The sequence below is a fragment of the Cornus florida genome, unplaced genomic scaffold, assembly GCF_030987335.1.
Source record: "Cornus florida cultivar Cherokee Brave unplaced genomic scaffold, ASM3098733v1 CherokeeBrave_3.0.0_Hap2_Chr03, whole genome shotgun sequence".
Classification (NCBI taxonomy): domain Eukaryota; kingdom Viridiplantae; phylum Streptophyta; class Magnoliopsida; order Cornales; family Cornaceae; genus Cornus; species Cornus florida.
The window spans coordinates 83,502,488-83,646,666 of NW_026775573.1; the positions used below are offsets into that span (position 1 = coordinate 83,502,488).

Genomic DNA, 144,179 nt, shown 5'->3' on the forward strand with positions numbered 1-144,179 from the left:
GGCTTACGGAAGAAGAAGGGGCAAAACGGTCAAAAACTGCAAATCCTAGATCATCTAACCGGTTAGGAGACCTTCCTAACCGGTTAGGAGGCCAAAAATCACAAGAAAAGCACTACCCATGCACATGTAACCGGTTACGAAACCCCTCGTAACCGTTTACATGTGAAGGAGGCAAAATGGGTAGCTCAAAAACCTGGAAGCAGGGATTTTCCCGGGAAAAATGGAAATTTGAGGGCCAATATGACATTTTATGGAAAAACTCAAAGAAGAAACCCCCTCAAAATCAAGTTTTCTACATGACTCGCGAGGAAAATAAAAAAATACGCAAAGTGAAATGCCCAAAATGCCCTCCCAAGAAAACTGGTCTAGAGGGTCCAAAAAGCTGCTAAATTTAAAAACTGAGAGCTGATTTTGGATGTGATTTTCGATGCCAAGATGGCATTTTCTAGAAAAACATGGAAAAGAAACCCCTCCTAAAATCACATTTTCTAAGTGACCATGTGAAGAACGAAATTTATTTCTCAAAGGAAATTCCCAAAATACCCTTAGGTCAGAATATGCAACAAAAGTGTAAAATGAGTCCGTAGGAGGCTCATTTCACCAAAGAAGAAGCTTTACCCGGAAACGACCATGCACGCAAACGTAACATACCTAGTAAGATGTGCTACAATGGTCCATGGCCCAAAAATATGGCCGAAACAAAATATGGCCCCCCAACGGCCAAAATGCCAAAAATGAAGTTTGGAATGAAAACTTGAAACCTAAAATCATGAAATGGTTTTGAAATGCCGTTTGGCCCTTGGCCACACTTCATGCACATTAAATGAATGTTAATGGAAGAAGTTCATACACAATGCATGCTCCGGTGCAAAATAGCATACAAAAACGCATGGTTTTCCATATGTTCTCATTGAAAGCAAAAATTAACATCCATGACATAAATGTAATTTCAAAAGGAGTTTGGCCATTGGCCTCCTGTCATATACATAAAATGAGAATCAAAAAGTGTGCTTAGGCACACATTACAAGTCTAGAAGCAAATATACACGTTTGACATATAAGGTTACAAATGGCTTTTCAAGCCAACCTTCACAAGAATTGAACCCTTCAAGTTCTCAATCATCCAAGCATTATGAGAATCTCTAACCTTGAATCCTGTACTTGAAATATGCCCCAGTATCATAGGGGTGAGTAACATAAAGCTACTCGTAGGAAATGAGCATGCATCAACCTACGTTTTACAAGTTTGCATGATTAATTATTGCGGTTCATTCCACCTAACGTCTATGTCAATGGTGGGACACAAGGAGCATCCTAGCTACCTAAGATCATTTCTAGCATCAATCACCTCATTCATGCAATTTTAGTAACATAGGGTCATGCTTACACGAAGCAACAACATAAGAGCATGATTACACAAAGCAACTAACATAGATTCTCAAAGTCATCAATTTGAAATCTAAAGAACGAAAACGACATAAGTGATCATGCCACCTAAAGTCTATGTTCCAAATGAATCTATAGGATCATTCCTACTTTACATTTGAACAACACAACATGAATGTACTTGACAACATCAAAAGCTTAGAATGATTCATTAAAATCATAAAACAATAAAGTACTTAACAACATTAAAAGCTCACAATGATTTATTAAAAACCATAAACTTGAATGTACTTAACAACATTAAAATGATTTATTAAAATCATAAAACATGGATGTACTTGGCAACATCAACATTTACAAAGATCATAAAGCATGAATGTACTTAACAACATCAAAATCGCCGATAACCAAAACCACAAGTCACAATATAAACATGATTGCTAACTTGGAATTGAATGTGAAAATAAATAATGGAAGACTTGGACATCTAGACTCGGAATTCTGCCGAGATCAATGGTTGTTCCGGGCACTAGCCCGCAGGGAAAGCCACCCTAAGTGCGCACTATCTCAATTGGGGAAAACTCATACCTCCCACACTAAAGCCGAACTTTAGCCATATCATAGTAACCATGTCCCAAGTGACTCCAAACTAAATAAGTTAACAACTTATATATATACGAAAGCACATCCCATGCACAAGTAGTTTGTAACCACACATTATATGCTCTAAATTCACAACTACTATAGGATGACAAATGTCGAATCTTCAGAGCGCGATTCGTTACGCGCTATATAACATCACATGTCGAATCTTCAGTGTGTGATTCGTTACACGCTATGGCAATATAATCTAATATTGAAATCACAATTTCATGAATCCATTACAAGTCAAAAATCATGCTTTAACATACAACCATTGTCAAATACATGATCAAATCATTAATGCAATAGAAACGAAAATTGATCAAATAACCGAATTAATTTCCCTAAGCTTCATACCTCAACCAAATGGTCCCTAATTAAAACATGTTATACAACATATCATGGTATCCACATATATTCACTAAAATCTCAAGTAGGACAATAGTACAACAAGGTTGAATTTAATTATATCATGATAATTAAACTTCTAAATTTCAAGCAACTTCAAATGGTCCCAATTTAATACATGCTAGTACACAAGTCCTAGTCCTCATAATTATCAAGTTAAATGCCTAACTAGGCCTAGGGAACAATTAAATAGATTTTAATTAATCATTTAAGTTAAAATCTCTAGATTTTCGTATTTGTCCAAATGCTCTGAAATTAAAGTATGTTAACAAACATGTTTAGACTTAATTTAAAAGGATACTACAAGTTCATTTCATGCAAGGTACGGCCATGAAAATTTATCTTTCACAAAAGAAAAATATTAAATAAAAAGCTCAACTCTTATTTAAATAATCCCTATTTAATATATGTTAACAAACATATTAAAGCTTAATTTATCATCATGCCACAATTCGAATCTAAGCTATACACATCCTTGAAATTTAAATCTTACACAAAGAAATAAATAATACTAACTTTCTAGATTTGATACAAGGCATACATATGAGTTGTATAATCATGGAAAACACTCAATACAATACACAAACAATCCTAAAACATTCCATACCTCAATTTGAGATGAAAATCTCAAAAGCCATCAAAATGTAACGGCTCCGAATCCGACGAAACTACTAGGTTTTGTCGGGGACTACACCGTGCACATAACCCCCATGAAAGCCCCATCAAAATCACAACTTGACCTCAAAACCAAACTCAAAATTTGGCTAGAAATGGGTTCCAATAAGGGTGAAAGATAGAGCACGGCGAGGGGAACAACAAACGTTAAGGCCGAAGACTATCCATGAAGGAAAAGTGAACCAAAAGAGGAGAGAGAAGATGGCAGCACCCCTTGGGCTGCCATGAGAGCTCCAGGTCATGCTTGAAGACAGGAGAAGATGAAAAATGAAATATCTCACCCCGCTTTTATAGATATCTGAAAAAGTGCCCCGAACGGGCCCCGCCGGGTCTGAAAAAGTAAAATTTCAGCAGACGTGCTCAAATGGAAAAACTTTGTGAACAAAAAGAATTCAAAATGACAAAATATGAACAACGGAAGAAACGGCGTCAAAAACAGAGTCCCGAGGAGAAAGTTATGCCCAAAACCAGTTTGGCACAAACCGGGGCCAGAAACCCTGAAACTGGAGAAAAACGACCAGAAGGAAATTCCATGAATTTACAAGTCAACAAAAAGTGAAAATATATCCCGTATGAGGATCCAGGCTCCAGACAAGATATTTTGCAATAACTTTCATTAATTGCACAATGACCCCTACAAAAAGTGAAAACTGCACTTATGGCCCAGAATAAAAATATATTCCAAAAATATTTTCTTAAAAACCCCTGAAATAAAATATCTTCAAAAGATATTTACAAAAAACACCTCAAGAAATAAAATAAATTCCAAAGATTTATGCATCCATTCCCCTATGGGCACCGGGAGCAACTAGAGTACTTTCTTGCAAAAGTAAAGATACGTATTTCGAGGAAACCACTCAAGATGAAGACACGTGAAGTCAAAAACTAACTTCAAGTACGAAAAGTGAAGTTTTGCCAAATAAGTGACAAACGGGGAAAAGACAGAATAGGGAAAAAGACGAAACAAGGAAAATGACGAAAGACGCATAGTATCCGAAAAGTGAAAATGCAGAATTGACTCGGTCCTCAAAGGAAGTTGTCAATCCACGGAAAAGAGTCTCAGAAACCATTTTCGAGCACTCGAGATGACACAAAGCGACATGAAATAGAGCTCAGAAGGGAAAAGACAATGGAAAAAAAATTTTATCCGAAAAATCTGGGTCATTACAACCTTCCCACCTTAAAGGGATTTCGTCCCCGAAATCAAGAACAGATAAAAGAGAACCAAACAAGATCAAAGCAAGATTAAACTAAAGGACACACCATAAGGTGCTAAAGGACAACTTCAAAAGCCTATAGATCAGTTGAAAGAACGCAAAACTCAAGAACTGAGTGACACTTCCCAAACGAATCGACATATTAACTTAACGTCAATCACCGAGAGAATCCCAAGACAACTACAAGTCAAATCAAGACAGATGGCTAAGAATGACACGGCAGTACGAACAATGGCCAGAACCCGCCCACACTTACTCGTCAGTAAGGTAGTATGACAGTATAAGGCACTAGTTCACAACATGCCACAGAAAGAAACTTTTCGATACAAATGACATCAATGTCGGAATAATTATTACCAAAAGTACTACGGAAACCAGGCATCCGCGAGAGTTGGGGTAGCTAATCCCAAAACTCTAACAACAATGTTAGTGGCACCGTTACGCTTAAGGCCTTAAATCCCTAACGCTGGAGTACTAGCGAACCACACATCTGAAAATGCAACAACAACGACACTAGTCCTGAATCCAGAGCCTGACAAGTCTGTGCCCTCAAGCCAATGAATTGGACCCGTAAAATCGAAAACCTAAACACAGATCGAAGTAGACCGACCGTAAGGCTACATACAGAAGATAAAATGCTGGATCAAAATCCCTATAGTGGACAGCTAAAATCCTCAAGACACAAGTCTACAACGTGGCTCACTCATCTCTATCCCAACAACCACGGTCACAAAACCCTGACATAAGTGCAGGAAAGATGAAGCAGTATTAAAACAAATACTCACATAGTGCATGTTCGCAATAATTAAATGATATAAATCAAATAATATCATAGTACTAAGCATAGTACACACAAGGTAAATGAAACATGCCACCTATCACATAGGGGTTAAACAAATGATGACATGTCATACACCACTAATGGCACTTGCAAGTTAAATGGATACAGTATATGAAAACGTATCATATACAGCTTCACACAAACTACCACATAGCCGCACATCCTAAACATGTTTCTAATGCATGCCCGAAAACAATGGAGCTCATAAACATGTAAGAGTGATCATACAAATGACAAATTTGTAAAATCAAAAGAAATGAATGGAATGCCTCTCAAAAGACAACCTCTCAGAAAACATAACACAAAACCTGAATGAGTCCAATCTCTTACTACGAGGAAAGGAACCATCCCCCAAACGACCACTAAAGTCCTCGAGACATAGGGTCAGTAAGTCTTTCCCAAGAACAGCTCATACCCTGATGGAATCACAGCACCACACGAAACAAGACAACATCAAAATGGATAGCCCCAATGCTAACTGTTACGAGACAATCAACATGAAAACCCCCGATCCAAGATGCCAACGAGTCCGATAGGAACTCTACAGGATTCTACCAGAACCCTAACACAACGCCCCAAGTCTCTAAAGACAAGGGAGAGTAATTAATTGCACCAACACAATTAATTACACAAAGCCGCTCACATCCCAACTGTAGCTCATAAGAGCTAACCAAGGCAACACAAGAAGGATTCTAGGTTAACGCACCTATCCAAATCCTGAAACCATCGCCCTAAGGAGGCAAGACACAAGAACCTCGCCTTGAGGCTCACAAGAAACTTCCCAACTCCTAAAGGAAATATTCGAGTCAATCCTGACTCATCATCCCATGATGCTAGAAACAAAGACATCAATGACATCATGATGTCAAGACCACTACGAAGTCCTAAGGGATGACACCGACACCTCCAACACCACCGTGACTACGTCATAAAAAGACAAAAGAAAATGAGACGAAACGGTGCCTCCGTGGCTTACGTCTCATCTCGCCAAAAAGGAGACTACAACACCATGCTCATCCGAGCCCTAACAAGAAGACTCTCCGTGAGTCAAGACTGTGACGCTATATGCGTGAAAAAGAAACGAGATCAATAATAACACGAGTTATTATGATCGAATGCAACTCGCTCAATGAATGCATCAAATAATTACCACGTCAATGTATGCAACATACAGTTATGTATAAGCAGATAAGCATATACAACATGCTAAACAGATAATGAAAACTTCTAGGTACTTAAACACATAAGCACGTATCAAATGATGATGCTTTTAAACACATAAGAATATAAGTGCAGAAAATAGGTCATCACACCGAGCATGCTATCAAATGGAACGTAAACATGTTATCAAAAAGCAAGTGAACATATCAAAGTACATCATCAAAACATGATATACACCCAAAACCCGTCGTCCAAGGTATTCGAACTCGGACGCTCTGATACCACTTGTGACGGCCCAAGTTTTTCAACCCGGTGCGTCAGTGATGAACCGAAGATAACTTGATAATGGATCCGAAATGCGAAAGCCAAAGACAAAACAACGGTCTCTAGAGATACATCATGGCTCTAAGACACCATTATAACCCTCAACGAGGTCACGGAACCCAAAGGAATTAAATGGGGAAGCAACGTTTCAAAAACGAACAAGATTGAACCTAGGGGCAAAATCGTCATTTCCACCTTAAAAATGGGTGCCACCAAGCACACCATTGGAAAGACAACAAAAAATTAATGAATTTAGACTCAAGAATCACTTGATTCGTAGTCCGGATGAAGAAGATATGGCTTACGGAAGAAGAAGGGGCAAAACGGTCAAAAAGTGCAAACCCTAGATCATCTAACCGGTTAGGAGGCCAAAAATCACGAGAAAAACACTGCCCATGCCAAGATGACATTTTCTGGAAATACTCAGAGAAGAAATCCCCCTCAAAATCGAGTTTTCTACGTGACTATCGAGGAAAATCGAAAAATACGCAAAGTGAAATGCCCAAAATTCCCTCCCAATAAAACTGGTCCAGAGGGTCCGAAAAGCTGTTAAATTTAAAAACTGAGAGCTGAACTTTGGATGCGATTTCCGATGCCAGGATGGCATTTTCTGGAAAAACAAGGAAAAGAACACCCCCCCCCCCCCTAAAATCACATTTTCTAAGTGACCATGTGAAAAACGGAATTTATTTCCCAAACGAAATTCCTAAAATACCCTTAGGTTAGAATATGCAACAAAAGTGTAAAATGAGTCCGTAGGAGGCTCATTTCGCCAAAGAAGAAGCTTTGCCAGGAAACGACCATGCACGCAAACGTAACTTACCTAGTAAGATGTGCTACAATGGTCCATAGACCAAAAATATGGCCGAAGCAAAATATGGCCCCCCCAATGGCCAAAATGCCAAAAATGAAGTTTGGAATGAAAACTTGAAACCTAAAATCATGAAATGGTTTTGAAATGCTGTTTGGCCCTTGGCCTTACTTCATGCATGTTAAATGAATGCTAATGGAAGAAGTTTATACACAATACATGCTCCGGTGCAAAATGGCATACTAAAACGCATGGTTTTCCATATATTCTCATTGAAAGCAAAAATTAACATCCATGACATAAATGTAACTTCAAAAGGAGTTTGGTCATTGGCCTCCTGCCATATACATAAAATGAGAATCAAAAAGTGTGCTTAGGCACACATTACAAGTCTAGAAGCAAATATACATGTTTGACATATAAGGTTACAAATGGCTTTTCAAGCCAACCTTCACAAGAATTGAAACCCTTCAAGTTCCCAATCATCTAAGCATGGTGAGAATCTCTAACCTTGAATCCTGTACCTGAAATATACCCCAATATCGTAGGGGTGAGTAACATAAAGCTACTCGTAGGAAATGAGCATGCATCGACCTACGTTTTACCAATTTGCATGATTAATTATTGCGGTTCATTCCACCTAACGTCTATGTCGAAAGTGGGACTCAAGGAGCATCCTAGCTACCTAAGATCATTTCTAGCATCAATCACCTCATTCATGCAATTTTAGCAACATAGGGTCATGCTTACATGAAGCAACAACATAGGAGCATGCTTACACAAAGCAACTAACATAGATTCTCAAAGTCATCAATTCAAAATCTAAAGAACGAAAATGACATAAGTGATCATGCCACCTAACATCTATGTTCCAAATGAATCTATAGGATCATTCCTACTTTACATTTGAACAACACAACATGAATGTACTTGACAACATCAAAAGCTTAGAATGATTCATTAAAATCATAAAACAAGAATGTACTTAACAACATTAAAAGCTCATAATGATTTATTAAAAACCATGAACAAGAATGTACTTAACAACATTAAAATGATTTATTAAAATCATAAAACATGGATGTACTTGGCAACATCAAAATTTACAAAGATCATAAAGCATGGATGTACTTAACAACATCAAAATTGCCGATAGCCAAAACCACAAGTCACAATATAAACATGATTGCTAACTTGGAATTAAATGAGAAAATAAATAATGGAAGACTTGGACCCCTAGGCATGGAATTCTGCCGAGTTCAATGGTTGTTCTGGGCACTAACCCGTAGGGAAAACCACCCTAAGTGCGCACTATCTCAATTGGGGAAAACTCATACCTCCCGCACTAAAGCCAAACTTTAGCCATATCATAGTAACCATGTCCTAAGCGACTCCAAAATAAATAAGTTAACAACTTATATATATATGAAACCACATCCCATGCACAAGTAGTTTGTAACCACACATTATATGCTCTAATCCACAACTACTATAGGATGACAAATGTCGAATCTTCATAGCGCGATTCGTTACGCGCTATACAACATCACATGTTCAATCTTCAGTGAGCGATTTGTTACACGCTATGGCAATATAATCTAATATTGAAATCACAATTTCATGAATCCATTACAAGTCAAAAATCATGCTTTAACATACAACCATTGTCAAATACATGATCAAATCATTAATGCAAGAGAAACGAAAATTTATCAAATAACTGAATTAATTTCCCTAAGCTTCATACCTCAACCAAATGGTCCCTAATTAAAACATGTTATACAACATATCATGGTATCCACATATATTCACTAAAATCTCAAGTAGGACAATGGTACAACAAGGTAGAATTTAATTATATCATGATAATTAAACTTCTAAATTTCAAGCAACTTCAAATGGTCCCAATTTAATACATGCTAGTACACAAGTCCAAGTCCTCATGATTATCAAGTTAAAAGCTTAACTAGACCTAGGGAACCATTAAATAGATTTTAATTAATCATTTAAGTTAAAATCTCTAGATTTTCATACTTGTCCAAATGCTCTCAAATTAAAGTATGTTAACAAACATGTTTAGACTTAATATAAAAGGATACTACAAGTTCATTTGATGTAAGGTACGGCCATGGAAATTTATCTTTCACAAAAGAAAAATATTAAATAAAAAGCTCAACTCCTATTCAAATAATCCCTATTTAATATATGTTAACAAACATATTAAACCTTAATTTATCATCATGCCACAATTTAAATCTAAGATATACACATCCTTGAAATTTAAATCTTACACAAAGAAATAAATAATACTAACTTTCTAGATTTGATACAAGGCATACATATGAGTTGTATAATCATGGAAAACACTCAATACAACACACAAACAATCCTAAAACATTCCCTACCTCAATTTGAGATAAAAATCTTCAAAGCCATCAAAATGTAACGGCTCCGAATCCGACGAAACTATTAGGTTTTGTTGGGGACTACACTGTGCACATAACCCCCATGAAAGCCCCATCAAAATCACAACTTGACCTCAAAACCAAAATCAAAATTTGGCTAGAAATGGGTTGCAATAAGGGTGAAAGATAGAGCACGGCGAGGGGAACAACAAACGTTAAGGCCGAAGACTTTCCATCAAGGAAAAGTGAACCAAAAGAGGAGAGAGAAGATGGCAGCACCCCTTGGGCTGCCATGGGAGCTCCAAGTCGTACTTGAAGAGGAAAGAATATGAAAAATGAAATATCTCACCCCCTTTTTATAGAAATCCTAAAAAGTGCCTCGAACAGGCCCCGCCGGGTCCGAAAAAGTAAAATTTGAGCAGACGCGCTCAAATGGAAAAACTTTGTGGACAAAAAAGATTCAAAATGAGAAATTATGAACAACAGAAGAAACGGCGTCAAAAAGAGAGGCCCGACCAGAAAGTTATGCCCAAAACAAGTTTGGCACAAACTTGGGCCAAAAACCCTAAAACTGGAGAAAAATGACCAGAATGAAATTCCCTGAATTTACAAGTCAACAAAAAGTGAAAATATATCCCGTACGAGGATCCAGGCTCCAGACGAGATATTTTGAAATAACTTTCATTAATTGCACAATGGCCCCTACAAAAAGTGAAAACTACACTTATGGCCCAGAATAAAAATATATTCCAAAAATATTTTCTTAAAAACCCTGAAATAAAACATCTTCAAAAGATATTTACAAAAAACACCCCAAGAAATAAAATTAATTCCAAAGATTTATGCATCTATTCCCCAATGGGCACCAGGAGCAACTAGAGTACTTTCTTGCAAAAGTAAAGATACGTATTTCGAGGAAACCACTCAAGATGAAGACACGTGAAGTCAAAAACTAACTTCAAGTACGAAAAGTGAAGTTTTGCCAAACAAGTGACAAATGGGGAAAAGACAGAATAGGGAAAAAGACGAAACAAGGAAAAGGACGAAAGGCGCATAGTGTCCGAAAAGTGAAAATGCAGAATTGACTCGGTCCTCAAAGGAAGTTGTCAATCCACGGAAAAGAGTCTCAGAAACCATTTTCGAGCACTCGAGATGACACAAAGCGACATGAAATAGAGCTCAGAAGGGAAAAGACAACGGAAAAAAAATTTTATCCGAAAAATCCGGGTCATTACAACCTTCCCACCTTAAAGGGATTTCGTCCCCGAAATCAAGAACAGATAAAAGAGAACCAAACAAGATCAAAGCAAGATTAAACTAAAGGACACACCATAAGGTGCTAAAGGACAACTTCAAAAGCCTATAGATCATCCGAAAGAATGCAAAACTCAAGAACTGAGTGACACTTCCCAAACGAATAGACATATTAGCTTAACGTCAATCACCGAGAGAATCCCAAGACAACTACAAGTCAAATCAAGACAGATGGCTAAGAATGACACGGCAGTACGAATAATGGCCAGAACCCGCCCACACTTACACGTCAGTAAGGTAGTATGACAGTATAAGGCACTAGTTCACAACATGCCACAGAAAGAAACTTTTCGATACAAATGACATCAATGTTGGAACGATTATTACCAAAAGTACTACGGAAACCAGGCATCCGCGAGAGTTGGGGTAGCTAATCCCAAAACTCTAACAACAATGTCAGTGGCACCGTTACGCTTAAGGCCTTAAATCCCTAACGCTGGAGTACTAACGAACCGCACATCTGAAAATGCAACAACAACGACACTAGTCCTGAATCCACACCCTGACAAGTCTGTGCCCTCAAGCCAATGAATTGGAACCGTAAAATCGAAAACCTAAACACAGATCTGAAGTAGACCGACCGTAAGGCTACATACAGAAGACAAAATGCTGGATAAAAATCCCTATAGTGGACAACTAAAATCCTCAAGACACAAGTCTACAACGTGGCTCACTCATCTCTATCCCAACAACCACGGTCACAAAACCCTGATATAAGTGCAGGAAAAATGAAGCAGTATTAAAACAAATACTCACATAGTGCATGGTCGCAAAAATTAAATGATATAAATTAAATAATATCATAGTACTAAGCATAGTACACACAAGGTAAATGAAACATGCCACCTATCACATAGGGGTTAAACAAATGATGACATGTCATACACCACTAATGGCATTTGCAAGTTAAACGGATACAGTATATGAAAACGTATCATATACAGCTTCACACAAACTACCACATAGCTACACATCCTAAACATGTTTCTAATGCATGCCCGAAAACAATGGAGCTCATAAACATGTAAGAGTGATCATACAAATGACAAATTTGTAAAATCAAAAGAAATGAATGGAATGCCTCTCAAAAGACAACCTCTCAGAAAACGTAACACAAAACCTGGATGAGTCCAATCTCTCACTACGAGGAAAAGAACCATCCCCCAAACGACCACTAAAGTCCTCAAGACATAGGGTCAGTAAGTCTTTCCCAAGAACAGCTCATACCCCGAAGAAATAACAGCACCACACGAAACAAGACAACATCAAAATGGATAGACCCAATGCTAACTGTTACGAGACAATCAACATGAAAACCCCCGATCCAAGATTCTAACGAGTCCGATAGGAACTCTACAGGATTCTACCAGAACCCTAACACAACGCCCCAAGTCTCCAAAGACAAGGGAGAGTAATTAATTGCACCAACACAATTAATTACACAAAGCCGCTCACATCCCAACTGTAGCTCGTAAGAGCTAACCAAGGCAACACAGAAGGATTCTAGGTTAACGCACCTATCCAAATCCTGAAACCATCGCCCTAAGGAGGCAAGACACAAGAACCTTGCCTTGAGGCTCACAAGAAACTTCCCAACTCCTAAAGGAAAGATTCGAGTCAATCCTGACTCATCATCCCATGATGCTAGAAACAAAGACCTCAATGACATCACGATGTGAAGACCACTACGAAGTCCTAAGGGATGACACCGACACCTCCAACACCACCGTGACTATGTCATAAAAAGACAAAAGAAAATGAGACGAAACGGTGCCTCCGTGGCTTACGTCTCATCTCGCCAAAAAGGAGACTACAACACCATGCTCATCCGAGCCCTAACAAGAAGACTCTCCGTGAGTCAAGACTGTGACACTATATGCGTGAAAAAGAAACGAGATCAATAATAACACGAGTTATTATGATCGAATGCAACTCGCTCAATGAATGCATTAAATAATTACCACGTCAATGTATGCAACATACAGTTATGTATAAGCAGATAAGCATATACAACATGCTAAACAGATAATGAAATCTCCTAGGTACTTAAACACATAAGCACGTATCAAATGATGATGCTTTTAAACACATAAGCATATAAGTGCAGAAAATAGGTCATCACACCGAGCATGCTATCAAATGGAACGTAAACATGTTATCAAAAAGCATGTGAACATATCAAAGTACATCAACAAAACATGATATGCACCCAAAACCCGTCGTCCAAGGTATTCGAACTCGGACGCTCTGATACCACTTATGACGGCCCAAGTTTTTCAACCCGGTGCGTTAGTGATGAACCGAAGATGTCCCGATAATGGATCCGAAATGCGGAAGCCAAAGACAAAACAACGGTCTCTAGAGATACATCATGGCTCTAAGACACCATTATGACCCTCAACGAGATCACGGAACCCAAAGGAATTAAATGGGGAAGTAACGTTTCAAAAACGAACAAGATTGAACCTAGGGGCAAAATCGTCATTTTCAGCTTAAAAGTGGGTGCCACCAAGCACACCATTGGAAAGACAACAAAAAATTAATGAATTTAGACTCAAGAATCACTTGATTCGTAGTCCGGATGAAGAAGATATGGCTTACGGAAGAAGAAGGGGCAAAACGGTCAAAAAGTGCAAACCCTAGATCATCTAACCGGTTAGGAGACCTTCCTAACCGGTTAGGAGGCCAAAAATCACGGGAAAAACACTGCCCATGCCAAGATGACATTTTTTGGAAATACTCAAAGAAGAAATCTCCCTCAAAATCGAGTTTTCTACGTGACTATCGAGGAAAATCGAAAAATACGCAAAGTGAAATGCCCAAAATTCCCTCCCAATAAAACTGGTCCAGAGGGTCCGAAAAGCTGTTAAATTTAAAAACTGAGAGCTGAACTTTGGATGCGATTTCCGATGCCAGGATGGCATTTTCTGGAAAAACACGGAAAAGAACACCCCCCCCCCCCCTAAAATCACATTTTCTAAGTGACCATGTGAAAAACGGAATTTATTTCCCAAAGAAAATTCCTAAAATACCCTTAGGTTAGAATATGCAACAAAAGTGTAAAATGAGTCCGTAAGAGGCTCATTTTACCAAAGAAGAAGCTTTGCCAGGAAACAACCATGCACGCAAACTTAACTTAACTAGTAAGATGTGCTACAATGGTCCATAGCCCAAAAATATGGCCGAAGCAAAATATGCCCCCCCCCCCCCCCCAATGGCCAAAATGCCAAAAATGAAGTTTCGAATGAAAACTTGAAACCTAAAATCATGAAATGGTTTTGAAATGCCGTTTGGCCCTTGGCCATACTTCATGCATGTTAAATGAATGCTAATGGAAGAAGTTCATACACAATACATCCTCTGGTGCAAAATAGCATACTAAAACGCATGGTTTTCCATATATTCTCATTGAAAGCAAAAATTAACATCCATGACATAAATGTAATTTCAAAAGGAGTTTGGTCATTGGACTCCTGCCATATACATAAAATGAGAATCAAAAAGTGTGCTTAGGCACACATTACAAGTCTAGAAGCAAATATACATGTCTTACATATAAGGTTACAAATGGCTTTTCAAGCCAACCTTCACAAGAATTGAAACCCTTCAAGTTCCCAATCATCTAAGCATGGTGAGAATCTCTAACCTTGAATCCTGTACCTGAAATATACCCCAGTATCGTAGGGGTGAGTAACATAAAGCTACTCGTAGGAAATGAGCATGCATCGACCTACGTTTTACCAATTTGCATGATTAATTATTGCGGTTCATTCCACCTAACGTCTATGTCGAAGGTGGGACTCAAGGAGCATCCTAGCTACCTAAGATCATTTCTAGCATCAACCACCTCATTCATGCAATTTTAGCAACATAGGGTCATGCTTACATGAAGCAACAACATAGGAGCATGCTTACACAAAGCAACTAACATAGATTCTCAAAGTCATCAATTTGAAATCTAAAGAACGAACACGACATAAGTGATCATGCCACCTAACATCTATGTTCCAAATGAATCTATAGGATCATTCCTACTTTACATTTGAACACCACAACATGAATGTACTTGACAACATCAAAATCTTAGAATGATTCATTAAAATCATAAAACAAGAATGTACTTAACAACATTAAAAGCTCATAATGATTTATTAAAAACCATGAACATGAATGTACTTAACAACATTAAAATGATTTATTAAAATAATAAAACATGGATGTACTTAACAACATCAAAATTGCCGATGGCCAAAACCACAAGTCACAATATAAACATGATTGCTAACTTGGAATTGAATGCGAAAATAAATAATGGAAGACTTGGACCCCTAGGCACGGAATTCTGCCGAGATCAATGGTTGTTCCGGACACTAACCCGTAGGGAAAACCACCCTAAGTGCGCACTATCTCAATTGGGGAAAACTCATACCTCCCGCACTAAATCCAAACTTTAGCCATATCATAGTAACCATGTCCCAAGTGACTCCAAAATAAATAAGTTAACAACTTATATATATATGAAACCACATCCCATGCACACGTAGTATGTAACCACACATTATATGCTCTAAATCTACAACTACTATAGGATGACAAATGTCGAATCTTCAGAGCGCGATTCGTTACGCGCTATATAACATCACATGTTCAATCTTCAGTGTGCGATTCGTTACACGCTATGGCAATATAATCTAATATTGAAATCACAATTTCATGAATCCATTACAAGTCAAAAATCATGCTTTAACATACAACCATTGTCAAATACATGATCAAATCATTAATGCAAGAGAAATGAAAATTTATAAAATAACCAAATTAATTTCCCTAAGGTTCATACCTCAACCAAATGGTCCCTAATTAAAACATGTTATACAACATATCATGGTATCCACATATATTCACTAAAATCTCAAGTAGGACAATGGTACAACAAGGTAGAATTTAATTATATCATGATAATTAAACTTCTAAATTTCAAGCAACTTCAAATGGTCCCAATTTAATACATGCTAGTACACAAGTCCTAGTGCTCATGATTATCAAGTTAAAACCTTAACTAGACCTAGGGAACCATTAAATAGATTTTAATTAATCATTGAAGTTAAAATCTCTAGATTTTCATACTTGTCCAAATGCTCTCAAATTAAAGTATGTTAACAAACATATTTAGACTTAATATAGAAGGATACTACAAGTTCATTTGATGTAAGGTACGGCCATGGAAATTTATCTTTCACAAAAGAAAAATATTAAATAAAAAGCTCAACTCCTATTCAAATAATCCCTATTTAATATATGTTAACAAACATATTAAACCTTAATTTATCATCATGCCACAATTCAAATCTAAGATATACACATCCTTGAAATTTAAATCTTACACAAAGAAATAAATAATACTAACTTTCTAGATTTGATACAAGGCATACATATGAGTTGTATAATCATGGAAAACACTCAATACAACATACAAACAATCCTAAAACATTCCCTACCTCAATTTGAGATGAAAATCTCCAAAGCCATCAAAATGTAACGGCTCCGAATCTGACGAAACTATTAGGTTCTGTCGGGGACTACACTGTGCACATAACCCCCATGAAAGCCCCATCAAAATCACAACTTGATCTCAAAACCAAACTCAAAATTTGGCTAGAAATGGGTTGCAATAAGGGTGAAAGATAGAGCACGGCGAGGGGAACAACAAACGTTAAGGCCGAAGACTGCCTTGGACTGCCATGGGAGCTCCAAGTTGTGCTTGAGGAGGAAAGAAGATGAAAAATGAAATATCTCACCCCCCTTTTATAGAATCTCAAAAAGTGCCCCGAACGGGCCTCGCCGAGTCCGAAAAAGTAAAATTTGAGCAGACGCGCTCAAATGGAAAAACTTTGTGAACAAAAAAGATTCAAAATGAGAAATTATGAACAACAGAAGAAACGGCGTCAAAAAGAGAGGCCCGACCAGAAAGTTATGCCCAAAACAAGTTTGGCACAAACTTGGGCCAAAAACCCTAAAACTGGAGAAAAACGACCAGAAGGAAATTCCATGAATTTACAAGTCAACAAAAAGTGAAAATATATCCCGTATGAGGATCCAGGCTCCAGACGAGATATTTTCCAATAACTTTCATTAATTGCACAATGCCCCCTACAAAAAGTGAAAACTGCACTTATGGCCCAGAATAAAAATATATTCCAAAAATATTTTCTTAAAAACCCTTGAAATAAAATATCTTCAAAAGATATTTACGAAAAACACCCCAAGAAATGAAATTAATTCCAAAGATTTATGTATCCATTCCCCTATGGGTACCGGGAGCAACTAGAGTACTTTCTTGCAAAAGTAAAGATACGTATTTCGAGAAAACCACTCAAGATGAAGACACGTGAAGTCAAAAACTAACTTCAAGTACGAAAAGTGAAGTTTTTTCAAACAAGTGACAAACGGGGAAAAGACAGAATAGGGAAAAAGACGAAACAAGGAAAAGGACGACAAGCGCATAGTGTCCGAAAAGTGAAAATGCAGAATTGACTCGGTCCTCAAAGGAAGTTGTCAATCCACGGAAAAGAGTCTCAGAAACCATTTCCGAGCACTCGAGATGACACAAAGCGACATGAAATAGAGCTCAGAAGGGAAAAGACAACGGAAAAAAATTTTATCCGAAAAATCCGGGTCATTACAACCTTCCCACCTTAAAGGGATTTCGTCCCCGAAATCAAGAATAGATAAAAGAGAACCAAACAAGATCAAAGCAAGATGAAACTAAAGGACACACCATAAGGTGCTAAAGGACAACTTCAAAAGCCTATAGATCATCCGAAAGAACGCAAAACTCAAGAACTGAGTGACACTTCCCAAACGAATCGACATATTAACTCAACGTCAATCACCGAGAGAATCCCAAGACAACTACAAGTCAAATCAAGACAGATGGCTAAGAATGACACGGCAGTACGAACAATGGCCAGAACCCGCCCACACTTACTTGTCAGTAAGGTAATATGACAGTATAAGGCACTAGTTCACAGCATGCCACAGAAAGAAACTTTTCGATGCAAATGACATCAATGTCGGAATGATTATTACAAAAAGCACTATGGAAACCAGTTATCCGCGAGAGTTGGGGTAGCTAATCCCAAAACTCTAACAACAATGTCAGTGGCACCGTTACGCTTAAGGCCTTAAATCCCTAACGCTGGAGTACTAACGAACCGCACATCTGAAAATGTAACAACAACGACACTAGTCCTGAATCCACAGCCTAACAAGTCTGTGCCCTCAAGCCAATGAATTGGACCCGTAAAATCAAAAACCTAAACACAGATTTGAAGTAGACCTACCGTAAGGCTACATACAGAAGACAAAATGCTGGATCAAAATCCTTATAGTGGACAACTAAAATCCTCAAGACACAAGTCTACAACATGGCTCACTCATCTCTATCCCAACAACCACGGTCACAAAACCCTGACATAAGTGCAGGAAAGATGAAGCAGTATTAAAACAAATACTCACATAGTGCATGTTCGCAAAAATTAAATGATATAAATCAAATAATATCATAGTACTAAGCATAGTACACACAAGGTAAATGAAATATGCCACCTATCACATAGGGGTTAAACAAATGATGACATGTCATACACCACTAATGGCACTTGCAAGTTAAATGGATACAGTATATGAAAACGTATCATCTACAGCTTCACACAAACTACCACATAGCCACACATCCTAAACATGTTTCTAATGCATGCCCGAAAACAATGGAGCTCATAAACATGTAAGAGTGATCATACAAATGACAAATTTGTAAAATCAAAAGAAATGAATGGATTGCCTCTCAAAAGATAACCTCTCAGAAAACGTAACACAAAACCTGGATGAGTCCAATCTCTCACTACGAGGAAAGGAACCATTCCCCAAATGACCAGTAAAGTCCTCGAGACATAGGGTCAGTAAGTCTTTCCCAAGAACAGCTCATACCCCGATGGAATCACAGCACCACACGAAACAAGACAACATCGAAATGGATAGCCCCAATGCTAGCTGTTACGAGACAATCAACATGAAAAGCCCCGATCCAAGATGCCAACGAGTCCGATATGAACTCTACAGGATTCTACCAGAACCCTAACACAACACCCCAAGTCTCCAAAGACAAGGGAGAGTAATTAATTGCACCAACACAATTAATTACACAAAGCCGCTCACATCCCAACTGTAGCTCGTAAGAGCTAACCAAGGCAACACAAGAAGGATTCTAGGTTAACGCACCTATCCAAATCCTGAAACCATCGCCCTAAGGAGGCAAGACACAAGAACCTCGCCATGAGGCTCACAAGAAACTTCCCAACTCCTAAAGGAAAGATTCGAGTCAATCCTGACTCATCATCCCATGATGCTAGAAACAAAGACCTCAATGACATCACGATGTCAAGACCACTACGAAGTCCTAAGGGATGACACCGACACCTCCAACACCTCCGTGACTACGTCATAAAAAGACAAAAGAAAATGAGACGAAACGGTGCCTCCGTGGCTTACGTCTCATCTCGCCAAAAAGGAGACTACAACACCATGCTCATCCAAGCCCTAACAAGAAGACTCTCCGTGAGTCAAGACTGTGACGCTATATGCGTGAAAAAGAAACGAGATCAATAATAACACGAGTTATTATGATCGAATGCAACTCGCTCAATGAATGCATCAAATAATTACCACGTCAATGTATGCAACATACAGTTATGTATAAGCAGATAAGCATATACAACATGCTAAACAGATAATGAAAACTCTTAGGTACTTAAACACATAAGCACGTATCAAATGATGATGCTTTTAAAGACATAAGAATATAAGTGCAGAAAACATGTCATCACACTGAGCATGTTATCAAATGGAACGTAAACTTGTTATCAAAAAGCATGTGAACATATCAAAGTACATTAACAAAACATGATATGCACCAAAAACCCGTCGTCCAAGGTCTTCGAACTCGGACGCTCTGATACCACTTGTGACGGCCCAAGTTTTTCAACCCGGTGCTTCAATGATGAACCGAAGATGACCCGATAACGGATCCGAAATGCTGAAGCCAAAGACAAAACAACGGTCTTTAGAGATACATCATGGCTCTAAGACACCATTATGACCCTCAACGAAGTCATGGAACCCAAAGGAAATAAATGGGGAAGCAACGTTTCAAAAACGAACAAGATTGAACCTAGGGGCAAAATCGTTATTTTCAGCTTAAAAGTGGGTGCCATGAAGCACACCATTGGAAAGACAATAAAAAATTAATGAATTTAGACTCAAGAATCACTTGATTCGGAGTCTGGATGAAGAAGATTTGGCTTACGGAAGAAGAAGGGGCAAAACGGTCAAAAAGTGCAAACCCTAGATCATCTACCGGTTAGGAGACCTTCCTAACCGGTTAGGAGGCCAAAAATCACGAGAAAAACACTGCCCATGCCAAGATGACATTTTCTGGGAAAACTTAAAGAAGAAACCCTCCTCAAAATCGAGTTTTCTACGTGACTATTGAGGAAAATCGAAAAATACGCAAAGTGAAATGCCCAAAATTCCCTCCCAATAAAACTGGTCCAGAGGGTCCAAAAAGCTGTTAAATTTAAAAACTGAGAGCTGAACTTTGGATGCTATTTCCAATGCCAAGATGGCATTTTCTGGAAAAACACGGAAAAGAAACCCCCCCTAAAATCACATTTTCTAAGTGACTATGTGAAGAATGGAATTTATTTCCTAAAAGAAATTCCTAAAATACCCTTAGGTCAGAATATGCAACAAAAGTGTAAAATGAGTCCGTAGGAGGCTCATTTCACCAAAGAAGAAACTTTGCCCGGAAACAACCATGCACGCAAACGTAACTTACCAAGTAAGATGTGCTACAATAGTCCATGGCCCAAAAATATGGCCGAAACAAAATATGGCCCCCCAACGGCCAAAATGCCAAAAATGAAGTTTGGAATGAAAACTTGAAACCTAAAATCATGAAATGGTCTCGAAATACCGTTTGGCCCTTGGCCATACTTCATGCATGTTAAATGAATGCTAATGGAAGAAGTTCAAACACAATGCATGCTCCGGTGCAAAATAGCATACTAAAACGAATGGTTTTCCGTATGTTCTCATTGAAAGCAAAAATTAACATCCATGACATAAATATAACTTCAAAAGGAGTTTGGCCATTGGACTCCTCTCATATACATAAAATGAGAATCAAAAAGTGTGCTTAGGCACACATTACAAGTTTAAAAGAAAATATACACGTTTGACATATAAGATTACAAATGGCTTTTCAAGCCAACCTTCACAAGAATTGAACCCTTCAAGTTCCTAATCATCCAAGCATGGTGAGAATCTCTAACCCTGAATCCTTTACCTGAAATATGCCCCAGTATCGTAAGGGTGAGTAACATAAAGCTACTCGTAGGAAATGAGCATGCATCGACCTACATTTTACAAGTTTGCATGATTAATTATTGCGATTCATTCCACCTAACGTCTATGTCAAAGGTAGGACTCAAGGAGCATCCTAACTACCTAAGATCATTTCTAGCATCAATCACCTCATTCATGCAATTTTAGCAACATAGGGTTATGCTTATACGAAGCAACAACATAGGAGTATGCTTACACAAAGCAACTAACATAGATTCTCAAAGTCATCAATTTGAAATCTAAAGAACGAAAACGACATAAGTGATCATGCCACCTAATGTCTTTGTTCTAAATGAATCTATAGGATCATTCCTACTTTACATTTGAACAACACAACATGAATGTACTTGACAACATCAAAAGCTTAGAATGATTCATTAAAATCATAAAACAAGAATGTACTTAACAACATTAAAAGCTCACAATGATTTATTAAAAACCATGAACATGAATGTACTTAACAACATTAAAAAAATTTATTAAAATGATAAAACATGGATGTACTTGGCAACATCAAATTCTACAAAGATCATAAAGCGTGTATGTACTTAACAACATCAAAATCGCCGATAACCAAAACCACAAGTCACAATATAAACATGATTGCTAACTTGGAATTGAATGCGAAAATAAATAATGGAGACTTGGACATCTAGACTCGGAATTCTGCCGAGATCAATGGTTGTTCCAGGCACTAACTCGCAGGGAAAACCACCCTAAGTGCGCACTATTTCAATTGGGGAAAACTCATACCTCCCGCACTAAAACCGAACTTTAGCCATATCATAGTAACCATGTTCCAAGTGACCCCAAAATAAATAAGTTAACAACTTATATATATACGAAACCACGTCCCATGCATAAGTAGTTTGTAACCACACATTATATGCTCTAAATCCACAACTACTATAGGATGACAAATGTCGAATCTTCAGAGCGCGATTCGTTACGCGCTATATAACATCACATGTCGAATCTTCAGTGTGCGATTCGTTACGCGCTATGGCAATATAATCTAATATTGAAATCACAATTTCATGAATCCATTACAAGTCAAAAATCATGCTTTAACATACAACCATTGTCAAATACATGATCAAATCATTAATGCAAGAGAAACGAAAATTTATCAAATAACCGAATTAATTTCCCTAAGCTTCATACCTCAACCAAATGGTCCCCAATTAAAACATGTTATACAACATATCATGGTATCCACATATATTCACTAAAATCTCAAGTAGGACAATGGTACAACAAGGTAGAATTTAATTATATCATGATAATTAAACTTCTAAATTTCAAGCAACTTCAAATGGTTCCAATTTAATACATGCTAGTACACAAGTCCTAGTCCTCATGATTATCAAGTTAAAAGCTTAACTAGGCCTAGGGAACCATTAAATAGATTTTAATTAATCATTTAAGTTAAAATCTCTAGATTTTCATACTTGTCCAAATGCTCTCAAATTAAAGTATGTAAACAAACATGTTTAGACTTAATTTAAAAGGATACTACAAGTTCATTTCATGCAAGGTACGGCCATGGAAATTTATCTTTCACAAAAGAAAAATATTAAATAAAAAGCTCAACTCTTATTCAAATAATCCCTATTTAATATATGTTAACAAACATATTAAAGCTTAATTTATTATCATGACACAATTCAAATCTAAGCTATACACATCCTTGAAATTTAAATCTTACACAAAGAAATAAATAATACTAACTTTCTAGATTTGATACAAGGCATACATATGAGTTGTATAATCATGGAAAACACTCAATACAACACACAAATAATCCTAAAACATTCCCTACCTCAATTTGAGATGAAAATCTCAAAAGTCATCAAAATGTAACGGCTCCGAATCCGACGAAACTACTAAGTTTTGTCGGGGACTACACCGTGCACATAACCCCCATGAAAGCCCCATCAAAATCACAACTTGACCTCAAAACCAAACTCAAAATTTGGCTAGAAATGAGTTCCAATAAGGGTGAAAGATAGAGCACGGCGAGGGGAACAACAAACGTTAAGGCCGAAGACTTTTCATCAAGGAAAAGTGAACCAAAAGAGGAGAGAGAAGATGGCAGCACCTGTTGGACTGCGATGGGAGCTCCAGGTTGTACTTGAAGAGGGGAGAAGATGAAAAATGAAATATCTCACCCCCCTTTTATAGAAATCTCAAAAAGTGCCCCGAACGGGCCCCGCCGGGTCTAAAAAAGTAAAATTTGAGCAGACGCACTCAAATGAAAAAACTTTGTGAACGAAAAAGATTCAAAATGAGAAAATATGAACAACGGAAGAAACGGCGTCAAAAACAGAGTCCCGAACAGAAAGCTATGCCCAAAACAAGTTTGGCGCAAATTGAGGCCAAAAACCCTGAAACTGGAGAAAAACGACCAGAAGGAAATTCCATGAATTTACGAGTCAACAAAAAGTGAAAATGAATCCCGTACGAGAATCTAGGCTCCAGACGAGATATTTTGCAATAACTTTCATTAATTGCACAATGGCCTCTACAAAAAGTGAAAACTGCACTTATGGCCCAGAATAAAAATATATTCCAAAAATATTTTCTTAAAAACCCCTGAAATAAAATATCTTCAAAAGATATTTATGAAAAACACCCCAAGAAATGAAATTAATTCCAAAGATTTATGCATCTATGCCCCTATGGGCACCGGGAGCAACTAGAATACTTTCTTGTAAAAGTAAAGATACGTATTTCGAGAAAACCACTCAAGATGAAGACATGTGAAGTCAAAAACTAACTTTGAGCATGAAAAGTGAAGTTTTTCCAAACAAGTGCCAAACGGGGAAAAGACAGAATAGGGAAAAAGACGAAACAAGGAAAAGGACGAAAGTCGCATAGTGTCCAAAAAGTGAAAATGCAGAATTGACTCGGTCCTCAAAGGAAGTTGTCAATCCACAGAAAAGAGTCTCAAAAACCATTTCTGAGCACTCGAGATGACACTAAGCAACACGAAACAGAGCTCAGAAGGGAAAAGACAACGGAAAAAAATTTTATCCAAAAAATCTGAGTCATTACATAGCCGATTACGCGTTAGTGATTGATTGCATCGTTAATGGTTTTAGGGAGACAATTGGGTGTTGAGCATTCTTGGCTTTGTGCTCATTTTTGTTTTGAGGATTTGTTGGCATGGCATTGCCATATGAAGGTTCTTTTCTAGTGGTAAATAGTGGCCGTTGTGGGGAGTATCGAGAGTAATGTTTATTTTCTTGTTATGATGGTATTATCTTAAGGATATTTGAGGAAGAAACCCTTAGTAGTGGCTTAATGGTCTGGTGAGATGATAGGTTTGAACTATTGTTTGGAATGAGTGGCAGTAGAGGTGTTATGGTGTGGTGTGAGCAGAATGGTTTAAGGTATGATCCGAGGATGGATTAGAGATTGTGAGTTGTTTGTTGTGTATTATCAAGTAGGTAATGGGGTTGTACGCTGGTCGAGGCGATGGTGGACTGTTTAGTCTTTTAAAGCCAGTGAGGATGATGTTGTCAGATAGACACCTTTTTTCTTTTGACGAGTCAGTGGGTTATTGTGACTGAGGTCACGGGTCCTGTGTGCATGGTGATTGAGGCAGTATCGCCTGGGAAAGAAAAAATGGAATGGGTGGTAAAGTGTCTTTTTATGGCTTAGAGGTTGTCATTTGGGAGTGACTGATTCTAGGTAGAATGGGACGCAGTGTCCAATATACTGTGATAGTTCCTAGTGTTAGTACATTGTAAGCAATTGGTTAGCATGGGTGTTGCGGAGTAGCGTATGCGAGGTTCCGGTGTTGATTGTGTATGACTGTCCGTTAGTGGCGAGATCGCCTACATTTGTGTTCATAGTTCCGTAAGGGTATCCGGTTAGTTCACCTCCTTGTGTGTAGGAAGTTCATTTCATCTCAGGTGATATTTGGTGTCCACGGTTGGACGATTAATGAGTAGCGTGTGACAGGGTGTCGGGTGCATTGAGGTACAAGTCGTCAGTCTCTTGTAAGAGCGGGGTTCGTTACCTTTTCCTTTTGTTCTAGTCCTGACAAGGACGTCGTTTGTCATAAGTCTTTTCTCCATTTAGGAGTTGTACGCATCCGCGGATGGACGAACTTATATGTGGTTTGTTACGCTATTAGCGTTCACCGGTAAAGGTATGGTTGTTTGGGTCGACTCACTCCCACGGAGGGAGGTGGCATTTTTGGTCTTGGTGGTGTTTGTTTTGAGAGTGGTTTCGATAGGTGGTATGTGAGGCACGAGTTGCCGAATAGGGATTGTGTGTTTTCGGTGTCTGGTACTAGCGGTGATGGCTAGAGGTGTGTTGTGAACTATAAGTTTGAGGATAGTTAGGTGATATGATGTGAGTCACGTACTCGGATGTTTTTATAAATGTCTGATTTGAACAGTGTTTTAAGGATTAGTGTTAATATCGTCCCAGGACTATATGATTTGAAATGTGAATGTATGATTCCTTTGAGAAGTAATCGTAGTAATTGACTATAGTTTCGAGATTTCAGGAATAGAGATAGCCTTATGAAGTATTTTAATGAGAAAAGAATTGGATTAAATGATATCATGGAGTTAATCTCTAGTACAGGTTGTTAGGAGCAGACTAGAAAGCTTTTATGCAGGTCAATGATTGTGATATTCGGTGCTGTATTACTTTTAGCCTGTTATGGTTGTGTGATTGAGGCATGATTGGGATTCTTAGAGTAGGTATATGACTGTATAGTCATTGAGGTTACTTAAAGCGATGGATTAATAGTGAGTGGATCTCATGGTTGTTTTGTAGACAGTGTGAGATTGTGTTTGAGGTTTGGACCTGAAAATGGGAATGACGTCGGTGTTGAGACTGGACTGATGACGAGAATGGCCTGGCCAACCATTTCTTCTGAATCAGTCCCTATCTAGCATGATGTCAGGTCAAAGGTCAATGATTGTTTCGACTTGTCACTGACAGTGAGAGTATGGTACTGTGCGTTATGTCGGTGTGGTAGTGTGGATTCAGGAGGTTATCTCGAGTGACGAGGTGTGTTAGGTAGGACTAAGTGTCCAATCCATTTGATTATTAAAGATCTTGTTTTAAGGATTTGTGTCTTAGGTATAGGATAGTACGGTTTATTGTTCTGGTGACTCATGATTATGTGATCGTTGGGAGATTCGTTATTTAGTCATCTTAAGGTTGTTAAGTTTAATGATTGCCGAATGGTGCAGTTAGTGGTCACTTGTACCGATATGTGACGGTGTAGCTATGCTTTAGATAGCGAGGACTTGGTCTGATAGGGATGTGTAGCTCTGAGTTGAGCTTAATTGTGAGATGGACGGGGTTCCTTATCATATTCGGTGGTCTGATGATTGTTCTTCTTTCAGGTTTTGGAACCTTTTGTGGCAGTGTAGAGTGGACTGATGTCCGTTTTGAGTCGGGTATAGTGTAGAATGTACTAGCTGGTTTTGTGTTACGATGTTATGAGTAATGAGTACCCTAATGAGTGCTGAATATTGCATATTCGAGCCCCTAAATATACATATGTTAAGACCTGAAGTGATACTTCTATTCATTATTAGACTAATTTATGTTTAATGTGTGTTTATAGGTACTTCCCCAGAGAAACGGTTAAAACTGGGACTTTAGGATGATATTGAAGCTTATAGAGTCGTTGCTGGTCATCTAGAGGAAGCTGAGAGCTTAAATGGTGAAGTTTGAAAGAATTCAACCCAAGTCCCGAGGCTCGAGCCTTGCAAGAAAAAGAAGAAAAGTCAATAAGGCATTGAAGCTTGAGCCTTGTACCTTTAGAGATCGGGCCCTAACAAAGGGTGCTCGAGCCTTTCCTCAGGGTGCTCTATTCTTGGCCCTCAAGCTCAAGCACAAGGCGTCGGAATTTGAAGAGTTGAAGAACCAAGCTCCTAGGGCCTCGTGCAAGACCTCAAGGATAGAGCACCATCATTCAAAGCTAGAGCCTTAAGTACTTAAAGCTCGAGCCTGGTACCTAGTGCTCGAGCCCATGAAGCTTGGATCGAGCAATGTTAAAAGAGATGAAGCCCAAAAATATTCTAAGTGTTGAAGAAAAAGATGCTTCGGAAAATAGTTAAAGAAATTTGGCTAAATGTCAAAGTGAAGATCAAGCACCATTCCTTGAAGCTCGAGCACCAATCCAAAGAAGCTCGAGCCTTGTTCCCAAAGCTCGAGCCCAAACCTCAAAGCTCGAGCTTTACTTCCTAAAGCTCGAGCCTTCCATGACAGATCAGATTTACATTATGGGATTATTCTTTTTACAAGTCGTATCTCATTCCAGATGGGCCAAAAGACCTAAAAGCCCACCAAACCTTTATTTTCTTCTATAAAAGAAGGCATAAGCCTTGATAGAAAAGGTCCCTTTTTCTAGTATTAATTTGAAGGCTAATACTGTGGTGGCAAATTTTAGGGTTTCCATAACCTTAGAAAGTGAAGATCCTGATAAGAGAAGTGTCGTCCGTGACGATGGAGATTACTACAACACAGATGATATTCGACATCGTTATGAACAGCTAATTCCTCTCTTAGGGCACTGATGTAACCCAATCTAGTACTATGGTTTGATTGTTCTTAACTTTAGGATATTTTAATGTATATTATGTTTTTTATTATATGACTATGAGCAATTGAGATAACTCAATTGGATTTAATGCTTTAAATATATTTCAAATTGTTATTACATTGTCTTAGATATAACATGTTGACCTTAAGGATTTCATCCAAGGACAATCTAGTTGTTTTGACGATTACAAACCATTAATGGTGTTTAAGGACTAATGTTTACATTGAGTGTTATAGATTATTCGCATTCAAAGGATGACCTCAATGGAGCACGAAAGATCATTCCAAGTATTCCATTACTCAAGATCACATCTGTGGAAAGCAAAGGAAACAAAAGGAACATGAAGTTGCAAGGAACCAAATGCAAAGTCCATCCAAAGATAACTTGGACTATAATGAGCAAGAAAGCAACTCAAAGAAAGGAAGAAAGCAAGTCTACGTGAAAGCCTACACGATCATGGACAAAGCATGAAGAAAAGGGTAGATAGGATGGTGAGTGTTTAGGATTCAATGTCAAAGTATTTATGAATCCTTTTAAGGGTCATCTCTATAGGACCATGCACACTATATCATCATTTATATATTCCTATATATATTAGCAATAGACTATGCACTTCATTCATGTATAATTGCACATGAAGTCATTGCTAAAGAGTGAGTTAGTTCAAGCTTACATAAGGTTTGAAAGAACTCATCACTTGTGCTAAAAATGCTAAGACCATGCATATCAATCATATAATTCATATTGGTCAACAATTAAGGCATGAGAAGCCTTCATTACTATGAGTTGGTAACGTACATTAGGACCCCAAATGCGCATCATGAAAAACTATGTTTTTAGCTAAGTGTGAAAAATGAATTTTTGAAATAATGATTATTTCAAAATAATTTTTTCCAGTAATAACTCTTTATACTTCAACTAGCCTAAATTGACTTTATCAGAATTTTTGACCAAGTCTACATTGGTGTACATAAGGATTCATTTTTACCAAAATTGTCGGAAATTCAAATTTGTACTAAAACTAAATTTCTACAATTTGATTTAATTGGGTTTCAATTCTCTAGTATTTTTTATTGAATCCAAATGGGGGGTACTTCCTTATTTACATTGTAAACTTAAAGTAAATGGATATATAACATTTACTTAAATATTTTCAATGGAAATAAGGTATGTGTAGATGTCCTCTAGAAAAAAACTATTTCATCTATTAACTTAGAAAAAAATTCCTGGAGCTGCAGTTTCATTTTGGAAATGCATAGGCAAATTATATCAGACGATCGGTCTTGACAGTGGCTGTGCAACAAGGACAACTTGAAACAGTCGACCGATCCTAACAGAGAGTTTTGGATCAAAGGATGAAGGTATTTCAGGTGACCAAAACAAAAGGGTAAATCATTTTGGTCTACCGAAATAAAGAGTGATAGCCGACCTTAAACTATTTCGGATGACCGAAACACAATGGTGTTTCATTTCAATCGACCGAACCTGTGCAGATTCAAATTTGAACGGCTATTTTGCCTTGAACCACATATACAATAGCTCTATTTTTGAATTAGCTGCAGAAACTCTATAAATAGAGTAAGGGTACTTCGAGATTTATTGTTGCTACACTTGAGAGACATCTTCTAGTATCATAAGAGCTTTTGTTCTTCATTCATATCATACTCTCTCATCCCATATCATTCATAGAGTATTGAGCTTCAATATATTCATTTATACTCTAGTTGTGAGCTAATATTTGCATATCAATCTTTGAGAGATATATTTGTATGCAACAAATCTGATCTTCAATTTGTAAGGGCTGGTGTGGCCCAAGGAAGAAGAAGTATGCTAGCTTCATATTTGTAAGGGTTGGTGTGACAGCCCTGGTTTTTCAAGCCAGTGCGTCCTATGATGAACCGTAGTTTAACCCGATAACGGATCCGAAATGCGGAAGCGAAAACAGAAAACAAGTCTCTAGAGATATACAACATCCCTAACATACCGAAGTGACCTCTCATAAGGCCACGGACTCCACGAGAACCGATGAGGAAGAAAAGATCAGAAAAAGACCAAATAAGCCCCCAAGGGCAAAATAGTCTTTTACATGGAAACAACGTCTTCGGAAATGTATATCATTCCTAAGATACATTCGTGACTCCCCATAAAGTCACGAAACTCATAAGAAAGCATAGCGGAAGAAATTTTTTTTTTTTTTAAAAAAAAAAAGAAAACCGGACAAGTTTAGCCCCAAGGGTAAAATAGTAATTTTTAGCAAGATCTATGTGACGGCCCTGGTTTTTCAAGCCAGTACGTCCTGTGAAGACCCGATAACCCGAAACGGAACCAGAATACGAAAGCAAAAACAGAAACAAGGTCTCTAGGGATATATGACATATCTAAGATGCCAAGGTGACCTTCCATGAAGTCATGGAACTCGAAAGAATCAAATGCGGAAGCTAAGATTTATAAAATGGGATTGGTAGTTGGCCAGGGGTAAAATGGTATTTCCAAACAAAACTGGATGCAACTGAGCATACCATTAGATGGACAAGGAAAAATTAATAAATCTATATGTAAGAATCACTTGATTCGGAGTTTGGATGAAGAAGATTTGAAACGTCAAAGTTACAAAAAATTAGAATTTGGGTTTCAAATCAATGTGGCAAGGGTACTTGATGAGGGGTAAAATTGTCCTTTCAGATAGAATTGGATGCAACCGTGCATACCATTGCATACAAAAGCAAAAATTAATAAACTTGACTCAAAAATCACTTGATTTGGAGTCTGGAAAAAGAAGATATGAAGCCTCAAAGTTTCAAAAACTTAGACTTTTGGGTTTCAAATCAATGCGGCAAGGGTACTTGACAAGGGGTAAAATGATCTTTTCACATAGAATTGGATGCAACCGTACAATCCGTTGGATAGACAAGCAAAAATTAATAAACTTAGACTCAAAAATCACTTGATTTGGAGTCCGGAAGAAGAAGATATGAAATGTCAAAGTTTAAAAAAAAATAGACTTTCTGGGTTTCAAATCAATGCGGCAAAACCTACACAGATTTTAGGGGCTCAAACAATATTTTTTGAGGGCTTAACGATTTTTTTGGAAAAAAGTTGTGAAGAAACCCCCCCCCCCCCCCCCCCTCCTAAAAAAAAAATCATGTTTTCTACATGACCATGTCAAGAGAAGTTTTTATTTTTCAAGTAAAATACCCGAAATACCCTTTATATCAGACTTCTTCCTAAAAAAAACAAGCGCAGCAGCTTTTCCAGATCTGCGAGTTGTTTTCGGCATTAAAACGATTTTTTTTTGTAAAAACACAAAGAAGAAACCCCCCTAAAATCATTTTTTCTACCTGGCAACGTGGAAGCAAACGAAAAAAACACACTTTGAAATACCCATAATGCCTCTAGATCAGAAAAGGGCAAGAGGTTGGAAAAGCTGCTATAGCATAACAGAAAATTGAACCTTGCACAGAATTTTCAGAACCAAGACAACGTTTTCTGGAAAAACATGAAGAAGAAACCCCCCCCTAAAATCACGTTTTCTAAGTGACCATGTCAAGGCCGAAATTTATTTCCCGAAGGAAAATCCCAAAATGCCCTTAAACCGGATTAAGCAACAAAAATGTAAAATGAGTCCATAGGAGGCTCAAATCACAAAGGAAAGGGTTTTTCTTGAAAACGATCATTTAAGCAGACGTAACTTACTTATTAGGACACGCTACAATGATCCATGGTGTAAAAATACAGCCGATGCAAAAATTTGACCCGCCGACAACCAAAAATGGCTAAAATGAACTAAAAATGAAAATTTTGAAAACCAAAATTAACAAATAATATCAAATTACCGTTTGGCCCTTGGCCACACTTCATACATGATTAATGAGACCCTATGAAAGAATAACAATGGAATTCCCACACCTGATGCAAACACGGTGAATCAATGACTTGTCATTTTTCAATATTTTCATCATAAACCTTGAAAGTGAAAATACATAGAATACAAATTCGATGTCATTGGCCTATGCCCTCATCTCATACATGTCAAATACATTGTAAAGAACATACTTATATACACATTACATGTTTATAATCAAATATACACATTTCGACATATAAGGTTACAAGTGGCTTTTCAAGCCAACCTTTACAAGAATTGAAACTTTCGAGTCTACAAATCATCCAAGGAATGATAAACATCATGAACCAAGCCTTCGTACCTAAAACAAATCTCCAGTAACTTCGGGGTAAGTAACATAAAGCTACTCGTAGGAGATGAGCATGCATAGACCTAACATTTTACAAATTTATCACCTTAAGGTGAAACATGTTAAATAAGCTCATGTCACCTAACGTCTATGTCAAAGTGAGACTCAGGGAACATCCTAAGCTACCTTAGAGTATTTCGAGCATAAACCACGTCATTCATGCAATTTAAACAATATAGAAGCATGCGGTACATGCAACAAGATATTCGATATACAAGTATACGTACACAAGTATACAATCAATATTGGAATGCACTTACGACACGTATACAAGACACAAGTATACTAGGTTACCTAGAAAGTAAATCATCAATATGCAAGTGTACATACTAAGTGTGCTAAGATATATTGAAATAGAATACAACATATATATTCAAGTATACATTTCTAAGTATACTAAGCAATGTTAATATACATGGCATACAAGTATACAAATCCAAGCATACAATGCACTTTTGATATACAAGGTGTACAAGTATACAAATACAAGTATACTAAGCAAGAAATGAAGTACCATGCATCCAAGCACAAGTTAAAAGTAATCCACAATTACAAATAGGAATTGAATGTGAAATCAACCAAGGGCGGAAAGACAAAGGACATATGGTCTCAATGACCAAACAAGTGATCTCGGATTACTAGCCCGCAAGGAACTACCTAGTGCGCACTATATGTTGTAGAGGGAACTCTCATCCCCCGTACTAGAGACATACTCTAGCCTTAACACATTACAATGTCCATACAAGCTTTCTAAAAATCATCAAGTTGTGCAACAAGTATATCACATATACACAATGAACATTGTCAATTACCATGCACAACCAAGTCATGGAATACACACAAAATATGCTCTAGGCCTTCAAGCTACAATGGCATATTAAATGTCATATAAGTATAATGTGTATACAACAAGCTAAATCATAACATCTACTTATGGAATACCATCTTGTAATTATACACCAAGTTGCAAATTATAAATTAAGTAAGAATATAATATCAATACTTAATTACCTCAATGAAAGTATACAAATGGAACTTAATTAAATTCTCAAGATTTCAAAGTAACTCCATAAATTCTAAATATAATATATGTCAAAGGTCATACCAAGGCCTAATTTAATTTCAAATTACAAGCCAATTCTACCTTAGTTACAATAAGGTAAATTAAGATCAATGCCAAAAAAATAATTAAATAAAGTTCTCAAAACTCATTCAAATATTCTCTATTTAATATATGTTAAAGAACATGTCAAGACATTATTTAAAATCAAGTTACAAGTTAATTCTACACTAGGTACAACTAGGTGAATTAAATTTCATACAAGAAAATAATTAAATAAAGTTTTCTAAACACATTCAAATATTCTCAATTTAATATATGTTAAAGAACATACCATACTCATTACATATATCAAGTCAAATGCCAATTTAAATGAATGTAACATTTAAATAGAAATTAATTAAACTAACTAATTAATTTCTCTAGAATTTAAATCAATTTCAAATGACTCTAAATAATTATATGTCAATGGTACTATCATGGTAATCACATATATCAATTCAAAAACTTAATTAAGTAAGTGGAACAATTAAATAGAAATTAATTAATTTTAATTAATTAAATCTCTAGATTCTAAAACAACTCCAAATGACTTTATACTAATACAAGTTATAGATCAAGTCATGACATTCAAGAATATCATCTCCTAACTTAATTTCATGCAAGGTACTACAACCTATAAATTTAAAATTTTAGTATAAGACATGTAAACAATTTATTGCAAGCTATAAAAATAATTAAAACGCTTAGATTAAAAACCTATATCACCCCCTACCTCACAAGAGGATTGTTCCTCTTGAATCCAAAGCAAACAAAGGAATTTTACAATTTCCTTCAAGGGTTATATAGAGGAAGGTGAGGCAAGTGTTTTATGTTCCAAGCGTTTAGGTCTAACGTGAGTGGAAGGAGATCAAAACCAAGGTTTTAAGCCTAGGTTAATGGTTTCCTTCAATGGTGGTTAGGGTTCCAAGTGAGGAAGAAGAAATTTAATGTGTAAAATGAAATAATTAAAACACTTAAGTGTATTCTTCCACTCACTTGGTCAATGGAAGTCAAACACACCTAGTCTTGCACCATCCCCTCACACACACAAAAGCTAGAATTTAATTAGAAACATACACTTGTCATTAATCCCATGGTTCATTCTAGGCTTAATCTAAAGCTTACACTTGTCAACAATCCAAGCCAACAAGTGCACCATTGTTAGGCCAACAAGTGGGTGAATCTCCACCCTCCACATGTCATCATCCAAGGCTTTCAAGTGTTAACTAATAAGATGCTTACAAGTGGACCAATGAGAATGCGACACTTGTCACACTTTCCAGTAATTGCAAAAAGGTCCTTTTCGAAAATATCTTTCAAAATAAATTACAAAAAAATTCCTAAAAGAAAAATAATTTTTTTCTATAATTACGAAAAAACCCCAAAAACAAATAATGTTTCCTAAGAAACTATGCATCCATGCCCTTTTACGTAAAAGTAAACAACTAGTATACTTTTCTAGAAAAGTAAAAATACACAAGGCATGCAATTTAAACATCATGGATGCATGCAAAATCGAAACCAAATCCGAGCACAAAAAGTGAGGTTACACGAAGAAAATCATTCTCGAGAAAAAAACGAAAAGTGAATAGTGTCAAAAAAATGAAAATGTGGAAATGACTCGGTCCTTAAAGGAAGTTGTCAATCCAAAGAAAAAAGTCTCAAAAATCATTTTCGAGCACTCGAAATGACACTAAGTGATGAGTAACCGAACTCAGAAAAGAAAATTCAACGGAAAAAATTTATTCGTAAAATTTCAGAAAAAGGAAAGGAAGTAAAATGACCGGGTCATTACAATCTGGGTGCTACCGAGCATACTATTGGAAAGACAGTGAAAAATTAATCAAGTTAGACTCAAGAATCACTTAATTTGGAGTTCGGATGGAAGAAAAAAGTCAAAACAAAGTTTTGACGTCGCCGAGGCCGTGAATAGTATTTTGACAGCAATGAATAGTAACCTAGGCAAAACACTGAAGTTCGTGCGCCGTTTTAAGGTATTAAACGATATTTTCTGGAAAAAAAACACGAAGAAGAAACCCCCCTTAAAATAATTTTTTCAAGCTGATCGTGTCAGAAGAAAATTTTATTTTTGACGTGAAATTCCCAAAATGCCCTTACAACAGACTTTTTCAAATAGTGCAGGTGCGCACAGGAAATCAGATTTGACGCGGGGCTTTCGGGTCCGAGATGACATTTTCTAGAAAAATGTTATGAAGAAACCCCCCCTAAAATCACGTTTTCTATGTGACCATATCAAGATTAGAATCTTGTTTTCAAAGGAAATTCCCAAAATGCCCTTAGATCAGTTTAGGCCAAGAGGGTTAAAAAGCTGCTACATGAATGGTAGAAAACTGAACTTTGTAAGGGATTTTCAGTACTAAGACGACATTTTATGAAAAACACAAAGAAGAAACCTCCCCTAAAATCACGTTTTCTACCCGACCATGTCAAAAGAAGAAAAAAAAAACGCGCTGTGAAATGCCCAGAACGCCCCTGATCAGTCTAGGACAAAAACAAGGAAAATGCAACTTTGCACCAAGAGTTCATTTGACCCTAAATGCATTTCAGGGCATTAATGGTATTTGAGTTTGGGTGGACTTTTGACCCATTTTAGGCCATTCATTTTGAGAAGAAATTGGCCAACCTTATAGTACATTTTCATTTCCTCTCCCTCACTTTCGGCCACACTCTCTCCCTTATCCATTTCACTTTCTCTCTCTAAAATCTCAAGCTTCTCTTTAAGATTTGAGATAGCTAAAGTAAGATTTAGGTGGGGAGCAAGGAAGAAATATTGTTCTACTCTTCAAGGTCTACAATTCTTTACTGGTCTTGCATGTATTTAGGGATTTTTGAGCTTGGGAGCTGGGGGCTTTGGGTTGTATCTTTGAGGTAAGGATGTTTAAAGTACCATGCTTTATCTCTTGTTTGAGTTTCTTTTCTTAATTCCATGTTTTACTTGCTTTAAATGTTAAATTTTTTACAACTCTTTGAAAAACAGATGCAACCCTTTAGAAATAGATGCAACCTTTTGAAAAAAAAAAAAAAAAAAAAAAACTAACTTTTAATTTAAATTAAAAAACTAACTACCCCTTTAAATAAGCCCAGCCCAAAATTAAAGGCCCAATCCAAGATTCCATTTAGTAAAAAGAATAATTGGACTTTACAATTAGGCCCAAGCCCAAATTTGGCTTATTTAACTATTCTTTGTTTGTTGATTCAAAGGAGCCCAAAGCTAATGCTTTAGGCATCCCCTACTAAGCCGTCGTGCTCACCCCATATTTATCATTTTCAGGACATGGCAAAGATATTATAGACGACGCCCCCTCACAAGCTTAGCAGTGTAGAATAGATTTTTAATTTTTTTGTAATAAACTACTACGAACAATGATTTTGTAATGTAATTATATTCTTTTGTGAGCTTCAAGCGAAGCCTTTGTAATTATGGCCATAGAGGCCTCATCATCTTGTAAACATATTCTTTTGCACTTATATAAATGTTTCAAAGATGCATGAATGATGATATTTGTAGATTTTATGAAACGTCTAAGGGTTGATGATGTTCATGGAGTTTTAATTTCATGTTTAGGTGTTTGGGAATTGCATTTGATTGGGTTTGGGAAGCAAGAATTTCGTTAGATTTATCTGTGGGCATCATCTAATCGGTTAGATAGGAACACCTAATCGGTTAGATGAATGGGCAGTGTGTTGGTTTGATAGGAATTTGGGTGTTCTACTACCCGGGTAGGAGATTTCTTGTACTCGGTTAGATGTGTGGGGCAGAGAAGGGGTTGGATAATTTTCATTATCTAACCGGTAAGATAGAGTTTCCTAATTGGTTAGACATGATTGTTTTTATGATTTTTCCGTGGGCCATTCATGTAACCGGGTAGAAGAAATCTCCTAACCGATTAGATGTGATCTGAAAACTTATAAGTCTACTGGACCATTCATTTACCCGGTTAGGAGAAATCTTTTAACCGGTTAGATGAACTACCATTTTCACAAGGACTTCATATTTCAATATAGTTACCCAATGACCCCTAGACCCCAACCAAAGTGCAGAATGACCCTAGAAAATGACAAAATTCCCCCTGAAGGGTGTGAATGTTGCATTTTGACCAAAAAATAACTATTTTGCCCCTAAGGGCTTTTATATCACCATTTGAATACGGTAAAAGTCCATTTTACCCTTTTGGGCTTAATATTATTATTTGACCATGCAAAAAGACCATTATACCCCTATGAACTCTAAGAGTGTTAGAATGACGTGGCATGGCTACAAGGCCTCCGGACTTCATTTAATTCATAGAATGACCCTAGTAAATGACGGTTTTACCCTTAGTGGACCTTAAATCATTAAGATTAATGTGGAATGACCATAGTACCCCTATATCACCTCGGGTCTGGGTAGGACCCGGTTAGCAATCCAGACCCCCGGGTTTGAGTCGTTACAACGACTTCCAACGGGAGCGCAACTGGTTGCGCTTGAAGTAAATATTGTTCTGGAACTCACTACCCAAGTGGAATCGGTTGTAATCCGCCAGTAGCCAAAAAAAAAAAAAAAAAACATAGCGCGGAACTGGTTGCGATATGACAGTACCCAAAACAACATCAGAAAATCAGCAAATTTGACAGCTAAAAGTTCTTCATGTAATCACAACAGGTGATCAGACTTCACAAACCACAACAAAGGTCGCCTCAGATACTTTTTGCGCTTTGGGATTGCTCTCTTTCTACCGAGATCTTGTACCTTCAACGTCTGCAATGTTAGGGCGCCTAAGGAAGTAAGACTTGAGTTTTTTTTTTTTTTTTTTTCTTTAACCAAGAATGTGAGATTGGCAGATGAATTAAAGGTCCAATGCATGAATCAAATAAAATTACTAAATAAATGGACCTGATGTTATTACATACTAAGAGTACTGCTAGCTGGAACATTTTTGCACTTGTTATGATCGATACATGAGTGTTGTTTGTTTTATCTTTGGTAATTTGTGTATTTTTAATTATTTTTTAATGTAAAATATGTTTTTTGATGGATAAAATAGCCCTTTTAAGCTTTCCAAGGGCATTATCAAATTTTAAGTAAATATTGAGCATGAAATTAATGGACAAAAGTGTAAAAGTTAATGACACTAATCTATCTTTTTTGTCATTAATAAGAAATACACACCCTATTTATACACCTACTTTGTACCTTCCAGGATTCGAACCCTTACCATCTATTTTGTAAGGTAAATGAGATACCATTAAGCTAAAAAGCCCCCTCAAAAAGCTAATCCGCTAAAATTAAGTAACATCACAAGGAAATGTGTCGTTAAAACTTTTCTCCAATCCACTGCTTACGGAACCCTGCATTTGTGTGTCTCTGAACGGGCATCACCAAGTTTGTTTATTTTTTATATTTATTTTTATTTATTTTTCTGTCTTTTAATGAAAAGCGATCAAGGATTAAAACAAATTACGTCGTCTCCAATCCACTACTTATAGAAGCATGCATTTGTGTGACACAATCATTGAACACGAATCACCAAAACAGGAGTTACCAAGAGCTAGGGCTTTTTTTATTTTTACTTTTATTTTTTATGAAAAGCCATCAAGGATTAAAAGAACAGATACCCAGTCCTCCTTAATTGTATGAGAGATCATAGTTGTTGACAGCATAGGAAACAACAGTAGCAGATATTTTAACTTTCAACATTTATAATTATAATAGTTTGATGGTCAGGCTTCTACAATTATTGACTTCTATTACAAGATTAGAAGACTGTTTCTGAAGCTCTAAATGATTAGATATTACCTATGGTGGTAGTATGGCCAAGGGTCCTTCCGCTGTAACTACACACTTCTCATCAAGTGACATACATACATATTACAGTGCTGAAACTGAGCTCTCTCTCTCTCTGTTGTTTCCGGAATTGAGCATAATACCTAAGCCGGTTTCCTCACCTCACATGGCTTTTCTACAAAACAAGAGTCAGGATCGGCCAAGTCACGTGCAGGGTACGAATGATCATGCTTGGTCATTGATGATATGGTTGGAGAGTCGATCATACACATTCCCTGATCGTTCCTCTCCTACTCCAAGGACAGATTGCTGGTTCGAATGTTTCGCTGCTGATGGGTGATTCCTTTACCTAACCGTGAATGGGTTGAGCTCAACTCTGTCAGTTTCCCACTGAAAGGTGAAGCAAGCTTTGGTAGAAGCCACTTCTTCACAACAACACCATTAATTCGGATTTTCCCGTATGATTCATTTCCTAGGTAAGCTAGTCCTAGCCGCCTCAATAATGCTGCAACCGCCTGACTAATCCTGTGGACCAAAATGGATTATTACCAACAATTTAAAGTTGTTAACAAATAGACAGGTCCCAGATATTAACATTAACAATTACATTTGTTATATAAAGGTAAAAATCCCCATAGATTTGGGTATAGGCGGTTTGATATTTTAAAGGTGTGGCTCTAAAAATGCTAATAGGACTTGGCACAAAAAAGGATGAGAGAGAGAGAGAGAGGAGCATTTCACAGAAACAACAGTCAATTTCATTCAATTACAGAATTTCTTCTTACCTCCCTGCAATGTTTATTGTTTTCTTCCTAACGGAAGACTGAATTTGAGTTTTCTCTACAGGAAGTAAAATGGTTATGTTCGGCAACCTAACACCTGCACAAAATTTTAGAAGGCAATAATGACCAACATAGGTTAGTCATCAAGCTTTACAAAATAATAACACATTGATAATTATTATTTTCTTTGATTAGTCGACTTATTTTATAAATCAACAGGATTTTCTCCAAAAAGGAGAAACAACACGAGATCTTAGAATTAACACAACAAATGTGAAAAGAGAATTAATATAAAACAGAAGGATTTTCTATCTACATCTATTTGATAGTGAATTATGAAGCATTATCTTATATTATAATACTTGCATCCAAATGCATGACAGATTATAATGTTTCCACAAATCAATTCATGTAGAATATTTGCAAACAACAGGAGTAAGAAACCAATAAGAAACAATAAAATCTTCAAAAGTTACACAAAAGATACAAAGTATTATGGGGAAATTTGCCAAAGATTTTCCAAAACTTGACACATGACTGAAATTTGGGTCAAGTAAACATAAACTCATCAAATTTTAGTTCAGCCAAATCAGAACAGTTTATTGCCCCACGGGAAAAAACAACAGATTATAAAAAAATTCTCTATTTTCTGTGCACTCCTATTTCTGTAAGCTGTACATTATTATATTAAGATTCATATCTAGTTGAGCAGTCCCATCACACTTGCAAACAATGGAAAAAATAAATATTTTACTTACAGTTTTCAAGAAAACATGTGGTGTGGATAAGAAAACACATTCTAATCTGAAAAGATCAGAAGAAAACTAACTTGCAATTCTAAGACTCTTTATCAAGATTCCTACAATATTACTAATTGTTATCACAGAATTATTCAGCAAGAAGATCATAATTAGGAGATCCAACTGCAAAAATTTTAAGATTAACATGAATGTTCAAAAACTTGAAAAGGTAGGAGGTCTATGCTACAATATAGAATCCACCATTTATTAGTGCTATTTTTGTAGTTGTCAAAGAAAAGCCTATCTATGAAGTAGAGGTTACAACATGAGTTAACATAATTAAAGTTCTGCCAATTTCACCACCAGTCACAGTAACAACCAAATTCTATGCAAGTCTGAGCAAACCTATAACTGAAAGGGAATGACTAAAGAGGCGCATGCAGGTGATGTTTGCCCCTCTAGTCTTGAGTTGAAAACTAACCAAAGAATATAAACATTGGAGTAAATAGTATTACCAGCAGCAAGACGATGCTTGAGACCCTTCAAAACTGTCAAGAAGTATACCTGATCAGTTTTTTACAAGGTATCAGTTAACATATCTAAACTGCAGTATCATGTACCTTACTTTGTGTGTGCGCGTGTATCTGTGTATGTGAATGTGTGTGTGTCTCAGAGAGAGAGAGAGAGGATACAGTGACTTAGATTATTGAGCATCATTTTTGTGATATATGAGCCCCTGCTACGTAGCTAAATTCAAGTCTTATAACAATTTCATCAAAGATAAATTAAAAATCTAATATCAGGAAGAAATTCTGTCACATTTGTAACAACCGTAGCCGAAACTGCCATAACACTAAGAAAAACAAGCTACCTCCGCAGAGTAAGTCTGCAACTTCCTTGCATCAACAACGATTGGACTTGCTTTAAGAGATACACATGGGACAATTCCAAGTGAAGCAGCTTCCTGCGATCCAGTAATGATCTTCAGATGATCTCACCAGTCTCCATTGATTTTAAGAAAAGCACAAGTTCAGAAAAGATAAAGAATTAATTTGTTTTCTACAGACCTCAAGCAATGAAAAAGCACGTGGATCGTATTCTCCAAATCCATCAACAAGGGAGAAGAGATTCGAGCCTCTTGATGTATCGATACTGACTTGGAGATGCTCGGTAAGTCTACTTCTCAAGGATGCATCGTAAGGGAGCTTCAGGCATCCCAAAACTTGTGAACATTCTTCCATTGTAGGCACCACACCAGCTACAATTGTTTCCCTGTAGACCATTAAGGCCAATGATGTCCTGCAGAGAATTTATTGATCACATAACAAATTGTTAGACATTTAATGCATGATACTGAAGATGAATTATCAATGCTTAAAAGAAAAACTAAAATAGGAAGCATGGATAACACGGGTATGGGTTTTCGTCCTACATACAGTTTAAGAAATGGTTTCTAACTTGTCATGATTTCTTATTGGATGATATGGCATAACAACAAAGTAACAGTAATAGGAGCATTTGAAACATTGAATTGGATCAGCTTCAGCAACCATTTCTAACTTAATAATCGTCATAAAGACAGTTTCGTCCAACATTCACCCCAACAACACACAAATTGTTAAGGTGAAAGTTGTTCTGTGCACATTTTATTACTGTGTCCAGGGTTATAAGTTCGATAAATCCTCAAGGAAAAAAAACAGGCTAAAAGATCTGTTTCTCAAGGATCTACACCAGACTGAAGCAATGATCTAAAAATTTTACGCCATTGGAAAATAGTTGAGCAGCTTCATAGCAATTTGTAACTTGTAAGATTTCACTAAATTAAGGGATAACAAAGTTCCCAGCACTAAAAAATAACAAAACTCCAATTTAAATAGAGAAAATTAGCTACAACTTCTTAGAAATTCTGGTAGAAGTTACTAGGAACAAATATATATGCCTAAAGTTACTCTCTAAGAATGCTGCAATACTTATAAACTTCTTGGGAAAAAAATTGGAAAAAGATTTAACTCGAGAAATCATTCTATAAAGGAACTTCCAATCAAAGAAACAAAGAAGGTGTCTCCGGATTGGGGCAACTTCAGAGAATTATTTCTTCATCTTTAACACCCTTTTTTTAACTATATCATTGAGAGTTATGAGAAGAAACAAGATGTTAACAAAAACTATTCTTAAATTCATTAATTGTTTTTGTTCTTTTGAATAATTTAACATGGCTTAGAAATTAATAGGAGAAAAACTCAACACAATATGTTCTTAACAGAACTAGTAAACAATCATGTCTCTGGATTTCTCAAAATGATGAATATCTGCCAGGAAAATTTTTAAAGTTAAAAGCAGCATATACCATTTGCTGTCAATTTGCGGACGTCCAGAGTTGAAAGACAATACAGGCTCACCAAGCATACAAGCCTTCTCGAATCTCCGTAGGCACATGGCTTCAATCAGATCATATTAAAGGATAATCAAATCGAAGCTCATAAAAGAACAAAGAATTAGTATATACAACAATAATATTTCAATCCAAAACATGAATGAGTTTGAGCTAGGAAGCAACAATACAACGAGCAATTTTTATGGACCTCCGGTAAGTAATGCTATTGGATCAAAGCCATAAAAAATTGTTTAACATAAAATGCCAAAAAAATTTATCCAACTCGTAAGGAGTTAGTATCCATCTGGGACTCTAAGATTGACAAGCATTTTATTATTACTATACTTTTACTCTTTTAAAGAGAACTATCGGATCAGCTGCATTGAACATGTGCCCAAGAAAGAATAAGGTGATCTAGTTAACTTATTATATGTTCATCAGGTATAAATTCATTCCTGGAGTCAACATTTAGTGATAAGTATTTTTTGATAAATAAGACAGAGGAATCTAAATGCATGCCAGAGGCGTGCAACCTGGGTACACAAAAAATACAAAGAGTCGAAACCAGAGACAAACAAGAACTCTAAATACTTAAGTCACTAATAAGAAATAAATAAATAAAACGTCCATGTACAACTAAGCTTAAATTATCAATCTTCATAATTTTCCCTGGTGCACCTGTGTTCTGGCAAAGATTCAAAGGACACCCAAGAAGCCATTTTTGTAAACCAAACGACTTTCATGAAGAACCAACATCCCCATTTCATTTTACATCATATAATAAATAGCATTCCAAACAATCAGATAGAAGATAGAGCTCAATTTCATCAGCAATGCAAGAGGATTCAGATTATGCCGTTTAATGACTCAACTGAACTTAACATCACCTTCTTCCCAACTATTTTGGTGTCTAAAAAATGGGATCAAAATACGAGGGAAATTCTTCTATTCCCCAGGGTGCTGCAATAGGAGTATCCTCAATTGAAACAAATCAAGGCATGAAGACCTTGTGCATTTAATTTCCATCTTAAAACCTTGCAATTCTTTGATTCATGAAGGTAATGAAAGTATGTGATTAGGTTATCTATAACATTTGAAGGGGTTGAAATATCTGCATTATTATTATTTTTTTTTTATTGGCTTTTTTCAGCCTTTTATTAGGTGTTTTATGTAAGATCCCTATTATCATGGGGTCACGTAGATTTTGGCATATTTCTTGTTTTTCTTTGATTTAGTTTCCTTTCTTTGTACCCTATTCTTGTATATAAATTAGCTCTTGGCTCTCGGTTTGAGTAAGCCAAAACCCAAAACAACATCTTTTTGGTATCAGAACAAAACAAAAACCTTCGCCTCCCCATCTTCCTCCCCAATGCCGCCACCTTCTCTCTCCCTCTCTCAATTTTCCCTCACCTCTGGCGCACCTCCACCTCCTCCCAGCCCTTGCGCCAGACCCCTCGGTAACTCTCTGTTTTTGACTCCTTTTTTAGGAGAATTCCCTTGGGTTTTTTATGACCTAAGGGTCCTTTTGGTGTTTTATTTTCCCTGTGGGTTGCCGGTGTTTGTTCGGCAGCACATTTGGAGGAAAGCGCCGATTTTTCCGGCATTGTTTTTTTCTCTTTCCTCTTGGTTTGACATGTGGACCAACCTTATTTTGGTACTATGACTGATTATAGTAGCCAAAAGGACACTTTATCCTCAGTCTAGTATATTTTATCTTTGGCACAGCAGGTTACTAGTGTGGTCTTGAATGGGCGCAACTTCGTATCTTGGTCCCGTTCTCTTTAACTCTATATTGGAGGGATAGGGAAAACTGGTTGGCTTTTGGGTCTAGTCAAGAAACCAGAAAAGACGGATACTAAATATATTGCATGGGACATAGACAGGTGCACCATTCTGGGTTGGATCTTCAACTTAATAGAGGAGCATATCTATAATATGTTCATATTTCAGACTTCCGTTTTTCATCTTTGGCAAGCCCTTAACAAGATGTATGTTCATTCCCGCAATGACGCTCATATCTTTGAACTCTATTAGGAGATTGTTCATGCATCTCAGGAGACACTCAAGTTGTCAATATCAGAGTATTTTGGGTACCTCCAGTCTAAGTGGGAAGAATTAGCATAGTATGAATCTCTCTCCGATTTCTCTAAAGAAGCTGTAACTCTTTTGGTAGCATACCTACCAGTTTTTGATAGGTTTACGATCCGAGTATAATGCTCCTAGACTCCAGTTGATCAGATGGCTCTTGCTGCTAATTCTAGATTTCAGAGAGAGAGTTTATTTGTCAACATTGTGGAGCCACGGGTCATGTAAAGGAACGTTGCTTTAAGCTTAATCCCGATCTAAAGCAAAAAATTTCTCGCAATCGTCCTTCTGGCAGTGGTCGCACTGCTGCAGTAGCCCATACTATTGGTGGGTATGCTACTCCACAGATTGTTGTCCCTCCTGCTTCAACTCCTCCCAGACCATCTTTTCAGGACTTCAATCAGTTACAATCCCAGATTGGTCAGCTGCAGGAGCAGTTTAGAGCTTTGTCTACCAGGGTTGGCTCTTCTATTCCCACGGCTACTATAGCTATAGGTACTCCTGTTTTTCATGTTAAAGCGGAAAAACCTACTTGGGTTCTAGATTCCAAAGCCAATGATCACATAACTGGTGAGTTATCATATTTTCTACTCCCGTTACCCCTGTTAATTAAGCTGTTAGTCTAGCCGATGGGTCAACCACCATTATTCGTAGTAAAAGAGATGTTCATCTATTCCCTGATATTATTTTGTCATCTATTCTTCATGTTCCTAACTTTACATTTAATCTTCTATCTGTTAACAAACTTGCCAAATTACTAAACTATGTAGTGATTTTATTTCCTCATTACTATGTTTTACAGAACCTGTGTTCGACGAGGATTTTTGGCAGGGGATGTGAGCACGATGGCCTCTACTACTTTAGGGATCCTCCACCGACACCTCCTCCACTTGCTTCAAGCCTTCAAGACTCTGTTCTTTAAATTTATGGTATGCTCGCCTTGGGCATGTAAACTTTCAGTATTTATGTCTGCTTTTCCCTTCATTAATAACTGCTTGTAAGGATAATAAGTTTCAATGTGAGATTTTTGAGCTTTCTAAATACACTAGAACCAGTTATATTTCTTATATGCATTGTGCACCTAGTATGTTTGAAATCATACATTCTGATGTGCGGGGTCCTTCTCCTGTTACTGCTTTTTCGAGGCATTGTTTTAATGTCACATTCATTGATGATTATTCCCGCTGCACATAGGTATATTTACTTTAAAAGAAATCTGAAGTTTTTTCCTTGTTCACTTAATTCCTCCAAGTGATCAAAACTCAATATAAAACTGTTGTTAGGAATATTAAGTCTGACAATGGTCGTGAATATGTTTCCAATGAGTTTCGGTCTTAACTTAACAAACATGGTATTCTTCATCAACTTACTTGTCCATATACCCCTAAACAGAATGGTGTGGCAGAGCGTAAAAACCGCGAACTAATATCAGTTGTTCAACGTCTTTAAGTGGTATGAATGTGCCAAAGTCATTCTGACACATGGTGGTTCTTATAGCTACTTTTCTCATTAATCGTACCCCTAGTAGAGTATTAAATGGTAAGGCCCCCTTACAAGTGCTTCGGCCTGATATTACTCTTTTTTCCATTATGCCTCGGGTGTTTGGATGTACATGTTTTGTTCAGAATCGTAGCCCTTCTCATACTAAACTTGATGACAAGGCCATTGAATGCATTTTTTTAGGATACTCTTCAATGTCAAAAGGTTACCGGTATTATGATCCTGTACACAAACACATGTATCACTCTCTTGATGTCACCTTTCATAAGCATACCCCTTTTTATGGTTCTAACACTATCTTACAGGAAAATTCTACACTCGATCAAGAGGCCTCTCCTCTAGATCAAGAGGCACCTCCTCTTGCTCGTCCTCTTCCTATTTTCCAAGAAGAGTCTTCTCTTGTGGTTTCCTCACCCACTTTGCAGGTCTATTCTTGCCGCCCTCGTGCTCCGCCTCCACTGCCTTCATCCTCTTCAGATACAGGTTCAGGTACATCTCCTCTCTCTCCTTTACATTTCCTTGACCCTATTCCTAAGTCTCGGTATCTCAATCAGGACCGCAAACCCCCTGCTCAATTTAGATTCGCTTGTAGTACTGATCATCCTATTTTGTAGTGTATCTCTTATGATGTTCTTTCAGGCTCTTACCGACCCTTTCTAGGAAAACTTAATTCCATTTCCATTCTCAGAAATATCTCTAAGGCTTTCCTGGTAAAGACTTTAATGATACCTTCGCTTCAATGGCTAAATTGACCTCAGTTCATTTGCTTGTCTCCCTAGCTGCCTCTCACTATTGAACTCAATGCTTTCCTTAACAGTGATCTTCTTGAGACTATTTATATGGATCCTCCACCCGGTTTTCGAGCTAAGGGGGAGTATGCTGGAAAGGTCTGTCGATTGCGAAAGTCTTTGTATAGGTTAAAACAATCTCCCAGAGCTTGGTTCAGCCGGTTCAGTAATGTAATTTTATCCATAGCGTTTGTTAGATTTCATTCTAACCATACATGTTTTATCCACCGTTCCTCTACTGGTCGATGTATCATTCTTCTTGTCTATGTTGATGATATCATCATTACTGGCAATGACATCCCTGTGATTGCTCAAGTAAAGCTTCAATTGGCTAAAGCTTTTGATGTGAAAGACCTTAGGCAACTCGGGAATTGAGGTTGCTAGATCTAAGTAAGGTATCTCTTTATCGCAAAGGAAGTATGCCTTGGATCTTCTTCGAGACACAGGTATGCTTGGGTGTAAACCTGCTTCCACTCCTATGGATCCTAATATGAAGATCTCGGCCGAGTCTTTCTAATCCCTCGCAGTATCAGCACTTGGTAAGAAGATTGATTTATCTTACCAACACCTGTCCTAATTTGGCTTTTGTTGTTAGTGTTGTGAGTTAGTTTATGCATGCTCCTCGTACAGCTTATATGGATGCGATATATCAAATTCTTCGATATCTTAAGTCCTGTCCTAGACTTGGATTATCCTATTCTTCTAACAGGCAGGTTGGGCTATCATGTTTTAGTGATGTAGATTATGCTGGGTCTAAGAGTAACAGACGTTCCACATCTAGCTTTTGTACTTTCAATGGAGATTATCTTATATCCTGGAAAAGTAAGAAGCAACCTGCAATTTCGAGATCTTCAGCAGAGGCTGAGTATCGTGCCATGGCCCAGGTTACTTGTGAGATTCTCTAGCTTCGATCTTTCTTGGAGGAACTAGGGCTAAGTGAAAAACAGTCCTCGGACTTGTTTTATGATAATAAGTCAGCCATCATGCTTGTTTCAGATTCTATTCTTCATGAGAGGACTAAACATATAGAGGTGGACATTCATTTTATCATAGAGAAGGTTCGTTCGGGAATTATCAAGCCGTGCTTTGTTCGGTCCTCTAATCAGTCGACAGATGTGTTCACCAAATCCGTTGGTCCATCTTTGCTTCATTCCTTGATAACCAAGCTGGGCTTGATTAATATCTTCACTACAACTTGAGAGGGAGTGTTGAAATATCAGCATTATTATTATTATTATTATTTTTATTAGCTGTTTTCAGGCTTTTATTAGGTGTTTTATGTAAGATCCCTATTATCATGGATCACGTAGATAAGATCCCCATAATCATGGGATCACGTAGATTTTGGCATATTTCCTGTTTTTATTTGATTTGGTTTCCTTTCTTTGTACCCTATTCTTGTATATAAATATAGCTCTTGGCTCTAGGTTTGAGTAAGTCAAAACCCAAAACTTCTTCTTTTGAACGCAAAACATTATCTTAAAAGGTGATTGACTACAAAGTAGAATGCAATCCTTTTTTTAAAACTAAAGTTATAGCCAAAACAGAGGTAAAAAACACATGATGTCCTTCCTTGAAACTTGATCCTAATATATTAATAGCAACAGACCGATGGAAAATGAAAATATGCTCATTTAGAAAGCCCCACTTTTCCTACAGGTACTTCTCGACCTTCTGCTTTGGGAGGTGAGGAAGTAACACTATCTATTTAAAAGAACCCACTTTGCCCCTACGGGTACTTAAACCCTAAACCTTTTACTTTGGGAGGTGACGAGGTACCACAAGGCTACAACACCTTGGTGGTGTGTTTAACACAACTGAACCGTGAGATTTCAGTAAGGTGTCCAAAGACTCCAAACACCTTCCATTCATAGAGGAAAAAAAGAACATGCACAAACACAAACAACTTGAGAATAAGTCATCAACCACATTGATCTTACCAATTAGACACCTGCACATAATAAGGTTAGGGGCAGCACCATCCTTTTTGGCTTGAGAAAAGAGCATCATGCCGACTTCTAGATCGTCCTTTCTACAAAAAAAAAAAAAAAAAGAAAAGAAATACAATGTAATTTAGAAAAGAAAATTTGTAAGGCAAACATATATATCAATACTGCTTGTCAAAGACAATATATAAAGACAGGAGCAATTACTTTTCACTTGCCACAAATAGAATGGAGTATGTGATGGTATTGGGGCACAAGCCCATCCTCTTCATTTCAGATAAAACATCCACAGCCTTCTGCAGTTGTTCCCCATCACCTGTAGTGAAGTTTTCTTATATAGATTTTTTCTACATGCAATTCCAATTTGACAAAGCAAACCAATATAAGATTGCTTTAAATGCCACACCAGTGCTTCAGTACTTTACCTCCTGAAAATAATTAATTTGGCAGCATTTTGTTCAAATATCAAATTCCACCCCTTATAGTATATAAATTATATCTTATAACACTAGCTGCATTTGATATTTTAAAAAGTAACTTAGGGCCATCACACAGCACACAAAGCAAAATCCAGAAATGGACATTTTCAGGAGTTAGCTTCCCTCCTGCCATGGCATCCAAAGGGGTGGAGTTTATAACATTGATTACTGCTTCAATTGTATCACTTTCTTCAATCAAATGAAGTAACTACTAAAATATAACTAGTATATCACTGTTTTAAATTGCAAGATATGCATGTTTAGTAAGAAGATGGAACAAATAAAAGGACTCAAAAAAGTGCATCTGCTGAAGGTACGTTCTGCCTTTATATAGTAAAGATTATGATGTAGTAATGTGATGCCAAAGGGAGAAAAAACATTTGCTGAAAGTTTTGGTGAGGCTTACGGACAGTGACACTACCATTCACTAATTTATGGACAAATATAAACACAAAACTGAGTTACCTTTAGGTGCACAGCCACAGCTGAAGTACCAAACTTGAAAGGTCCCCATGGACAATAAACACCTTTCAGCACTATTGACACCATCAAATTTATTGTAAACACATTATGTAGTGTATCTTTAAAATTAGGTTTACTGTCTAGGTGGCTCTAATCACTATCAAGGAAAAATCTAATTACAAATAAAATAACCAAATTGCAATGAAACAATTTTTAAATCCTTAATTTCGACCATGTATATACAAATATAGCTGCTATTGAAAAACCGGCATTTCAAATCAGTTCAGCAATTCATGTCATGTTAAATTTGTACCCTTTATGGTTTCTTTTCACACCTAATAAATAAAAAACCAAAAAAAAGACAAAAAAGAAAGACAGCAGATAGGAGGCTTCCCACTTTAAAAGCTGGAAATTAATCTAAATTCCTTTCTCCTCAAAACTCTTCATGTCATCCATCAAAAAAGTTGAAATACATAAACTAATGCTAGGCCGGGAAATTATAAGCTACAGAATTTTGGAAGAAAATGTAAGCCTACTTATGCTCAATATATTGGGTTACACTGAGACAAGATGTATAAAGAAATAGAACTTACACAAGGCAGTAATTAAGGCATTCATTGTAGAAACGGTTGGTTTCAACTTAATGGATTTAATATCCTCATATAGCTCCAGTGCCTTCTGCCAATTGTTTGCCTGAAAAATCATCAGACAATTCCATCACTGTTGAACCATATCATGCAGCATAAGAATAGTGTAACTAATTCATATTTCATTTAAACGATTAAGTGCGTGCATAAAAAGTCTTTGAAGAAAATTACACATGAACTTATATACCTTGCCCAGAAGTCAGGCAAGAGAACAGAAGAAATGCAAAAAAAAAAAAAAAAAAAAGGATAGAATTGTGTAAAGGCTTAAATGAGATAAATCACTCATTCACAGCTCTAGTATTTATCGATAAAAAGAGCACATGTTCATATTACAAAAAAGGAAATTAAATCAAATCTAAATCAAATCACAGCATATTCTATGCCATTATTTGTGGCTATCAAATCTCCGCTAATATGGTAAGTCATTCCATCAATCGTGGCTAACATATCTGTTAACACTCCCCCTCAAGTTGGTGCGTGGATATTTGAAACGCCCAACTTGGACAATGCATTCTCAAACACAATCTGGTTAACGCCCTTTGTAAGAATGCAGGCTGAGGAGTGCAAAATCAACAATTTCTCCTCGATCCATAAACAACCAACCATGTCTCCCTAGACCGTAAACAACCAACAATGTCTCCTCAGACCATTCCCTTCCTATACATGTTTAAAATATGTAGATAGAAGAATCAATAATGTCTCATCAGACCATTCTCCTTCATACATATGTTTAAACAATGTAGATAAAAGAATCAACAATGTCTCCTCAGACCATAAAAAAATAAAATAATAATAAAAAAAAAAAAACAACCATGTTTCCTCAAACCATTTCTAAATGGGTGGTGCCGAACTTGTAATGCCCTCATTGCAGTTGGACCACCCTGGCTCTGATACCAAGAAGAAATGGAAAAGAAATATAAAAAGAAGAATAAATGAGAAAATTGTATAAAGGCTTGAATGAGATAAATCACTCATTCACAGCTCTAGTATTTATAGATAAAAAGAGTACATGTTCATATTACAAGAAAGGAAATTAAATCAAATCTAAATCAAATCAAGCATATTCTATGCCACTATTCGTGGCTATCAAATCTCCGCTAATATGGTAAGTCATTCCATAAATCGTGGCTATCATATCTGCTAACGGAACAGTGTCTCAACCACATAATCCAGACCAGGGTTTGGAAAATGGTAAGGATCAATAGCTTGACAACAAATAAAAAAATTATATATATATATATAACTAAATAAATTAATAAGAGTTTGGACCTAAACCAGGACGATAGGTGTATTGTATACAACCCCATTTTGTACCACCCTCTTTCAAAAACATGCAAAAATCACACTAAGAAACAATCAACTACTTGTCATCCTATCACATGTCACGCCCTCCCTTTCAGCAATTCATCTAGTCCCATAATGAGCTCGGGTCAATGGGAAAAAGCCTAAACAAATGGTCCTGTTAACTGCATGAGTAACAAATTTGGCCACACTTTTCATACCCTATAAAGGTCGAATCCAGAAAGCAAAACAGCCCTGAAGCCAACTCTCCCACCAAAAACTGGAATTCAAGTTAACCACCAGTCCTGCAATTGACTCCCTAGTTTCAGAATTTGAGCCCATATTTTAAGACTTGTAAGTATCCAAAATGTAAACTAAAGCCAATTCCAAATTCTCCCTTCTATCCTCTAAAAAATTGTCTCCAAGTTAACTACAGGTCCCATCATAGAATTTCCTGTTTTGAACTTGAATCTCCATTTACAAACTTAGATCCAAATCAAAATCTGAGGCAATTCGGACTAGCTCCCTCATCCTCTAGAAAACAGTGTCCAAATCGTCTACTGATACTAATGTTAACTTTGTTGTTTCAGATTTTGACAGCATATTTGAAAATATGGGAAGATTCTAATACAAACTAAAGGCCAACTCCAAACTAGTTCCTTCTCCCTTTACAAAATAGCATTCAATTCAACTGCAAGTCCCACTACTGCTTTCTAGTTTCAAACATTGACCTCCCGTTTTAGAATTTGAAAAGATCCAAATCAAAAACAAAAACCAGTTTTTATGCCACCTATTTATATAGATGTCGAGTACATTATCAGAGTAAGGAAGAAAGAAATATTCCTCTCAATAGTTTTCTGTTTTTTATGGTTTCAGAGCAGGGACTTAATCTCTGACTCTTCCCAAAACCCTAGAACCTGTTAGCCGTCCTTCACCATGTCGGAAACTACATCCGGATCCACCACTTCCAAAACAACCACGGAAACCCATGCCCTTAACTCTGATTCTCACTCTGTCCAAATCACCAACATGAAACTGAATGGTGATAATTTTCTGCAATGGTCTCAATCTGTCCGAAAGTACATTTGGATTTGGGAAATCAATCCCAAATATATGAATTGACAATAAAACTTGGAGGAATTCGTCAAGGAGAGGACAGTGTGACCAAGTATTTCAATTCTCTAAAGAGGTTGTGGCAAGATCTGGACCTGTTCAATGACTATGAGTGGAAATCACCAGACGACTGCAATCACATTAACAAGGTGGTGGAAGACCATCGAATCTACAAGTTCTTGGCCGGATTAAACATTGAATTTGATGAAGTCAGGGGGAGAATAATTGGTCGCCAACCTCTGCCTTCTATCGGTGAAGTCTTTGCCGAAGTTAGCAGGGAAGAAAGTCGCAGGAACATTATACTTGGAAAAAAGGGAGCTGTTGCACCTGTCAAAAACTCAGCCATGATTGCATCAGATGCAAGTGCAAATAAGGCCTTTACCAATAATCAAGTAAGGCAGAATGAAAAGCCTTTGGTGTGGTGTGACTACTGCAATAAACCACGCTATACCCGAGATAACTGCTGGAAGATCCATGGAAAGCCTGCAAATTGGAAGAGCAGCATGCCGAGTGACAAACAAACTCATGCATCGTCCTATGCAAATGAAGCTGAGACGAGTCCATTCGGTAAAGAGCAGATGGATCATCTTCTTAAACTGCTAAAGTCCAATTCTTTATCCGGTACTCCTAGTGGTTCTCTTGCACAAACAGGTAGCAATCCTAATGATCTATCATGTAGTCAAAATCCTGCCCCTTGGATCATTGATTCAGGGGCATCTGATCACATGACCTCTTCTTATTTATTCAATACTAATTTATCCTGTTCTGGAAGCGAAAGAGTTAGGATTGCCGATGGCAGTTTCTCACCTATTGCAGGAAAAGGTCAAATAAAAATTTCAGCAAATATAACTCTTAAATATGTCCTTCATGTTCCTAAACTGAACTGCAATTTGTTATCTGCCAGTAAATTATCCAGAGACACTAACTGTCGTGTTGTTTTCTTTGACTCTTATTGTGAATTTCAGGACCGGAACTTGGGGAAGATGATTGGCAGTGCTAGAATGGTCAATGGTCTTTACTATTTTAATGATAATCTCTTCGGTACTAAAACAGCTCAAGGTCATAGTAGTAGTATTAGTTCAATTTCTGCTCGTGAACAAATAATGCTTTGGCATCTTAGACTGGGACATCCTAGTTTTCCGTATCTTAAACATTCGTTTCCTGATTTGTTTAAAAATTTGGGGGGTTCTTCATTTCAATGTGAAAGTTGTTATTTATCTAAAAGTCATTAAGCTACTTATCCAGCAAAACCATACCATACTTCTAAACCATTCTATTTGATTCATAGTGATGTGTGGGGTCCTCTCAAGGTCGCTAACATGACTGGTAAAAAATAGTTTGTGACTTTTATAGATGATCACACTCGACTCTACTGGGTTTATTTGATGAACGACAAATCTGAAGTAAAAAATAAGTTTCAAGACTTTTACAAAATGGTTGAAAATCAATTTCAATCAAAAATCAGTTTATTTCATTTTGATAATGGAAAAAGAGTATTTCAATGAATATCTAGGGGATTTTTTTAAGGAAAAAGGTAGTTTGCATCAATCCACCTGTCGTGACACTCACGGCATTGCCGAAAGGAAAAATAAATATTTACTTGAAGTGGCCCGTGCCATAATGTTTTCTATGCACGTTCCAAAATATTTATGGGGAGATGCAATTTTGATAGCATCCTATTAAATTAACAAAATGCCTACACGTGTTTTGCAATATGTCACAACTCTAGATTATTTCAAAAAACCCTTTCCTGAATGCAGAATTAATTCAGATTTGCCATTAAAAAATTTTGGATGCACTGTTTTTGTTCATATCAGCAAATTTCGATCTAAACTTGATCCGAGAGCAAAGAAGTGTGTTTTCATAGGATATGCCCCAAACAAAAGAGGATACAAGTGCTATAATCCACAAACAAAGAAAATTCTTGTGAGTATGGATGTCTCCTTTCTAGAAAATCAATCTTATTTTGCCAAAAATTGTCTTCAGGGGGAGATAGAGAGAAAAGAAGAAAATTTTTGGGAGACAACTTCGGATCCCTTACCATATCGTATTCTCTCGTCTCCTTCCCTTGTCTTTGAAAAACAAACACAAAAATAGGGTGTTCAAGATATGGAAAACGAAGGAAATCCGAGCCGATTTTTTCCAAACATAGATGGCTCGCAAGCAGGGGGAGAAATACTACAAAAGGAACAAATTGTTCCAGAACCTGAGTTTTTGGTTTATGCTCAGAAAAGGACTCAACAAATGAGTAAAGACCTGCCAACCATTCTGCCACAAAGTCAATCAGAATCTCTGGAGAAACGTCCCTCGAGCAGCTCAGGTAATACTAATCCTAATCTTTTACCTAGTGCTATACCCACATATTGTGATCTCCCTATAACCATTAGGAAAGGAATCCGAAAGTGTACCCAACATCGCATTGCCAAATATTTATCCAATGATAAACTTTCCAATGGTCATAGAGCATTTACTTCTAAAATATCTAACCTGTTTGTTCGAAGAACTATTAAGGAAGCCTTAGGTGAACCGAATTGGAAGTTAGCAGTTATGGAAGAGTTGAATGCTCTGGAAAGGAATGGTACTTGGAAGTTAGTGAACCTACCTGAGGACAAGAAGACCGTAGGGTGCAAATGGGTATTTACGGCGAAATGCAAAGCTGATGGTAGCGTGGAGAGGTATAAGGCGAGAGACTCGTGGCAAAAGGGTTTTCACAAACCCCTGGAATTGACCACCAAGAAACTTTTGCTCCGGTTGCCAAGATGAACTCAATTCGGGTTTTACTATCCTTGGTCGTGAATTACAGCTGCCCCTTACATCAATTAGATGTAAAAAATGCCTTCTTAAATGGAGATCTAAAAGAAGTTTATATGAGCCTCCCTCCAGGTTTTGAGAAGAATTTTGGTGAAGATAAAGTCAGCAAATTGAACAAGTCCATATACGGCCTCAAACAATCCCCAAGAGTGTGGTTTGAATGCTTTGGGAAGGTTATAAAAAACCTTGGTTACTATCAAAGTCAAGCAGACCATACTATGTTCTATAAACATTCAAGAGAAGGTCAAGTAGCTATCTTGATTGTTTATGTGGATGACATAATCTTAACAGGTGATGATAGTGCCGAACAGGAAAGATTGAAGAAGGGACTTGCTAAGGATTTCGAGATAAAAGACCTGAAAGCATTGAAATATTTTCTCGGAACGGAGTTCGCTAGGTCCAAGGAGGGTATCTTTGTCACTCAACGCAAATACACACGTGACTTGCTCGGTGAAACATTGCTTGGATGTAAAGCAGCTGAAACACCAACCCAGCCCAACTTAAAGCTGCAGCATGTTAAAATCGAAGACGTTGTAAATATAGAACAATTCCAGAGACTTGTTGGAAGATTAATCTATTTATCTCATACACGTCCCGATATAGCATTCGCAGTAAGTAGCGTGAGCCAATTCATGCATTCACCAGGACAGGAACACTTTGAAGCAGCATACAGAATCCTAAGGTATCTAAAAGGAACTCCTCGTAAGGGTCTGTTATTTAAAAAACAGGGGCCTCTTCAAGTTGAAGTCTATACAGATGCAGATTCGGCTGGTAGCATTACTGACCGGAAATCTACCTCAGGCTACTGTACCTTCGTTGGAGGGACTTTGGTTACTTGGCGAAGCAAAAAATAGAACGTAGTGGCTAGAAGTAGTGCAGAAGCTGAATTTAGATCAGTTGCACATGGAATTTGTGAAGCTTAGTGGATCAGAAGGTTACTAGAAGACTTAAAAATTCTGAGTACTTCACCAATGAAAGTGTACTGTGACAATAAGGCAGTAATTGCAATTGCTCGTAATCCTGTCCTTCACGACAGAACTAAACATGTGGAAGTTGACAAGCACTTTATCAAAGAGAAGCTTGAGAAGGGATTGACCTGCATGTCTTATATACCCACCACTGAGCAGATCGCAGATGTTCTTACAAAGGGACTACACAAAAGACAATTTGACTACTTAATTGGCAAGCTGGCCATGGAAAACATATTCAAGCCAGCTTGAGGGGGAGTGTTGGAAACGGAAATAATTCAGCCAAGATATAGCCGAAATTTCAGGGATATCATATATGTAAATATGTAGAATTAGTCAAAGCCTACAGAATAGGAAAGTTTAAATTTAAATAGAATCAATAGTTAATTAGTTCCTATTTTTATGCCTTGTATCACCTATTCATATAGATGCCGTGTACATTATTTAAGTAAGGAAGAAAGACATATTCCTCTCAATAGTTTTCTCTATTTTTTAGAACACATTTCTATATCCCCAGTTAGCTAAAGAATAGATCTAGTCTAACTTGGATCCTATTCTTTCCAACAATAAGAAAAGAGAAAACACCACAAAGCATTCCATGTTCAGTTTTTACTTCAATTTTATAAAGAATAGGATCTAGTATGGCTTAGATCATGTTCTTTCTAAGGTAAAAAAAGGAACAGTATTAGGTGTCCCATGTCAGTTTTTCCCTTTCCCAATTACCTAAAGTATAGGATCAAGTCTAACACAACTTAGTCTATTCTTGCCAAAGGTAAAAATAAAGTAAGCACCACCAGGTTTCCTGTTAAATTTCCACTTTCTTCAATTACCAGAAGTGTAGGATCCAGACTAATATCACTTGGCCCCTATTCCTGTCAAAGGTAAAGATAAAAACTATGCATTCTTAAGTATATCATGCTTGTTTTCTACTTTTAACATTTCTTTCTATTTACCAAAGGTAAATAGAATAAATGATACCCAAATTAACACTAATAAGTGCTACGAAGTACTACATGCTTAAATCTTTCCCTGTAATCTAAAGGGTAGGATCTAACATCGTAGGACTTCAGTTCAATCCTTGCCAAGGATAACACTAAAAAAGAACTATGAAGTATTTAGTATTCATTTGATTCTTTTAACTTTACCTAAAAGAGACAGATCTACTGTATCATGGTTAAGCTTCTACACATGATTAAAAATTAAGTTAACATTAAAAATAACTAATATGTATGCCATTCATGAACCTTCACTTTTCAATCAATTTTGCACATTTTCAGCATAGGGTGAGAGTGAGAACTTGTTTAATATGGTTAAGGCTAAAAAGACAACCCTGAAGAAGCAGAAATGGGCTCCTACAAGAAATTGACAACTGTACCACTCAAGAAGCGACACGCGTCACAGCAAGAGATCCGAACCACGCGCGGGTCAACCCGAACGGGGCAACCAAAGACTACACTCGGCCATAAAAGGCAGCTTGGGCCAACCAAGGAGAAAGGAGGCCCAAGATCCCGGAATGTGGTCACCAAGAAAGAAAAATTAGGGTAAAGAATAGGATGTATAACTATAGAAGGTGAAGGAAGTAAAAGGGGAGTATTCCTTGTATGAGAAAACTTTCTATTATTGAAGGAGAGAGAATTCTTGTACACACAAACCAAAAGCTCTGATGATATGCTATGTCCCAACTAGTGAACTAGATCTAGAGAGTAGATGAATAGGTTTCGTTAAATCTCAACCGCCAATAACTACATTTTGAATTTTATCAATTATTTCTTAAACCGATATAATAAAAATAATGAATACAAAACACAGAATTAATTATAAATCAATCATAAAGACATCCAAAATACGTGAAAAACTCTAGAAAATGTTAAACCAATGAACCTTAGGTTAGACAGAACAATCCACTATATGAGAAAAGGTTTAAAATCCTAGGTAACATATTCTAAATCCCATAGATTCCCCTCGTTCCATTAGATCCAGATTTCTGCTGGATGTTCTCCCTCAAATTTGGCTCTTCTCCTTGTGATTTGATCTCAGCTAGCAATCTAAACCTTGGGTTCTTTGTGTGATTCAGTGTTGATGAATTTCAGTGCTCCAAAGTTTGTAATCAACACTATGAATACTACTTATCATCAAATGCTATATGCTAGATGATGATATTGATGATCAAAGAAAGAATTTGCTCTTAGGATGTATTGCCATCTACCTCTCTCTCTATGTTTATGCACTCTGCGTATTTATAAATTTTTTCTGGCTAAAAACAATTAGGATTTTAAAGTTGTATTCAGAAAAGGAAACAGGATCTTACAGGTTCAATGGATTCTCCTTCAGAATAGCTCAATCGAACCAAGTCCTTGCTGGTTCTATAATGTATATTATGCATCCTAAGCAAGTTATATGATATGAAAGCATAAAATGAAACTCTATTTTGTGAGTTCATAATTCAATAGGTGAATTTACCTTTTTTACACTTTCTTTTTCTTCAAATTTGTCTTAAAAACCATGATTCCGAGGTAAATTCTAACCCGAACTATTAAATTAGCTTTTGAAAATAACTTAACAAAACTATGGGGCCTGTTTCCCATGAAGCCGTATGGAACACACCGGCCTCTCTGAAGGTGGGCATTTTGGCTTGGACAGAGGGTCTGGGAAGGATCTTAACCTGGATAACCTGAGGAGGAGGAGACATGTTATAGTGAATTGGTGTTGCATGTGCAAGAGGGATGACAAGTCGGTAGATCATAATAGAGGCTGTACAGTGTACAGAACGCTCCCAAACCCGTGATTGTTGGAGGTTGGCACCCTTGTATGGTTAGTGGTGTTTGTGGAGAGAACGGATTAGGAGATCCTTCGACGGTGACGAGTCTTCTATTGGGAAGATTAAATTCTCTATTATTAGTTCTCTTTTTGGTTGGGTAATTGGGAGAAATTGTAAATCTATAGGGGAGAGAATTGATTTTTTGGACATATTGAGAGTTTAGGGGCCCTATTTGGCCTTTGTGTAGCTTTTGTGGGATGCTTTCCCTGTCTGAACGCTTTCTAATTGTCAGGGGATTTAAATATTAAATTTAAACCCTCCCCAATATCTTAAATTTTTAGAATAGATGGTGGTTAATATGGTATCAGACAAGGTCCTGAGTTCAAATCTCACCATCACCCTATTAATTCATGTGGACCAAAAGAAGGCCACATGTGAGGGGGGCGTGTTAGATGTTTTAAATATTAAAGTCACACCCTCTTTAATAGCTTAAGCTTTTAGAGTAGATGGGTGGTTAACACTAATGATACATTACTTATCAAAAATATATATATATATATATATATATATATATATATATTAACCTAACAAAAATTACGTCCTTACACAATATAAGCAGATAATAAGTACCACTAGGTACTCCTTTCTTGATTTCTCTCCTTTTGAACTCCTTCATTTCCTTAAATACACAGTCTTCATTGTCCTGAAGGGTCTTGGTCCATGCATCAAAGAAATTACTACATCAGAGTGCTCTTAAGAGACATTAAGCATTATTTAAAATCTTTTCCTTTTACTTGTTTTCCTAATTTTGGTGCTCCAAACATACCTTTAAAAATCAAATTTAATAAGATATGGGAGAAGGATATATAGAAATGCAGTTCCCTATGAGTACTCCAAATCTATAATTTATTTAAGTGACTAATTATGAAATTACCAAAACAAAAGACCTTTCTATAACACTTATTGAATACATCTAGTTTTTTTTTGCACAGTGGTTTTCAAAAGCTTGTTTTATGTGATCTTAACTCTATGTTACATGGTGAATCCAAATTATTCTACGAAGGCCCTAATTCAAACTTAATGTTCTTTTTCCGTTGCCTACGCCACTCCCCTGAATTGTTTTTCAACACACTGGGGTGCAACAACAAGATTAGGCATAGGACTTCATTTTTCCCTTATTTCTTTCTTGTCAGAGTAAGCAAACCCTAACTTCTTGTATTTAGAAGATTTTATCATAGAAAGAAGAAAAGAGTGTTCACAAGCAAGTGGAGGAATTAAGGTTCGTGGCACAAACCTAGACAGAATTTACTCAGCCTTTATCAAGATCAGTGTGACTAAAGACCAAAAATGGTTTTTGGAGGAGCATAAAAGATACAAGACTAACTAAAGAGAGACTACTTGGGAGGTCATGTGAAAATATATAAGACCAAAAAATTGTCCCAAATGAGATTAGAATTGCAAGATTGGCTAAAACATTTTGGGCAAACTGATGGCAGGGATTGGATTCTCAGCCTGAAGCCCAGTATGACATGAACATGAGGTATATAGATAATGAGCATGTTTATACATACAGTTGTCCTACTTTTAAATTACAAGACCAAATAGGTTTCAGTAATAAAAGGTTTAGGAGTTTGAATTAGCAAAATGTATTGAATAGAACGAACAACTATTTTTTCAAGGAGACAAACTTTAATTAGGCCACACGGAGGTCACAACCTAATGCCTACATTGTACAAAAAGACAAGAACGGACTCAAGGGCTCAGGAAGACCAAATCCAACTCATTTTGCACCATTAAGTGGCTTTGTTAGATCTCCTATACTAGCCCTAACGTACAGTCCTTTCAATTAGCTTATTTCTTGCATTGTTTGTTTTAGTTTCCTTAAAAGATCTTGTTTTCATATTAAATAACAAATTTCCTTAAACTGGCAATACAATAATAAAGAAAAGAAAATACTAGAAAAGAGAAGAAAGCCATGAACACGATAAAACAGCCCATATATACAAATTGAGATTTGAGACACAGAAAAGGAAAGAAGACCTAATGTTATTTTCCTAATAATATGTTGAAAACAACCCTCTATGTTGAATGGGCACTTTATATTTTGAAGTTCTGATTCTAGACACAACACAATAATGGTACAGAATATACAGACACCCTCGATAATGGACAAACACATCCAAGAGTGCAAAATGATTCTTTGCGCAGGAACTTCAACATAAGTGACTACACTAATCAAATTCACTGTGTTATGCAGATAATTTTTAACCTGGGACATAGAAGAATAAAGATCAAATATATTTGGCATTCAGCCCTGCCATTCTAATATGCAGAAGTTAAAAGAACTTATTGTCACTTTATTGGCATTTCCAATTACATCAACCACCACCCTTCCCCTCTTCTCTAAATTTCATTTTGAACTTCTTAACATAGAATGTACCAGCAAAAAAGAAAGGGAAATGAACAAAAGTGATTCAGATGCTAACTGCAAGGTATTGAGTACTCAAGAACTTGGTGCAAAACAAAACAGGAAAATTTGATCATCAATAATATAAGGACAAAATATGTTTAAGGGGTTAATGGGAATCCAGGGTAACATGATATTTGGAATTTGTTTTACCAACACCTTAGCAAGAAAAATGAAACAGATACAGATGCAGAGTTAGATAGATAAGACATACATTGCTACAAGCCCCCATCAATGAGCTATATGATACGATCCCAATATGTACTCCATGATTTCTTGCTTTTTGTAGAACTTCGAAGGCACTATCCAGCTTTCTAGCATGCCCCGCTACATCCATCAATGCACTAAAAAACATCTGCAAGAAAGATAAGGAATTTGAGTAAGCAATCTCTATGTTAGAAAAAATAAATTGGGTGTAAGAGGTACAATATAATGCAAAGACCTGCACATCAGCATTGTCTTCGTCATCTTTATAATCATAGTAATAATAATAAAAACAACTGTGCTATTGACATTTTACTGAAGTAATAAGTAACTAAACGGCTACACTGGCTACATATAGAAAGAATGTACTCATATAACATGACATAAAGAAAGAATTTACAGCAATGTGTATAATGGACCAATGGATTTTTTCTTTCTTTTTAAATGATAAATTTGTCACACCCCAGACCAGCTCCTGCCAAACCAAGGTGCGATACTGATTCAGAGGTCAGGATTAGATGTCCCAGACTACACAAATTTGGAGAATCCAAAATTCCTTGTGAGCCATTCTATGACAAGAATAGAGAAACCATCCACAACACATCAAGATACAATCAATAATCAATCATTACATTAGTTTCCTCACTTTTAGATTACATCATCAATGATAATCAGTCATACATCAGTTACCTCACCATAGACCAATATCCCATGCCTGCCATTTCACAAATCAAGCACTATGGCCCATGGGTATCAGGCAGATTCACTCTCAGAAATCTCTCATCCTCATCGAAAAGGGTGACTGGGTGAGAGGAGGGAAGAGGAATTTCCCAGATTCACTCACTACTAGCAACCCCATCCTCTTCCTCCCAGCAGAGTCTCTAGCGACACCACACATCCAAAATGAACTCACATCATAAATCCAAGGCATATATGCAACATGTTAGGGTGAATGAGCACGAATGCCCAGTAGAAAACCAGATCTAATCCTCCAATATAACAGTTAACAAATCATTTATAATCACATCTCGTCGCCTTCAATGTCAAAGAACAACAAATCACGTTAGCTTAGCTCAACGAAAATTTATCAGATTAACATCATGGGATAGGTCATCCAAGGACTCGATCTATCCTTTATGTTTGAGGATCAAATTGAGAACAGGCAGCAGTTCAGGTTAAACCGCTGCCTAGCGTACTCACCCACGTAATTTTCCACCAGAAAGTTCATCTCATGGACACACATGATTCTTTCATTAGGATATTGGATGGCACTGCCCATACAATTTGCAATAATCGAAGCCACGAGACAGGTATACAGTGAAATGAAATGAACGAACAAAATAATATTATGTCCCTCTCTATTTTCTCTCTCTAGAACTATGAATATTGATAAAATAGTTAATGCAATCAATCTCAGTGTGTGTGTGTGTGTGCGCATGCCAGATCAAACCCATGGCAACCTAATGCAACCTACTTCTAAAAGGAAATGTGTCCACCACCATTTCTCAGAATCATGATATTCCAGTTACAATTTAAGTCAAACTCATACTTTAACTCAATCTAAATCAACCAACACCATGTTACATATTCAGCATGCTAATTGAGAGCAAATGGTAGGGATCTTCAACTTAATCAACAATCCCAGTGACGCCGGCAACCCTTAATTATGGTATGGTCATGGAGGTTGTGATAAAATTATTTCTGACGTTGGTGGAAAATCTATGATCTGGGTGGTGGGGAAGGGCAGATTAATAGGATAGAAGAGGATCCATCGTAGATACAATGAGAAAGTGAGAAGAGATTAGAGAGAGAAGCTGTAAAGAGATATTTGTGAGTTATGTCTTATAACAGGGGTTTTGGATCGACATTCTTTCAGGTCAAGAAATTATTATTATTTAAAGGGTAAATAAGTCATGACAAAATATGTATCAGGTGCCAAGCATGTGAATAGTAATTCCATTCATTCTTTAACATCAAATTGACAAGGGGAGTAATTGAAAAAAATTAGATAAATTCAAGGAGTTATTTTCAAAAATAGTTCAAAAGAGTTATCTGAAAATATATATATATATATATATTGACAGTTCAAGGAGCTTTTTGCCTTTTCACCTAAGGTTAACAGATTACAATCATAATACGTATGTAGCATAATAATTATCAAAATAAAATATATATATATATATATATATATATAAAGTATGTAGCATGATGAAAAATATTATTTTCATCCAAAAATAGAGTATTTTTTAACCATCTAATCACTTTAATATGTCAATAAAACCACCTAAAACAGCTGATAACATGAAGAACTCCCTTCTTCAAAACCTACACAATTTGAAAGTCATAACCACAACAATTTAAAACACATTAAAATCTCAAATCATTTTTTGTCAATAGAAGTTCTAAAAAATTGGTACATTCACAGGTGTTGCCAATAATCTAGGGTTATTACCCAAATAAAAAATAAAAAGCAAAATTTCCAGTCAACAATAGATACCTCATCAGGGGCAACACCTTTTCTTGTCATGTCGCTATAGACATGGCATGCAAACTCCCAATCACCAATGTGGCTACAACTATTAACAGCAATGGTGTAAACCTCTGGAGTGCCCTTGATGTTATATTCATGAATCATATTATATACTTCTCGAGCCCGATCAACCTAAAAGTAGTGGATTGTTCATTGTTAGTTAAAATAGGATATCAACAAGGAAAGATTGACCAGAAATAGATCGTAAACTAACTAAAACGAAGATAACTCTTTTTGAGTGGTAAACAAGACAAACTCACCTGACCGGCATTGGCACATGCCTTTATCAAAGCACCAACAGTGACATGATCAGGTTCTATAGGCTGTGTCTCAGCACTCATTTCTGCTAATACATCAAAAGCGCGATCCACAGCTCCTGATTGACCACATGCAGTGATAAGCGCATTAAATACAACTCTGTCTGGCTTCACGTTCTACTGCATATAACATCTGATCAGGGTGGTGATTTATTTGAGATTTCAACTCAAAAGTAAATGATACAAGCCAGGACAATCGTTTCTGCCACTAGGCCCACTACCATTGACAACTACAAAACAGGAATTGAAAGATAAAATATGTCATGGAGAGAGAACAAGAAACCTGTTAAAACAATCATACCTTAGACCTCATTATGCCATAAGCACCGAAAGCCTTGGCAACTTGCCCAGCTTTAGCACAGCCATCGATAAGTGCCCCATATGTATGAACATTAGGATCCACTTCAGCGTTGACCATTTCATGAAATACCTAGGGAGAAAATCTCAAAAAATTCAATGAATATGTAACACTCAAAATAATATTTGTGCCCAATGTTTCAAGCAACATAAAGGAAATAGATGATGTCAGGCGTTGAAATTTGCAATTAATAATACATCAGAAATGTAATCAATTTCCATTAGCATTCAGGTTTGTCAAACACAAGAAGACCAGTTCTGTTTAAATAAGTATTTTATTCTCATTTTGCTGGTACTGTGGTCAATGGGCCGAGAGAAGTTGGTGTCTAACAGTTGTTTGCAGGATGGCCACTTCAAAAAGAGGCAATTGCAATGGGGTCTGCTAAAGTTGTTAGAATAAATGTGCATCAGATAGTGCATAAAACAGAAGGGGAGACTGGATGCAGGAAAGGGAAGAGTAAGAAAAAAAGGCTCATTAGGTCAACAAGTATTGAGAGGAAAGCAGAAGAAAAATGTGTACTTATGATGGAAGTATTCCCAAGCGCTTCAAAGGGAGCCAAAACCATTGGTCCAAACCTTAAGGGTGGAAGATATGAGATGGTGGAGATGGAACGGAGATTAGAGTGGTTCACAACTTCCCATAGATGGGCATCCTTAAAAAACCTTGAGGATGGAAGAAAACTAGGACCAAATGATGGAAAGGACCGAGATGCATATGGATATTAATTGCATGGAAGATTTCAAATGCTTTGCTGATGCAGCACCACATTCCGACACATGTTAACAGCTAAAATATCCAGCAGGCATGCTGTGCATACCATGTGTCCTTTCTTCATCACTCCGGTTGAGGTGTGGACAGAGCCCTAAGGTTTACTGTGTTTGCCTTTTTGTTATAACAAATTAACCCTTTTTCTCATCTCATCTAGACTTGCCCCTAACTTAACGACCATGTCTCCATGGACCCAATTTCCCTTTCAGATCATGCCACTACACCATGAGGGGTCACACCAAATTCACCATGGTCAAAGCACTACGCACGCAACACTATGACACCTGACTTAAGCCATTGTAGGCAACTTATCCCTGGGTAATTATTCAACCCGTGTTGTACCACATTTTACATCACTTCTATTAACCAGGGATAATATTATTCAAAGTGGCACAAGTCTAATCACAACTATACCACGTATGGGTTATAAGTTATGTTGGAAATCATATCTATAAGTTGACTCAATGATTGTGGCAGATTTATTGGGTCTTCATTATAGGCTAATGTTTAGGGATTTTATTTCTATTTTAATTTTATTTTATTCTCTTTATTCTGATTTGATTTGATTCTCTTTTCCATATTTGCAATTTTCCTCTTGTATATAATGATAGTCAGGCTCTCAAATTGAGTATGCCAATTTTACCAAGTTACTTTTTGGTATCAGAGCCTCAAACCTACGCCTCCCCCCCCCCCCCCCCCCCCCCCCCCCCCTCTCTCTCTTTCACCGCCTCTTTTGATCTCTCTCTCTATATCGTCACAGCCCGTTCCTTATTTCTTTTTCCCTTTTCTTCACAGACACTCTCTTTTCTTCAGGCCGCAGTTGCGACAGTCCTAGGGGGAGCCAATCTCCTCTAGGTTCGACCCCTGTAGGGGTATTCCCTTAGTCTTTTTCATGCACTAAGGGTCAGAAGACGTGTTTGTAATTTTTTGGGGCTGCCGGGATATTCGGCAGCATTTTCGAATCAAAACCGCCGTGTCTCCGGCTTCTTGGTTTGATCAAAATCAGGTTTATTCCTCCTTTATTTAAATTATTGGTGATCTGTTGAATTGTTCTATTTAATGTTATGGCTAAATCAAGTAATAATAAAGAAACTCTCTTTTCGGCGCAACACACACCGACTCTGAATGGCCGTAATTTTGCATCCTGGGCTCGTTCCCTCCGCCTCTATGTTGGTGGAAAAGGCAAATTAGGGTGCATTTTGGGTACTGAAAAGATGCCAGATATTAAAGATCCTAAATATGCTCAGTGGGATATAGACAATTGCACCATTTTAGGATGGATGTTTAATTCTATGGAGGAACGCATTTATAATATATTCATGTTTTATGACTCTGTTAATGACTTGTTGACTGCTTTGAATCAAATGTATGCTCATTCTAGGAATCATGCTCGTATTTTTGAATTATACCAAGATATTGCTAAGGCCTTGCAGGAAGGCCTAAATTTGTCTGTAACTGATTACTTTCGGTATTTGAGATCTTGTTGGGAGGAACTAGCTTAATATGAGCCTCTCAGTGAATTTCCTTCCGAGGCAGCCTATCTTCTTGTCAAACGTCTTGATCGTCAGCATACCTATCAGTTTTTTATGGGATTACACCTAGAATTTGAACCACTAAAGTCTCAGATCTTGAATACATCACCAATGCCATCCCTATTGGAAGCCTTTGCTACTGTTGATGGTGAAGCACGCAAGCACCGTTTAATTCAGCCCTCACTTGTTACCAGTGTCTGAGCCTGCTGGGGATAGTATGGCTTTTGCAGCCAATTTTGGATCACGTGCTTCTAGAGATTAGATTATTTGTCACCATTGTGGAGGGGTTGGACATGTTAAGGCTCGTTGCTTCAAACTTCATCCTGAGCTGAAGCAGAAGTTTTCTAGGAACCGTTTATCTGGAACTAGTTCTTCTCGTACTGCGGCTGTTGCAGAGACTCTTGTTACTACTGGTGGATCTACTGTATTTCCTGGACTGAGCCAGCTTCAGTCTCAAATTGGGCAGATCCAGGACCAGCTTGGCTCCCTTACTTCTAGAGTTGGTGCTCCTTCAACTGATCCCACTGCCACTATTGCTACAAGTACTCCTACTGCATTCATGTTAAGGCCAAGCAGCCCACTTGGGTTCTGGATTCTGGGGCCAATGATCACATGACTGGTGAGTTATCAACTTTTTCTTCCAATGTCATACCTGTTACCTAATCTGTGTATCTTACGAATGGCTCTACATCTTACATTCACAGTAAGGGTAATGTTTGTCTATCTCCTGATACTACTCTTTCAGCTGTCCTTCATGTACCTAAATCTGCCTTTAACCTTTTATCTGTTAGCCGGCTTGCAAAAAACCTCCAATGTGCAGTTATATTCTTACCAGATCAATGTTTGTTGCAGGACCTTTGTTCGAAGAGGATTTTTGGCAGGGGTTATAAGCGTGATCGGCTTTACTACTTTGGGGAACCACCAGGAACAAGTCTTCAAGCTTCTGTCCTACCTACTTCTAGTGTTTATAATGTTTCTTTTCGCACTTTTAGTCCGTGGCATAAACGTTTGGGACATGTAAGCTTTCAGTATCTATGTCTATTGTTTCCTTCGTTAAATAAAGCATGTAAGGACCATAAGTTTTAATGTGAATTTTGTGAGCTTTCTAAACATACTAGAACTAGCTATATTTCTCATATGAGTTGTGCTCCTAGTATGTTTGATCTTATTCATTCTGATGTCTGGGCCCTTCCCCAGTTACTGCTTTCTCTGGACATCGATATTATGTGACATTTATTGATGATTATTCTCGTTGTTCTTGGGTTTATTTATTGAAAAAGAAATCTGATGTGTTTCTTTTATTTACCCAGTTTCTTCAAATGATCAAAACCCAGTATAACACTGTTGTCCGCCATATTCGTTCTGATAATGGACGTGAATATGTTTCAAATGAGTTCCAGACTGAACTTAATAAAAAGGGGATTTTACATCAACTCACTTGCCCCTACACTCCTGAGCAGAATGGCGTGGCTGAACGCAAAAACCGTCATCTTATGTCTATCGTCCGATGTCTTTTGAGTGGTATGCATGTGCCTAAATTCTATTGGCACATGGCTGTTCTTACAGCTGCTTTTCTGATTAATCGTACTCCCAGTCGAGTTTTCGGTGGTAAGGCCCCACTTCAGATTCTCCAGCTTGATTATACATTGTTTCACCTTCTGCCTTGTATTTTTGGCTGTACTTTTTTTGTTTATAACCGTAGTCCTTCTCGTCATAAACTTGTTGATAAATCAATTAGGTGTATTTTCTTGGGGTATTCTGCTATATCAAAGGGCTATCGTTGTTATGATCCTGTGGCCAAACATATGTATCATTCTCTTGATGTGACATTTCATGAAACTGTTCCTTCTTATAGTACTAATTCTGTGGTACAGGATTCTCTCTCTTGTGGTCTGGAGAAGGAGATTTCTCCTATTGCCCGTCCTGTTCCTCTCTTTAGAAATCACACTGTCCCGGAATCTCCTTCTCCGTCCATGCAGGGTTTCCCTCCACCTTTGCAGGTCTAATCTCGTCGCCATCGCACTCAACCTCCCCTGCCAGAATCATCTTCAGAACCAGGTTCAGGTAACTCTCATTCTCCTATGGCTCCTACCATTCCTGAGCATACCTCCCGTTATCCTACCCGTGATCGTCACCCTCCTAATTGGTATGGTTTCTCTAGTAGCACTAACCACCCTATTTCCCAATATATCTCCTATGACGGTCTTTCAAGTGCATATAAATCCTTCCTGGGCAAGATTGGGACCGTTTCTATTCCTCAATCAGTGTCAGAGGCCCTCCAGGATCCCAATTGGGTGTCTGCCATGACAACAGAAATGGATGCTTTACAACATAATAATACATGGGAACTTGTTGCTTTACCTGCTGGGGAGAAAACAGTTGGCTACAAATGGGTCTTTAATGTGAAGTACTTAGCCGATGGTTCTATTGATCGGTATAAGGCTCGGTTGGTAGCAAAAGGCGTTACTCAGATTCCGGGCAAAGATTTTGCCTTTTGGTGCTACCTTTGCTCCTGTGGCAAAGTTGACGTCTGTGCGATTGCTTATCTCCTTGTCTGCGGCCCATTCTTAGCCTCTGCATCAGTTAGATGTCAAGAATGCATTTCTTAATGGAGACTTACTTGAGACTATATATATGGATCCACCCCCTGGATTTCGGGCTGAGGGGGAGTATGCTAGGAAAGTCTGCCAGCTGCGGAAGTCTCTTTATGGTCTGAAGCAATCTCCTAGAGCTTGGTTTAGTCATTTCAGCGATGTTGTTCTATCCATGGGCTTTGTGCGCTGCCATTCAGACCATACTTGCTTTATTCAACGTCGCTATGATGGTCGCTGCATTATGTTATTGGTATATGTGGATGATATCATTATCACAGGTGATGATGCTTCAGGGATTGCTCAGGCGAAACTTCATCTTCAAAAGTCCTTTGATGTGAAGGACTTAGGTCCTCTTTAATATTTTCTTAGAATTGAGGTTGCTAGATCCCATCGTGGAATTTATTTATCTTAAAGGAAATATGTTTTGGATCTTCTTCAAGATACTGGCATGCTTGGGTGTCGACTCGCTTCTACTCCTATGGACTCCAATCTCAAACTCTCTGTTGAGTCAGGGGAATTACTTCCAGATCCATCCGTGTATCAACGTTTAATAGGTCGTCTTATCTACTTGACTAATACAAGGCCCGATTTGACATTTTCTGTTAGTGTGTTTAGTCAATTCATGCATGCCCCTCGCTCAGCTCATATGGATGCAGTCTACCATATTTTGAGGTATCTTAAGTCATGCCCTGGTCTTGGTCTGTTCTATGCCTCAGGAAATAAGTCTGGACTCTCATGCTTTACTGATGCAGACTATGCTGGATGTAAGACAGATAGACGTTCTACCTCTGGCTTCTGTACTTTCTATGGTAATCATCTCATATCATGGAAGAGTAAGAAGTAAGCTGTTGTCTCCAAATCCTCTACTGAAGCTGAATACCGAGCTATGGCTCAAGGTACTTGTGAGCTCCTTTGGCTTCAATCAATTTTGGGAGAGTTGGGTCTTGTAGAGAAAGGTTCTTCAAGACTGTTTTATGACAATAAATCAGCCATTATGCTTACTTCCGATTCTGTTTTACATGAAAGGTCGAAACATATTGAGGTAGACATTCACTTTATTCAAGAGAAGGTTCGATCAGGTATCATTAATCCTATTTTTGTTCCCTCTTCAGAATAGACTGCAAATGTGTTCACAAAGTCTGTTTGGCCTTCTTTTCTCCAGTCTTCCATAGTCAAGCTGGGCTTCGTCAACATATTTGCACCAGCTTGGGGGGGAGTGTTGGAAATCATATCTATAAGTTGACTCAATGATTGTGGCAGATTTATTGGGTCTTCATTATATGCTAATGTTTAGGGATTTTATTTTTATTCTGATTTGATTTTATTCTCTTTTCAATATTTGTAATTTTTTTCTTGTATATAATGATAGTCAGGCTCTCAAATTGAGTACGCTAATTTTACCAAGTTACTTTTAGTTATAACATGAAATGAAGTTCTTTTCTCTAGGGCTGAGTCGCTGACATTCCCCTAATTCCATCTTTGATGAAGTTCGCAGAGGTGTGAAACTACCCCCAACATGCTGAGTTGCATGACGAAGCACTTGGGTATGTCATGATCTAGGGGCTGCCCCTAGTGCTACACCGTGGGTCAAATACCCACCAAGATTAGTGCAGTCACTTCGAGAATTCCCCTCGACCAAGAAGGCATTTTGGGTGGCGCATATAATACTTACATAACCTAATGCAAACACCCTTTTTCCAATATAGTTTCCCCAGTTCTGCCTCATGAACACATCATTCTTTGGTGACCCGGCAACTCCATTTTTCCTTCTCTGGACCTGGATGTCACTAGGACCTATTTCACCATGTTAGTGAAGAAGACTGAGCTATTGATTTCCAGGTCTGGCATTTTGGGTGGCGCATGTAATACCTGCATAACGTAATGCAAACACCCTTTTTCCAATACAGTTTCCCCAGTTCTGCCTCATGAACACGTCATTCTTTGGTGACCCGGCAACTCCATTTTTCCTTCTCTTGACCTGGATGTCACTTGGACTTATTTCACCCTGTTAGTGAAGAAGACTGAGCTATTGATTTCCAGGTCTGGCATTTAGGCTGACAAGTGACAAGCCAGCTAACATCAAGGAGATGGCTTGAGCAACAGCATGAGTGACTAAAGTGGTTTCAGACCAATTGGATGTCTGTTTGTATGGGTGTTGGCGAAGTTAGACTTTGAAGAAGGGCGAATCGAGCCAGGTAGATTTTGGAAGACCAGGGAGCTGTAGATTGATTGTAGGTGGCACAGGAGTGTGTCTAATGGCAGCATGGACTCAACAATCTGTCAAGTACGTAAAAGGAATACAAATGATATTATTAGAGATGGTAGCAGGAAAGATGTGATTGGCAACCAGCCTGCACTATAGTTGCTTCCAACTATACTAGTGTTCAGCAGAGGAGATGGGCAAAAATGGGCAATGACAGGGAAAGATGATGAATGAGAGGAGAACAGCGCCATGTATCCTCTGGTGCCCAGGGACTTTAATGATTGTCCCTTATGGGAAATGCAATTCCATCACTATGCTCCTTGATGATCTTTGTTCAGAAGGGGAATTTTCGGGATTGGAAGGGTAAAAGAGGAAGGGTTGCTGTAGGTAAAGGGGAAGATAGAGGGTTTAACAAGTGTTAGGGGTATCCTGTAAAGGGTTGAAAGAAAAAATTTCACCTGATAAGTGTGATTGAGAAAAGGTGGCACCTTGAGGGAAGAAAAGAAAAAGTAAAAAATAATAAGGCTTGGGATCAAGATCGAGAAAACAAAGGGTGTGAAAAACCGGCCTTCCTCCAAGTAGAAAATGGAAAAGGAAGGGGGAGGTCCGGGGGGAGTCTTCTAACAAGAAAGAGAGTGGGAGAATTACGTTTCCAATAAAGTAGAGAACTGTTTCATGGAATTTATGGCTATTTAAACCCCATTAAAAGACTATTGTAAAATCTATGCCGAGAAGGTGCAAAGTGGAGAGTATTTAGGAGAACAAAATGAAAAATATGTCTAGGGAGGTGTTGTGTAGTATTCAGGGAAATAGATGGATGGAGTGGATGTTAAGAGGAGCCAAGCATAAAACGGAAAATCTTGGTTGTGTAGGACAGCTCTCTTGCAGTCTGGTTGATTATGTGACAAGGAGTATCTCAATTCACGCTGACTGAAGAACAATGAGGACAGCTTCCACTAGATGTCTTTTGGGGTCTATCGAAATCAATGGGCTGGTAAGAGATAATGGATAACAGAACTTTGTGGGGGTAGCTTGTGGTGGATCAAGCTCATTGATCTTTTCCCTGGATGGCTAGGAGATTTTTTTTTTTTTTTTTTTTTTTTTTTTTTTGATAAGTAAGATTTCATTAAACGCACTCATAAGGGGAGCGCTCCCAAAGGAACAAGAAGCCACCTAACAGCGACACAACAACTTTAAGCTATCCACAAAATCCAAAAGACAATCTATAGATATACAATTACACCCATTAACCAAAAGAACAAAGAAGACAGAGTATTGTATTTGAGAGACCAAATAGGAGACTCCTCCCCCTCAAAGGATCCCCTATTTCTCACGCCACAAGCCCCACCAATACAAAGGGAGTGGCCCTCCAAGCATCTCTGACTTGGCTCTCCACTATACACCCTTCCCAAGCCTCTAAAAAACCAACTGTTGACTCAGGAAACACCCAAGCCACACCAAAAGCAACCAAGAACATAGCCCAAATATCCCTCACCACGGGGCAGTGAAGCAAAAGGTGATTCATAGATTCCCCCGACCTCTTACACATGCAACACCAGTTTCTGAAGTTGTCGAGAGTGAGAATGCTTCCAAGGGCAGCAGACCATGCAAAAAAAAAGCCACCTTCAAAGGCGCTTTCGTCTTCCAAACAGCTCTCCAAGGGAAAGAGGGGCCAGGGATCTCCATAAGACTTTGACAAAAGGATCTAACCTCAAAATCCCCTCTCAAGGATCCCTCCCACACCATCATATCTGTTGAAGATTTACTGTTATTGTTATTGGAGGAATCAATGGAGGAAAATCCTCCAGTACTGATGTTTCCTGATATTGAAAATATTGGAGGAATTAGTGGAGAAAAAAACTTTCAGTATTTATGTTGTTTCCTATTTTCAATCTCTTTCCATTTTCACCATTTCTTCTCCTATATAGAGGAGTTTTCACCATTGTATTCTGTATGAAAAGAGAGATTATTATAATAGAAGATGTGCAGCCCTTTGGGCTTTGTGTACCGTGGATGTAAGCCTTAGAGGCTGAACCACGTATATCCTTTCAACATTGTATCAAAGCTGGCAAGGTTCTATGTTCGTTTCTCTCTTTTCATCAGAGCCATTTTTGGTTCTCGTCTCGGATCTCCATCGGTCCTCCCAACAGCTGATGTGCCTCCCACTCCTAACTCTACCGGATACGTTAGGAGAACTCATCCCAGCCCTTCCGAATAAGTTTCCAATATCCCATACTCACTGGAATTCTCGCCTCCCTAGTTAGCCACCCTCCATCTCCCTCCCCGAATTTACAGGAGATGGCACGCCTCCATAATTTTGTCCTCTCACCCCCAAATCTCCAAAGCCATTTGCCCAACAAAGCCTTATTGAACATATTGGATGGCTGGGAGATTTCAAGTCCACTTTTCCTGTAAAGAGTCTAAAAGCACTAGGGTGTTGGAGGATTTTGATGGTAATGAGAGAGTTCTCAAATTTTATTACCGATATGGATTTGATGAACTCACAATAGAGGAAGGGCAGTCTCCCTAGGCTAATAATCAACACTCTAAATTGTAACTCACCATATATACCTAAGTGTGTCTGTATAAAATTTAAGGTCAGAAGAATTAGAGTACATGACAGGTGCTTCACAAGGTTGTTAAAAATGAAGTCCAGCTAGCAAGGAAACCTCAGTCATATACCCAAAGTATTAATAGCTTCAGAACAATGAGAAAATAGAAAGGCAGTGACCATACCTTAAACATTGTATCAACTTTTCCGCATTTTGCACAAGTTGATACAAGTGTAGTGTAAAGTTTGCAATCAGCTTTTAGACCAGCCTCCTGGACAAGATGTAGAACTTGGAAAGCTCCTAAATAAAAACACTATATATAGATCAGATATTTGAAGCATGATGGTAGACAACAAAGGATATCTTGATAAGGTATCCATGGGAATCAAATATGGAGCATGAAAATATAAACTACCCTCTGAATCTTGAGAGATTGCACAGACAGACAATAGCATATTGAATGTACTTAGGGTTGGATTTTGGATAAGCTTAATGAAACGAAAAGCTTCTTTAACAGCCTTTTGAGTTTTGCAGACTTTGAAAAACCCTGCGTGATAAACCTGAAACCATAGTATTTGATAGATTACAAATAATGACATAATAACTAAAGTTCACATTAAGTAAGAGGTTAAGAGATAGCCTTACCTTATCCATATCCAACAAACCCTTTCTTTCCATATCTTCAAGCAATTCAACACAGTCAATCAATCTAGAACCCAATTTAAAAGGATAAGATCAAAACATTTAACAACAAAAAAAAAACCACAATAAGTAACCACACAGCATTACAATATATCAGCACCCAATTACACATACTAGAAAATATTGCTTGACACGTTATTCACTTCAGATCAAACTTAACTAGAAGCACAGATCTCTTCCATCAAGTTTCATATCAAGGTAACGAGCTCATAATATGTCAAAAAGTAAATGTGAAAGAGTTACCTCCCATTTCTTAAAAAACGATTGTAAGCACTGAACTTCCGTGCAAGATTATGTGTGTCATCAACATCCTTCCCATTTGGATGAGGGGAGTGGGGAAAATTTCTGTGTCCATTCTGAGGAAGGATTCTATTTCCTTTGTCTCTGGAAAATCCCCTGCTTTTTCCCAAATCTTTTCTTTCATGTGGATATCCTTCTTTATATAGTCCAAGAGGTGTTTTTCCTTTGAAATTCTCTGAATGAACAAGAATCCTTTATATTGAGTCAGTAAGTAGAAAATCAAATATCCTGAACTCCCTGCTGCAAAAGGATATGCTAAATTATAACATAGATTATAATTAGATAACACCATTAAATATTTTATATGGCATAACCTGCAGTGTAAAGAAACTCCTTTGCCAATAATTTTGCTCCTTCAGTTGTGGAACTCCTAAGCACTGAAATGGCTTTGCTAACTCGAACAGATGTGTGAGAAGATAACGTGTTTGATCCATTCAAATTTGCTATAGACTTCATTGCAGACTGATTTGCCTCATAATACATATAAAGCTCTTCTCGGACAGAGTCTTTAAGGATGCTAACAGATCTAATTGTTTCACTCCCTTTGCCAAGTTCAAGAGTTGATTTATTATGTTCATTCACTTCTTTAAGTGCAGTACGCATTGGAGTAGAAGCAACAGTCAATTTCTCTCTAGCCATTAGCTTCTGCAAGTTAGAATGTGACTCAGGGTCCTGTCCACATACTTCAAACTCCAATTCAGGCATTTCTGTCACAAAATTAACTGATTGAAGTGTTCCTGATTCAGAAAGAACAGAAGGGGGAAAAGATAGGCTCGTAACTTTAGAATCTCTCGAGGACAAAGAATCACTAGCACTATATGCACTGATATCAATACCATGAGACTCTAGTGTGTTAGTGATGAGATTTTCGTCATGCATCAAAACAGATTCCTCCTGCAGCTGAACCAATTCATTCTCAGAAGCATGACCAGTTTCTGTTGCCTTCATCAAATCTCTGCTCTCAGTGACGGACATCTGCCACTCAAGATCCCCAGTAACACAAGTTTGATGCACATTACCCCGATTCATGAGACCTCTGATTCGTTCAGTCAATGCAAGAATTGATGGACCTGACATCTACAAAAAATTTCACAAGCATTAGAGAGTTGGTTCTAGCATAAGTTCACTGACGTGTACCAACATAAATCCCCTATATTCTATATTATCTTATCAAACCTAGAATCATATACAATGTTAAAGTTGGGAGACAGTAGAAAGATCTGAACTTCCTTTCAATGTTTTAACATGAATGGATTCAAAATCCAAACCTTTTATGTTGAAACGATTTACATTAGAAGGTAGAGAAGGCCTAAAATTCAAATTGGATATTTCAAATATTTTATTTTATAAATCTCATCTTAATGCTCCACACCCACCCACACTCAACAGAATGGCATCATTTTTTCTTTTACAGTCCATTTAGATAAGAGAGTCAACACACACACCACAAAAAAAAAAAAAAAAAAAAAAAAAAATGGAAACAGAGAGGATGAAGAATAGGAAAATCTATGATAAAACTAGCCCTCTAACATTGTTGATGATATTGTTTTAATTGGTGAGACTAAAGGAGTCAATGCCAAGTTGGAGGTTTGGAGGGAAGCTCTATCATTAGAAAGTTTTCAGATAAGTAAAATTATATACATGGAGCGTAATTTTAGTAAATCTAGAAAAACAAATGAGAATGTAGTGAATATTGAGTATGAAGAAGAACAAAAAAGTGAACATTTTCTCTAATTAGGCTCAATTATCCCATAATGACTGAGAAATTAGATATGATGTTAATCATAGAATCAAGGCAGGTAGGATGGGTTAAATGGAGGAGTATATCTAGTATACTTTGTGGTCGACATATTCTATTAAGACTGAAAGGTAAGTTCTATAAAACAGCTATTAGAGCAGCTGTACTCTATGGGATAAAATGTTGGACAGTTGGGAAACAATATAGGCATAAAGTGAGTGTGGTGAAAATTTGAAAAAGCGAATGTTGAGATGGATGTGTATAAGACAAGAAAAATAGAATTTGAAATGAACCCATTCGTGACATGGTTGAAGTAGCACTAATTGGAGATAAAATGAGAAAAAACTGGTTAAGATGGTTTAGACATGTGCACAAGAAACCTTTAAGTACGTTGGTTAGGAAGACTGATATGATTCACATTGAAAGTAATGTTAGGTGAAGCAGAAGACAAAAGTTGAATGTGGTTTGACTAAGGCTATGGCCTTAGATATAGCAGAATGGAAGAAAAGGATTCATGTCGCCAACTCCAAGTAGTTGGGAAAAAGCTTCATTAACTGTTGTTGTTGTACTAGTCCTCAACACTAGAGTATTGAACAACACATAATCAGAAGAAAAATTCCAGTAGCATGGACTTTTGGAGGAATATTTACATTGAGACGGAATTAGAAAAGAGGATTTTTCCCTAAAATGTTCTTTTGAAATATAATTATAATGAGGTGGAAAAATAATGTTCACATACTTTTGTACCAACAGGCCAGTGGCCTAGCGGTACCAAGCCCTTACTTCTCAAAGAGAGGTCAAGGGTTCGAGCCTCCGTGGAGGCGTGTGTGTGTGAGTACCCAACTAGGAAAAAAAAAAATGTTCACATACTTTCTCTCCCCATCTTGCACTTTCTGCTTTGATTAAAATTACCAAAATGCACCATTTGCACTGGTGCATTATTTTCTTCACAAAATTTAGCACTGGTTGCATAAGTTTTTTGGTACACATTTTGCTCTAAAGTGGTACGTGTGCAGTATAAATTGTATATATGTACCTGTGCATAAAATTACACATCAGTGCATAATTTTGTGAATTAAATTAGGCATCGTTGCATGACATTATACACCAGTGCATAATTGTGCGCACAAGATTACGTAACCATGCCTAACTGATGTACTAAAAAAGTTTTGCACCAATACCTACATTTGTAAATAAAATTATGGACTGGTGCAAATGAAAAAGGGAACAACGAGCTGAAAAATTTGTGCAATATCCTGTATTGTTCTTAAATAGTCTATTATAGGGATCAAAAATATTTTTGACTCCATGTCAGTGTAAAATATGCCTCCAAAAGTCCAAGTTGTTGCAATTTTCCCTAAACGATAAATCTTTGTGGCTATCTAGCATAATCAATCAATAGAAAATCCTACTAATTTACAATCCAAAACTTAATTCCAGGATTTGAAACAACAACGAAAAGGTCACCCCAACATCAGTTAAATTTAAAACACCAAAACCATATACTAATAAAAATAGAAATTAATCTCATTTTCTAAAACAACAGCAATATATATTGAGAGCGATTACAATTCTCAATCACCTCTCCGACTTTCTTTATCTTGAAATAATTCAGATAGACGATGGTGAGGGCTGAAACGGTGACCACCGCGACAACCACAACAATTGACTGCAAGTCGAAGGAGGCTTTGAAGAGAAACCGTGGAGAGTGAATGTGAAACCCTAGTTTCTTGCATTTTCTTCGGGATCGAAGACCTGGTGGCCTCAGATTGCGGCCACAGCCGAGAAATTCTCTGCGGAGGGAACGAACTCTGGAACGAGAAAGCGAATAAGGTGAAGTAGAAGAGAGTGGAGTCCAAGAAATCAATGACAGAGCTTGGGAATTTGAAGACAGCCTCACATCCATGGGAAGTCTAGAGAGAGAAGTGGAGTACAAGAGAGTGAGAGTGAAGAATGTGTGTTGAAGATAGCGGATGAAGGAGAAGAGATATGAAATGACGGGAGAAACAATAATGTTTGGCGTTGCTAATCCATATGTTGCTGACGCGCGCTGATGACCACTTTCTGTTGTTATCGTGTGCGGGTAGTTAAAATGAGGCAAATGACAGTAAACACCCTGCTCTATCAAAAAAAAGATGTATATTCAAAGAAGCCAAGTTCTTGATCTTAGCTGATCCTATGATTAATATCAGAATCAAAGACCTTTTTTTGGGTGTAATTCTTCATCCTTACTCTATGGGAGACAAATTTTTGTAATAATACTAAAAATTGTAAATTTTTCATATCTTCATAAATATCTTAATTAAGAACTAAGTATTCACTTTTTACTAGTAATTTATTTGACCAATTATAATTTTTAGGGTTAAATGCAAAAAACTCCCTTGAACTATTAGCCAATAAGCAATAAACCCCCCTGAACTTCAAAATTTTCAAAAAACCCCCTCGAACTATAATTTTTGTTGCAGATAGCTCCATCCGGCGACTGGCCGGTTGAATTTCGCCGTTAAAACCATCACATGCAGTCACGTGATCACACAATATATACCTAATGGCCATAATGCCCTTATGAGCATAAAAGACTATATTACCCTTATTATGAACATTACACCCAAACACACCCTTAGTTTACTGTTACACCCAATTACCCAAACACACCCTCGTCACTTTATATATATTACACGTAGAGAGAGAGAGTTACAAACACTGTTTATCTTCTTCATCAAACCCAACTGCAAGATGGTAGTAAGTTTCTTTCCCTGTGATGCCTGCACTACGAATTTAAGGAGGAAACAAGAGAGCATACAGTTTTCAAACCCTCAATTTGAGAACTGGGTTTACAAGGACTCATCAACATTGTGTTTTTACACTACATGATTTGAGTCAAAGTGACCTCCATATCATCTAAAGGATCAAAGTTCTAATTAGCTGTTGGGTTACAGTTCATTGATATTATATATATATATATATATATATATATATATATATATATATATAAAAATTCTAATGTTGTATTATAACCAATTCAACTTCTCCATTAAAGCTTACAAATTTTTTTCTATTGTGATGAATCTGCTGATCGATTAAATGGTCTATACCAGTCCAATCAAATACTTAAAAAGTTGAATTTTTTGAAATCTTTCTAACAATATGTACTGGGTTTGTTTAAAACAACAAAGTTGAAGAGGTTTGTTTAAATTTATTTATTTTCTTATTTTTTTTAATAATTTGTACTGGGTTTGTTTTGTTCCTACACCCACAATCATACCCATATCAGATTGCAACAGCTCCAAGCCTCCAATAAACAAACCACTGCCAGATATTGATTTTTCCATACCCGGCTTCAAACTCTATGGCCATCGGTGGGAAGCTCTGAGTATCACCGGCCCAACCCAAGATGAAGACATGTGCAGAGTTACAACGACCCATCCATTCCGGCGAGCTCCGAGCAGCAGCAGCGTCCATTGAAGCCGGTGAGCTCCGAATCGAAGCTGTATGAACTGAACTAGAGTTCCATTGAAGACCCAACTGATACCTCCATATAGACGGCGACTAAACCTGAAGAGCATCAACATTCAATCAATCAGAAAAGCTTCAGCGACCTTTATCAGAGAAGCTTCAACGACCTTTATCGGAAAAGCTTTAGGGAACCGCAAGATTGCGTTTGAGACAGACCCAGAACCTTCAGAGATTAACTCCGGCTACCCCAAGTTTTAGATGACTTGCATCGGAGAGCTGAAGCGACCCACCAATTCGCGAATGAAGAGATGAACCAGCCGAGCTCACCGCCGTTCCTCCGGCCGATCCTTATCGTCGTCCTCGTGGCTGCAGTACTTTCCCCTTCTGGGTTTGCAGAGGCATATATGATATACCATATATATGTATAATATATCCCAGTACTCTGTTTGGCTACTAGTGTAGCACTATCCTAGGTCATAGTAAGGGCGGAATTGTCTTTTTCCTTTTCCGGTGACCTGATGGGGTGAATTGCAACAAAATAATAGTTTGGGGGGTTTTTTGTAGTTTAGGGGGGTTTCTTGCAAAACCCCAATAGTTCAGGGGGGTTTTTTGCATTTAACCCTAATTTTTATATTTGAATATTTTAAGTTTTTTGATTTGAATATTTGAAGTATTTAGAAAAGACACATAATAAGTAAGAATAGAAAATTCTAAAACACATCGTGGATCATAGCTTGATTCCACTTCCAATTCCTATGTTAATAGGAATGGGGCTGCTTTTTCCGACCGCAACAAAAAATTCTACTTCGTATATGGGTTTTCCTAGTGTTCTATTGATAAGCATAGTCATAATTTTTTCGATCCATGTGTCTATTCTGCTAGGAATTGTGGACATCTATAGATGTGCAAACTTAAAAGGCAATATCTTTCACTTTGTGATTCCAAATGTCGAGGAGAGACAGCATATTAGATGACAAGTTGTTTAACGGGCAAGTTTTTGGTTCGTGTTCTTAATGTTTCTCTTCGGTTGACGACTGATGCTGTTGCAGCCAAAATTGCGAATAAATGTCTCTCGGTGGAAAAAACTGAAGTGCGCAAGATGGGTAATACGATTCAAAGTTAAGTAGATTTAGGGCGCGAATCTTCTGAAGTGGATTCCCATGTGACCCCAGCAGTGAGCTCCTTAATGCCTTGTTTGGCTTGGCACAATAAAAAAAAAAAGGCAAGTAATAGAACAGTGAAATTAACTTGCCCCCAGAGGCGGGACAGTGATGGTAGGAGCTCGGCCTGCCACACCAACGGCCCAAGTTCGACTCCTCCCAAGCCTTCCTTGTCCTCCGACTCACCCGGTGTTATCCTTGAGGCGAGACTCTTACACCCCCAGGTTTGTAGTTTAGGGTGGGTCCCGAAGGGACCCTGCCTAGGTGAGCTCCTGATGCCAACTAAAAAAAAGAAAGTTGAAAAACAACAAATTGGGGCCTTCTTCTCTTTCATCTTTCCCTTCTTCCCTTTTCATTTTCTTATTTCTCTCTTTCCCTTTTCGTTTTCTTCCATTATTTATTTTTTAACTATTTTATTCCAAACCCTAATTTGTCTCTCCTTATATTACTTTTTAATTCATTTTTTATTCAAAACCCTAATTCCTCCATCCTTTCCGTTCCATGAAAATCCTTTATTTTTACTTTTTTATTTCCTTTTTTGAATCAAAACCCAGCTTGCATTTTTACTTTGCAATTCCTTCTTTGAATCATATCTCGATGGTCATTAGATTCAGTTAACAGTACATGTTACCAAATTGGAAATATATCTTACTTCCTTCATAATTTGAGATTTATAACTTTCCAAAATTGGCAATGCTTTCCTTCCAAAAATTGCTGATTTCTTCAATAAGATTCTACTCTACATCTACAGGAAAGAAATTTACAATGGACCTGAGTTGGTATCTATAATTTTGCACGTTTGATGGTTGGTAAGGCTTAATAAATGTTATTAATATTATGCATTTAATAGTATTATTCATTTATTGTTCAAAATACGGTGAAACTTTTGTTTTTAACTTAACATTGCAGATTTAGAACTGAAATCATGATTCTTTCTTTTGTCATCTGTTACTGTAAATTATGATATTTTCACTTGAAATTGACATTGGAGGGTTATTTGTAGGGTTTTATTCTATAATCTTCAATAAGCATTCTAGTGAATCTGAAATCTTCCATAATTGATTCTTTGAACTAAGTTAGCTTCAGGTACCAATGTGTTATTGAAAATTTTTGGTATTAAATGTATGCAGCAATTACACATTTCACATGTTATTATTTGATATTTATGAAAAAAAAAATACATAGCAAAGTTTAATATTAATTAGCACATTCATTACCTTCACTATCAAAATAAGATATTCACATAGTACTAAATCACTAATATCACACATAAATGTAGCCTAAAAAATTGGAGATACCGGTCGATACAAAAGACGAGACGTCGACCAAAATCCCCCAACCGGTCGACGTGTAGCCACTTTACGTCGACCGAGACCTCTATACATAAAAATAAATAAATAAAATCACACTCACCACCCTCACCATCAAAAAAAAAGAATTCACATACTGCTGACTAACTAATGTCGCACAAAAATTTAGCCCAAAAAATTGGAGATACCGATTAACGACAAAGATACAAATGTTCTCTGTTCCTTACACACATTCGACATTGCTTTGAATGATATCATACTATACTTCCATTGTATTAAATCTGTTGACTAAGTAATAGCAAGATATGAAATAATTGATGAATTTTCTCATGCCAGTTTTGAAATAACAACATAATAATATGTTGAATTGACTTATATTTATGTGTGACATTAGTTATTCAACATGATATGAATACATTATTTTGAGGGTTAAAAGTGGTGAGTGGGCAAATGGCAAATAATACCAAACTTTGTCAAATTTTTTTCAAAGTCAACCCAAATAACTTCAACCATGAGATGAAACTCTTTAAATTAACATATGAAACTGTGTTTTTGAAAGTAACAGACTGTTTTTTTCAACTTAATTTTTTTAACTGCAGCAAAGCTATTTGTAGTTAAATATTTTTTTTGATACTTTATTTTTTGTTAGGTACTCTTATTTTTTTGGCCTGTTCATTATTTTGGTAAATATCTAGTATTTTGTTTGTTCTCACAAGTTATAGCAATTAACTTTAACCTTCTAATGGAACTTTCACTTGTTGTAGCATTCATACTTAAGCTATCCTAATGGACGACGACTTGACTACTAATGATGTGAGAACAAGCGTTTCAATCATTGCCGAAATCAATATTACCGATAACTTAGCACCTGAAGTTGTCAGTTCCACTGAGATGGAATTCACACCAAAATTGAACAAGCAGTTTGACACTGACGATGAAGCATGAGACTTTTACAATGTTTATGGGGGTAAAGTTGGTTTCAGTATACATAAGAATTATTCAAATAAAATCCGTAAAATAGGAAATATTATAATAAGAAATTTTGTGTGTTCCAAACAAGGTGATAGGGTGAAGGACAAGAGGGATATCCATACAAGAAAGGCCATGGCTAAAACTCGAACGGGTTATGGTGCATTAATGCAAATTATTATTTTTTTCCTAATTGGTACTCACACACACATGCCTCTATTGAGGTTCGAACCTCTGACCTCTCTTTTAGAAGTAGGGGATTGGTACCTGTTGGTCACTAATGCAAATTAGATATGACCGAATAAAGGGAAAGTATGTTGTATATAATTTTGTAGAATCTCACAATCATCCTATGATAATTCAATAATGCGCACATATGATGCCATCACAACAAATAATAAGTGTTACCCAAGCAATTGATGTAGACTTGGCCTACCAATTTGGAGTTTTGCTCGGTAATGCATTTAAGTTAATGAGCAGGCAGGCTGGTGGGAGGCAATTAATTGGCTACACAAAGATTGATCAACAAAATTTTCTTAGGACCAGAAGACAGAGTGAGTTGGAATATGAATGTAATACCCCTAATTTTAAAAGGATAGTCTCGGGATTTATTTAATTGTTTTATTTTATTTTTAATTGATTAATTAATTATTTGATTACGTGACTAATTATTTATATGTTTTAAATTAAATTAATTTTTTATTGTATGTATGTGCTTAGATGGTATTTTAATTAATTTCTAGTGTGTATTTAATTGTTTAAATGCTATGTGATTATTTGTATTTGAATTGTTATTTTATTTTTTTAAAGGATGAATATGGATAGAAGTAATGGACAACTATTTGGGTCCCATGGACTACTTGGATAGGAGTCTTAATGGGTATGGATATTTACCCATGGATAGCTATATATATATTTATGGGATATATGTATATATGGATAGTCTTATTATTACTATTATTATTATTATTGATAGTATTATTAATAGTAATAATATTATTATTATTTTGGATAGTTGTATATATATATATATAGTTATGGGATACATGAATATATGTATAGTTTTATTATTACTATTATTATTATTATTGGTAATATTATTAATAGTAATAGTATTATTATTATTATGGATAGTATTATTAATAGTAATAATAATATTATTATTATGGATAGTTGTGTGTGTGTGTGTGTATATATATATATGGGATATATGTATATATGGATAGTTTTATTATTACTATTATTATTATTATTGGTAGTATTATTAATAGTAATAATAATATTATTGTTATGGATAGTTGTATATATATATTTATGGGATATATGTATATATGGATAGTTTTATTATTAATATTATTATTGTTATTGGTAGTATTATTAATAGTAATAGTATTATTATTATTAGGGCTTAAATTATAAAACCCCACTATTTTTATTTTTTGATCATAAAATACTAATTTATTTGTAAAAACCCCAAAAAGATTACAAAAGTTGTCACTTTGCCCCAATTCTGTTATATTGGGCTGTTAACCTAGTGCGTACGTGGTTAACAAGTGTTTTGGCAATCAAAATTTAGTCACAAAAATACCCCTGTAGGAATATGTTTCAAACAAGTTAGGGTTTTATGATCATAAGGGTAATTTAGTCATTCCATAAACCCTTAACGGTTCATTGACAGAATTGGGGCAAAGTGATAATTTTATAATTATGTTGGGGTTTTATGATCAAAAAATGAAAGTAGTGGGGGTTTTATGATTTAAGCCCTTATTATTATGGAAAGTTGTATATATATATATATATTTATGGGATATATGTATATATGGATAGTTTTATTATTACTATTATTATTATTATTGGTAGTATTATTAATAGTAATAGTATTATTATTATTATTGTAGCGACCCGAGTTTTTCAACCCGGTTCGTTAGTGATAAACCGAAAGTTGACTCGATAACGGATCCGAAATGCGGAAGCAAAAGATGAAACCAAAGTCTTTAAAGATATAAACCATCTCTAAGACACCAATGTGACCTTCCATGAAGTCACGAAGCTCAAAGAGAATGAAAGCGGAAACAAAGGGGTCAAAACGGGCAAATCCGTGAACCAAGGGGCAAAATGGTCACTTCACAATTAAAATGAGAAACTTGACTCTAAATAAGTCAAACAAGGTGAAAACAACCTAACTTAATCATTTCATGACTTTCCAAGAGGTTCTAAGAACATTGGACAAGAATCCCACAAAACGCCCTTTTCCGGTTTAAGCGAAAACCAACACCCTCTCACTAAAACTTGAATAACTCCTACTATGATTGGAATATAGGAATGGAATTGGTACCATTGGAAATCTGACTCAAAATTCATGAATTTAGGCTCAAGATTCACCCCATTTGGATTTAAAACAAAGGAGTTATTGTCATTTGAAGTTGGAAGATCAGTGCTGAAATAGGACTGAAGCTACTCTCGGGATCTAGCTATTTCGGTTGACCAAAATGACCCATCGGACGACCGAAATGAACAAAATCTGTGCTAAAAACAAGTCTTTAAGGCTTGGTTGGTTTGATACACCAAAAGGAACCATCAGTCGATCGAAAGGAACCATCGGTCGACCGAAATAACCCTAAATGCTGACTTTGGCTACTGGAAAGTGAGGTTTCAAGGTTCAAACAAAACCCAAAAGGCTTCGGTCGACCGAAATGACATTTCAGTCAACCGAAATGACTCGAGAAAGTGCACAAACCTCTTGTTATGCATCAATGACTGAAAGTTTACTTGGAATCCCCCACGGCATACTTAATTTGCATTATATACAAGTATGTGATGATGTGAACATGCACGCAAGTGTAATATAACATTTGAAATATGTTGCAATGGCCTACGGCTTCATTACATTCCATTTACAAAATTTCACATTTCAAACCTCAAAGTTTGGAAAAATTTACATTTCTAAACAAAACTTGAAACTTAGAAGCATATACTTGAACTTTAAGGTTAGTGACCCTTGGTCACAAATCATACACATCAAATGAGTTCTAAATAACATACTTAAGTACACTTTACACCCAATGAAACAAAATTAGCATATTGAACCTAACTAAGTATTACAACACCAAATGTAAAATTTAAACATGCTAACACTTGCATGTGAACAAGAATGCTTTGAAAGAAACTTCAAATCTCCAAACCACCAAAGGTAAATGCTAATCTCCATATCTTAAATCTTGTACCTGAAATATGCCCCAGTAACGTAGGGGTGAGCAACATAAAGCTACTCGTAGGAAATGAACATATATCGACTTATGTTTTACAATTTTTATCACCTTAAGGTGAAACATGTTAAAGGGCTCATGCCACCTAACGTCCACGTCAAAGTGAGACTCAGGGATCATCCTAAACTACTCATGTAATTGAAATGAACAACGTTATACAAGTATACATGCTCAAGTACACTAAGTCATGTTAAACAAGTTATGCATTGTCTAAGCATGCATATACAAACATATAATTAACATGGAAAACTCATGAATCAAGCATACATGCACAAGTATACTAAGCTAAATGAATTACGCATGAGACAAGCATACACGACACAAGTATACCTAATGATGTCCGATTGCACAAATCAAACATGCAATACTTAAGTATACTAATTGAGATTTAAATACACAAAAACAAGTATATAGTTTCAAGTATACTAAATAGGATTTAAATACCCAAAGTAAGCATCAATTCTCAAGCTACCAGTAATCCATGATTAACAACTTGAAATTAAATGCGAAATCAAATAGTGGAAAGACTAGGATCCTTGGTTGCAGACCAATCAAGTTATTCTGGGTTACTAGCCCGCAAGGTACTACCTAGTGCGCACGTGTATAAGTTATTCCGGGTAATTATGACCCACAAGGTACTACTTACTACGCATTTCATATGACTTAGGAAACTCACGAATCCGTACTAGGGCCACACCCTAGCCATCATATGAACATGATCCTTACAAGCCTCCAAAAACAATAAGTTCAAACTTATGCATATTACTACTACATAGTAACAAGTTAGTAATATAACTCTCAATTGTGCATAATAAACATTTCATATTCATAATGCAATGAAATCACAAGTCAACAATATATTCATATTAGAAACATATTCTCATGAATATAAATTTAACAACAACGGTTTCCAATGCTTAAAACATAATCAAGTAAATACACCACAAGTCTAAATCCATGATCTTAAAATAGAAGCAACTCCTAAAACATAATTAAATCCATGGATAAACAAGATAGAATTTAATTACATCAGAATAATCAAACTCTCTAGATTTCAAATCATCCCCAAATGGCCTCAATTTAATATATGTTAAAAGACATATCATGGTCATTACATATATTCATTCAAAAGCTTAATTAGGCCCATGAAACCACTAAATAGATTTTAATTAATTCTCTTAATTAAAGTCTCTAAATTTTCAATCTCAATAAAACGCTCTCAAATTAAAGTATGTTAAATAACATGCCAAAACTTAATTTAGACGCATAATACAACTCAATTTCATGCAAGGTATAGCCATGAACTTTAATCTTTCACAAAAGATAAATATTAATTAAAAAGTGCTATTCTTATTTAATTAATTCTAATTTAATATATGTTAACAAATATATTAAAACTAAACTTTCTAGCATGCCACAATTCAAATCAAAGTTATATATCATCATGAATTTTAAATCTTATACAAAGAAATAAAAATTAATAACTTTCTAGATTTGATACAAGGTATACATATATATTGTATAATCATGACAAACACACAATACAACATACAAATAATCCTAAAACATTTCCTATCTCCATTTGAGATGAAATCCCAAATCCCCACCAAATGGAAATCGCTCTGAATCCGACGAAACTCTTAGGCTTTGTCAGGGACAACACCACAAACAAGAATCCGAAGAAAGCCCCATCAAAAACACATCTTGACTTCAAACCCAAACTCAAGAAATGGCCAAAACTGAGTCTAATAAGGGAGAAAGGTAGAATACGACGAGGGGAACAATAAATACAAAGGTACTACACCTTTTCAACCAAGGGAAGTGACCGGAAAAGAAGAGAGAAGCATGGCAGCCATGGCTGCCATGAGATCCGGCCAAGAGAGAGGAGAGAGAGAGAAAAATCTGATATTTTCTCGTAAGTGTTCCTATTTATAGAAAATCTCAAAACGTGCCCCGAAAGGGCCCCGCCGGGTCCGAAAAAGTGAAATTCGAGCAGATGAGCTCAAACAGCAAAACTTCGTGAACAAAAAAGATTTAAAATGAGAAAATATGAATAACAGAAGAAATGGCATCAAAAACTAAGTTCTGAGCAGAAAGTTATGCCCCAAACAAATTTGGCGCAAACTAGGGCCAGAAACCCTGCAACTGAAAAATATCGACCAGGAGGAAATTCCAAGAGTACACGACTGGACGAAAAGTGAAAATGAATCCCGTACGAGGATCCAGGCTCAAAACAAGACATTGAGCAATAACTTTCATTAATTGCATAATGGCCCCTCCAAAAAGTGAAAACTACGAAACTGTCCCAGAATGAAAATATCTTCCAAAAATATATTTTCTTAGAAACCCCTGAAATAAATATCTTCAAAAGATATTTATGAAAAACACCCCAAGAAAAGAAAAAGTTTTCAAAGAACTTTGCATCCATGCCCCTATGGACACCGGGAGTAACTAGAGTACTTTTTTACAAAGGTAAAGACAAGTATTTCATGGGAACCACTGAGAATGAAGATACGTGTAGTCAAAAACCAACTATGAGCATAGGAAGTGTGGTTATACCAATAAAGTGGTAAACGGAGAAAAGACAAAATAGGGAAAAGGACGAAATAGGGAAAAGGACAAAAAGTGAATAGTATCTAAAAACGAAAAATATTGAAATGACTCGGTCCTCAAAGGAAGTTATCATTCCAAAGAAAATAGTCTCAGAAATTATTTCAGAGCAATCGAGATGACACTAATCGACAAGAAACCAAACTCAGAAGGGAAAAGACAACGAAAAAAAAAAAAATTATTCGAAAAATCCGGGTCATTACAATTATGGATAGTTGTATGTGACGGCCCTGGTTTTTAGGCCAGTGCGTCCTGTGTTGAACTGAGCGTAGATCCGATGAAGAATCCGGAATGCGGAAGCAAAAGATAAAATAATGGTCTTTAGAGATACAACACGTCTCTACGACACCAATATGACCCTCAATGAGGTTATGGAACTCAAAGGAAACAAATGCGGAAGCGGCGTTTCAAAAATAGACAAGAATGAACCTAGGGATAAAATGATCATTTTCAACATAAAATTGAGTATTACCGAGCACACCATTGGAAAGACAACGAAAAATTAATAAATTTAGACTCAAGAATCACTTGATTCGGAGTCCGGATGAAAAAGATATGGCTAACGGAAGAAACAGGGGTAAAAAGGTCAAAATGGTCAACCCAATGTCATCTAATCGGTTACCAAACCTTCCAAACCGGTTAGGACGCAAAAACAGTGAGTTCGGTATTCTGCCCATACACATGTAACCGGTTAGGAGAATCCACCACCCGTACACTTGTGCTAAAAATCAACCAAAACCTGGCAGCAAGGGTTTTCCGGCAAAAAATGGATTTTTGAGGGCCAAGATGACATTTTTTGAAAAAACACAAAGAAGAAACCCCCCTCAAAATTGAGTTTTCTATGTGACTATTTGAAGGAAAATGAAAAAAAAAAAAAATCGCTTTGAAATGCCTAAAATTCCCCTCCATGAAAGCAGGTCATGAAGGCCAAAAAGCTGCTAAAATGTAAAACTGAAATCTGAACTTTGCAATGGATTTCCGGTACCAAGATGACATTTTCTGAAAAAAAAAATGAAGAAGAAAACCCCCCCAAAATCACATTTTCTAAGTGACCATGTGAAGACCAGAATTTATTTCCCGAAGGAAAATCCCAAAATGCCCCTAGACCAGATTATGCAATAAAGATGCAAAGTGAGTCCATAAGAGGCTCATTTCACCAAAGAAGAAGTTTTTCATGAAAACGATCATGCATGCAAACATAACTTACCTAATAGGATATGCTACAATGGTCCATGGCTTAAAAATATCGCCGATGCAAAATACGACCCCCCGACGGCCAAAATGACAAAAATGAAGTTTGGAATGAAAACTTGGAACTCAAAATTATGAAATGGTTTCAAAATGCTGTTTGGCCCTTGGCCACACTTCATACATGATTAATGAATGCTAATGGATGAATTTCATATACGATGCACGCTCCGGTACAAAATAGCAGACTAAAACGTATGATTTTTTTTATATTCTCGTTAAAGGCAAGATTTAACATCTATAACATATATGTAATTCTAAAAGAAGTTTGGCCCTTGGCCGCATGTCATATAAATAAAATGAGAATTAAAAAGTCTGCTTAGGCATACATTACAAGTTTAGAATCAAATATACACATTTGACACATAAGGCTGCAAATAATATTTCCAGCCAACTTGCACAAAAATAGAACCTTCAAGTCCATGATTCATCCAAGCATAATGAGAATCTCTAACCTTGATTCCTGTACATGAAAAATATCCCCACTATGTAAATGAGTAACATAAAGCTACTTGTAGTAAATGAGCATGCATTGACCTAGCATTTTACAATTTTATCACCTTAAGGTGAAACATGTTAAAGAGCTTATGCCACCTAACGTCTATGTCAAGGGTGAGACTCAGGGAGCATCCTAAGCTACCCTGGATTATTTCTAACATAAATCATATCATCCATGCAATTCAAACTACGTAAAAGCATGCTATCCAAAGTAACAAGATATAGATTCTCAAAGTCATCAACTTGAAATCTAAAATGCGAAAACAACTAAAGTGGGTCATGCCACCTAACGTCTATGTTCCAAATGAATCTATAGGATCATTCCTAAGTCACATTTGAACAATATAGCATAGATGTACTTAACAACATCAAAACCTGTAATAATTCATTAGAAATCATAAAACATGAATGTACTTAACAACATTAAAGGCATGCTACGATTCATTCAAAATCATAATGCATAAATGTACTTAACAACATTAAATCGCCAATAACCAAAACCACAAGTCACAATTAAACATTGGTTGTCAATTTGGAATTGAATGCGAAATCAAATAGTGGAATACTTGGACATCAAATCTCAGAGTACTAAGACCTAAATGGTTATTTCGGGTATTAACCCGTTGGGAAGGCCACCCTAGTGCGCACTATCTCAACGAGGAGAACTCATACCTCCCGCACTAGAGCCAAACTCTAGCCATACCACACTAACAATGTCTCAAGTGACTCCAAAATAAATAAGTTAACAACTTATATACGAAATATATATAAAGCACGAAATTACATCCCATGCACAAATAGTTTGTAACCACATAATACGTGCTCTAAATCCACAACTACTATAGGATGACAATGTCGAATCTTCAAAGTGCGATTCGTTACACGCTATAACAACATCACATGTCGAATTTTCAGTGTGCAATTCGTTACACGCTATAATAATATAATCCAATATTGAAAACATAAACTGAAAAATCTAATACAAGTCTAAAATTATGCTTTAAACATACTACCAATATCAAACTCATGATTAAATCAATAATGCAATAGAAACAGAAATTAATCAAGTAAATTAATTAATTTCTCTAATTTTCAATTCTCAATCAAATGATCCCTAATTAATCCATATTAAACAACATAGTATGGTCATTACATGTACCAAATCAAAAACTTAATTAGGCCATTTGAACAATAAAATGGAATTTAATTAAATCCCTAAATTCTAAAACAACATCAAATGGTCCCAAATTAACATATGCTAGTATACAAGTCCTAGTCATCACAAATATCAAGTTAAAATACAATTAAGTCAATGGAACCTTTAAAATAGATTTTAATTAATCCTTTTAAATAAAATCTCTAGATTTTTATACTCATCCAAATGCTTTCAAATTAAAGTATGTTAAAGTACATGCCAAGACTTAATTTAAAAACATATCACAAGTTAATTTCATGCAAGGTACATCCATGAGAATTCAACTTTCATAAAAGATAATTATTAAATAAAAAGTGCAATTCTTATTCAAATAATTCTAATTTAATATATGTTAATAAACATATCAAAATATAATATATCATTATACCACAATTCAATTCTAAGCTATATACATCCTTGTAAATTAAATCTTATACAAAGAAATAATTATTACTAATTTTCTAGAATTGGTACAAGGCATGTAAATAAGTTGTATAATCATGGAAAACACTCAATACAACACATACAAAATCCTAAAACACCCCCTACCTCAATTTGAGATGAAAATCTCAAAAGCCACCAAAATAAAACCACTCCGAATCCGACGAAACTTCTAGGTTTTGTCGGGGACAACACTGTGACGACCCTGGATTTTTCAACCCAGTGTGTCCTGTGATGACCCGAAGCGGATCCAAAATACAGAAGCAAAACAAAACCAATCCTTAGAGATGTAAATCATCCCTAAAACACAAGAATGGCCCTTCAAGGAATTTTGAGACTTAGCAAAAGCAAAACGAAGACAAGGGTATCAAAACTCTACCAAAAGAAGGACCAAGGGTAAAATGGTCATTTTACCCTAAGAGAAAGGAATTTGATTCCCAATAAGTCGAATGGGATCAAAAATATCCAAAAACATCATTTGGTAACTTCACATGAAGTCCCAAGGCCAAAGGAAAAGAAATCCCAAATGAACCCTATCTTGGTTCGAACCAAAACTGATACTCTCTTACTAAAACAAGTATATCTTGAGCTAGAAATTTGAAACTGAAATTGGTATCATTGGAAAGCTTACTTCGACGCAGTCAATTTAGACTCAAGAATGGACCAATTCGAAGTTAAAACGAAGAGGTTACATCAGATTGAAATTGGATGACCAAAACTGAAAACTCTGGAGAACTTGAACCGGTCAACCTCTTTGAACCGGTTCAACATTGGCAGTACGCCCAAGCTGAACCAAAATGACACCTTGAACCGGTTCAACTATTCTTGAACTGGTTCAACTTGAACAGAACACCCAAAATTGGCAGTATGCCCAAGCTGAACCAAAATGACACCTTGTTGAACTGGTTCAACTTGAATAGAACACCCAAAATGCAGCAGAAACAGTGTTTTAACAGAAAAATGAGTTTGCGAAACGGTTTTTGAGGTCAAGATGACATTTTCGGAAAACTGTGGTGAAAAAACTCCACCTAAAATCACATTTTCTATGTGATAGGGTCAAGAACGGAATTTATTTCCTAAAGGAAATTCCTAAAATACCCTTAAGCTGAATTTTTCAACAAAAAGGTGAAATGAGTCCATAGGAGGCTCAAAACACAAACGAAAGGGGTTTTCATAAAAACGATCATTCACGCAAACGTAAATAGTGATTTTGAGCTTGCGGGAATAGTCTGCGGCTCCCGAAAATGGCCGAGTCAAAATCCGACCCCCCGACGGCCAAAAAGGCGAAAATGAACTTAAAATGGAAACTTTGAAAACCAAAATCAACAAATGACTTCAAATGACCGTTTGACCCTTAGCCACACTTCATACATGATTAATAAGACCCTATGAAAGAATAAAAATGAAATTCCCACACTCGATGCACCCATGGTGAAACAATAATTTATGATATTTCAATATTTTCACAAAATCTCATGAAGTCAAAAATTACATAGGATAAAAAATACATGACATTGGCCTCCGGCCTCATCTTATACATGTTGAATACATTGTAAGGAGTGCACTCATGTACACACTACATAAATGGAATCAAATATTCACATTTTGACAAATAAGGTTACAAATGGCATTCCAAGCCAACCTTCACAAAGATGGAAACCTCCAAGTCCACAAACCATCCAAGCATAAGGAGAGTCTCAACTTTAATTCCTGTACCTGAAAAATGTCCCCACAACGTGGGTGAGTAACATAAAACTACTCATAGGAGATGAGCATGCATCGACCTAACTTTTTACAATTTTATTACTTTAAGGTGAAACATGTTAAAGGGGCTCATACCACCTAACGTCTATGTCAAAATGTGACCCAGGGAGCATCCTAAGCTACCTAAGATCATTTCTAGCACAAATCACATCATTCATGCAATTCAAGTAACATGGGAGCATGCTATACAAAACAACAAGATGTAGATTCTCAAGGTCGCTAACTTGAAATCTAAAATGCTAAAACAATTATAGTGGATCATGCCACCTAAAGTCTATGTTCCAAATGAATCTATAGGATCATTCTAAAGTCGCATTTGAACAACAAAGCACAAATCACAATATCTATGCAATTAACCAACATAGAAGTATGCTACACAAGTATCAAGATATAGATTCTCAAGGTTACCATCTTGAAATCTAAAATGCAATCACAACTAAATATAACAATTTAGTACGATTAGAATTTCAAATACCACACATCAAGACATAGATTCTCTAAGTTATCAACTTGAAATCTAAAAGTATGAAAACAATTAAATATAACAATTTAGTATGGATGTACTTAACAACATCAATCGCCAATAGCCAAAACCACAAGTCACAATTAAACATGTGTGACACCCCCAACATTTTCCACGTATAAGTTGAACAGGCTTATACACGAAAAACGAGGGATATCAAAAACAATTGGCAATATACAAGCATGGAATACAAAATGATGATAATAAAAGAATTTAGACAGGAAAGGAACACTAAATTATACAACATCCAACCATCCTTTATTTAATACAGTACTCCATTATAACTTGGAAATCCTATGTCAAGGATCCCTAAATATAAATCGTAGAGTTCAACGTCAAAAGTAAATAAAAACTGAAACTGAAGTAATACATAAAACTTCTACCCTGAACTGGATCGTAAGAGTAGATGAGTTCGGATGGTGGTCCCACACTGCTAACCTCAACCTTGCAAAGGGTACTGACCGTATCCTGAAATAACAACAATGGTGGGTCAACCCCACGAGCAAGTCCTCTCTACTATGACCCAAATCAGAGAATCAAATAAATTAATCATTTCGAATCGAACGAGTACTATATTTGCATACATCCTAAGGGAACTATCCAATGTATAACATGACCTCAACCAGAATAGACGGTGATCACTTAGACTCACACTAGGTGGTTAAGTGTCGCCTTTTCCTACCCGGGAAATCAGCTATTATACATGGTGCACGGTACTGACAACACAGACTATAACGAACTACACAGTGATAACACCTCTCAATGTACTGATGAATATACTGAGCATATCAATTAGGCAACACATGCCAACCATATTAATAAATCTATCGAGTAGGTCAATTAGGCAACACATGCCAATAATATTAAACCACATACCCCGACAGCCACACATCTGTCTATCGCAACAAATGCATAAGGTATAAATGAGTCTAAACTTATTAGCCAGCTCACATGGTTCTATATGGCACCACATCCATATAATATAAATGCGACATAATTAAAACAGTCCATTTATTCTCTGAAATGCACACAACATAATAATCATGGTTTATATATGATTAATAGTATAAACATCCTATAATATAAAATGGATAATTTATATGACTAAAACCATGGCATTATTTAATTTCAAAGCAATGATTTAATACCATTTAATAAAATAATAACACCATCTATATTTAACAATGTCGTTAAATAAATCACATTAATATCCGTACTGTAAACGAGCCAATAAATGCTTAGAAAAGATTAATCGGCCATAAGAATAATTAACGGGAATTAAAATAATAATTTCGTGGCCCGTTAAACCCGTAAATACCAACACAGTACCTAAAAATTCAAGTTTAAGGTTCTGGAATTTACAAAACAGTCCCTAGGGGTATTCTGGACTTTTCCAGTAGCTGTAGGGGTCCCTCACGCGCCCCCACGCGCCTCCCAGAGCTTCCCACACGCGCCTCCACTATTCTCACACGCGCACGCGCTTACACGCGCGTCTAGAATCAGTTACGCGCGCGCACGCGCTGCCACGCGCGCATTAATGGTTCCTGCTGACATGGCGTGTGCTGGTTGGTCGGTTGTACTGCTTCTCCGTGGGCTTGCTGCACTGGATTAATCTACTGATCCTAAATTAATCCTACGGCTATTGATGCGTGTACATCGATATACAATGTTCTGCGTTACATGCAATTGATCTACTGATTGCTATTAAATCTAACGGCTGCTGATGCATGCGCATAGTAACCCTTGTGCGCGGTATCACGCCGGATCACTCTGGTCACCTTCCTCACTGCCGGTGGCCGGAAACCTGGCCGGAGTCTCGCCGGAATTTACAGAAAATTCCCGAAAAGTCTTAGAAAATTCTAAAAAATCCCTAAAGTCTTAAATAATTATTTTTAGCTATATTTTAATTACATAGGCTAATAAATAAATATCTAACCTCTTTAATAATTAAAATCTCATTATTTTAATAAACTAAAAAATTAATTTATTGAAATTCCTAGCATGGTTTCTAGTCTCTAACAACCCGAAATAAATTAAATGAATAATTTATGGATTCAAAGGGGAAAAGTAGATAACAACTTGCCTTATGGATTTAAAATAAATCCGCCGGTTGTGCGTAGTCGGGTAAAATCGCCTACACCGGTCCAAGCTTCTTTCTCTCTCTCTTTTCCATTCACTCTTATAAAATAGCTCTCTGTAATTTTTTAAGCTTTCTAACTTAAGTGAGTTGCCTTAAGGGTAAGTTGGCTAACTAATATATATATACAACTTATATAATATATATAATACAAATATCTAAATTTTCATTAACTTTCAACATTCCCACCTATATGGCTTTAAGGCAATGCAAATCATAGTCAAGTTATTTGATCTACCATTCTACCATAGTAAATGAAATTCTATCCTAATATTTAATTTTTCATCATTACATTGATTTAATACTATTATTATTATTATATAATACAAATTAAATACTTTAATTAAATAATATTAATTAATCTAAAATATAACCAATAAAATTTCTAAACTAATCATTATAGAACATAAAATCAATATTACATGCACAAATAAATAAAATTAATTAAATAATTTAACATATATAATTAAAAGGTGAATAAATCTACACATTAAAGAATTAACCTAACACAAAATTAATTTAAATAAACTCTTTAAAATTACGGGGTATTACAACATGATTGTCAACTTGGAATTGAATGCGAAATCAAATAGTGGAAGACTTGGACATCACGTCTCAGATTTTCACCGAGAACTAAATGGTTATTCCAGGCATTAACCCGTTGGGAAGACCACCCTAGTGCGCACTATCTCAATTGGGGAGAACTCATACCTCCCGCACTAGAGCCAAACTCTAGCCATGTCACTTGTAACAATGTCCCAAGACTCCAAAATAATCAAATAAGTTCACAACTTATACATAATTTATATAATGCACGAAAACCACCTTCCATGCACAAGTAGGTTGAAACCACACAATCCATACCTTAGAGTTTCAACTCTAAAATGGCATATATAATGTCAATTACATAGTATGCAATTCATTACACATGGCATCAATATATTCCATAAAAAAAAATATGTTCTCATGAATATAAATATAACAACAAAGTTGTCCAATGCTCAAAACACAACAAAGTGAATACATAACAAGTTCAAGTCCATGATTTGAATATAAAACAACTTCTAAAGTACCAATAGATCTATGGAGCCAATATATAGAATTTAATTAAACAAGATAATCAAATTCGAATAACCTCAAATTAATATATGTTAAACAACATAGCATGCTCATTACATATATCAAATCAAAAGTGTCAAATGAGCAAGATAGCATTATATAGAATTTAATTAATTTAAATTAATCAAATCTCTAGATTTCAAAAGTTGTTCAATGATCCCTAATTAATATATATCAAGCACCAAATCATGATCATACCATATCTCAAGTCTAGAATGGATTACAAGTAAAATACAATTTACTAGAATTTAAATCAAATTAAATCCATTTAATCTCTAGATTTTTAAATTCATCTAAATCATCCCAAATTAATATATATCAAAGATCAACTCATGGCCATGCCATTTACCAAGTCTAAAATGAGTTATATGCAAGATATGATAAATCACTAATTTCTCAAATTAACAAAAGACATGCATACAACTTATAAAAACATCAATAGCATGCAAGAAACAAAAAATATAACCCTATAACATCCCCTACCTCACTAGAGAAGAGTCTCTCTAGAATCGAAGGCAAATCAACACAAAATGGCAAACCCTTCTAGGGTTATGTAGAGGAGGATGAGGGGAACAAAAAGTGTTCCAAGCTTCAAGGTCCAAGGTGAGTGGAAAGTCATCAAAAATCAAAGTCAAGGCCTAAGGTTTCAAGCTCCATCCATGGAGGCTAGGGTTTTCTTTACAAGAGTGAGAAGAGATAGAAATTAAGTATGAAAGAGTATGAGTGGAGGAAATAGAAATCCTCCACTCACTATGTGGTCTTACACCAAGGTCAACACACACAAGTTTTGGTCAATTGCACAAAAACCCCTCTAAACAACATAATTCCAAAGTGGCCCAAAAATTAATTGCAAGACTTAATTTAGAGCATACACTTGTCACTCAACCAAGGCTCCATCCTAGGCTTAATCTCAAGCCTACGCTTGTCAACCATCCAAGCCAACAAGTGCACCAATCCTAAGCCAACAAGTAGTTGAATCTCCACCCTCCACATGTCATCATCCAAGGCATCAAAGTGTTTCCACACAAATGTCAACAAGTGGACCAATGAGAGTGTGAAACTTGTGACACTTTTCAAAAATTGCAAAAAGGTCCTTTTTGAAAATATCTTCCAAAGTAAATTACAAAATGGTCACTAAGACGAAAAATAATTACTTTACAGTAATTACACAAATGACCCCAAAAGAAAGAGATATTACAAAGAAGTGTGCATCCACACCCCTTAGGAAGAAAGACCACAACTAGCATGCTTTTTTACGAAAGTAAAAATACACATAGCATGGAATTTAAATATCGTGGATGCATGCAAAACCGGAATCAAATCCGAACACGAAAAATGGGGTTATTCCAACAACGTGACAACTAAGAAAAAGACAAAAAGTGAATAGTGTTACAAAAGTGAAAACGTGAAAATGACTCGGTCCTCAAAGGAAGTCATCAATCCAAGGAAAAGAGTCTAGGAAACCATCCCCGAGCACTCAAGATGACTTTAAGTGGCGAGAAACCGAACTTAGAATGGAAAAGATCAACGGAAAAAAAATATCCGTGAAAATCTGAGAAAAGGAAAGGAAGAAAAATGACCGGGTCATTACAACCTTCCCACCTTAAAGGGATTTCATCCCTGAAATCCAGCCCCAACAAAATAAAAGGCGAAACTAGGGTAAGTACGGAGTACATCTCCAAGTATCACACACAATATGCTACAAAAGCAATCCCAAAACTGAAAGATAAAGTACAAACCAATGTCATTTGCACCCACGTGTTCACGACAAGACAACCTCTCAAAAGGAAAGTGATCATGCGGCCACACAATAAGTCAGAACACACACACAGAAACTAAGGTCAGATGAGGGAACGGAAGACAATAATCGAAAGCATCCCCCTTGAAGAACCACCATAAAGAACCAAAAATAACCACCAAAAGAACTCCAAGATATCTATGTATCAAGTCAGGGTACAGAACAAAGACGACATGGCAGTACGAATAGTGACCAGAACCTGCCCACGACGTACTCAAATGTGTGGTAGCAATGACAGTACCTAGCGCTCGCCCACACTTACTCGTCAGTAAGGTAGCCTCGACGACAACTAGCACTCGCCCACAACACACAACTTTGTACGGTAGCATGACAGTATAAGGCACTAATTCATAACCTGCCCCCCACTAAGTCTACCCATGAAACCTCTCGATACCAATGACATTAATGTTGCAAAACAATTATGGCCAAAAGTAATGTGGGAACCAGGCATCTGAGAGTTGGAATATGGTCCAAAGACGTTCCAGACCATCCTTGCCAATCCCAAACTCTGACAATAATGTCATAGGCACCATTATGCTTAAGGCCTCAAATCCTCAATACAACAAAACCAACATCTCTAACGTCTCAAAATACTACTACCAATAACATCAATCAAGAATCCAAAGCCTGTAAAGCAAATCAAAGCCTCTAGAAATCAAAACGAACCTTAGTACAAGACATTTCATCGAAAGTCGTTCATATCTCCCTGAAACAGATCAACTACAAGATCACACCGTAATCAAACATCAAATCCACATCCTTATCATGGATAACTAAATCCTCGAAATACAAGTCCACCAAGTGGCACACACATCAAAATCCTGACAACCAAGGTCACAAAATGAATCTCTCGAAACCGTGCTTGGCAACACCAAACTAAATCAAAATTTCTCAATGTCCATCGATCTATAAACAACCACTGGAACTACGATTCCTTAAAATTATGCCTAGTCATAACTAGGATAAGAATACTCCACAAACAAGCTAGATCCAACAACGATCCTTCAAAACTCCTCCTAAGAGTTAACTACATCAAGGTCGTCAAAACAAAAATAAGTCCCCAAAAGACATCCTGAAATATCCTCAAACTCACACAATGAGTGAACCAAATCCTCAATCAAATGGATACAAGTCCTCGAAAATGATCTCACACCAATCAACTCACTCTAAGCACCACAACTCCGTCAACAACCATAGCAAAAACTCCCCAAGTGAAGACACGAAAGAAAGGAAACCACCAGTCCTAAGAAGAACAACACCATGAATCTGTCTCTGAAATGAAAGACAACAAGGTCAAAGACTTCACCCCCTACATGGAAGTAAGTCGACCAAAATCAACCAAATCCTCACCAAGGACTCAAAACAACAATGGTGATCCTCACGGACCAACCAACCCCAAAACTGTGCATAACGCAACGAAGAGAAGAGACTCGTTCCTTGTGAAGTCCCTTACTCGAACCAAGAAAAGAAAAGGAACCCTATTCTCCCACAAATGTCAACACGACACATAGGAAAATGGAGCAAAAAGGGAAAACAAAACATGGAAGTCATGCATATAACAAGGAATGCAACTACCAAGAAGTAAATCTACTCACATAGATAAAATCAAGGGTACGTGTAGCACGTCTCCACGTAAGCACAAAAGCATGTCATTAAAACACAGTAATAACATGGCATCTCTAAGCATATAGAGAAGGCATACTAATGCCATACAACAAGAAGACAAATGTGGATACACTTCCACCTACTTATGCATCACAATATCATACATAATACTACTAACATGGAAGTAAACGAAACTGCAGAAAATAAAAATGATGCAACAATAAACCCTATGGACATTATGTCCTAGAGTGTCTAGGTAAAAGGAAGACCAGTCCTAGCCATAATTTGACTCCAAAAACTAATGTGGCAACAACCTGTCTCAAAACAATCGTGAGCCCTTACCACAATGGTAAGACTCTAACAATCCATCTCCGAATCTAAGGGTGACATTACAAGTGACACTAACAATGCAATGATCTCACTAACCCAAAACATCAATCAATCGACTTGATCCCAAAAGCATCATCACGTAAGGAGAACTCAAATGAAATGGCTACTTTAGCCATACAATAGAACAATCAAATCAATCTCCAAAATCGTCCCCAAAACGACCATCAATCACCGTCTCAACACCAGATGCACAAAACAAAACTCACATCATCGCCAACCCAAAAGGACAATGCCTATCGGAATAAAAACCAACGCTGATTCCATCCGAACTGCGCTCGTAGCTAGCCAGCATAGTAATATGTCAGTGCCATGCACCCGCCCACAAATGTACCCGTCCACGAAAATTGCAATCTCAGAGGAACCACCCCGAACAACCAAGGATCCTAAGAGGTCCATAACCTCATCATGGCCCAAAACCAACAATTCCACAAACGATTCAAAAGCTCTAATTAAGGCTACGCTTAATGACTCAACTCACAAGAGCCCAAACAAAAGGTGACCTTCCACCTATCCAAAGCCAACGCTAGGCCAACAATGACTTAAACTACCATAAAACCATGTGGACAATCACCAACAACCTCAAAAAAGAGTGCCTAAACAAAACCAGACACACCAACCACCACACTAAGTGCAAACTCACCAAATAACTCAACCTCAAGTCAAACATCCTATGACTAATCCCAAGTCCTATCAAATATGCAAAACAATCATGCATATACAAATCTAATCTAGCATACATCATATGTCATGCTCTTTGCAATAGAATCAAAACAGGCTAAACAGATAGCATACCACATATTGCACATAAGCACATAAACATGTTATCATGAAACATATAAACACATAGAGGATGGCAACATTAGCATGATATGCACCGCAAAACCCGTCGTCCAAGGTATTCAAACCTAGGAGCTCTGATACCACCTGTGACAACCTTGGATTTTTCAACCCAGTGTGTCCTGTGATGACCCGAAGCGGATCCAAAATGCGGAAGCAAAACAAAACCAAGTCCTTAAAGATGTACATCATCCCTAAGACACAAGAATGGCCCTTCAAGGAATTTTGAGACTCAGCATAAGCAAAACGAAGACAAGGGTATCAAAACCCTACTAAAAGAAGGACCAAGGGTAAAATGGTCATTTTACCCTAAGATGAAGGAATTTGATTCCCAATAAGTCAAATGAGATCAAAAACATTAAAAAACATCCTTTGGTAACTTCATATGAAGTCTTAAGGCCAAAGGAAAAGAAATCCCAAATGAACCCTATCCCGGTTTGAACCAAAACTGACATACTCTCACTAAAACAAGTATATCTTGAGTTAGGAGAAGAATTTGAAACTAAAATTGGTACCATTGGAAATCTTACTTCAACACGGTCAATTTAGACTCAAGAATGGACCAATTCGGAGTTAAAATGAGGAAGTTACATCAGATTGAAATTGGATGACCAAAACTGAAAACTCTAGAGAACTTGAACCGGTTCAACCTATTTTAACCGGTTCAACATTGGCAGTACGCCCAAGCTGAACCAAAATGACACCTTGAACTGGTTCAACTATTCTTAAACCGGTTCAACTTGAACAGAACACCCAAAATGCAGCAGAAACAGTGTTTTAGCAGAAAAATGAGTTTGCGACAAGGTTTTCGGGGTCAAGATGACATTTTTTGGAAAAATGTTATGAAGAAACTCCCCCTAAAATCACATTTTCTGTGTGATGGGGTTAAGAAAGGAATTTATTTCTCAAAAAAAATTTCCAAAATACCCTTAAGCTAAATTTTTCAACAAAAAGGTGAAATGAGTTCATAGGAGGCTTAAAACACAAACGAAAGGGGTTTTCATGAAAACGATCATTCACATAAACATAAATAGTGATTTTGAGCTCGTGGAAATGGTCTACGGCTCTCGAAAATGGCCAAGTCAAAATTCGACCCCCCGACGGCCAAAAAGGCGAAAATGAACTTAAAATGGAAACTTTGAAAACCAAAATCAACAAATGACTTCAAATGACCGTTTAGCCATTGGCCACACTTCATACATGATTAATAAGATCATATGAAAGAATGAAAATGGAATTCCTACACCCGATGCACCCATGGTGAAACAATAACTTGCGATTTTTCAATATTTTCACAAAATCTCATGAAGTAAAAAATTACATAGGATACAAAATACATGACATTGGCCTCTGGCCTTATCTTATACATGTTGAATACATTGTAAGGAGTGCACTCATGTACACACTACATATATGGAATCAAATATACATATTTTGACAAATAAGGTTTCAAATGGCATTCCAAGCCAACCTTCACAAAGATGGAAACCTCCAAGTCCACAAACCATCCAAGCATAATGAGAGTCTCAACTTTAATTCCTGTACCAGAAAAATGTCCCTACATCGTGGGTGAGTAACATAAAACTACTCGTAGGAGATGAGCATGCATCGACCTAACTTTTTACAATTTTATCACCTTAAGGTGAAACATGTTAAAGGGGCTCATACCACCTAACGTCTACGTCAAAATGTGACCCAGGGAACATCCTGAGCTACCTAAGATCATTTCTGGCACAAATCACATCATTCGTGCAATTCAAGTAACATGGGAGCATGCTATACAAAGCAACAAGATGTAGATTCTCAAGGTCGCTAACTTGAAATCTAAAATGCTAAAACAATTATAGTGGATCATGCCACCTAAAGTCTATGTTCCAAATGAATCTATAGGATCATTCCAAAGTCGCATTTGAACAACAAAGCACAAATCACAATATTTACACAATTAACCAACATAGAAGCATGCTACACAAGTATCAAGATATAGATTCTCAAGTTTACCATCTTGAAATCTAAAATGCAATAACAACTAAATATAACAATTTCTTACGATTAGAATTTCAAATACCACACATCAAAACATAGATTCTCTAAGTTATCAACTTGAAATCTAAAAGTGTGAAAACAACTAAATATAACAATTTCGTATGGATGTACTTAACAACATCAATCGCCAATAGCCAAAACCACAAGTCACAATTAAACATGATTGTCAACTTGGAATTGAATGCGAAATCAAATAGTGGAGGACTTGGACATCACATCTCGGATTTCCGCCGAGAACTAAATGGTTATTCCGGGCATTAACCCGTTGGGAAGACTACCCTAGTGCGCACTATCTCAATTGGGGAGAACTCATACCTCCCGCACTAGAGCCAAACTCTAGCCATGTCACTTGTAACAATGTCCTAAGACTCTAAAATAATCAAATAAGTTCACAACTTATACATAATTTATATAATGCACGAAAACCACATTCCATGCACAAGTAGGTTGAAACCACACAATCCATGCCTTAGAGTTTCAATTCTAAAATGGCATATATAATGTCAATTACAAAGTGTGCAATTCATTACACATGGCATCAATATATTCCATAAAGAAAACATGTTCTTATGAATATAAATATAACAACAAAGTTGTCCAATGCTCAAAACACAACAAAGTGAATACATAACAAGTTCAAGTCCATGATTTGAATATAGAAACAAATTCTAAAATACCAATAGATCCATGGAGCCATTAGATAGAATTTAATTAAACAAGATAATCAAATTCGAATAACCTCAAATTAATATATGTTAAACAACATAGCATGTTCATTACATATATCAAATCAAAAGTGTCAAATGAGCAAGATAACATCATATATAATTTAATTAATTTAAATTAATCAAATCTCAAGATTTCAAAAGTTATTCAATGATCCCTAATTAATATATATCAAGCACCAAATCATGGTCATACCATATCTCAAGTCTAAAATGGATTACAAGTAAAATACAATTTACTAGAATTTAAATCAAATTAAATCCATTTAATCTCTAGATTTGAAAATTCATCTAAATCATCCCAAATTAATATATATCAAAGATCAACTTTTGGCCATGCCATTTACCAAGTCTAAAATGAGTTATATGCAAGATATAATAAATCATTAATTTCTCAAATTAACAAAAGATATGCATATAACTTATAAAAACATCAATAGCATGCAAGAAACAAAAAATATAACCCTATAACATCCCCTACCTCACTAGAGAAGAGTCTCTCTAGAATCCAAGGCAAATCAACACAAAATGGTAAACACTTCTAGGGTTATGTAGAGGAGGATGAGGGGAACAAAAAATGTTCCAAGCTTCAAGGTCCGAGGTGAGTGGAAGGTCATCAAAAATCAAGGTCAAGGCCTAAGGTTTCAAGATCCATCCATGGAGGCTAGGGTTTTCTTTACAAGAGTGAGAAGAGATAGAAATTAAGTATAAAAGAATATGAGTGGAGGAAATAGAAATCCTCCACTCACTATGTGGTCTTACACCGAGGTCAACACACACAAGTTTTGGTCAATTGCACAAAAACCCCTCTTAACAACATAATTCCAAAGTGGCCCAAAAATTAATTGCAAGACTTAATTTGGAGCATACACTTGTCACTCATCCAAGGCTTCATCCTAGGCTTAATCTCAAGCCTACGCTTGTCAACCATCCAAGCCAACGAGTGCACCAATACTAAGCCAACAAGTGGTTGAATCTCCACCCTCCACATGTCATCATCCAAGGCATCAAAGTGTTTCCACACAAATGTCAACAAGTGGACCAATGAGAGTGTGAAACTTGTGACACTTTTCAAAAATTGCAAAAAGGTCCTTTTTGAAAATATATTCCAAATAAAATTACAAAATGGTCCCTAGAATGAAAAATAATTACTTTACAGTAATTACACAAATGACCCCAAAAGAAAGAGATATTACAAAGAAGTGTGCATCCACACCCCTAAGGAAGAAAGACCACAACTAGCATGCTTTTCTACAATAGTAAAAATACACATAGCATGGAATTTAAATATTGTAGATGTATGCAAAATCGGAATCAAATCCGAACACTAAAAATGGGGTTATTCCAACAAAGTGACAACCGAGAAAAAGACGAAAAGTGAATAGTGTCACAAAAGTGAAAACGTGAAAATGACTCGGTCCTCAAAGGAAGTCGTCAATTCAAGGAAAAGAGTCTAGGAAACCATCCTCGAGCACTCAAGATGACATTAAGTGGTGAGAAACCGAACTCAGAAAGGAAAAGATCAACGGAAAAAAAATATCCATGAAAATCTGAGAAACGGAAAGGAAGAAAAATGACCGGGTCATTACAAACACGATGAAAAAGAACCCCAAGGAAGCCCTATCAAAATCACAACTTGAATTCAATCCCGAACTCAAGAAATGGCCAAAACGAGATTCCAATCGGTGGAATTGAAGGCCTCGCCCAGACAAACATAAAACACTAAGGCACTATAACTTTTTATTGAAGGGAGGAAGCTCAAAAGAAGAGAGAGAAGATGGAAGCCATGGCTGCCAAGGAATTTGGCTAAGAGAGAGGAGAGAGAGAGAAAAACCTGATTTTTCTTTCTAAGACCCCCTATTAATAGAAAATCTCAAAAAGTGCCCCGAACGGGCCCCGTCGGGTCCGAAAAAGTGGAATTCGCATAGATGCGCTCAAACAGCAAAACTATGTGAACAAAAAAGAACCAAAATGAGAAAAGATGAATAACTGAAGAAACAGTGTCAAAACTGAGTCCCGAGCAGAGAGATATGCCCCGATCAAGTTCGGCGGCAACCGGGGCCAAAAACCCTGAAATTGGAGAAAAACAACCAGAAGTAAATTTTCAAGAGTACACGACTCAAGAAAAAGTGAAAATGAATCCCGTACGAGGATTCAGGCTCAAAACAAGGCATTTAGCAATAACTTTCATTAATTGCACAATAGCCACTCCAACAAGTGAAAACTGCACAACTGGCCCAGATTGAAAATATGTTCCAAAAAATATTTTCTTAAAAACCCCTGAAATAAAATATCTTCAAAAGATATTTACGAAAAATACCCCAAGAAAAGAAAAAGTTTCTGAAGAACTGTGCATCCATGCCCCTATGGACACTGGGAGCAACCAGAGTACTTTTTTGCAAAAGTAAAGATACGTATTTCATGGAAACCACTTAAAATGAAGATACGTGAAGTCAAAAACCAACTCCGAACACAAAAAGTAAGGTTATGCCAAAAAGTGACAAACGGGGAAAAGACAAAATAGAGAAAAAGGACGAAAAGTGAATAGTGTCCGAAAAATGAAAATGTGGAAATGATGCGGTCCTCAAAGAAAGTTGTCAATCCAAAGAAAATAGTCTTGGAAATCATTCTAGAGTACTTGAGATGACACTAAGTGACGAGAAACCGAACTCAGAAAAGAAAAGATCAACGGAAAAAAAAATATCCGTGAAAATCTGAGAAAAAAGAAAGGAAGGAAAATGACCGGGTCATTACATGTATGTATATATTTATGGGATATATGTATATATGGATAGTTTTATTATTATTATTATTGTTATTATTGGTAGCATTATTAATAGTAATAGTATAATGATTATTATGGATTGTTAGTATTATATATATATATATATATGTGTATGTGTGTGTATATATATATATATATATATATATATATATAGCAGACTTGATTTATATATGTAAGTATAGATTTTATGTTTTATTTTTTCTTTATTTATAATTACGAGAAAGTTGGATTAGGAATATGATTTTATAGTTATATATAAATATATACATGAAGGCTCTCATGTGGTCCAAAACAACGGACTTTTCAACGGACCAAAAGTCAATTAGGAAAATTACACTTTATTACTTTATCAGACCTAACCATAGTTAATTTACCATAATTAGCTAATATATTTTTTCAATCTCTCTATCCTTAATCTCTTCCATCGTTCATGCAATATATGCTTTCTATTTGAGACTCCATTATTGGATGTTGTGCTTATTCACGAACCCTAAAAAATTGGTATCCTTTGAACCCCCCCAAAAAAAAAGCTTATTCACCAAGTGTGGAATAATAGGTCAACAAAAAAAATAAAAAAATAAATAAGAGAGCAATAGTTAGGCCATCAAGGTAAAAAAAATAAAGAGAGCAAAAAAAAAAAAAATCAAAGTGCAAAAAGAAAAGAGAGAAAGAGATAATGACCTAGATCCGATTTTGGATAATGAATATGGTAATTGTGTTGTGGCTGTAGTGGTGAAGGTGGTGGTTGTGATGGTGTGGATATGGCGGTAGTGGTTGAGATTGCAAGGATGATGGAAGAGATTAAGGAGAGAGAGATTGAATAAAGGTATTGGCTAATTATAGTAAATTAACTATTATTAGGTCTGATAAAGTAATTGAAAAGTCCGTAGTTTTGGACCACATAAGAGCCAACCTGTATATATATATATATATATGTATTATGGGTTTGCCAAAGGGTTAGAAATCCCCATTCACGATCATTATGGAAGCAGAATTTAGAGAGAGAAACTAGAGAGAGGAAGAAGAAGGCTTTGATAAGAAAGAATGAGGAATTGAACCAAGGAAAAAGGAGGCTTGGATTTTCAATCTGAAAATCTTAAGTCAAGTTCTATTATATTATTCTCCTTTGAGCCCTAGGTCTGAAATGAAAAGGAGAACAGTGACAGTGGAGTAATAGATTGGTAAAGTAGATACATAAGATGGAAGTAGATATATGAGATGGAAATAGAAGAAGGGATATTTAGTAAATTACAAAAGGTACTCAACCATGTAACATCACGGTGGTGCTTTAAAAATGCTAATTTTGATTGTGTGGCGCCAAGGTGGTGTTGAATTGGATTTAAGAAGAAACAAAAAGGTGGTGTTGAATTGGCATTTCAAGCTAATTTTGACGGTGCGGTGTATAGGTGGCACTAAATTGGCCTTTCAGACTGTGTGGTGTCAAGGTGGCATTGCTAGGAAAATAACCTTTTTGCCCCTATGCTGACTTGGATTTGACCCACTATATTTTCATAATCCATTTCTTTACCTAATATTTTTGGACTTTTTTATTCATGATGGTGGTGTCAGATTTCCAATCCGATGGTTAGAATTTTTTAAAATGATCATTTTACTCGTGGAGGTAGAAATAGGCTCGGGTCATGAGAAAACCAATGGTTGGGTCTTCCCCAAGGGTTTTGGGAAATCTAGGTATGATGGTGAAGTCAGATTTTCGATCCGATGGTCGTATTTTGTTGAAGTACAAACTTATGATTTTTCAAGTCGCTTAGGTTTTGATGAACGGGTGCTGAGAACTACTTTGTGGGTGCAACTTTAAGGTGATTCCTATGGTTTTGGGATGCTCTGGAAAGCATTATGAGGTTATATTTTTGATCCAATGGTTAGATTTTTCTGGGTAGTACTCGGAGGTGTTAGTCGTCACTTTATTTAACCTAAAAAATGGAGAGGGGCAAAATGGGGTGTCTATAGCTGGTTTTTACTGAGTACAAATTTGGTAGGATTGTTTAATACCAATTACCTTCTATTTATTTGGAAGCATAATAATGGAATGGGAATGGAATAACGGTGGGAATGGAAAAGGAATGAAATGATCATTCTCATTCTATTATTTGGCTGCAAATATTAAATGATGTAGGAATCAAATGATCATCGCCATTCCAATATTTTGTTGGACCAAATTAAAACCTAAAATGGAATGAATTTTAAATTGAATTATCTAAAAAATCTCTCTCAGTGCCGGTAGTGGAAGTCAGCAACGGTAGTGAAGGCGGTGGTGGTGAAAGGTGGCAACAACATTGCTGCTGGTGTTGGTGGTGGCAGTGGAAGGCAGCGATTTTGATGGTGTGGTAGTGGTGGTGGAAGGGCGGCTATGTTGGTGATGGTGGTAGTGGTGGAAGGTGGCGATGGAAGGCAATGATGGTAGCAGTGTCATGGTGGAGGTTGTGGTGGTGAAAGGTGGCGGCGGCGGTGGAAGGCGACAATGGTGGTATGATGGTAGAGGAAGTGATGATGGAAGACAACAATGGTGGCGGTGGAGAGAGAATTTTATTTATTTATTTTTCAATAATATTTTAATTTAAAGTGAGAATGAAATAGCCATCGATCCTTAGGAATATGAATTACCATTCCAAGTTTTGGTGAAATAAGCATTCCAACGGAATAACCATTCCACTTTTAATATTTCACACTAAACAAAAGGAAAAAAACTAAAAGGTGAAATGACAATTCCATTCTTACATATTGAATATGACTTTAGTGCATTCACATGACTTACTCAAATGATCAACAATAGAGAATTATTTTAAAAAGAATGGAGAGCTAATTAAAATTAAAGAGAGTCACTCATACCTAACTACCTTAATAACCGGTCAAATTTTTTTTTTTCAAAATAGAGTTAAATTTGAAAGTGAATTTTAGTCTCATTTTCTAATCTCCAAAATTAAGTTTTGATTAAAATTGTTTATCTCGTTTTCCTATTTTTGCGAGGAAATATCCAGAAGAATATTTTGATTTTAAAATATCAAAAATATTTACAAAAAATCTTGAATTAGCCAACTCAACTCTATTGACCTAACAAAAACACAATTTTTGTAATTGTGACCCATGTATTATCATCCTTTGACTTTTTGTACCACTAACCAAATCACACATATATACATACCTTGCATTATTACACATTTTGGTTTTGTCCTTGCTTTGATCTTTGCCGTGGTGGTTGTTTTCTTTGGTTGTCATTGATCTGATCGTCTGGTCTTGCGTGGATGAGTGGATCATTTTTGTGGGTTTTTGTCAGTTTTGGGTTGTTTATTGGAGGGATCTTGGTGTGTGTTCTTGCTACGGTTTCATTCTTTGGTGGGGTGGCTTGTGTTTGTGATTCTGGCTTTAGATTTATTATGTCGCCTGGTTGTGGGTACTCCTGGTATCATCTCGTTGTTGCAATGGTCATTGTTTTTATTTGGATTTAGTGGAGTTTTATGCTGTTGATGCACTTTTTATTCTATATCCCTCTAGGTCTTGTTTTGTTGCCTATCTATTTGCTGATTCAATTAGTTGGGGTTCTGATTCGAGTGGTAGGGGGTATGGGCAAAAGTCTAGTTTGTGGTAATTTTCTTCGTTCGTTGAGGGGTGTTCAAATATGGGAGGACCAGATCTTTAATTTATTGGCTTGGAGTAAAGGATTGTGGTGTTCCTCCTTTCTATGGAGATTGATAAGTTCACTGACTTGGGGTATACATTTGGGGTTGTTGTTGTTGCGAGTTTACTATTGTGGTTTTCTCCATAAACCGCCCATGGCTTGGATGGTTCGTCTCCCATGGCCAGCGGCATCCTTTCCAGATTGGAGGGGAGAGCTGTTGCCGAAGCGTGTCCAAGAAGATTCGTGGTGGTGCTTGGTGGGTCAGGGGCACATGCGACATCGAAAGTTGTTGTGGGCCACCAATTTAATTATGTCTCTGGGTCAGGTAAACTTTATTGATCTTCAGACCTATGCTCTATATCATGTGGCTATTAGAACTTGGCGTATTCTTTACGCCTTTGTTGGTGATGTCATACTTGGGAATTGGTATTGTCTCATGCCTAATTCAGTTGTGTAATAACCCTGTCATTTTCCTTCCTTTCCTTTTTCTCCATTTTTTATGGATTAATTTTTTTCGTTGAAATTTTCTTTCGCATAACCTCACTCTTCGTGGTCAGAGTTGATTTTTAACTTCACATGCTTTTATTCTTGTTGGTTTCCTTGTTATACGTAACTTTACTTTTGGAGAAAAGCTCGCCGATTGTTTCTTTTTTCCATAGGGGTGTGGATGAAAAGATTCTTTAGAAATAAATTTGTTTCTTGGGGTGTTTTTTCATAAATACCTTTTCAAGATATTTTGATTTGGAATTTTTAAGAAAATATCTTTTGGAAGATATTTTTATTTGGGTCATTGCGCAGTTATCCTTTTGTGTAGGGGCCTTTGTGCAATTAATGAAAGTTAATTGCAAAGTGTCTCCTTGGGGCTTGGATCCTCATACGGGATTCATTTTCACATTTCGTCGAGTCGTGTACTCTTAGAATTGGCTTACGGTCGATCTCCCCAGTTTTCAGGTTTTTGACCCGGTTGCCACTGAACTTGTTCAAGGCATATCTCTCTGCTCAGGACTCGGTTTTTGATACCGTTTCTTCCATTATTCATTTTTTCTCATTTTGGTTCTTTTTCACTCACGGTGTTTTTCTATTTGAGCGCGTTTATGCAAATTCCACTTTTTCGGGCCGGGCGAGACCCGTTCGGGACATTTTTTGAGATTTCTATAAATAGAGGGGTGAGGAATGAATTTTTAAAAGCTCTTTCTTTTCCTTGGCCGGCCAGCTATGGCAGCCAAGGGCTGCCACCCTTCTTCTCTTCTTTTGAATCCCTTCCCCTTAGATTTTTCCGGTGATGTCTAGGGTTTTAATGTCGGCCTTGACGAGGCCTTCGATTCTAACCAATTGGAATATCGTTTTGGCCATTTTTCGAGTTCGGGTTTGAAGTCTGGTGGCTTCTCGGGCGTGTGCACAAAACAATGCACAGCACTTTGAGTTTGGAAATTAGTGTCAAGTGGGCACCATAATTTAAATTTATAAACCGCTTAACATCTATACTATGTAGTATGAGTGAGAAGGGATTGTCCCAAGGGATTGAGGTGTTGTACTAGGTTGAGGAATCAAAATTAGGGTTAGTAGGTCGAGTGATCAAAGTAGTGGTTGGTTGGTTGAATTACACTAGATGCAAATTAAACTAAAGTAAATAATAATGCAATAGAAAGAATAAAAGAGAGAGATCTTGTAGAGATCACCACTAAGCATACTTTTCTACCCCTTTAATGAATGATTAATGAGGGGAAAGACATGTATTGCAACAAATAGTGTGTGTATGGTTGTTTCAATAAGCATGGATGACAAATTAAGCATATATTGTCTAAACAACATGGTGGATAGCACAACATATCAAATTAAGCCATTAATTCTTTCTTTAAGCTCACAATCCAACACATCACAAGGTTAGAGAAATGTGTTACTTGCTTTCATAAGTATGGAACATCAATAACAAGCATGGATTGTCCTCCCATTTAACAACTACACTACAACTAAGCTAATAACATGAAATTAAACTAAAGGAGAGGTACAATCTATCAAGAAATGAGTATGAACCATCAAATAAACCACAAGAACATGACATTAAGCACTATGTCTTGACAATTTTTAGATCTATAGCATCAATACATATAGACATACATCAATAACATAAGAAATAGAGACAAACACATGAACATCTATTCTAGCATACACAGACATATGGATAGAATGAAATGATCAATTGGAAGTATTAAACCACATAAATCATTGAATAAACAAGATCTATATATAAAAGTGTCAAGACATGAATCACAATACAAATCCCCTAAAAAATACATAAATCAAGAAGTAGAAAGCATGCTTAGGGCTAACTCTAGCCCCAAGAGGATGTCTAGCCACTCATGGATGATGTCCTCCAACCCTCAAGGGCTAGCTCCATGGAAGAAATCTGCTCCTTGGTTGATGAAAAGTCTCCAATGGTGTCTCTGGCCTCCTTCTCTCCTTTGCTTCCTCGCTAAGTATTATTTTTTCTAAGTATGTGTACATGTAAAAGTGGCTCATATTCCTTATATAGGTAGGTCAAAAATCACCCCTAATAAGCCGGGCTCGTACACCAATAATCCTCTAATGATTGGATATGAGACAACTTTTAATGAGCTGGAATTTAGATTTTTCTCGGGATTTGGGAAGTTCGATCGATCGAACTTGAGGTGAGATCGATCGAATATGGTTGAGATCTATCGAATTGGAGTTGGATCAATCCTCAATGGCAGCGCCTTTTTGGATAAAAACAAATCTGAGATATTTTGAAGATATTTTTGAGAAAAGGACAAAAGTGGTTGGTAGGGCGGTACAACTGGATAAGATTTGGCATGTGGATAAGGACAAGAAGGTTCGATCGATCAGAGAATGTTGTTGGATCGATCGAACTTTTGGGATCTCTGAAGATGACATCATGGCCTGGATCTATCTTGAAGTGCTGAGATCGATGAAAGTTGGATCGATCGAACTTTTCTTGAGATCGATCGAAGTTACTGAAATTCTACCCTTCCCTTCCTTTTGCTCTACTTTGCTTCTTTCTTTGATTCATCCCAGAATTGCTTCATTTCTGTTCTTATTTGGCTGGGTTAGCTTATTTTGGGGATAAGTACCTGAAAATGGAAATAACATGAAATCAATACAAAACGGTAAAATAAGATAGATAAATGTTCTAGAATACCTAAGCTTAAGGGGTTTCAATACGCTTTTTTCAGGGCTCATCACACCCCCAAACTTAAATATTATTAGTCCCTAGCAATGAACTACGAAGTAAAGGAATGAAATGAACAACTGATTAACTATGAACTAGAAAGCAATAAATGGATAACACCACTTTCGTAGGGAACACGATTACATTTAGCATATGCAACAAGCCTTTTAAACCCCTAGTGGACGAGTGAAGTCTCGTGAGGGTTTCTAGAAATGATACCCACAAACATTAAGCTCATTTTCATAAAAGAGATACCAATATTGCAAACAAGCATTGGGAGAAAACTACCTCAAGTATGTAATTTTTCAACCATTTCCAAGCAATCTCCCAAAATTTCAACACCAAGCAAGTAAGTATGGTCCTACACACATCAAGAAAATGATCATGAAAATCAAAACAACTCTAGAATCCTTTTTGAGTGGACCAGCATCAAATATGTTGCTATCTTAGCCAACTAAAGAATTAATCACATCCTTACCCTCAATCTAGCACACAAATCTAGTACCGATCATCAAGACAAAAAGTGGACCTTTTATTAAAACTTTATTGTTCTAGGTGCGCTTATTCTTTTCACTCGATTTTTTTTTTTTTTTAGGATCAAAGATGGAAGCATGGTGTAATGTGTTGATCTATTAAGCTTTCTAGCGATCCATGAGGTCGAGCGTTAGGTCAATGAGTCCCAAACTAGACGGCTTTAGGGCATTAGGCGTTCAAACACCCCTACGGACTTACAAGCTCAAATCAACTAGGCTACAAATCAAGACAACCTCCATCTAATCATTTCCCACTTCTCACCTTTTGGGAGAAGTCCTCTTTTTTTTTTTTTTTTTTTTTTGGTTGTATTCGATTATTAACCTAGAGTTTGGGCCCTCCACCTTTCGGCGCGAGAATTTCAATGCTTGATGAGGCTAGAATCCTGGCTACTTAGTGAAAAGGGGTTGTTATCCACCTTTATCAAGAATGAAAGCTTTCAATGCACTACTAGCCCAATTGGGATATAACCAATTCAATAATCAACAAAGCATGTACCCCACAAATGAATGCTAGTGTGCACCTATGCTAGTGTAGAATCCTAGAGTGAATCTCAAAACAATCACAAAATCAGGATGATGTGGACCACAAGTGCAAGCAAGATATCAATTTTCGAAATTTTTTAACTCCTAAATGGCATCCACAAGGCATACAAGGAGTATTGGACTCTCAAGTCATGCAATTTTTAAATTTTAAGCAATATAGTCCTCAAAAGATCAAAATCATAGCTAGCATGGACCAATCATATAAAATCTCTCAAATACACAAGTCATGCTCAAAATTTTGAATTTAAAAACAAAAACTGCAAAGCACCATTACCCCCAAACTTAAATGGCACAATGTCCTCAATGTGCAAAGAGAACAAAAGGAAAGAGTATACCAGTGCAATTAAGACAAATAATGGCTGGGACAGAAGTATCCAAAGTGGGTGGCATAGCCCCCCTAAACTTGGGATTAACTCATCAGATAACAAAAGGGATAATGATAATGCATAGTGGTCATGCAAGTGTAAATGGGACAACAACTGAAAAATAGAGAGAGGTAAAAGGGTGGTTCTGAAAATTTTGGGCAGTACTCTCTCTCACTGAAGTCACTGGGATGCACCTGATGGAGTCAAACAGATAGCTATAAGAATATGAAAATATGACATCCATACAGAAAACATATATATATAAAAAAATAAAGTACAGTACATCCAGTATCAGAGCCGACAGAAACGGCTGCAAAAATAGTATAACAGTATCAAAAATATGTAGAGATCACAAATATATAAAATGACAGGAGGAAAGGGATAGAGAGATCAGGAAGAGGAGGTAGGACGGGCAGGTCGCGCTCCGCGAATGTCTTTGGATAGATCTCTGAATACGGTCATGGCATCCGTATAGAGGGAAGCAATATCAGCTCTAATGGAGACAACATCCTCTCGGAGAGAGACCGTGTCGGCGCGGATAGATACTACAGCATCCTCCAAAGCTTGGAGTCGCTTTCTAAAGCCGGGTGTCTGTGCTGGAGTCTCAGGTACCACTGGAGCGGGAGAATGATGCTCCTAAGCCTGTTCTACATCGTGAATGGGTGACCCAACTAGAGAGTGCTGCTCTGCGTCCTCAGTAGGCTGCTCCAAATCAATGTCCATATGTACGGCAGCCGGATCGACTGGTATATCGTCCGCTGCCGGGTCTACTATTGCCGCTGCCTACTCCTCTGCCTCTAAATCCTCAGCTACCTCGACAGCATCATCCCTCAGGCTCTTGATAAGAGCATTGTAGCTCTTATCCCAGTCCTTTTTCTTGAAGGAATAGGCCCCAGACTCAGTCTGCTCCCGTAGCTGGAAGGGATAACGTGAATCTGGGTGATGAGGTGGCCAAATGGAAGATACTTAGCCCTTTAGGACTTAGCCTTGCTGATGTGGTCGACATACAGCTTTATCATGACGCTTCAGATGAGTGCTAGAATAGATAGCCAATGCCCTGTATAGAATGCATACAGACCTGTCAAATAGTCACTGCGTCTCTGTGTCTTATGGCCGGCCATGAAGATCTTGTGGAACAGGAAAGAGTCGAAAAACCATGGGTCATCTGGAAGATAGGTCCGGGTGGCATAGGTCTCGCCATCGGCATAGTGATATGTAAGTAAAACGGCCATGTCTACATATGTGGGCCTGTAGAGAGTGGGATATATGTGTCCTGTAGCTCTGGAGGGCAGGTGTGTGGACACTGGCAAGATCTGGACAATGTGTCCACAGTGATGCGGATCGGGTAGCCATCAATGGTGGTCCGTAGCTCCGCCAGGTTACTCGGGGCAAGCTGGAGGTTCTGGTAGAACATCCGGACCAACCTCGGGTACACTGGGTATGAGGCAGGGGCTAGTATGGCTGAGATGCCCCGTCTGAAGATATCGTCATATGCTGACCGGGTAAGCACCGATCGGGAAAAGAAGTCTGTATCGAAAACTGACTCATGCGCCACTCGAAGGTGTGAGTATCTACGTAATGGCTGGTCTAACTCCTGGGCTGGTTGAGCTGGCTGTGGTGGTGGAGATGGTATGTGCTCAGTCTCAGCATCACCGTGTGAAGGAGATGCTCTGTCTGAAGACTATAGGCAGCTGTTAACTGGAGACTGAGGTAGAGTGGGCTCCTGGGCATGAGATGGACCCGCCTCATCATCCAAACTCGACCAGCCCCTGTGGTGATAGTGTCCATGGGTTATAGTCTTGACCCTAGCCATGGTCTGCAAAATAGAAGGAAAAACTTGCAAAGGAAGTCAGTGCTGATATAAAGAATTAAAACACAGTTCATAGAATCATGTATGTCAAATAGGATAGACAAAATAGATAGGGAACATGAATCTATTTAAGTGACAAGGAATAAGTGACATGATGTGAAACATGCTAGACAGTATAAATATGGAATGCATCTAATGTGGAAAACACAGGCATTGGGCATGTATGAGATGGCATGAAACATAAGAGATGGTGTGAGAGATGTGTGAAACAAATCTGTAAAGTTCGATCGATCACAAAAATGTGAGATCGATTCAAGTTCGATCGATCAAGAATGAGTGAGAATGATCTGTTACAGATCGATCGAATAAAAAGTTCGATCGATCAAACTGTTAAGTGAAATTCAAAAAGTCACAGATCTGTGACGTGGATGGCACGGGGCCTTTATGAACAACGTCGTGGGCCCATCAACACAACAAAGCATCAATCCTAATCACTTTATGAGGTCTATACTCCCAAAATCAAAACAAATCTCAAAATATATAAAACCATATGTACATATATATACACATATATATAAAGAGCTTCGAACTTCATCAATGGAGATTTTCAGCATGGAAACAACTTAGATCTAACATTTAGAGCATGTGTTGAACAAATTGAAGCTTGAAATCACAAGAGGGAGGTTCGGATCTTACCCAAAACTAGAGAAAAGATGAGGTGCGAAGAGGTGTCGAGATCCAAGATCCAAGAGGACAGAAAGAGATTCGGGATGAGGGGAAATCGTCGGAGGTCTCGCCGGAGATGGGGAAGAGTTAGGATGCAGTGGCGAAGGGGAAACGAGGGTCTGAGATCGATTCAAGTTGAATCGATCGAATGACCTTGAATCGATTTTAAAAACATTTCCTTGCCAGTTCGATCGATCGAACTGAATCTCACAGCGATCGAACTGACATCGATCTCTCCTCTTAAGTGACAAATTATTTTTTTGATTTTTGATTTTTTTTTTTTGAACTTTTGAAATTTAAAACAAAGTCAAAATAAAGTCAAAATTGAAAATCAAAGAACAAAGATCGATCTTTCCAAGATCGATCACAAGATACCTTCGATCGATCGAAAATGCATAGAATTGAAGAAATGTTCGATCGATGAGACAGAGAGGCTTTTGGATGCATGTGGATGTAGGTTCAAATTTTTTCTAAGTGTTGAAACTACAGATCGATCCAAGATGAAGTTGGATCGATCGAAGGAGTTTAGATCGATCTAGGAACAAGTTCAAACGATGGGACAGAGAGCTGAAATATGCAGGTTTTGTTCGAACCATTGGACAGAGAGTGATTTGGATGCAGGTTTGATACAGGTGGGAAGTTCGATCGATCGAACTCATTTTGAGATCGATCGAACTTATGTAAAATGCTCAATTTCAATATAAAAGTGCATGCAATCCTAATTATAGTTCCTAGCCGTGCATATGAACCCAAAGCCAATATCTAGACTTCACAAGAAATGAAATTAAAGATAGAAATAAGGGAGGAATAGGGTTTTAATACCCTACGAAATGTCTTGCTAGTCTTTAACGTCTCTAGCAAGACGTTGGGCTCTTTTAGCCCGGATCAAACATCTTGTAGTGCATCCCCTCCTCAATGGGGTGATAAGTGCTTTGAACTCCACCCAACAAATGGTTTTTTAAGGAACTTGTTGGATTAAGCTCAAAAGACGTTTTCGGTCCTTGGTCAAGACAATCTTTGGGCTTCCACGCCCTTTTAAAACAAGATTTTGAAACAACTTTCTTTGGTTTCAAGGTTGAAGATGGACTTTTTGAAACTTTGGTCTCACACAAAAACTTAATTCCTTCACATTTGAGGTCATGACATTTCTCTATAATAATAATCTCTTCATGCTTGTCAAATGAATTGGGGGTTGGATTAAAAATATTCAACTTTACCTTCATGTGGCCAAATGAGATTTTTATTATCCCCGTCCTACAATTGATGTTGGCATTTACGGTTGCCAAGAAAGGACGGCCAAGGATAACGGGAATTTGGCTCTTAGGATTTGGGACCGGTTCCGTGTCAATGATAACGAAATTAACGGGAAAAAAGAATTTATCAATTTTAATCAAGACATCCTCAATGACTCCCCTAGGCTTTTTGATTGATCGGTCGGCAAGTTGTAAAACCACCAACGTCGGTTTCAAGTCTCCTAAGCCTAATTTGACATATACCGAGTATGGAAGAAGATTAACACTTAGTCCTAGGTCAAGAAGAGCCCGATTAATGATATAATCACCAATGATGCATGAAGTGGTAGGTGAACCGGGGTCCTTAAACTTTGGAAGAGTGTTATGCTACAAAATTGAGCTTACTTGCTCGGTTAAGACCACTTTTCTAGGTGCTTGGCTTTTGTTCTTCCTATTTTGGGTGTACAAGTCTTTTAAGAACTTAGTATAAGACGGAATTTGCTTGATTGCATCTAAAAGTGGAAGATTGACTTTCACTTGCCTAAACACGTCCATGATTTCATTTACTTTAGCCTTTTGCTTATCATTTAAAATGGATCTTTTTAAGGCATCCGAAAATGGAGCTTTTGGTTCAAAAACCTTTTCAGCAATTTTCTTTGAAGTCTCTTCAACACAAGAAGTTTTCAAATCATTTTGCAAATCTTCTTTTTCAAAATCACTTTTCAAATCATTTTTCAACACATTCTCATTTATATGGTCATACACATGCAAAGAAGGAGGAATATGATAAGAAACGGGATGGATGTCAACTTGTGGTTGCACCAATTCACTCTCTTCATTGGACATACCCACTTGGTTATCCACAACCTTTCCACTTCTCAAGGTAGTCACTGCATTGACATGCTCTATTGTGTGACCTTCCGATGAGGAATGAGTCTCCACAACATATTGTTGCTTTTGTAGGGCATTCAAAGGCATTTTCCCTTTCTCTCTAGCATTCAAAGTACTAGCTATTTGCCCTACTTGGGTTTCTAGCTTAGCAATAGATTGAGAGTGAGAATGAAGTAATTGTGTGTTTACCTCTAAAGTGCCCAAAGTGGTCAAAACTTTCTCTTTAAAAGCGGGATTTCTAACATTTCCTTGGGAATACGATCAATTGGGAAAATGAGAATTTGAGAATTGGTTTCCTTGTGATTGGTATGATGATCTAAAACCTTGGGAACCTTGGCTTTGTAGTGGAGGTGGAATGTATTTCCCTTGAAAACCACCTTGGGAAGGGTTTGAGCCCTCCCCTTAGCTTTTCCAAGAGAAATTCGGGTGAATCCTCCAACTAGGATTGTAATGATTGCCATAAGGATTGTTCCCTTAATTAGCAAAAACAACATTTGCTTGTTCATGATGCTCACTTTGCACATGTCCATGAGGACAATTGGAAGTAGAATGTAAAACACTTGAACAAGTCATACATGTCTCATTAGATGCATGATGAGAATGGTTAGGGAAGGAAGATACTTGATTCGCCGAGTTTTGGTTGATAAAAAATTGATCAAACCTTTGAGATAATGATTTCATTTCGGCGGCAATTTCATTGGAGTGGTCGACTTGATGCAAGCCAACACTCTTCCTACCACTAGAATTTCTACCATTCTTCAAAGATAAAGTATGATGCAAAAAATTTTCACTCATGCTCTCATAAAGACGCCACACGTCATCCTCATGCCTATCAATGTAAGAGCCACCCATGGAAGCATCAACCATGCCCTTGTAATTATTCGATAAGCTCTCAAAGAAATATTGAACTAATTGCCATTTGGGCATGTCATGATGTGGACACTTCCTAAGTAATTCATTAAAGCGTTCCCATGCCTCATGAAATGTTTCTCCACCCCCATGTGAAAATTCCCTAATTGAAGTTCTCATGGCATTGGTCTTAGAAACTAGATAGTACTTCTTCAAGAATTTTTGTTGCATTTCTACCTAAGAAGTTATTGAAAAAGTCCTAAGATTGTTAAATCAATATTTTGCCTTGTCTTTAAGGGTGAATGGAAAAAGTTTAAGCCTTAAGACCTCTTCCGGCATGTCCGTGTATTTTACGGTGGAACATACTTCAAGAAACTCATCCAAATGCTTGTAAGGTTCTTCACTTGGAAGTCCATGATAGTTAGGAGCATTTGTATGGTTTGTGGTTTGATTTCATAGTGGTGTACTCTAAATGGTGGTAATTGAATGCATGTGGGTGCATTATATTCATTAGGCACATAGTGATATCTTAAAGTAAGGGGAGGATTAACAATTGGAGGTGCAACATGGGCACCTTGATTGCCTTGAATGATGGGAGGTAGTGGAGCATAGATTGGCCTTGGCATTCCCAATGGAACTTGGCCTTATTGTTGTGGTGGATGAACAAATGGCCTTGGCATGCCTAATAGGACTTGCATGTTATCATGATGCACATTGGGGTGGAGGATACCTTGTTGGTCTATGTGACTAGGTCCTCCACGTGGTCCTCATTGTGTCCTTCCATTGATGAAATGGATTGACTAGAACTCCCTCTTCCCCTAGGGTTTCGAATAATGGATTCAAGATGAAAATTTAAAGGGACAAGAGTGGGTCTCAATGATCTACGACCATGTATGCACAATGCAACACAATAAGAAATAATGACAAACACTTTACCTTCATAACAAGTCAATAATCAACAAACTTCCTCCACATACCATGTTCCCATACTCCCATGCTTTAACAATATGCAAGAAAAGTAAATTGCCTCCACGCGGGCTCACGATTTATCTAAGAATTGAAATACAAGCCTCCACGCGGGCCGACAATTTAACTAGAGATTGAGTAAGAAAAAGCTCACAAAGGTTTTTTAGAACTTCAACTCCAAATTTTTAGCTTTTAGCTTAACAATTTTTTACGATTTTAGCCCTTTTCCTTGCTTGCTTGCTTAGCTCTTTTGCTTAGAATACTCCTTTGCTCACCTTCTTAGACCAATGCTCCTAGTCAAACAAGAACAAACACAATAAGTAACAAAAATTGAAAACAAAGTAATGACACGATCAAAAGAGTACTAATTTCTAATTGATTCCACAAATACGACGTTGCCAATCAATCAATCCCCGGCAACAGTGCCAAAAATTGTGGTGGCTTCTCGGGCGTGTGCATAAAATAATGCACAACACTTTGAGTTTGGAAATTAGTATCAAGTGGGCACCATAATTTAAATTTATAAACCGCTTAACACCTATACTATGTAGTATGAGTGAGAAGGGATCGTCCTAAGGGATTGAGGTGTTGTACTAGGTTAAGGAATCAAGATTAGGGTTAGTAGGTCGAGTGATCAAAGTAGTGGTTGGTTGGTTGAATTAAACTAGATGCAAATTAAACTAAAGTAAACAATAATGCAATAGAGAGAATAAAAGAGAAAGATCTTGGGGTTTAGAGATCACCACTAAGCATACTTTTCTACACCTTTAATGAATGATTAATGAGGGGAAAGACATGTATTATAACAAATAGTGTGTGTGTGGTTGTTTCAATAAGCATAGATGACAAATTAATCATATATTGTCTAAACAACATGGTGGATAACACAACATATCAAATTAAGCCATTAATCCTTTCTTTAAGCTCACAATCCAACACATCACAAGGTTAGAGAAATGTGTTACTTGCTTTCATAAGTATGGAACATCAACAACAAGTATGGATTGTCCTCCCATTTAACAACTACACTACAACTAAGCTAATAACATGAAATTAAACTAATTAAACTAAAGGAGAGGTACAATCCATCAAGAAATGAGTATGAACCATCAAATAAACCACAAGAACATGACATTAAGCACTATGTCTTTACAATCTCTAGATCTATAGCATCAATACACATAGACATACATCAATAACATAAGAAATAGAGACAAACACATGAACATCTATTCTAGCATACACAGACATATGGATAGAATGAAATGATCAATTGGAAGTATTAAACCACATAAATCATTGAATAAACAAGATCTATATATAAAAGTGTCAAGACATGAATCACAATACAAATACCCTCAAAAATACATAAATCAAGAAGTAGAAAGAATGCTTAGGGCTAACTCTAGCCCCAAGAGGATGTCTAGCCACTCATGGATGATGTCCTCCAACCCTCAAGGGCAAGCTCCATAGAAGAAATCTGCTCCTTGGTTGATGAAGAGTCTCTAATGGTGTCTCTAGCTTCCTCCTCTCCTTTGCTTCCTTGCTAAGTATTATCTTTTCTAAGTATGTGTATATGTAAAAGTGGCTCATATTCCTTATATAGGTAGGTCAAAAATCACCCCCAATGAGCTGGGCTCGTACACCAACAATCCTCTAATGATTGGATATGAGACAACTTTCAATGAACTGGAATTTAGATTTTTCTCGGGATTTGGGAAGTTCGATCGATCGAACTTGAGGTGAGATCGATCGAACATGGCTGAGATTTATCAAATTGGAGTTGGATTGATCCTCAATGGCGGTGCCTTTTTAGATAAAAACAAATTTGAGATATTTTGAAGATATTTTTAGGAAAAGGACAAAAGTGGTTGGTAGGGTGGTACAGCTGGATAATATTTGGCATGTGGATAAGGACAAGAAGGTTCGATCGATCAGAGAATGATGTTGGATCGATCAAACTTTTGGGATCTTTAAAGATAACATCATGGCCTGGATCTATCTTAGAGTGCTGAGATCGATGAAAATTGGATCGATCGAACTTTTCTTGAGATCGATCGAAGTTGCTGAAATTCCACCCTTTGCTTCCTTTTACTCTACTTTGCTCCTTTCTTTGATTCATCCCAAAATTTCTTCATTTCTGCTCTTATTTGGCTGAGTTAGCTTATTTTGGGGATAAGTACCTGAAAATGGAAATAACACGAAATCAATACAAAATGGTAAAATAAGATAGATAAAGGTTATAGAATACCTTAGCTTAAGGGGTTTAAATACGCACTTTTCAACGCTCATCAAAGTCAAGTTTGGATTTAGATGTTGCCTCCTAAGGGTTTAAGGTTCACCTTGTTGTCCCCGATAAAACCCAGAAGTGGCTAACTTATATATAGGTATTTATGTTTTATTTTGCCTTTTTTTTATTGGTTTAAGGAAGGAATTAGAGAAGGGTTAGGATTAGGGTTAGAATTCTGTAGTGTGTATATATATATATATATGTGCTATATAGGTCTGTTGGAGGCTATTTTTATTATGTGATACATTATAATATATAGAGGAGAGGGTTATAGAGAGAGAAAAATGTGAGAGAGAAGAGAGAAGGTTCGGCCAAGAGGAGAAGACCGAATCCAAAGGAGAAGGAATGAAAAGGGGTTGTTCATGGCTAGGATCGAGCTGCAAAGAAGACTTTAACGGCAGCTAAAGGTCGCCGAAAAAGTTTAGGAAGAAGAAGGAGTTAGGGTTTATTCAAATCCTTAAGACAAGTTCTTCTTCTAACTTTTTCCCTTAGATTTCATGTTCTATACATGCCTAGGTTAATTCCAGGGTTAATTAGATATTAAATCAACTTAATATGCATGCTTAATTTGAATTAAAATAGTATATGTGTGTTTATATGTGTTCTTGATAAATCTTGAAATTGATTGCATAGAACTTTGTTTTAATTCATGTTTATAATGCATATGGACTTTATAAAATTATTGGGATCGTTTGGGACCTAGAGCAGATGTTTAGGAACCTTATCGGAGGAGTACAGAGTGTCTGAAACTCGCCGGAGACAAATAAGACGGAGGGTAGTAGGAGTAGAGGCAGCTCCACTTGGAGTGGAGGCGGCTCCACTCCATATAGAGGCAGCTCCACTCTAAGTGGAGGCGGTTCCATTGTGGGCAGAGCCTGCTCCATTGAAAAGGGAGCATACTTCATGCTTGGGAACCTTGCGAGAATGGGTTTTTGGTTACTGTTTTGGTATTGGGGTGTTCCAGGACTGTGTTGGTTGATTTAAGAGTTTTAAAGGACTATGGGGATCAAGTTAAATACTCAGAAAACATAATCCACATTAGTTATGTAAATGATTGAACAATATGGACTTCTACATTATTTTACATATTGTTAATAGATGATTTATTTGCTTAAATTTATTTTAGCAATATAAATGGATATTGGATGATATTAGTCTTATATTGTTAGTACAATATAATCATATATTATTTCTGATTTTATTATGCTAAGGATTTAAATTAGTTTGAAATTCTAATTGAATTTGCATATTGATGATGAAGGATTTAATTGCTTAACATTATTCTAGCAATGTAAATGGATGTTATATAATTTTAAATCATGTATTAGCAGTATAATATGCTCACTTATTTATCTGGTTTTATTATGCTAATTCCTAGATTTATTGATGTATTGTTTTATTTCTTTCATCAATAATTGGATTGTATGGATGTAATGCACCAGTATAGAATGGATTAACCAAAGAAGTTAAGTCCTACCTATTTCTATTATTCTAGGGACAGATTAACTAAAGAAGTTAAGTCCTACACACTTGTGTTATTAGGGATGGATTAACTAAAATGTTAAGTCCTACTTATTCATGTAAGGCCACCGTATTAGTTGGATAACATTTTACTTTTAGTTTTAAACAGATTTTATATATATGTATGATATGTGCCATGATATAAGCTTAAGTCTTAGGATCATGGTTAGGGTGCGTATATTGCCTAGGATGGATAACTGGATATAGTAAACATCTGTGTGCCCTGGTAGGTCTAGGTACCTATGTCCACTTTATGTGCAATTTGCATGTTGCTTACTATTCAGGTTGAGGTAGACCTATAGCCTTGTGAGCATCCTGTAGTGTGTATTTATATATATATAGACTACTAGATATTGTTAGATTGACTAGGATATATACATGTATCGGATCTCTGCTTGAACTGTAGTAGAGTAGAACTTGTTTGTGGGCCTGACCCATCATTATTTTTTAGGTGTTTGTCAAGAGTAGAGGTTGTTCGTGCGAGCAGGGATCAGTCTACTTCATTCTTCCGATTCTACATAGGAGATTCTTTTATGTTTCATTATTTAGTTGTAGACAGTTGCTGCTGTCACTTATTCAGTTTGTTTTTCCTAGGGGTCCAAACAGTATGGATTCCCGAGTTGTATTATTTGGAGGATTAGTTGTATCAGAAGAGTTTATTAATTAATGGAAATTTGTTCTGAGAAATTATTGGATTATCATTTTAGTTTCTTTTTAGCATTTTATTTATTCTTATTTATCATATTTGTATTATGTGTGTCACGGCCCTGGTTTTCAAGCCAGTGAGTCTTGTGATGAACCGAAGATTGACCAGATAACGGATCCGAATGCGGAAGCAAAAACAGAAAACAAGACTCTAAGAAGTCAAAGTGACCTTCCATGAGGTCGTGGAACTCAATAAGAACTGATGTGGAAGTAAAAGATCGAAAATATGACAAATAAGCCCCTAGGGGTAAAATGGTAATTTTCTAAAAATATGAACTTGGGTGCCACAGAGCACACCACTGGGAAGACAACAAAAAATTAATCAAGATGGACTTAAGAATCGCATGATTCAGAGTCCAGACGAAGGATAAACGACATGATAAAGAAAAATGAGCACTTAAGGCAAAAAGGGTAAACTGGTAATTATTCAGGAAGTTCTAGGTGTAACTGAGCAAACCGTTGGAAACATAGTGAAAAATTAGTCAAGTTAAAAAAAAAAGTTCACTCGATTTAGAGTCCGGACGAGGGAGAAACGAGGGTTTGAAGTTGAGACGTCGCGGCGGCCCGACAAAGGCCATGGCGCGCCTGGTGCCCCATGCGCGCCCAATGGCATGCACATGCTGACAAGAAGAAAAAAAAAAGTGAGTTTCTAGAACCGAGGCTTGAAACGGAGGTCGAAACGAGTTTTTCTGAAAAAACACGAAGAAGAAACCCCCCCTAAAACTGAGTTTTCTACCCGATCAAGCTAAAGGAAATGAAAAAAACATAATGTGAAATACCCAAAATGCCTCTAGATCTGAAGAGGTCAAGAGATGCTACAGTGACTGTCCACATCTGAGATAAAAAACGGGCTACCAAATGAATCTTTCTGGAAAAACACGAAGAAGAAACCCCTCCCAAAATAAAATTTTCTACCCAGTAAAGTGAGAGAAAATAAAAAAAACTCGCTGTAAAATGCCCAAAATGCCCCTTCATGAAATCAGGTCATGAGGGTTAAAAAGCTGCTAAAATGCAAAATTGAAAGCTGAACTTTGTGAGGGATTTTTGGTACCAAGATGATATTTTATGGAAAAACATGAAGAAGAAACCCCCCCTAAAATCACGTTTTCTAAGTGACTATGTAAAGACCATAATTTATTTCTTGAAGGAAAATTCCAAAATGCCCTAAAATCAGATTATGCAATAAAAATGTAAAATTAATCCATAGGAGGCTCAAATCATCAAGGATAAGGTTTTTCTTGAAAATGATTATGCACACAAACATAACTTATCCATTAGGATGTGCTACAATGGTCCACGGCTTAAAAATATCGCCGATGCAAAATTCGACCCCTCCACGGCCAAAAAGCTAAAAATAAACTAAAAATGGGAAATTTGAAAACTAAAATTAACAAATGATTTTAAATTACCGTTTGGCCCTTGGCCACACTTCATGCATATTAAGTAAATGCTAGATAATGAATTTCATACTCGATGCACACTCCGGTGCAAAAATGTCATGCGAAAACCCTAATTTCTCATATATTCTCATTAAAGGCAAGATTTCAACATTTATGAATATACATGAATTTCAAATATGGTTTGGCCCTTGGGAATGATGAGCGCTGAAAAGTTCGTATTTAAACCCCTTAAGCTTATGCATTCTAGTACCCTTATCTATCTTACTTTACCGTCTTAGATTGATTTCGTGTTATTTCCATTTTCAGGCACTTATCCCGAAAATAAGCTAACTCAGCCAAATAAGAGAAGAAATGAAGCAATTCTGGGATGAATCAAAGAAAGGAGCTAAGTGGAAGCAAAAGGAAGAAAAAGGTGGAATTCAACATCTTCGATCGATCTCATATCAAGGTTCGATCGATCCAACATGATCGATCTCAGTAGTTCAAGATGGATAAGAGCCATGATGACATTTTCAGAGATCTCAAAAGTTCGATCGATCCAACATCATTCTTTGATCGATCGAACTACCTTGTCCTTATCCAAATGATTGATCTTATCTAGTTGCACCACCCTACCAACCACTTTTGTCCTTTTCCCAAAAATATCTTCGAAATATCTCAGATTTGTCTTTATCTAAAAAGCGCCGCCATTGAGGATCGATCCAACTTCAGTTCGATAAATCTCAGCCATGTTCGATCGATCCAAGTCCAAGGTTCGATCGATCGAACTTCCTCCAGTGCGAAAAAGTTAAATTTTCAGCTCACAAAAAGTTATCCTTTACCCAATCATTGGGGAATATTTGTTGTACGACCCCAGCTTATTTTGGGTGTCATTTGACTACCTATATAAGGATAAGGATTACTTTTTACATCATATCACATCATATCATATCCTACCTTGTAGAACTCTTGGAGAGGAAGCTTAGAGGAGGAGGAGGCTAGAGACACCATTGGAGACTCTTCATCAACCAAGGAACAAATCTCTACCATGGAGTTAGCACTTGAGGGTTGGAGAAGCACTACCATGAGTGGCTAGACATCCTCTTGGGGCTAGAGTTAGCCCCAAGCATGCTTTCTACATCTTTATTTTGTGTATTATTGAGAGATTAGTGTTGTAATACATGTTTTTGGCACTTTTATATGTATAGATCTTGTTTATTCAATGATTTATGTGGTTTAATGATTCCAATTGATCATTTCATTCTATCCATATGTCTATGTATGCTAGAATAGATGTTCATGTGTTTGTCTCTATTTCTTGTGTTATTGATGCATGTCTATGTGTATTAATGCCATAGACCTAGAGATTGTTAAAACATTGTGCTTAATGGAATGCTCTTGTAATTTTCTTGATGGTTTATGCTCATTTTTTAATGGATTGTGTCTCTCCCTTAGCTTAATTAGTTTAATTTCATGTCATTAGCTTAATTGTAGTGTAGTAGTAGCATAGTTGTTAGATGGGAGAACAATCCATGCTTTTTGTTTGATGTTCCATACTTTTGAATGCAAGTAACATATGTCTCTAACCTTGTGGTGTATTTGGCTTGTGAGTTTAATGAAAGGATTAATGACTTGCTAGATATATTGTGCTTTTCACATGCTATTTAGATAATATATACTTAATTGTTAGATATATTGTGCTTTTCACATGTTTCTTAGACAATATATACTTAATTGGTCATCCTTACTAGTTGAATCAACCAAACACACGCACACATCAATATTGCAACACACATTTCCCTCATTAGTCACTTGTTAAGGGTGTAGAAAAGTATTATTTGGTGGTGACCTCTAAACCCCAAGATCTCTCTCTCTTACTTACTCTTTATTGCATTCAATTATTTAGTTTAATTTGCTCTCTAGTTTAATCAACCAATCAACTATTTGTTTGATCACTCGACCTACTAACCCTAATACTGATTCCACAACCAAATTTGACTCTAATCCCTTGGGACGATCCCTACTCACCCTAACTATATTTTTAGTGAAGGTAGTAGTGTCTTTTATAAATGTAAAACTTGGCCCTCGCCTTAATGCACACTCTCAAAGCTTATGGTAGGACAACGCATCATCAGTTTTTGGCGCCGTTGCTGGGGATTAGGCAACATTGTATTTGTGGAATCAATTAGGAATTAGCACTCTTTTGATCGTGTCTTTACTTTGTTTTTATTTTTCTTTTGATTACTTATTGTGTTTGTTAATCTTTGACAAGGAGTATTGAGCTAGGAAGCAAGCAAAGGAGCATTCAAGCAAAGAAGCTAAGCAAGCAAGGAAAAATGCTAAAAATTTTAAAAAAATTACTAAGCTAAGCTATAAATTTGGAGTTGAAGTACTAAAGGACCTTTGTGAGACTTTCTTTACTCAATCCCTTAGTTAAATCGTCAGCCGCGTGGAGGTTTGTTTTTAATTTCTTGAATAAATCGTGAGCCCGCGTGGAGGCATTCTTAATTGTTCTTTGCATCATTGTTGTTAAAGCATAGGAGTATAGGTTAAGTGTTTGTGGAGGAAGATTCATTGAATTGTTGTGAAGTCGAAGTGTTTGTTCATTCATTGTGTTTGTGTGTTTTTACATTGTGCATGTATGGTCATAGATCACTAAGACCAACTCTTGTCCCTCTTGATTTGCATCTTGAATCCATAGTTAGAAATCCTAAGGGAAGAGGAAGTTCTAGTTCTACCCAATCCATTACATTAATGGAAGGCCATAATGAAGAGCATGTAGAGGACCTTGGTCACATGGACCAACAAGGTATCCTCCATCCAAATGTGCATCATGAGAACATTCAAGCACCATTAGACATGCCTAGGCCATTCATTCACCAACCACAATAATAGCAAGGCTAAGTTCTACTTGTAATGCCAAGGCCAATGTATACTCTACAACCTCCCATCATTCAAGGAAATCAAAATCAAGGTGCCCATGTTGCACCTCAAATTGCTAATCCTCCACTTGTTTTAAGAGATCACTATGTGCCTAATGAATACAATGCACCCACATGCATTCAATTGCCACCATTTAGAGCACATCACTATGAAATTAAGCCTTAAACCATTCAAATGTTTCCTAACTATCATGGACTTCTAACTGAAGAACCTTACAAGCATTTAGATGAGTTTCTAGAAGTATGTTCCACCGTAAAATATATGGACATGCCGGAAGAGGTCTTAAGACTCAAACTTTTTCTATTCACCTTAAAAGACAAGGCAAAGTATTGGTTTAACAATCTTAGGCCTTTTTCAATCACTTCTTGGGCAGAAATGCAACAAGAGTTCTTGAAGAAGTACTATCCAGTTTCTAAGACCAATGCCATGAGAACCTCAATTCGGGAATTTTCACATGGGGATGGAGAAACGTTTCATGAGGCATAGGATCACTTTAATGAATTGCTTAGGAAGTGTCCACATCATGACATGCCCAAATGGCAATTAGTTCAATATTTCTTTGAGAGCTTATTGGACAATTACGAAGGCATGGTTGATGCGTCCATGGGTGGTTCATACATTGATAGGCATGAGGATGATGTGTGGCATCTTTATGAGAGCATGAGTGAAAATTCTTTACATAGAACATTATCATCCAAGAATGGTAGAAATTCACAAGGTAAGAAGAGTGTTGGCTTACATCAAGTCGACCATTCAAATGACATAGCCGTAGAAATGAAGTCTTTATCTCAAAGGTTTGATCAATTTTTTATTAACCAAAACTCAGCGAACCAAGTATCTTTCTTCCCTAACCATTCTCATCGTGCATCAAATGAAACATGTATGACTTGTTCTAGTGTTCTTCATTCTACTTCTCATTGTCCTCACAGACAAGTGCATAATGAACCTAATGAACAAGTCAATGTAGCTTTTGTGAACCAAGGGAACAATCCTTATGGTACTCATTATAATCCAAGTTGGAGAAATCATCAGAATTTCTCTTGGAAAAACCAAGGAGAGGGCTCAAACCCTTCCCAAGGCGGTTTTCAAGGGAAGTACATTCCACATCCACTTCAAAACCAAGGATCCCAAGGTTATAGACCTTATCAATCACAAGAGAATTAATTTGCTAACTCTCATTTTCCCAACCAATCTTATTCCCAAGGAAATGCTAGAAGTCCAGCCTTTGAAGAAAAAGTTTTGAATGCTTTGGGCACTCTTGAGGCAAACACACAATTTCTTTATTCCCATTCTTAATTTATTGCGAAGCTAGAAACCTAAGTATGGCAAATAACAAGCACTCTTAATGCAAGAGAGAAGGGAAAGATGCCTATGAATGCCCCACCTAAGCAACAATGTGTTGTGGAAACCCATTCCTCATCGGAAGGCCACACAATTGAGCATGTTAATGCGGTGACTACCTTGCAGAGTGGTAGGATTGTGGACAATCAAGTTGAAAAGTTCAATGAAGAGAGTGAACCGGTGCAACCTCAAGTTATCACCCGTCCTGTTTCACATCCCATTCCTCTTTCATTGCATATACTTGATCTCGTGAATGAGAAAGCTTCAAAATGTGATTTGAAGAATGATTTTGAAAATGATTTGAAGAAAGATTTGCCAAAAAATGAATTTGAAAAGGTTTTGTTGAAAAATGATTTAAAACAAAGTGATTTAAAACTTCTTGTGTTGAAGAGACTTCAAAGAAAAATTTTGAAAAGAGTTTTGAACCACAAGCTCCATTTCCGGATGCCTTAAAAGGATCCATTTCAAAAGACAAGCAAAAGGCAAAAACCAATGAAATCATAGAAATGTTTAGGCAAGTGAAACTCAATCTTCCACTTTTGGATGCGATCAAGCAAATTCCAGCTTATGCCAAATTCTTAAAAGACTTGTGCACCCAAAAGCGGAAGACCAAGAGCCAAGCACTAAGAAAAGTGATTTTAACCGAGCAAGTGAGCTCAATTTTGCAATATAACACTTTACCAAAGTTTAAGGACCCCGGTTCACCTACTACTTCATGCATTATTGGTGATCATATCATTAATCGGGCACTTCTTGACTTAGGAGCAAGTGTTAATCTTCTTCCATACTCGGTTTATGTCAAATTAGGCCTAGGTGAATTGAAACCGACGTCGGTAGTTCTACAACTTGCCGACCGATCCATTAAGAAGCCTAGGGGTATAATTGAAGATGTTTTGATTAAAATTGATAAGTTTTTCTTCCCCATTGATTTCGTTGTCATTGACACGGAACTGGTCCCCAATCCTAAAAGCCAAATTCCCGTTATCCTTGGCCGTCCTTTTTTGGCAACCGCTAATGCCAACATTAATTGTAGGACGGGGATAATGAAGATCTCATTTGGCCACATGAAGGTGAAGTTGAATATCTTTAATCCCACACCCAACTCATTTGACAAATATGAAGGAGAGGTTAATGTTGTAGATAAATGCTATGATCTTCAATGTCAAGGAAGTGAGCTTTTGTGTAAGACCAAAACTTCAAAGGGATCATCTTCAACCTTGCATTCCCAAAGTCTTGTTTCAAATTCTTGCCTTGAAAGGGCATGGAAGCCCAAAGATTGTGATTGCATTAACAAGGGACCAAAAGCTTCTTTCGAACTTAATTCAACAAGTTCTTCTAATAACCATTTGTTGAGTGGAGTTCAAAGCATCATCACCCCAACAATGAGGGGATGCATAACAAGATCTTTGATCCGGGCTAAAAGAGCCCAATGTCTTGCTAGAGACGTTAAAGACTAACACGACATTTCGTAGGGTGTCAAAACCCTATTCCTCCCTCATTTCTATCTTTAATTTCATTTCTTGCGAAGTCTAGATACTTGTTTTTGGTTCATATGCATTGCTAGGAACTATGATTAGGATTACATGAACTTTTATGTTGTGACTGAGCATTTTGCATAAGTTTGATCGATCTCAAATGAGAGTTAGATCGATCGAACTTCTACTTGCATCCAACACTTAGAAATTTTTTCCACCTGCATCCAAATCACCTCTCTGTCCCATCGTTCGAACTTATTCTCAGATCGATTAGAAGACCTTAGATCGATCCAACTTCAAAGTTCGATCGATCTTGAGATCCAATACTTAAGAAAATTTTTGAGCCTGCATCAACCTGCATATTTTAGCTCTCTGTCTCATCGATCAAAAACATTTCAAGATTGATCTGAAGTTCTTCGATCGATCCAACTTCATCATTGGATCTTTCTGCAAGTTCCAACACTTAACCAAATTTTTGAACCAAAAACCTGCATATTTTTGCTCTCTGTCTGATCGATCGAACATTTTGTTCAGATCGATCTCAGTTCTTCAATTCTCTATTTTGACTTTTGTTTGACTTCATTTGACTTTTAATTTTAAAAAAAATTCAAAAATATTTTTATTTTATTTTATTTTCCAAAAATCCCAAAAAGATTTTATTTTATTTTAATTTTTTTTTTAAAAAAAGGATTTTACTTTATTTACTTCAAAAATCCAAAAAGATTTTATTTTATTTTATTTTATTTTTACTCTTATTTTTCAAAAATCCAAAAATATTTTCAATTTTTCAATTTTAATTTTTAATTTTTAATTTTAGTTTTTAATTTTTCAAAAATTCCAAAAATACTTTGAAGAGAGATCATCACAGTTCGATCGATCTGAAATCTCAGTTCGATCGATCGAACTGATAGTGGAAAAGTTTTTTAAAATAGAACCTGAGGGTCTCAAGATCAATTCATTAGATCGATCCAACCCTCCAAACCCTTGTCCCTCATTCCTGTCACCACTGTGCACCCATCTTCATCATCTTCTTCGGCGAATCTCCGGCGAGATCCAGTGAGCGTTGACTTCTCTCTTCTCTTGGATTCCATCACCCCCTTTGCATCTCATCCATTTCTCTCATATTTTAGGTGAGATCCAAGATCCACTTTGTGATTTAAGCTTCTAGTTTATGTATTCGTACTTTACATGCTAGATCCATGATATTTTGATGATGAAATCCACCATTGATGAAGCTTGAAACATTGTGTATATATGTGTTTGTATATATTTGTATATATTTGAGTTTTGATTTGTTTTGTGGGAGTATGGGCTTTGTAAAGTGAGTAGGATTGAGGAATTATTGTGTTGATGGGCCCACAACACTGTTCGTGAAGGCCCCGTGCCATCCACGTCACAGATATGTGACCTTTCAATTTTCATCTTTGCACAGTTCGATCGATTGAACTTCTATCTCAGATCGATCTTGAGAGATCGATCGAACTCATCTTTTTTAGTTTCTCAGATCGATCAAAGTTTTGAGATCGATCTCACATTTTTTGTGATCGATCGAACTTCACAGATCTCATACACACACTTCATTCATCATGTATTATGCTCATGCTATCTCATATATGCCCAATGCCTGTGATATTCCACATTGGATGCATTTCATACTCATATTGCTTAGCATGTTCACCTCCTATCACTTGTATAGATTCATGTCATATATGTTTTGTCTATCTTATTTGACATGCATGTTTCTATTTTGTGCTTTCAATTCTTTATTCTGGCACTGATTCCCCTTGCAAGTTTTAAATTATTTTTCAGGCCATAACTAAGCGCAAGACTGTTGCCAAGAGGCAATACGGGCCTCAGAGACGTATCAGACCTAGGATAGAGGAGCCAGCAGAGCCCTCTCATATATAGGAGGAGCCATTAGAGCTTACTCCACCTCAGTCACCTGCTCATGAGGCTGAGGATGATCATATTCCATCTACATCTGAGGGTCAGCCTGTGTTTACACCATCTCCATCTCCATTACATGTTAAGGCTGAGCATTCAGCATTACCATCTCCACCACACCAGCCAGCTCCGCCAGCTCCAGAGCGTGATAGGCCTGCGCCTAGATATGCATATATGACAGTGGATCATGAGTCAGTTTTTGACACAGATTTCTTCTCCAGATCGGTGTTGACCCGATCAGCTTATGATGATATTATCCAGAGGGGCCTTGTACCTATTCTTGCCCTAGTTACTGAGCCAGTCTACCTGTGGCTAGTACGGATGTTCTTCCAGAACCTCCGACCGTCCCCGCGTACCACAGCAGAGCTGGTCACTACCATAGATGGCCATTAGATTTCTATTACTGTGGACACATTAGCCAGATCATGCCATTGTCCACACCGATGCCCTCTGGAGTTACAGGAGCTTTATCCTAGGCTATATAGGCCTTCTTATGCCGACATAGCAGTATTTCTGACAGGTCACCATGCCGATGGCGAGATTTTCGCTACCCATACTTTTCTTCCAGATGACCTATGGTTCTTTGATTCCGTTATCTTTTGGAACATATATATGGCCGAGCATAAGATTCAGTGGCGAGGAGACTGTAATGACCCGGTCATTTTCATTCCTTTCCTTTTCTCAAATTTTCACGGATATTTTTTTTCCGTTGATCTTTTCCTTTCTGAGTTCAGTTCCTCATCGCTTAGTGTCATCTCGAGTGCTCTGGAGTGATTTCCGAGACTCTTTTCCTTGGATTGAAAACTTCCTTTGAGGACCGAGTCATTTCCACATTTTTCGTTTTTCGACACTATTCACTTTTCGTCCTTTTTCTCTTTTTTGTCTTTTCCCCGTTTGTCACTTTGTTGGCATAACCTCACTTCTTGTGTTCGGAGTTGGTTTTTGACTTCATATATCTTCATTCTAAGTGGTTTTCACGAAATACGTATCTTTACTTTTGTAAGAAAGTACTCTAGTTGCTCCCGGTGTCTATAGGGGTATGGATGCATAGTTCTTTGGAATTATTTTCTTTTCTTGGGGTATTTTTCGTAAATATCTTTTGAAGATATTTTATTTTAGGGGTTTTTTTTAGAAAATATTTTTGGAAATATTTTCATTCTAGGCCAGTTGTGCAGTTTTCACTTTTTGGAGGGGCCATCGTGCAATTAATGAAAGTTATTGCTAAATGCCATGTTTTTGGCCTGGATCCTCGTACGTGATTTATTTTCACTTTTCGTCGAGTTGTGTACTCTTGGGATTTCCTCCTGGTCGTTTTTTCCCCAGTTTCAGGGTTTATGGCCCCGGTTAGTGCCAAACTTGTTTGGGGCATAACTTTCTGCTCGGGACTCAGTTTTTGATGCCGTTTCTTCTGTTATTCATATTTTCTCATTTTGAATGTTTTTTGTTCACAAATTTTTGTCATTTGAGTGTCTCTGCTCAAATTTTACTTTTTCGGACCCGACGGGGCTCGTTCGGGGCACTTTTTGGGATTTCTATAAAAGGGGGATGAGATATTTCATTTTTCATCTTCCCCACTCCTCTTGCATGACCTGAAGCTCCCATGGCAGCCCAAGGGAGGCTGCCACCTTGTCCCTCCTCTTTTGAGCTTCATTCCTTTGTCAAAACATGGTAGTGCCTTAGTGTTTGTTGCTCGTCTTGGCGGTGTACATCTTTCACCCTTATTGGAACCCATTTCTGACCATTTTTCAAGTTTGGGTTTAAAGTCAAGTTGTGATTTTAATGGGGCTTCCTTGGGGGTTATGATCATCGTGTTGTCCCCGACAAAACCTAGTAGTTTCGTCGGATTCGGAGCCGTTCCATTTTGATGGCTTTTGAGATTTTCATCTCAAATTGAGGTAGGGAATGTTTTAGGATTGTTTGTGTGTTGTATTAAGTGTTTCCCATGATTATACAATGTATGTATATGCCTTGTATCAAATCTAGAAAATTAGTATTTTTATTTCTTTGTATAAGATTTAAAATTCAAAGGTGTATATGGCTTAGATTTGAATTGTGGCATGATGATAAATTATGTTTTAATATGTTTGTTAACATATATTAAATTGGGATTAATTGAATGAGAATTGCACTTTTTATTTAATAAATATTTTTTATGAAAGATTAAATCCCATGGCCGTACCTTGCATGAAATTGACTTATGATATGCTTTTAAATTATGTCTTGGCATGTTGTTTAACATACTTTAATTTGAAAGCATTTGGGCAAGTATGAAAATCTAGAGATTTTAATTAAAATGATTAATTAAAATCTAATTAAGGGTTCCATTGGCCTAATTAAGTGTTTAACTTGATATTTGTGATAACTATGACTTATGTTCTAACATATGTTAATTTGGAACCATTTGATGTTGTTTTAGAAGTTAGGGATTTGATTATCATGATTTAATTAAATTCTACTTTATTGTTCTTAAGGCCTAATCGAGTTTTGATGTGATGTATGTAATGACCATGCTATATTGTTATCATGTATTAATTGGAGGCCATTTGATTGAGATTTGAAACCTAGGGAATTTAATTAGTTTATTAATTAAATTCTGTTTCTATTGTATTATTGATTAACTCATGTATTTGACATTGATAGTATGTTAAAAGCATGACTTTTGACTTATAATGAATTTATGAGTTTATGTTTTCAATATTGGATTATATTGTTATAGCGTGTAACGAATCGCACTTTGAAGATTCTACATTATCATCCTATAGTAGTTGTGGATTTAGAGCATGTATTGTGTGGATACAATCTACTTGTGCATGGAAGGTGACTTAGTGCATTATAAAAATTACGTATAAGTTGTGAACTTATTTGATTATTTTGGAGTCTTGGGACATTATTACTGTGATATGGCTAAAGTTCGGCTTTAGTGCGGGAGGTATGAGTTCTCCCCAATTGAGATAGTGCGCACTAGGGTGGTCTTCCTAACGGGTTAATGCCTGGAATAACCATTTTGTTCTCGGCGGAAATCCGAGACGTGATGTCCAAGTCTTCCACTATTTGTTTTCACACTTTTAGATTTCTAGTTGATAACCTAGAGAATCTAGGTCATGATGTGTGGTATTAGATATTCTAATTATACTAAATTGTTATATTTAGTTGTTGTCGTACTTGTAGATTTCAAGTTGATAACTTTAAGAATCTATATCTAGTTGCTTTGTATAACATGCTTCTATGTTGGTTAAATTGCATAGATGTTGTGATTTGTGATTTATTGTTTAAATGTGACTTAGGAATGATACTATAGATTCATTTGGAACATAGACGTTAGGTGGTATGACCACTTTTGTCGCTTTCGCATTTTAGATTTCAAATTAATGACTTTGAGAATTTATGTTTTGTTACTTTGAATAGAATTCTCTTATTTTGTTTGAAAAGCATGAATGATGTGATTTATGCTAGAAATGATCTTAGGTAGCTTAGGATGCTCCCTAGGTTTCACATTGACATAGACGTTAGGTGGAATGAACCACAATGATTAAATCATGCAAACTTGTAAAACGTAGGTCGATGCATGCTCATTTCCTATGAGTAGCTTTATGTTGCTCACCCCTACGTTACTGGGGCATATTTCAGGTACAAGATTCGAGATTAGAGTTTTGCACTCGCTTTGGGTGAATTACAGAGTTGAAGTCTCTTTAGAAGTATTCTTGTTTAAATGCAAGTGTTGGCATGTTTAGTTTTGCTTATGAAATGTAATTTTTCTAATTTGGAGGTTTGACATGTCAAATGTTGTAAATGAATTATAATAAGGCCTTGGGCCATTGTAACATGTTTAAAAATGTTATTTTTCACTTACGTGGATATTTACATCATCACACACTTGCATATAATGCAATTTGATCATGCTATGGGGGATTCAAATGAAAACATAAGATTAATTTTCAAAAATTATGCATAGCAGGTTCATTCTCAGTATTTTAACCTATTTCGATCGACCGGTGGGTTGTTTCAGTCAACCGAACCTCCTCAAATTTCAATTGTTCAGTACAAAGTCCAATTCCAGTAGCCTTTTGCACTTTAAGGCTTATTTCGGTCGACCGGTTTGTCATTTCGGTCGACCGAAGTGAAGGTTCATCTCCTTCTTTTCTTGGTCCATTTCGGTAGACCGAAGCTTCATTTTGGTCGACCGAAATGGAGCTATTTTGTGGTTTTTGCTTGGTCGTTTGTTTCGGCTGGTTAGTTTTGTCTGTTGTTCCCACAGAACTTGGTTGATCTTGTTTAAACCATTTAGTGGTGTACTTGGTCTAGTTTGAACTAGATCGTGTTCCTTTGGTTGTCATTGGTGCTATAGGGTACCATTTGTGTAATGACCCGGATTTTTCGGATAAATTTTTTCCATTGTCTTTTCCCTTCTGAGTTTGGGTTCTTGTCGATTAGTGTCATCTCGAGTGCTCTGGAGTGATTTCCAAGACTCTTTTCTGTGGATTGACAACTTCCTTTGAGGATCGAGTCATTCCTATATTTTTCATTTTTCGACACTATTTATTTTTTGTCTTTTTCCCTATTCCGTCTTTTCCTCATTTGTCACTCTGTTTGCGTAACCATACTTCTTGTGTTCGGAGTTGGTTTCTGACTTCACGTATCTTCATTCCCAATGATTTCTATGAGATACGTATCTTAACTTTCGTGAGAAAGTACTCTGGTTGCTCCCGGTGTCCAAAGGAGCATAAATGCAAAGTTCTTTGTAAACCTTTTCTTTTCTTGGGGTGTTTTTCATAAATATCTTTTGAAGATATTTATTTTAGGGGTATCTAAGAAAATATCTTTTAGAAGATATTTTCATTCTGGGGCAGTTTCGCAGTTTTCACTTTTTAGAGGGGTCATTGTGCAATTAATGAAAGTTATTGCTCAATACCTTGTTTTGAGCCTGGATCCTCGTATGGGATTCATTTTCACATTTCGTTGAGTCATGGACTCTTAGAATTTCCTCCTGGACGATGTTTTCTAGTTTTAGGGTTTCTGGCCCCAATTTGCGCCAAACTTGTTTTGGGCATAACTCTCTGCTCGGGACTCGGTTTTCGATGCCGTTTCTTCCGTTGTTCATATTTTCTCATTTGGAATCTTTTTCGTTCATAGAGTTTTGCCATCTGAGCACGTCTGCGTGAATTTCACTTTTCCGGACCCGGCGGGGCCCGTTCGGGGCACTTTTTGAGTTTTTCTATAAATAGGAGGTCTTAGAAAGAAAAATCATATTTTTCTCTCTTTCTCCTCTCTCATGGCCGGTCCAAGCTCCATCCATGGCTGCCATCTTCTCTCTCCTCTTTTGGACTTCTTCAAAGTGGTGATGCCTTTGTGTTTATTGTTCCCCTCGGCGAGGCCTTCGATTCCAACCGATTGGAATCTTGTTTTGGCCATTTCTTGAGTTCGGGTTTGAAGTCAAGTTGTGTTTTTGATGGGGTTTCCTTGGGATTCATGTTGTGGTGTTGTCCCCGACAAAACCTAGGAGTTTCGTCGGATTCGGAGCCGATTTATTTTGGTGGAGATTTGAGATTTCATCTCAAATAGAGGTAGGGGGTGTCTT

General features: G+C 36.9%; 1 protein-coding gene and 1 pseudogene across 2 annotated transcripts; one reads left to right on the forward strand and one right to left on the reverse strand.

Moving 5' to 3' along the window:
- Window positions 1-39,263: 39,263 nt before the first annotated feature.
- On the reverse strand, window positions 39,264-80,375 carry LOC132300817 (pentatricopeptide repeat-containing protein MRL1, chloroplastic). 2 transcript variants are annotated; one of them, XM_059798060.1, is made up of 20 exons: window positions 79,950-80,374; window positions 77,466-77,706; window positions 76,944-77,366; window positions 76,573-76,804; window positions 76,273-76,336; window positions 76,043-76,187; window positions 75,812-75,927; window positions 65,922-66,050; window positions 65,564-65,737; window positions 65,271-65,435; window positions 62,784-62,924; window positions 51,118-51,217; window positions 49,791-49,899; window positions 49,578-49,669; window positions 43,238-43,328; window positions 41,958-42,189; window positions 41,762-41,854; window positions 41,406-41,454; window positions 40,154-40,247; window positions 39,264-39,893 (listed from the first exon to the last, which is right to left on the reverse strand). In XM_059798060.1, exons 1-20 carry the CDS (start codon window positions 80,271-80,273, stop codon window positions 39,659-39,661), a joined length of 3,249 nt encoding a protein of 1,082 aa, XP_059654043.1. In that variant the 5' UTR covers window positions 80,274-80,374; the 3' UTR covers window positions 39,264-39,658. The 2 variants fall into 2 exon arrangements, with proteins under 2 accessions (XP_059654043.1, XP_059654042.1); XM_059798059.1 differs by having other exon boundaries at window positions 76,944-77,706; window positions 79,950-80,375.
- A 43,741-nt stretch (window positions 80,376-124,116) lies between these two features.
- On the forward strand, window positions 124,117-124,215 carry LOC132301857 (small nucleolar RNA R71; annotated as a pseudogene).
- Window positions 124,216-144,179: the final 19,964 nt, after the last annotated feature.

What these genes read in the sequence shown, in the direction of transcription:
- LOC132300817 (XM_059798059.1), bottom strand. Translation starts at nt 80,273, where the DNA reads ATGGATGTGAGGCTGTCTTCAAATTCCCAAGCTCTGTCATTGATTTCT. An exon ending in AATCTCTCAAGATTCAGAGG is followed by an intron (nt 75,928 to 76,042) that starts GTAGTTTATATT and finishes GTTTTTATTTAG; the next exon opens with GAGCTTTCCAAGTTCTACAT. An exon ending in GTGCTTTTTCATTGCTTGAG is followed by an intron (nt 41,855 to 41,957) that starts GTCTGTAGAAAA and finishes ACTGGATCGCAG; the next exon opens with GAAGCTGCTTCACTTGGAAT.